A 144,179-nucleotide genomic window follows, 5' to 3' on the forward strand; every position below is an offset into this window, starting at 1 on the left:
TAATTCTGCACAGTGCCATAAGGTGTGTGTTGAGTGGGTGTTACCCGCTTTACTACATTGGGGTGGAGGGTGTTGTTTTATTTGTTATTGTACTGAATCCCAGCACACCGTGTAAATGTGGTAATGGGTAATGTAAAGCATAACATTAGATTACTACCACCTGGTGCTACTGATGCTGCGTCTGCTCCTGCTGCAGTACCGCTACCTGCCGCTGGATGCCACCGATGCATCCTGAGCACATTCAGCGCTCTCCATGGTGCTGAAACAATTACCAGAGCAAATCCTCAAATGCGCAATCTAAAGCTTAATGTGCAAAAAGTGTGCTTAAAGAAATTTAACCCAGCCTACATTGTAATTATAACCCGCTGTAATCACGGGCATTAAATAATGTGTCAAAACAGCTGCCGTCGCTCATTTCACCCATGGGTAGAGAAATACTGATGACCCTTTCAAATCCACCTGTGGGACTGAGTCACAACAGGGGGCTTTGATTAGCTGCGTGGGGGAAAGGTGTGCAACAGTTAACTGTACATACTTTGCACAAACTGAAGGAAAAAGACAGTGAAGCACGGAGCGATGTTTCAGTGCTCCTCATGGGAGAGTTGTGGGATGGCGTCATGCAGAAGTGAGTGCGACGCGGAGGGTCTCGACCATCCAGACCTGTCCATCGCTCCAGTGTCGAGGGACCAGCATCAAGTCAGTCACCGGTAGCTACAATGATACAGGAAATAAAATGAATTACCTCACAAATAAAAGAAGTACGTGTGTTTGTTAAAGAGCTTTTCAATTTATATGCTCGACGGAAAATTGGCTAATGAGATTGTCAGAAAAAAAACTTCATCTGGGAGACAGCCCAAATTCTCCAGCGTGTATTGTACAGCCAAATGAATAAGGAGCGAAAATTTCAGAGAAGGAAAAAATCACCTCACGTTTTTCCAAATCTAAAGGGAAATAAATAAATAAATGAATAAATTCTTATTTTCTTCTATATTTACTTACATTTATACTTCTAGTTAATAGTTTCTTTGTGTTTGTAGACCCTTTCAGAATATAATTAGGCAACATTAGTGTCTGTTTGTGAAGGACTGTGATTGTAAGTAATTTGCAATTTGGATGTTTGACATTCGCGCTTGGATTTTTCTTCTTTTAGTGTTTGTCCCCACTGTTAGAATCGGTTGCTCGTTGGCGGGGCTATTATTTTGAAAAGATTAGCCGGACGTTCAGCACTTCACCTGAGCCAGCTCGCCTCGTGAGAGCTGAACGGTAAGACCGGCTGGCTGGTTGGCCACACTCGCGCTGGGTGCGCTGCGAAGTTAAATCGACTACGAAGCTGTCTCTCCTCTTTTAAAACCAAGAGAGCGAGCGAATATACCGACCGACAAACAAACATCTTCCCTCACATGTTTTATCAAACGCCATTTTTTGTGCGTTTTTTCTTTTTTTTTTCTTTTTTGGTGAAGGACTCCAGAGCTTCGGCGCAACCCGCGGCGACTTCTCCTTCACCGTGCTCGCCTGGAGACGGAATATAACGCTTTAATGACATTTTCACTCCCGGATAAAGAAGCTCACTGAATGAAACTTTAGACTTTTTCTTCTGGATAGGTGAAGAAGCTCCGCTGTTTATTTTTCTATCTGTAGAAAAGGCGTGTTGTGCTGTGGACCGCTGTATGGGACGCACTTAAAAATGGTCGGTCACCTCAAGTTCCAGGTCGGGAGGTTAACAACGATGTCAGGACTCGCTGGTTTTGGAAAATGATTGCTGGCAGCACCGACGCTAAAATAATGGTCAGAAGATGTCTAGTAACGTTCAAACCGTTCAGGTGAGAACAAAGAGCTGACACAGTTTTCTTATAGCCTCCAGCATCGTGTGCATTCCCCCCTCGCTGCGTTTATGTTTAGCATGCAGTTTTATTTTTTGCTTGTTTTGTTTTTTGCTTTGTTTTTCTGACTGACTCAACTTCTGGCTGCACAGAGTTGCAAAGCCCTGAAAAATACAGTAATTCGGCAATGTGCACATGGAGGGCAGGGAAGGAGTGCATACATGTGTTGTCACTCATCAAAACACCCACACACCAGATGTTCCTCCTATCAATTCCACATAAATACATATGGATAAAGACTGTAAATGTTGATAGAGGGTCTGCACTATTTGCAAACCGTGCTCTAACTTGCTGTAGTTTCATATTGCGTGGATCGCTGATCTACACCTGTGTGGCTCTGTTGCATTGGACAGGATTCCTTACATATGAATAAAAGAGTTTATACTCAACTGAGTAGATCTGTCAGCCCTTCCTATTAAATTTTCTCTGATAGTGGCAGATTTTAAATCCTTAAGGTAATCCTTCCCCCTCCCTACAATTTGCCTTATACCCAGTTTCCATTGCTGAAAGTGTTACATGTATGTAGTAGGGTAAGGGAGCAAAGCTGTGCAATCTTTGAAAAAAAAAAAAAAGGGGGTGGGGGTAGTAGGATGGGGGTGGGGTGATGGTTACATTCATGTTGCATGGAATTACTTCACCTGCCATCTACTCGGTAGATCAAGCATTAACTCAGAAACACATTCGGCTAAGCAGCTTTGTGATAAAGCCACACTAACCTCGACAGCACAGACAATGAGCGCTTGTTGCAGATTTGTGTAGTATCACATTTGAAATTATGCCAGATTCCATTATGTTTTTCCCTTAAAAAGCAGGTTGGTGAGATGAAGGTTCCCAGGGTCAATGCACAGATCCCCGAAAAAGCACAATAGTTGCAGTACATTAACCTTAAGTGATACCCCAAGGCTCAAGCCAAAAAAAAAAGTGCCAAAATGATACATGTGGAAACATAACCTCCAGTGAATTTTTATATGGTTCCGTTTCTGTGTATTAACTCCACAAATTAAGAGTCATTATGAGAATTTAGGCTCATTTAGGTGCCAGGAAAAGTTTCCTGGAAAACACCACAAGTAACACCTATTCCCTACCATGCCTGGTAGAAATTCTCTCCCTTCAAAATCATCTACCTAGAGGCAAAATCTGATAAGTATATTTGTGAGGAAGCCAGTTAACTGATAGCACATCTCTCCCTCTGATCCAATTATAAGGAGCAGAACATTCACTTTAAGCCTGTTAATTAAAGCCTCGTCAGGCAGGACCGGGGCATAATCCTCTCATATCACCCACCTAACGCCACTTCGCAAAAACGGCTAAACGATAAGAGAGGAAACGTTTGCCCTAGGACAGCATTAGACCAGCCTCTGCACTCCCGCGTGAGCTGAAAATCTCTTTTTCTCTTTCCATTAGCCTGTTTCTTACAAACATCGCTGCCTTTGCCTCATCCTCTGCACACTCACACACACAAAATATTCCTGCATCTGGGATAAATTATAAAGAAAAGATAAAGTGGATTAAAAAAAACAAACAACCTTTGTGTTTAGCTATAAAAAAAAATTGTCTCTGAGTAACCCCTTTATCTTTTCCAAACTGTCACTGATAATCACTTTAAAGTGTTGTTGAATAACCTGCTTTTGGTGCCAGAAAATAACGCTGAGAAGGAGGATTGGGAAGGCTCATGTCAAAATGTACTTGTGCACAAATTACTGTGTGTGTGTCCTGCGCTGTAAATAATTGAATTCAACTGTATAGCAGCTTGTATTTGGTGCAACCCATTAAACTCAAGCTACGATCAATATGACTTTTTCAGTTTTAGTGTGTTCTTGTGTTCAAGAAGGATGGAAAAAAAAGTTTCTCAAAGAAGAGAAGCTTTGCTGGATTATACCTGATTGCATTTTCTGTGACTCAGGACAGGACACACTGGCTCTATCTTGAAGTCAGAGTCGCTCCAGTGGCTTGCCAAACCGCCAAGCTGTACACTTAACAAATTATTCGACATCATCTCTATCCCTTTTGATTAGATCAGCTCAGCAAATGTTCTTTTAAGTGGTCGTTCCTCCTCAGTGTTGATAGTAATTTGTTTCCTCAATATTAAGAGGTTTAATTCAGAAACTGGTGTGACAGGAGCTGCTTACCATTTCTGGAAGTGCTGTCAGATTTTATAGTGGGCCAGGCATTCATGTAAACAACTCATGCCTGGCTCTGGAGGAAAAGCAAATATAAATTATTCATATATTTGTTTTCTTCTACCACTTTAAGTTCTGTCCAAAAATTTTATTTGTGTGAATTGCCATAGTGATATTACAAAATCATGCATTTTAAGATGGGTATAATTTGTATGGTTAAAGAATTTACCCCCCAAAATATACATGATTTAGAAATATGGCTTAAGTTGCTGAATTAACTGCTGTTTATTTTACTTTTGTTTATTGTCACTTAACCCAGTTTTTAGGGGGGGGTCCCCATTTGTGGAGGTTATCAGTGGAGCAACATTTTAAAAGTAGGGCTCGACTTGTTAGGCACAGAGGCTGACTGTTATTTTGTCCAGTGAATCAAAATCACTGACGGCCTTTCCTCGCTTCTTCCCCCAAAGACTCAGCATAATAAGATAACCTCTGATCCATATACACTGAAGAGAGTAACTTAACTAGGACAAGAATTATACAGACACCAAAGACCTGATTTTTAAACTCTTTTAAGCCAGCGATTGCATTCTCTCATGGTCGTCTAACCAGGCAGAACCGACACAGATCCTCACTTTCTTTTCCCCTCTGTTTTATGGTGACATTTTAAACATCTGATATTTGCCACAAAACAACGTTTTATGACAGAGGGCTGGCTGATGCCACTTTTTGTTTCAAAGACTTTAGTTAGCATTACACTTTCTTACCCGTTTTTAGCAACGTAATGCTTTTGGCTCCATTCTTCCTTCGTGATGCCTTTTTGCCCTCTCTCCCTGTGCACACCTTTCACATTGCATTAATAATCACTTGCTTTTTTTTTGCTTTTTTTTTTGCCCGCACTTAGCAACACATTATTTTGGCAGTTGTTCTTGATGTGTGCCAAGCAGTAATGTCACAACACTAGTTTGTTTCAAGTGCCCTTTGGCTTCGAGAGTCTTCTCTTCTATGTGCGATCACTGCTCCGTTTGTGCTCTGCCTTCTGGAACTTCTTCCTTTTTTTTTTGACTCTGTTCATGTCTCTTCTCCACATTTTCTCCCATCCTCTCATCTTTCTATTTTCCTCCTTTTTTTTGCTGTCAATCATTTTATTCAACTAAAACGTGTCTTCTGTAATTGTTGGCATTTTCATCTGTGTACAATCCTACTTTTTCTTTTCATGCTTTACACCTTTCATCATTTTTCCATTGTGTGGCTTAAAAATCTCCCTCTCTTATTTCTCTTTCTATTATTATATTATAATTATTATATTATATTCCAACTACTTTCCCACAATATCAATTTACCTGCCCATCTTGATAAATATGCTTTTCCTGTCTTAACTCCCCTTTTATCCTTTCCCCTCTCCTCCCACTGTGTTGCAGGATATTCGTGGTGGGAATAGGCTTCTTCAGCCTGTGTTTTCTAATGACCTCTCTGGGGGGGCAGTTCTCAGCAAAGAGACTGGGGGACTCCCCCTTTACCATCCGCACAGAAGGTAATGACATGTTTTGTGTGTGACAATGAGAGCCCGCTTGCAAGTATATGTGTGTAAAAGCTCTTCCTCTGAATTAAAATGTTTCATGTTTTAAAATTGGTATACTGCATAGAAATCATGAGGAGAAATTCAAATACCACTGCACAACCAGTGAAATTGTGAAACATTACACCAGTGTGACCTTTAGTGGGAAAGCTGCTGCTTTTTTACTTTAAAGACTCAGAATTCATCGAAAGCTGCAGTGGTTGGATTAAGATCTTTATTTCAAAAAACAGAAGAAGAACCTTGGTGTCTCCACACCTTTGCACACAACAGTACACTTGAAATGAATCTTAATCCCATTAAAACACATATAATATGTACAGTGGCAGAAACAATAGAATAGAATTCGCATCATTTTAATGTCTCCATGGGACATTTTGCTTTACAGGTTATATGCCAATACAGTATGTACATGGATCCATGTTTGCACACATGCATATGGTAAAACCCAACACTGGATCTAAATGCACACAAACTGTAAGGGAGAGGATTGAAAAACAAGAGCAGGACAAATGACTCTCTGAATCTGTTAAATCTGGAACTATATGTGTAAAGACTGCTGAGTGTCTGATAGACTGGTTTGTGCAGTTGACAGGACCATCATTTCTACTTTACTGTTTGTTTATATTAAGAATATCAAACCAGCAAAATATAGAAAATTAACTTGAAAAATAATAAAACATCTTCATCAATGCATGCCTGTATTAAAACTTCTTCATATAAACTGGATATTTTTACCCCTCTGAGGGCCGACCACACCACCCTGTCATCTGTTCCAAGTTCCTGGACACCAGAGCAGCAGCTATTACCCCACACAACACCTCACCTCTACTCTCATCCCATCCTCAGCATGTCTTTCTGCCTACTTCATAAATGCCGCAGTGTTGCCTTTCATCTTTCTCTCCACTGGATGTTTTTCATGTTACTGAGCTGGTTTGTAGAGCTAAGGACTCCACCTGTCTCCTGGACACTATGCCAAAAACCTTGGCCAAGATATCAACAAGTCTTTAGAAATTAGACTGGTACCCTCAGCTCTCAAATAGCTGCTGTTTGCTCCATTGTTAAAAAACCTTACTTGAACCCTGATAACCAAAGTCAAACCTTCCGTTCATGAGTAAAATCCTGGAAAGAGAAGCTGCTTCCCAACGCCACAAACTCTTTGAACCCTTGGATTCTGACACACAGCACTAAGACTGCTCTCGTCAAGATTACAAATCACATCCTCTTTGCTGCAGACCCACATCAGCATCCCCATTCTCCTGGACTTTTCAGCAGCTTTTGGCAGTCTCTTATTCTATCCTCCTTGACTCTGTCCAACTATGTTCACCTCACAGATGTAGCGCTCTCCTGATTTCAGGATATCTTGCTGACAGGAGAGATCATGTCACCTGGATGTTCCTTGTCTAGTACAGTCAGGCAATGTCTCCCAAGAATCTGTGCTGTGACCTCTTCTTTTCATCATTTACCGCCACCATCCACTATTTTGAGCTGAGGTTCCACTACTATGCTGATGATACACAGTTAAATCTCAGCATTAAACACTCCAGTCAGCACCTTCCTCTGATCCTTATCAGGTTCTGGGAAACATCAAAATCTGAATGTCAACCAACTTTGTCAAGTTGAACAACAATAAAATCGAACTGTCGGTTGTTGTTTCTAAGCCATCGTCCTGAAAGTGGCTGATCATGGCCTTAATGTGAATATATTCTTCATTTCACCATCTCCAGATGTTTGCAACCTGGATGTTGTTCTGGACTCCACTCTCTAATTCTCATCACATATCAAATCTGTCTCTAAATCCACCTTCGACCATCTGAAAAACATCTCCAGACTTTGGCCTTGACTCCCAGACACAGCAGCTGAAACCCTCATTTATGCCATGTCCATGCTCCACAAAATCTATTGGACCTTCTGTTCCCCTAAACCCCATCTCAGACTCTGTGTTCACATGTTAAAGTCCTTCTCTCCATTCCCTCACACCAGGCTGTGGTCCTTTGGGACAGAGCCTCCAGCACTGTTGCTCCCACTCTCTGCAACATGTTCCTCCCTGAGTTCTGCAACACACTCAAAAAGCATTTGAAATGTCACCTACTCACTAAAGCCTTTGGCTGTTGACTCTTTAAAAAAAATGGTCTAAAGCAGCGGTCCCCAACCTTTTTTGCGCCACGGACCGGTTTATGCCCGACAATATTTTCACAGACCGGCCTTTAAGGTGTCGCGGATAAATACAACAAAATAAAACTAGTACCGGTACCGAAAAAAAGAAGATTTATTCATAACACACGTGAAAAGACCCAGGAAAACCGAGTTAACGATAAAAACGATAACAAAATAACGCTGAAAACCGATAAAAACCCTGAAAACCATACATTTCACACCTGAGCCTCAACTCTCGCGGCCCGGTACCAAACGACTCACGGACCGGTACCGGTCCGAGGCCCGGGGGTTGGGGACCGCTGGTCTAAAGTAACCTTGGATTTCTTGAAATGCGCTATATAAATCTAAGCTATTATCATTATTACTGTTACGAGTTAAATCCTTAAATTTGACTCCACACATCACTTTGGCTGCTTCACTTACACTGCGTAGACACCAAGCTGTTGTCCAGCAAAGCCAAAACTCAACAATGAAATGTCTTAAATAAGCCTGCCAGCAATATCACATGAACAGGAGCGTAGGTTGACCACCACTGGTAAGGCAGAAAAAGAGAGAGTGCCATTGCAATCTCCTGCTGTCCAAGGTGTGAAGATAGAAAGTCAGAGTTCATTTTCTGGAGGCCAGCTACTTCCCACTACTGCTAGAGTTAAAATAAGAAACGCTGTGTCCTGAGGACATTTCCACATGTGTGTAGCATGTGTGTATGCTGTGCAGTAGTCAAAGCTTGCCGTGTGTCAGTTTGCGTGGGTGTGAGAGCAAGTTAAAGACGAAGCAAGAGTGTTCCTGTAAGTGTGAATCACTCAGGTGTTGGTGTGTGTGAGTGTGCAGTCTGTCAGAGAGAAAGATGAAGCAGTGAAAATGGAAACAGAAAATAGTGAGTTTAAATGAATGCAGAGAAACTGAAGCGTATTAAAGCTCAGGAGCACAGTGTGTGAGAGAGATAATGGGACAGAGGGAAAGGGGTCATTTGGGATTACTTTGCTTGTGATAAATTGAGATTACTTTGTTTGTGTGATAAATTGGGATTAATGCGTTTGTGTCAGTGTTTCTTAGCAAAATGTACTTGATTACTCAACCGCTCATGCACTGCAGCCTGCAAAGACATTTGGACCAAGCTCATTAAAAACTTGGTGTCCAGCTGCACTTACCCATAGCAGTTAACATTGTCTGTGTTTGATGGCATGGTTAAATGTATTTGTTTGTACCCACTGTGTACTTTAAATGTCTTTTTGTTTATCTATGCACAAAAAATGTCCCTATCTCTGTTATCCACTTTGCCCGGCAACATTTGTTTGTGTGTATGCCTTACTGTTTCACCTCCACTTCTGCCTTTTTGTGTGTCTCTGTGGTCTGCTGCCTCACACTGTTTTTGCTGATTTTCCGCTTTCTGTGTATTTGTGTGTGTTTGTGATGAGCCGGCAGGAAATTGGCTGTTAAATGGGGCGACAGTAGCAGTGTGGGACAAAATTGAAACCAGAGAGACTGAGAGCCCAATCCATCTGCTCTCTGTGAAATCAACCCCCTTAAAACAACTGGCCCTTTCATTAAGCCTCTACTCACCACCTGCAGAGCAGTAGACACATGCACACACACACACACACACACACACACACACACACACACACACACACACACACACACACACACACTCTTCTGCCAGTTCGTACATGTGACAACCTGCAATGTGACCAAATGAAAAATTATCTTCTTTTGCGGTTGAGGAACACCAAAGCAATTGCTTACAAAGCTTCGACATCTTTAAGAGTTCTGAGCAAATGTCTGTCCTCCTCCAGAACATCTTATGTACGTAAATGCGCGTTCCAACTTCTTATCTGGTGCGCGTCTTTTATTTTGACAGCGAATGCGCACCTGCGGACCACTTATGTGCAGCCCTGCTTATAAGGCTTGGTGTAGACTTCTGCAGGGAATCTTTGTAAAGGCTACAAAGATACCTGTAGAGCCTGATAGCGTTGCCTGGGTTCATGGTTGTGCTGGTGCATTTGGTGTTAATTATTGTGTATTTGTCCCTCAAACTTTGCCACTTCTTTGTGCTTTTCCTCACATCCATTCCGGTTTTGGCAATCTTCCTCCAGGAATTTGCTCCTTATATTGATGCTATGATTATTATTCCTTATTCCACACTGAGACAATGATTGTCATTCTCTCAATGACAAATTCCAAAACTGTGACAACAAAGTAGCTGCAATGTGCAGGAGGAATCGGCAGTACTAAGCACTCCCATCACAATAGCTGCGTCGACCTGTACTTACATTTCTAGGGAGACTCATGTCAGATTATGGAGTAGGGTTTCAAAGAAATTTGTGGTAACGACGCAGCTATGGCACAGATCTCCCAACTGAAGCACAAATCCCCAGTAAACTGTCAACAGATGATTGAGTTGTCATCTAAAAGGACATCTCTCCATAGAAAATTTATTTAGCTGTAGAAAATGAATGCTAGTCCTGTGAGATCACAGAACAGGATATTCGTAGGCCAAATGCTTCTATGCTTCTTGTTTTTTCCTCCATATTACAGTTTTTTACAGACGCTAGGACACATTTCTCAATACTTGGGTCGCGTTTGCAAAACTCCTCACACAGTGAGCATAACAGAAGTCTATGTGGGCTAAACTGAGGATCAGTTATCATTGTTTTGGCACAAAATGCATTCAATGACTACATCTCTCAAATTTCATGAATTATCTTCTCACTCAGACACAACAACTGCCAAAAATCTTTGTACGGACAGGACATTTTGCATGTGCTTACATACTGTTTTCAAAACTGTTAAACTTATGGCCAAAACAATAACACAATGCAAAACTTGAAAAGACAGCAAAATTCAACAACAATATTTTATTGAAACATATTTTAAATCTAAAAATGCAGTTTAACCAGCCACAGCTTATTCTCATTGTAGATGAACATCTACACAGGTGTTACTCCTTCAATTTTTCAACTCCTTCAATTCTGGCATGCCAGAAGATTCTTTCCTAGGTGTATTGCCCTAGATGACATAAGATGTGATGTGGATGAGAACATGTGGCCAAATGGAGAAGACCGAGTAGATTAGCATTACTATTGTATGTGTATCAGTGGATGGTGTGTATACAAATTCTTGTATTTTGGGATTACTTAGTGCAAAAAAAAAAAAAATACATAAACAAATATTAACGAATTCTGCATGATGTCTGATTCATTCCAGTAACATATATTGAAATTATAAACAGAGATGTGTCCTTGTTTTACACAAGAAAACACTGTGTAATGCTACATGTTGTTAGTGTTTTTTAGGTCATTGTTTTGTGGGTGACAAAGTGTGTTTGTCGGCTGTCAACCTTTGCTAGTGTTCTGGAAGAATGAGGTTATTTGAGACCTGAATGAAGTGTTTTGGTAGTTGTAGTGCATTTTGAATGTGAAATGAACTGCTTTGCCAAGCTGACGGTCAGTTAGGAGGATTGTGTGAAGAGTTTTGCAAAAGTGACCTAAGTATTGAGAAATGTGTCCTAGCGTCTGTAAAAAAACTGTAATGTTAAAGTGGCCACTGCACACAGTTAAGGAGGAGAATCATTTTTGGAATAGAAAAGTAAAAATTTTACGATTAGCATAATATTGCTTTTAAAAGCTTTGAATTGAGCATTCCAAAACCGAAGGTTCATTTTGTGAAGCAAATGCTATCATTCGCTTAAGTGCTGTTTTGTAGAGCTATAATCAGCAGCAGTAGCCCATAGAAACATAATTAGCTTTGTTTTTTATTTAGATGCTTTTCTATTTTTACTTTAGTACTTGATAATAATAAAGCAATTTTACAGCTTGACAATAATACAGCTGAGATACAAGTTATAGGTTTAAAATTTCAGAGAGAAAAAAGAGAAACTGGCCACAAAATGAAGTGTGTTTTAGTTGTCTTTATAATTTTTCCTCAATCGATGGGCTCAATTCTCTCAGCAGAAAAGTCACTCTCACCACTCTTTATGAACAAAACAGTTAGGGCGTTTTTCATAACACAGACTCACCTGTGCAAAAGGCACTCAAACAATCAAAAACCTTTTTTCACATTTGTCAAAACATGAATAGTCAGTCAGTCACTTCAACTCTGCGATAAATGAAAAGAAACCTTTCACCACCCTTAAAAGACTGAACCATCAAAATGTTTCGTTTTTTAAAAATCCAAAAGAGTTCTTTAAAAAATGTGGGTTTCAGAAGCAAAATGAAATGTAAAGGAATTTTTAAAAAATCTTTAAAGCGGTTCATTTGTGAACGTCTTAATGACCTCTTCTGTCCTGTGCCAGGAATAGTTATTGGAGAAGAAAAGGTTTTGGTGATGACCCTTATCCCTGTACTAAGTTTAAATAAAGTTGTACCTTATTATGTTTTTAAATGCACAAATGCAAAATACTTAATCTAATCTCTTAAATAATTATAACAACAATGGCAATAATAATAGTAATAATAATAAAAAAATTTTTTAATTATTTTATAAATGTTTTTTTTTTTTTTTATAAATTAATCTTCAACATAAGTTTCTTTATTCACAAGTCACAAAGACAGTGGTGGCAGATTATTTAAAATGATATTTTGTTGACATGGCAACAGGACACAGATGGTTGCTGGATGGTTGCTGAGTTGCCTACTAACTATCACATGTAGCGTTACTTCCATTATGTTAGCTTTAAGTGTTTATATAACATTAGCAATTGCAAACATTTCAGCCTTTGGAACGCAGCTGATTTGAAAACGGTGCTGCACGTCCTGTTTTGCTGTGGTGGTGTCTTTATAATTTTTTCCAGTATATGGTATACTGGTACACAGAAGGAACAGGGTCAACAGAGGCTGGTTACAGGTGTTGTTACCAGGAAAAACAGTATGTTAAAAGCAAAAGATTTAGAGAATAGCTAGTCTGTCTCAATACTGTTGATCAATGCCAGGTGTCTCAAATAAAATTGTAACAGGTATTTCAGGATAACAGAGCAAAGTCCTTCCAGAAGTCTTACTGCAGATACAATAGCCATCCTCTTCTACATGTAGGTTGTTGTTTTTCCTGGCATGTTTAGCTTCTGCTTGTAGGTGACTGTGGCTTCTGTCAGTACTGGAAAAATTGCAATCTTGGTTGATAGGGTATCTATGGTAATAAATGAAAATGAGTACCGCTTTGTTTCAGAATTTTTGTTGGTATTGTAAGTATCAGTTGTGCAGACATTCCTATGTCAAACACACACATACACATGTCTGAAAATAATTACTTTACTTCATCAAGGGCAAGAGGTTTGTTTCTTTCAAAGGTCATGATGGGAACCGCATCATACGCAGGTGACAGTGTGTGCTAAAAAAGACTAGAATGTGGAAAAAACTAATATCCTTCAGAGCTCACAGCAATTGTTAAGTCGTTTCTTTTGCCTCAGTATTCATATATTCCACTTTAACTGTCATTGTTTATAAGCCTCTTTTCTTTCAGTGTTTGGGATGTCTGAGTCAGGTGCTGTCATCTCATTTTACAGTTTTTTCTGATTGCTTAAGCACATTTTTTGTAACTATTGGCTAATTTTGCAAAACTCTTCACACAAATAAGAAAACCTGTCACCCAATCATCAAAACATTGTAGTTCTCTTGCAAAAGCAAACACAGCTAGATTAACTCTTCACACCTTCGTAAAAATGGTGTTTCCGTATCAAACAGTACACACAAGCCATCATCTACTAAGCACACAATGCGCCAACTACACACTGATGGTATGAATACAAAACACATCTGGCTTTTGCTTTCTCTGTGCACAAGGTAGGCTATGTCAGTTTGAGCTCATACTTCTGTCATAGATCCATAAGCATAGAGGGATCCAAACTTCAAGTACTGGTGTTTATTCAAACACATCAAAACAAACACAAGTGTTCATTTCCAAGTATAGGATTATTTGCAACCGCCATAATGACTATATGGGTTACTTGGTCTGCAGTGAACATGCTTCCTCTGCCCCAGCATCTGGTCATCTAGCAATTCTGTAAAGTAACAATTTCAGTATTTTTACATCAATGGTATTGGTGTGTTTCTCATTGGCATATGGCAGTGCTACAAATCTTTGTGCGAAGTGACTGTACTCACCGATTCTCATTTCAAGATGTCCTTATGGTACTTGCTACAGTGTAGCGGCTCGAGTTAGGCTGGACCCGTTGGCCAGCTACCCTCAGTGTCATTCCACGGTTGATTACATGGTCCACTATTGTAGCTCTGATGTCATCAGCAATTCTATTTCTTACTCTTCCTACCCTTCCTCTCCCCCCTCCTCATCTTCCTCTCCCCCTTCCTCGTCTTCCTCTTGCTCCTCCTTGTCCTTGTCGTCCTCTTCATCCTACTTCTTCACCTCCACGTCCTCTTCCTCGGCTTCCTCTACTTCTCACTCTTTCTGCTCCCTCCATTGTACTCCGCACACACAGCTTACCTGTATTATAGTGCTTAGCCTGATTGCAAAGTGAACTAATTATCTAAAGAAGTTTTCACATGTGAAAGTGTGCCAGACAGTTGGCAAATTAGTGTTAATGATAGCCATACATGTGTATACTTTTGCTAGGAGTGTGTTGGAAATTTGGTAATTGAGTGTTGTGCAGTGAATTGTGCCTACAGCTTTGCAAAGTGTGTGTTACAAAATTGCAAACTGAGTGCAAAGCAGTTTTTGTGCTTTTAGTTTTGCAAACTCAGTGAGTGGTTTTGCTATAAGTCTGAATAGTTTTAGAGATTGTGCTACAGGAATCACAGTTAGGGTTTAAGCAATCAGAAAAAACTGTAATAGTCAACCATGATGTGATGACTGCATTCCATCAGAAGTATACACGGGGCTTTTCTTTATATAAATCAAATTTATAGGATTTCATATCACACTGTGGCATAGTCATTTTTATAGAGATTTCAGTTTGCTGTTTATACACAATAACAGACAAATTTGTGTAAGGCTTTGTCACCTTAGTGGGAGCTACGCTGATAGTTATTGTTTGGGTATTAGCTGCATTTCGTTGCCACCTCTAGCTTCTGTGGATTATCGGCTTCCACTGGATGTTCAGACTACAGGGTTTTCGCTCAAATCCCCATTTCTCCTCAATGACTCATCAAGAGCTGCGAGCCGGATATGGAGAGGTAGGGGGCTCAATAGTGAAAATGCGGAGGATGAGGGAGGTGTCAGAAGAATAGATACTGCACGTGCTTGACTCTCTGATATGGCAAAAGAATTAGATCTTTCAAGGTTACATTGCTCACCAAAGAGAACGAGAAGGAAAAACAGGGTGAAAAGGGTACGTAAACACATGCTTGGTTGCAATCACTAGACACGGGGAACATTTAGCTTTATCATAGTCCCTCCCTGTGGAGTTTGTTCATACATTACATTACAAAAATGACCCATGACAGTCTCTTTACCCTGAGTATGTTTTTGGATACAATGTTTCCACACTGTTTAGATGAGACCCTAATGGAACAGATAATATAACGGTAGATTTTCTGCCTTGGTTTTACATTTTGTGGCTTTACCATCTGCCTGTTTGAAACTGTTATCATTCAAATACCAGAAATTATAGGCTGTATGGAATAGAACAGTTATTGACGAGAGCAGAAGGCTCTGTTTGGAAATGATGCTGTGCTTAGACCCAAGCAGCGGCCGAGACTAATGGTTGCTTGAATCGCATTAAATTGAGTTTTGTGATGTTCGTCTCAAAGTTTCCATGCCATCAGCTATAAGGACTCATGCTAGTGTGACACATGCTCAGAAAATATTTTTATTTGTGCCCTACAAGAATTGCAGTGTCAAATTTACACTAAAAGCAACTGCAACGTGCATGCATATACACTTTGATGATTATGAAGTGTATTATTTAATGTATACATATATTTCAGTAAATCAGCATGCAGTATAGTAGGTACCAGTCAAGCATATCACCCCCCCTCGTGTAATTTTTTTTCCCACACTGGATGTTCATTTCCATCATACGCTCCCTGCAGTTATGTTTCCTTCTCATCGCTTCATGTCGAACAAATCTGGCATGACAATCTTTCGCATGTCGCTGGTGCTAGGTGCAGCGGAGGAGTCACTTGGGGAGTACACTTTGTCAGTGCACACATAGCCTGTGGTGTTTGAACGGACTGTGGAAGTGTGTGGGTTTAGGGTTTGTGAATCTGTCTCGGTAACACCATCCATGTAGGTACAAAGTTCTAAAAAAATAAAATGATCTGGAAGTGATTAAATGTTTAAGGTAATAATAATAATAATAATAATAATAATAATAATAATAATAATAATAATAATAATGATGATGATGATAATATAATATATTTAATAATATGTTGATTGTAATAGCACTTTAAAATAATGTTATACTTTTAAGCATTAGTAAGTGCTTAATTTGTCATTTATATATCATTCGTCCTCCTTAGTTTGTCATTTGTCATACAGATACATTTATTCATCTGTTACTGTTACACCATGTACTGCTATCACTGCTACTACATCACTGCTAGTAATAATAATCATAATCACAGTCATAATGATATATTTGTATTTATAAATGGTATACTAAGAAGGAGTAATGTTATATAAATGATGAATTAGGCACTGTTACTAATTATTAATAATGCTTAATAGTGTGACATTATTGTAAAGCGCTACCCTAAAGTCCAAAAATAGACAACTTTCCCTTTACCATTGCCTTTGTCCATTAAATTCAAACTCATCATTTATTTATATCAAATACATACAAATACATAAATTATACCTTAAAAACTAATTAATGACAGCCATTGGAGATTTTGGTGTACTTCAGCATTGAACTGATTTTTTTAACCATCATCTATAAAAGCTAAGAAAAGTTGTTTATTCCTTAAGTCTGTGCCACAGAGGCTGGAAGTGCAAAATTGTTTTTCCCAATATTTATGGGAAACATGCCAAGATATTAATGTAAAGTAATAGTCAAATACATCTTTTCAGTTTGACCTTTAAGTACAATATGTTGGTAATTGGGCAGCGCTATTTAGAATCTAAATACCATCTGCATTCATAACTGTCCTTACCAACTTTGTTTCCCCTTTCTACAAACTTCAGGTCATTCACAGTGGTAGTTCTTTTTTAGCCCATTCCTAACACCAATACATATTAATGGAAAACCTTATCCAATTTCCAAGTAAAGAGGGCCATTGTTCTGATCTAAGTGCTATTACCCTGCTATAAATGAGAAATTTCTCCAAAGCACATTATATTATGGTTATGTCCCAGGGAAGGTTACTCTGCAGCAATATGCTGCTTCAATTACCCAGGATGCATCAAGCTTTGTCTACAGGCCGCTAGCTCATCATTTCCTCTGCCATAAGCTGGTTATTTTCCCCAGGTCCTGATAGTGTCATACTCAAGTGTGCTCATGCTTTCTTTCCGCAGATACGCAGCGATGGTGCAAAGCAACAGGCCCTGTCGCCTGACAGTTTGGGAAAGCTACTGATTGTATTATGTCTGTGTTGACAAAAAGGCAGCTGTGTTTGTCTGGCGTCTTTACTGGTCTTGGCTGATAAAGCTATGAAAGCATACCAAGCATGACTTGAGATTACTCTTACCTCAAGCCACCTATTTTTTCCATTTCACTTTTCTCACCTCATCTCATATTTTGCCGTCAGACGTGACTATATTAAGCATCCAGTCTGAGACTGAATAATAGCCAGATGTCACTTTTTTTGTTTCTTCAGCTCACTTCTGTATGTTCCTTTGCCTGCTTTTTCAATAATGGTAGTAAATTAAAATTGACATCTTTCTTTGCAGAGCTTCTCAAAATCTGCTAGAAAAAAATGTGAATGCATAGCCAGTCAGAACACAAGCCCTGCAACATTTACATCATGTACAGTACCCCCAGCCTCCTCTGTTGTCGTTGTACATGTTGAAATCAATTTCCCTGATATGCTGGAAACAGTAATATATGGGCAACGGCAGATGCCAGTAATAGAATGAACAAATCAATGCATTCAGTGGCAAATAAAGTTAAGGCTTTAATGTTGGGAAAGACTGAGATTTTTCATTCTTGCTGTTTGTAGACAAATTAAAACATGCAGTAGTACTGCCAAGATCATCAAGTGATAACATTCAAGTTGTCACTTGAAACACTGTGTTAAATGGGAAATGAGAAGTTTTAAGAATAATTTTTACCATAACATCAGACAGCATAAAATGCAACATGTCTCAAATATAAACCCAAATAAGAACTTTAATAAACTCCCTAAATATTGTCCTTTCTACAAAGTTATGCCCATACATCCAGTTGTTCCTCCAGAGTTTGCTCTAAAATGGGTTTACATGCCATACTACAATTGTATTTACAAAAATACAGAAAAACAAAAATGTCCTGGTGAAATTAGATGGAAAGCAAAACTAACGGTTAACTCTGCTTGGCTCTGCTTGTTTGTTTTACTGTGTGCCATATGCCTGTTTGATTTGCATCATTTGCTGCATTCACAGTGCAGCTTTGTTTCATCTTTGGCTCTCTGTCCTTTTCTTTCTAGAACTCCTGTTGTGTTTTTAGTTATTTGTGCTGGCACATAGTTTGCCGCATGTATTGTCAGTGTAAGAATACAGCATTCATTTTTTAAATTTGACAAACTCAGCATACACAGTATGTATACTGTGGTTTGTTTATGTTCATGTAGTTTCATTGCTTGTTTCTTAAACCACTTTCACTGACCCATGAAGCATTCAACATTCATCAGCCTCTTTATTAGTTACACCCTTCTAGTACTGGGTTCAGCCACCATTTGTTTTCAGAACGACCTTAATTCTTTGTTGCATACGGTAGATTCATAAAGGTGCTTAAAGACTTGCTGCACATTTATCATTGCTACTCATTCATGTTGTGAGGTTCCCATTCCACCTGATGCTTTACCTAATTATTGGATTAAATGGCATCCGGTGTGCTCTTCTGCAGCTATAACAAGTCTCCTTTCATGTTTGACATGTTGTACATTGAAAGATGCTCTTCTGCTGGATGTTAAGAGTGCTTTCCCTTTCAGTTATGGTTGTTTTCCTATCAGCTCTGAACATTCTCCTCTGACTTCCAGAATCAACAAAGCATTTTGCCCAGAGAACTGCCACTCACTGGATATTTTCTCTTTTTTGATTATTCTCTGCAAACCCTAAAAATGGTTGTGCTGAAAAATCCTAGTAGATCAACTCAAATACTCCGAGCAGCACAAACAACAATGCCACACTCAACATCACTTTTATTACTTTTCTTTCCCACAATGTTCGGTTTTGACTTGGTTTGGGTGGGTCATCTTGATCATGTCTACATGCCTAATTGCACTGATATGTTGCCACATAACTCACTGTTCACTTGGTCAACTGTTTATTATTACATGAATAAACAGTTGACCAAGTCTAACTTACATATTGTAGTTTTATCGTTGTTGTTAAAAAGCACAATAGACAAACCATCACTAAATGTAAATGAATAAATTATGTTTCCAGTGCATGTGCGTACTAATTCACTCCATATTACTTTGTATGAGATGTATTTAATAAATTTGTTGTGTATTTATTTTTGCTCCTGTATGTACTTTATTCATTTAATCCTATAATATAAAGCCAGGAGAGAAAAGTGAATAGGCACTCTGAATTTCATAACAGACCAAACAGGTCAAATTCACCTTATGTGTGTGTTTGTGCGCCTGTATGGCTGTGCCAGTGTGTGCAGGCACTGTCTGCTGCAGTGAGACAGATTAACTGTGTCTGAGCTGAGCTGTAAAGCTGTGCTAAAATAAATGGAGAATCATTGGTGAAAGACCAAACGAGGAGGCAAGAAGATGCTTTTATATATAAATATATGCCTGAAAGCTAAAATAAGATGCATTTATACTAAAGAGAAAAACGCATAAATCCTGACTGACTCATCATACAGTCATTTAAAATTGCAGACAAGCTTTCTGCATTTCTCTTTTCTTCTGTGTATAATCATGTGACAGCAATAATGACCCCAGCAGGGTTGATATTAGATGCTGCATACACATCTGTCAGGACTGTGTCACATAATGTCACCAAGCTGCTGACGTTTGCTGCCAGTCTTGTCATGCACACAGACTCAGAAAAAGATCCCTGATTTATGTTTCATCAACATCAGTGTTCTTCAGGTTAACTTTTTTGTGCAGAGGTGTACCTGTTTCTTTTCAGGCCAGCAGAAAGACGTTTGTTTAGATGTTTAATTCTTCTCTTTTAAGGTTTGCACTCAAGTTGTGCCTTATTACTGTATTTTTTTTAAAGATAAGTAACTGAACTTACCCAGTTTTCTGGCTGCATGAAAAGTTATTTGCAAGGAAAACCCTTAGAACAAAATGTTATGTATTATCAGGCATAACGTGGAATATTTGAATTTTAGTACTTTTTTTAGAGGCTAACATGTGCCCCTGATTATGATGCAGGTTTTTTTAAATACAGTATGAATAAAGTTAAACATTTCAGTTATTGTTTGCCATTCACTTAATGGTAACACACAACACTTCAGTGTTTTACCTAAACATGCATGCTTTCTGCTGACAGCTTCTGTTTAGAAGCTTATTGAGCTGATCTGATGGCGCATGTGTTATTCTGCCAAGCCTTGGGCTCTTTCTCTCTCCGGAAAAGTTTAAATGGCATTACCTGTCAGCTCGAATGATAGGCCCCATCTGTTTCTCAGTAAATAAAAGATGTGTCAGAGCACAACAGTAAAAGCAATTTCTAAAAGGTTTTCCCAAATCTCTCATTCATGTAACATTCACTAGATTTGTCTGCTGAGAAATGCATCACATTTGAATGAGAACAGCTTGAACAAGTGCATCCATTTTTTTCTGTCAGAAATGCTCACCTTACAGTCGATGCGGCTGCGTACAGCTGCTTTCCTGGGATTTACAAGTGAAAGCACATGTTTAAGCTTCATTTCAAGCGCAAGTAGAATCGCAGTCGCAGAGGCAAAGAATGAATCAAAGGCTACATATAGAGTTTTCACTTATGATGAAACTCACCTATTGTTTGTGTACCGTGGAGCGCATTTCAGCAATTCCAGCATTGACAGAGAGATATAGCATTTTGTCCGTTGTAACTTTTCTTTGATATGTTATCCGGACATAAAAACACCATGTATGAATCACTAGTTAAACCTGATAAAAGCTGCTTAACGAGTTGTTTTTTTCTTTTCCACAAGATAAGGGTAATAAAAGCTTTCTTTGTCACAGGTGCTACTTCACAACAGCCTTCTTTATTTACCTATTCCAGATTGCTGATTCTTATTCCAATAGATGAGACAAAATACCATACTAATTTATGTCATGATGCCAATAAATTTAAAATACAGTGTATTAATTATGAAAATAGTAAAAAAGCATGTTTGCCATCTACAGCACAGTTTAAACCTGTCTGCAGGAACAAACCTTGACTATGTATTTCATTGTTGGGTTGATTTTTGGGACAGGACATACAACATCTTTGACATTGTGGTGTTTCCCACACATTTCTATTTAGTATTCTTTGAGTGCCATATCTGTGCCGTATAATCTTCTGTTAATGTAGCTGCCCTGCCAAAAAGTTATGGAAAGAACTGGCACACCTACTCCTTGGAGAGTGTACATAGATATAAACAGACTATCCAGACAGTTATTAGCTCACAAGGCATACAAATTAGAAGTTTTAAGTGGAACGTCCTGTGCAGAATTGCCCACTGCAAATGCATGGATGATTACACGGGGAGAAAATTTGGCTCTTGATCTCTTCTTTTGCAGCATGGAAGATGCTGTCCTCTTTAAACAGAACGATGTTATTTTTACCCCTGTTGTACAGTGTGTATAGATTATGTCTAATTGTGCAATGAATTGGATATGTATGGGAGCATGCATGTGGGTATCTTTGTCCAAACTGAAATCTTTTTATTTGCCTTGGAAGATCAGGTTGAATTAATCCATTCTGAATGATCACTCTCATTTATTTAAGTGTTTGTGCCCATAACGAGGCTATGAGTTTACTAAGATTGAAATGTGTGCGAGCATCTGGTGGGTTGGAAATCTGGGAATACGCACATTTTTTATGATTTTCAATTTCAACATATATAAAGGACATAGCATATCTATAAGCACCAACTCAGTGCTCTCTTTCTCTGGCTCACACACAGCAAACTATACCCACAAGCTCAGCTGAGCTCAGACAATTTAACAAATCAATGCAGAAAATTGCCTCCAGCCCCACAGCACAGCTTTGTGCAAATAAAATCCATGTTACATTCAGATCTAGAATAAATGTTCACAGCAATTACATGTTTTTTGCATTTACATTTAAATGCACCCAGATGTAGAGCAGTTAGTTAATCTTTCTCTTTAATCCCTTGGGCTTGTTTTGCCACTGTAAAGTATTGATCCATTTAAGTGTAACCAACCCCTTGTTCATGTTCTCTGTAGTTTTTTCCCACTTTAATTTATACATGACTCCCTCTAACTACCTTGTTCATACAGAAGAAAGGTTCCTGTTACATTGTAATTACTGTTGTGTAGTATTCGCACAAAGTACATTTTTCTGCTGTCTTGTTAGATGATTTTAATATTAAAGTGAGATGTCCAGCTATCATGGGATTCCTCATGCCCATGTATTTTGTGTTTCTTCTGCTTAATAAAGAAATAAATGCTCGCAAAAAGTGCCACGGCCTGTACTGGAGCTAAATGTCCACTGTCTACAACTGAGCAGATCAATACATAGTATCCTTTGGACCAATCAGTGTCACTGCTGTCAGTGACAAGACATTATCAGAGATAAAGCAGTACTGTGTGTAAACACATTGTCATTTGTTGGACACAGCCTGGGTGCGAAAAGAATAAGTAGTCTCTTTTTGACACTAATACATTGACAGTAGTTTTTCTTTAAGCACTTTCTTAAGTGCTAAAGGTTTATAGTTTTTCTAGTTTCACAAAGCAGTGTCTTTAAAATAAAATAAGCAAAGTTGTTATATTGTCGTTATATATATATATATATATATTGTTTTATGTAAATCATGCTAAAATTGACTTAAATTTGCCTGCATTCTTTTAAAAAACAAAACAAAACAAAACAGAGAGAACAGTTCAATTCAGTTTGATTTATACAGTCCCAACAGTCACCTAAGGATTCTTGTTATTTTAAGGTAACTTTGTCTGTCTCTGTCTGGTTCCAGCTTTTTCAAAATTGGGGTAGTACATTTCAAAAGGCTTAATTTGACTAATTTAAAAGCCACCAGTGTCAAAAATAAAGAAAACATGAAATGGTCTTGCTCTAACTTTGTCTTTTTGTGCTTTTTGTCACAGTTCAAGTTAAAATTGATTTTATTGGCATTACAAGACATCAGTGTTGTTCCATCAGAGAAAGCAACAGAAGCAGTATGTGTCCATCGAAGTCTAAAACCTGATCAGGATCTCTTTTTGTTGCAAACAGTTCTCTGTCATAAAGCTTCTTCCTGTTTGCATCTAGCATTTAAAATACTGCCATGTTGTGGCTATAGTTAGTTATTGTCTCTGGATGCAGTATTAACTCTGCTTGACTCCAATTCCATTAAAGTCTATAAGCCAGTGTTCTCACATTTCTGTGTCCCGTTACCATAAACTGGAGATTGTTCAGCTCTCCAGCAGCTCGTGTTTGCACATTACGGATGAAGCTCTGGTCTTTAATGAGAAATTAATCGGATTCCAGCATGCTAGACAAGTTGTCACTTGCCCTTTAGAAACATGTATGTATAAATAATCATATTAAATATACCATACACAAATAATTTGTTTGTGACCTTCATATTTAAACACAAAAAACACAACAAGCATTGTCTAGTCACTGTCATCAATATTTCAGGAGAACGTCATTCCAGCACAGTAGTAGTAATAAATCATAAGTTAGCCATGCTAGTGTGATTTTAATGTGTTTTTTACAGGCATGGTGTTGTGATCCATATTTTGTGCCTTTACGTGGATGTGAATATAGTGTGCATGTCTTTCTACAATGGGGCAACTCGTCTCACTCAGTCCTCTAAGTGGCCAGTAATGTTTGTCAGAACAACACAAACTGACAAACATTTTGAGTCTCCCTAAAGTGCAAGTCGTCTTTGTATCACTATCTGAAGAGTACAATACAGTGTTTTAAGTAAATGAAAGGTAATGCAATTAAGGGGAGACGACAGAGCCACAGCTGCAAACAGAAGCTCACTGAAGCTGACAGGACTGTCAGATTAAGCTGTAAGAGAGACCAATCAGAGCCTGAGCTTTAGTATACACATGTGTTGATTTGTGAGTATTTGGGTGCATGAGAGACAGAGACAGAGCATGCAGATGCAACAGCATACTACCGATTACACAACACTGTCAACACCGAACAGAGATAAGGCTTGTCTTAGTCGACTTGAACACACACCTATTAGCGCCTCTGTCAGTTGGCCTAGTTTCTTCCATTCATTGGGCACTGTGGTTTTTTTTAATATGGTTTTTAGTCTCTTCTGTTTCCTAACTACACTCACTAAGTTTGTGGTTCATTCTACCATTTAGAGATATCATTTCAATTTTGATTTTAATTCAGTTTATCAAATTGTACATCTGATTCAATAAACTATTCTTTTGTGATTTTGTGTACACCTTAGAAGGACTCAACACATTGTTTGGACTATATAGCTAAGCTGCCATATAATTTTTACAAGAAAATACTATAGCACATACAGGAACAAATGGCATTTCAGGAAACTTAATACATTGTATATATATAATACAATGTTTGTCAGAATGAGGTGGAAAAAGATTTGAGTTCTGTCAGTGATGCATAAAATTGTAATAAAAGTCTTTAATTATTTAATGCAGCTTTTGAGAGTAACAAGCTGCTGTTAGACATGTTTCCTGAAAATTTAAACAGTGCCCTTTGTTTTCTGATTTGAACGTCTTGAGGAAAAAAAGTGTAGTGTTTTAATATTCCGTCCGTGATCAAGTTTACACTTGCAAAAAGCAAATCCAGCAAAAAATGTGCTTTTCAATGCAGAAAAGCTATGTGTTACTTACAAGATATAAGCCAGCAAAAAAGATTTATTTATTTTAAGGTTTATTATCTACTGTGTGATCTTTATCAGGATGGTGACTGGAGAGTTGGGGCTGGTTTTTAAGGCCAACTGAATTTTTTTTTTGTCTTGTTAAGCGTTGTTTTCCCAAGGTCTTTGCCATCTGAATGTATATTGCATGTATCATTCCATCAGAGAAGCAGACTTTTGATTAAATAACAAGCCTTCTCCTCTTTAGTCCTTAGGATGCATCTTCCATGTTTCCAAAATGAATTTCAGATTTCTATTTGTCTAACCAAAGTACCTTTTTAAATGAGCTTTGGCCCAGATAAGGGCAAAAATGCTTCACTTGTACTCCTTCTTTGCACGATAGGGACTTAACCTGCATTTGTGGACACAGTGAACTGTGTTCATAGATAATGACTTCTGGAAGTGTTCCTGAATCTGGCCTGTTTTTAATGCAATGCAACCTGAGGACCCAAAGATCACTGGCATCTAATATTGTTTTGTATTTTCTTTCTTTTTGACATTGGCCCTTGTGTACAGACGTTTCTTCAGATTCACAGAATTTTAATTCAAAGTCTTATAGTCTTATACGCAGCAATGATACTGACCCGTTGCCAGTTAATCTAATTAGTTGCAAGGCGTTCCTCCAGCTTTTTCTTTTTAGTGCTAATTACTTTTCCAACATCGCAATTTTTTTAATATGTCTTGCTGACATCAAATTCAAAATGAGCTAATATTTTTGATGAAATAATGAAGTTTGAACAAAAATGTGAGTTTATGAAATTTGAAAATCATTGTATTCTTTTTTTTTTATCTAGATTTTACACAGCATCCCATCTTTGTTGTATTTCAGTACTGTAGCACAGTCATTGGCTTAGCCTTCAGCTAAAAACTTTTTGCAGTGTACATCTAATCTGCCTCCAGCCCAGCTGTTTAGTTCTACTGTAAACATTTGTATATCCCCAGTTTGCAAGTCATCCTCCCAGTATCACAAGGCCAGATGTCCATTCTGGCTCCAAGCGTGGTCTTGTCGTTCCTCTCTCACACACAGTTTCACCAGTCCCTTGCTTCATTACCTGTGAGTCAGAGTAAATAACAGGATGAGTGAATGTGCCAGGGCTCCGGAGTGTGCCATTATGCAAAAAAGAGAGCAGCTTCTGCCAAAGCTCCCAGCTCAGAGCAAAGCCTTGACAGATGCTAATTTATCTGCTGAAGGCTGAATTAGAGGCAAACATTATAGGTCCACAGAGAGACCTGAGGTAGATGCTATTAGATGAGATTCAAGGGGAAGAAGCAGTGTGAGATGCCAGAAGGGAAAGTATGAAAAAGTAATAGTGAGGCGAAAATGAGGAGCAATTGAAAGTGAAGGGGCTGGAGAAAAATTCCGGAAAAAGGATACAAAGATTACTGAGGGGTCACAGGATAAGTTGATCTTAAGAAATTCAGTACTCATTGTTCAGACTAAGTAAATGCATGGAGAGTAGAAGGTAGGGAAACAACTAGGATGAAGCTGAAATGAATCACTGTCCTCTTAGTCAGGAGAAAGCCTAGTCACCTGCTTGCAACATAGTGTACCTTTAGATACAAAAAATAGAATAAAAGTTTCCATCAATGTCAGTTTTACAGATAATTTCTATATCTTTTATATTGATGCTGTCTTTGCTTTGACTGTATGACAACATTAAATCTGCCATTGTCCTCTGGCATATATGATGTTATTTCTCAAATACCAAAGGATGGCCATTAAAATCCCCTTCTCTTAAACCAATTTTCTGCTGTCTTTTTCATTCTCTTTCATCTGTCCCTTATCCTTCCCCCAGGCCTGCAGTGCAACCATGTTTCATTGTGATGTAGATTGATGGGAGGCCTTGAAGTGATGTACTGAAAGATAATGGCAAGACAAAGAACGTACAGTTACTGCCTAGGGCAGGAGATCATCATATGCATGTGCAAAATAATATTGCACTAGGTATAGCCCAAACATTAGCACCTTTTATGTATTCTGAGAAAACTTGTGAAATATTCATTTTATGGTTACAAAAAGTTGATATTTGTTTTCTCTTTTGATGAGCTAGGTTAGCTACCATGCAAGGCAAATGAACTTAAATTTCATGTATAGATTTTTTTGTCTGCTTTAAACCAGCCAGTTGTCCACATGTACATATGCTGTGAATATTCTTCTCGTTCATACTGTACGGGTTATTAAGAGGCATATAATCCCTTAATAAGTCATAGTGTCATAATGTGGCTACGGCAAAAGTAATGGCGCACAAAATTAAGTCTGAGTTAATTAAATTAAGTAAGAGCTTCCATAGTCTTTTAAGTGTGCAAACCCCCATGGTGTCACTACTTCATGCATAGGGAACACAGTAATGGAATTCTTTATGTATGTATATATTTAATTACATATTTTGAGATGCTTATAATTATTTGCCAACTATTTATTTTGCTGGTGACACTTCCAAATTGTCACCAGCTCTTATATTTTATCAGTTGATATGCTTTAATATTGGTACTGTACATTATACAGTACTTAACATATGAACATACGAGATTATAGTCATGCATACTTTATATAACTATCCTGATGTCAGAGGCATGCCGATTTTCTCACATTATTTGAATGCGCAGGTAGGCAAACAGGCTCATCAGCATCAGATATGTATTTCATTTTATTTTCTCTTTTCTGCTGCTCTTTTCCAAGAAATCTGTCATTAGGATCTACTGTCACATGCATGGTTGACTATATTTGCACACTCAGGCACGAATATGGCAGCTTAGTCACTCACAAAAGCAAAAACGTCATGTCACAGATATTTCGTAGTTCCTGCACACCACCATCTGAAGCTACATACACACTGTTTAAGCTCAAGCACTCCATATCTTCCAGTCACGCTAACATAAATTCTTGTGGCTGTGGTGAGAAGCAACCCCTGCAGCCGTATGCCTGTCTGCTCTGAACAGCAAAGCTGTGCTGAAAATAGTGAAAGTAAACAGGAGAGACCGTGACTTCAGTGAGTGGTGGAAATGGTAATGAGGGTCACGGCTTGTGTCTGTCAAGCTTCTCGGGATAGCACATGAATACGTGCCTGCTTGTACTTTCAAATACAACAAACTGTGGTTTGTTTGTTTTTTTGAGAGTTACACTTTTTTTTTTCTGAAGGATTAGAACAAGAATGCACGAATACAGACACCAATATGTTCCACATTTCAGAAGCATTCATGTCACTGCTTTTAAAACTTTTGGAGCACAAATTGAAGGTTTATAGCTTGAATCACCAAAGGCTGATAAAAGAGGTATATGACTTCCTGAAAAAAAATGTACTAATAGTCTTTTTTATGGCCTGTGTCTGTCGGTTTTACTGTGAGCAGTATATTCTGGTATATTTTGGAAACAAAAATAAAAAAAAACTACAGTGTGACTGATGAATATTTTATTATTCAAAAGGACAACAACACTAAACACAGCCAGGGGACCACCTCACCCAATCAGCTGTGAAACCCAATAAAAGTTAAGCACAGAGTTACATCTAGAGAATCTTTTGTTTTTGTCATCATATTTTTGTAGCAAGATTGTTCCTGTAGTTGTTGTTTCCACACAGATGTGGACTTCATCAGGAAATGAAAAAGATAAAGTTTCAATGCCATTTTCCCTCGTTAAGGGTTACATACAAAAAAAAAGCCTATGTGAATCCTTACAGTATACTTGTCTATGAAAGTCATCTCAGCAAGATGTATCCACAAAAAACCCCAACACACAGCACAAAATAACAACAAGCAGGCACAGAGTCTGATGGTCTCAGCCTGGTATTCTAATTCCACCACTGCAGCTATAGCAAGGAAAAAGTTTAAATCTTTGTATATAAAATATGAATATATCTCATCTGGTCAAGTTGACTGCCAGATCTCAATCATCTGAGCTGCATTCCAGTCGCTAAAGACCAAAGTAAAGGCAGAGAAACCTGACAACAAGCAACAGCTGCAAGTGGCTGCAGTGAGGAGTCAAGTGAGCATCACAGAAGTAAAGAAGATACAGTACTAAGGGTTGCTCACTGGCTTCACACAAAAAATGAGACATTATGACTCATAAAACTTTTAAAGCACTACAGCTTCACAGAGTGGTATCTGAACATGTTTCAATACTAAACCTACTCCAATTAAAGCTGAGACTCAGCACTTTAATGTAGCATCAAGTTTAAAATGTAACATTGAAGGAAATGAAGCATACAGCTTTAAGAAGAAACAATAACAGTAGCTCTCCAAATACTCCGTAACTGTGCCAATATATGATGTTTTCAACCAAAAAGGAGATCATCACTCAACAATGTCACCCTTCAGTGAAACAGACTGACAGTGCATTTCTTATGTGTAATTCCCAAAAGAATAATACTATCTGATAAAAAAAATTTTTTATAACCCATTTGAAATTGTGTTCTGTGGAAATAAATCTTATCAGCCTTTTTCATTCCAGTTTTGTAAAGAAACAAATACACCCACATGCACTGAAATACTGCACTTGTCAACAGATTAGCCTTTCATACTGCATCCAAGTTGGTCTCTGTTCAAATACATATATAGTTTTTGTCTGTCTCAAGCGCTTTGTTTGGATGTGTGCTTCTTGTGTGTGTATGTCTGAAAGGATCCTCGTTTTTCATCCAATGTCATCATCCTAATATAAACTATGATAAATCAAGATGAGAAAAAGGAAACAAGGAACATTTAGAGCTTAGAGAGAATGAAAATATAGACAAAGGATTCAAAAACATGTTCCAAAGGGGAAAAGAACAAAAAATACTAACGTGACAGATAATGTCCAACAAATCAAATAAACCATCAGCTTAGAGGAATTACAAGTGAGAAAGAAATAAGAGAGGAAAGAGGATGAGGGGACAAGAGAAGTTGAACTGCTAAGACAATAATAGCCATTGCAGCTATACAGTCTTTCTTCATCAACTCACTGATTGCTAAAATAGAGAACTACTCAAAAGTGAAGTGACAGAAAGTGTCATTGATAATAGACACTGTAATAGCCTTTCCTTCTTTGTAGCTTCTAATATCCTCTCATTTGTCCCATCTAGTTTCATAAAATCCAATTTGCCTTGACATCACTGGATAAATGGTGAGGAAAATGTCAAAACTAAATGAACAATAAATATTTCAAAAGTTCAGCGGAAGAAGAGACGGAATTAAGCTGTAGCAGAATTAGCCTCCAACTGGTTTGCTTCTATTAAATTCTATTCTTTCAGGGTTGTTTTTTACTGAAGGCCACAAAATAGCTTATTGATCATGCCATCATTTCTGGTCTTACATCTTATTAAATTGTCTTTTAGATCATTGGTATTCACTGTGTTTACTCTAGTGCAATATTTCACTTCATTCATGCTTCATTTGGTGCATTTTCATTTGGCTAAGACCTGCTCTCACCCTTTACTTCATTTGCATTGTGCTGGAAAAACAAAAGAAAGAAAAACAAAAAAGGGAAACACAAATTCCGCACATTCCACTCTTTTCACAAAGACCTCATGTTCTTTAGCTAATGAAGAGTAGATCTGCTGCACCATAATAATTAAATTGCATGTGATTTTTAGTAATTGAATGCGGGTGTGGAAATGAGGAGAGGAGATGTACTGGAGATTGGAGTGGTAGCGGGATATTAACCGACTGTCTGTCTGGTTTCTGAGGAACGAGAGAGGAGTTTTACTGGAGTTTGTAAAACTGGACATTCGGAATGAAGACTTAATTAAGGAATACGATTAACAGGGAAACAGAAAAGCTGATGGGGAAGATGATGAAGAAGAACAATGTTTAGGGAGAAGTAAGATCAAGTTGGAGGAGTCGGGTGATGGAAGACTATGTGCAGATGATTATGCATCATACGTGCATTAATATGTATGTGCATTGCATGCATTAGATCTGTATTTGATTAGTACAGTACAAGTCTTTTACTCTTTTCAGCTCTATCACACAGTGGTGATGATGTCCTCTCAAGACTGATGCTGGACCAGAAAGTCAAGGCTGAGTTTCGGGTCTACTCCCTTATTCAAGGTCCCTCAACATCTCACAGAGCTATCGCCCTGTTCAACATGCCGTGCTTAATTTGCATACAATGATATGTTACCAGTCACTCAAGACTCCAGTTTGCACCATAGAGCTTAACTGGAAATAGCTAGCACAATACAACCACCAGTAGTTGTCTTTTAACGAAGACCTCTCATCCAAAATTCAATATTAAACTCAATACATTCACAATATTACAGTGAGTATATCACTGAATTGGCTTTGCTTTTACACTGTGTAGACTGCAAAAACAGTGTATTTTAGTGCAACTTCAGTATTTATTTAGGCTGACAGTAGTAATAACCGAGGTACCCTGGTATTCTTTTTCCTTCTTCGTGTTGTCAAGGCTTGGGCCCTGGTAAGCTTGTGGATTAAAATAGGGATGCTGACAGTGAATAATGGCAAACAACAGGCAGGACACGGTGACATCACCGATGTTGTTACTCGGATGTAACTGCATTTTCTGAATCACAGCTGGAAACCCTGCTTTCAAATTATACTCAGTGGGATGGAATATCTAACACAAAACACTTATGAGCCCACAACGTTATTAAGCACTGAGGAACCATCCCTTTAAATGCTCTGTGTGTCATTATTAATTCAAGTCTTAATGTTCTGAAATGATATGCGTTTTGTTTCAAGGTGGATTTTCATGTGAAGTTTAAAGCCTTGTGTGTGCACTGGTGTGGGCGTGCATGTGGTGTGTGGGTGTGTGTGCGTGCCTGTGACAAAATTACACTGGTGTCCAGTTAATTTAGCTGTGTCAACTCCTATCCAGAAGCCCCTTCTGTGAGCATTCATCAAACCATAAATGGTTTTCTTCTCATGAATATGCAAACACACCCCCAAGCCAATCAAAACATCATCCTGTTTTGGCACACGTCATAGCTTATGCACACAAATGTATGTTCATGTGTCTCCAGGACGTTTGTGAACTCACATGGCCAAATGTGTTAATTTGTGTGTTACGCCCCACCAGCACATCACTAAAATATAGCAGATTGCAGTCAGTTTAATTTTTTGGTACTGAAAATCATACCTCTGGGATTAATAATTGCAATATTGTAGAGTCATAATTGCCATTTTGCTTGGGTGAAATGTAATTTTATGTTAGCAACATGAAAAAATTTGATGAAGGAAAATCACTAATATTTTTTTTTATCTGACCCTTTCTATGACTTTAATTACCTTCAAAAAGTTAGAAAAAAACATATACTATGGCTTTATTTTGATCTCACTTATATTCAATTCGGTATTCTCCTTGGAGTCTCATATTACAGCTCGTCTAGACATTTGATTTCTACTCACCAAAGACAAATGTAAATGTTTACGTACTTCAGTGTTAACCACAGCCACAAACCCAGCCTCAAGGGGGTCACAAGCTAGTCCCAGTACTGGTCCCAATCTCGGGATAATTGGGAGGGCTGTATCCAGACGTGTTTCCAGTATAAAATCTTTGCAAAATCAAACATGAAGATCCATCCACTGTAGCCCCTGTGGAAACATGGAGCGACCTAGATACCTTTATCCGATAGCCACATTACTCATCTTTTATTGTTAAAGTCTTATCATTAAAGTAGCAACTAACAGCTATGGACAATAGTAAAACAATAACATTTTTGTGGGAGTTAGTCAGGAAACACTGTCCTCACAGCTTTTGCCCTTATAATAGATATAATAAATAACGAGCCATGTCACCAGAGGCATCACAGCACACGGTACACAATACAGGACCCTCACAGAAAACCCATAATATTGTCTTTTTTGGTTTGTTGGTATTACCTAAGACTGATCTAATCGAATCTTAAAATATTTGTGTTATATACATTATATGTTAATATTTAATTTTTGCACTGTGTCAGTCAACTTAAACATAGTGTTATCACTGATATTGCTCTAATTAATTACTTTTTAACTGTTATTTACCTATTTAGTTTATTTTTTTGCCCAGTGATATGTAAAATAGTATTTAAGCTAGCCCTAGTTGCTGCTGTGTGGGTTCTGCTGTACAGAAGGAGAAACACCAGCTTTTACAGAGAGCAACATTATGTAAACTTTCATTCATATCAACCTCAGTATAGGTATCTGTATAAAATCAGTAAACTACACATATATAAAACTTTCCCTGACACTTCTGAGTTACCTTCTTTAACAGAACATGGAAGCTAAAAATGGGCAACTATAAGCTGCTGCAAGAAAGAATTTGTTGAAATGTATTTTTCTTGTTTATTTTTTGCTTGTTTAAAAAAGTTGTATAATTTAAGTCCTGGGGCTCCACAGTCCAATTAAAATAACAACCTTGCTGAGTAATGCAGTAAGTAAAAACTGTCTGTTGCTTATCTTTTTCTTTTTTAAAATTCCCTTTCTGTAGAGGACACTGTGTCCTGTGGCCTTTTTTTTTGACACCATTATATTTTAAAACTGACCAAACCCTAAGATCATGACTTACATATAACACGTCATTGTTTGTATATACTGTATTACAGCAGTGAGATTTGTGTACGGTTCATTTGACGTACCTGTTAAACGTGTTGTTTCCCTGTAATAAAGCTACAGGGATAGTGTTGTCATTTAAACGATTAGCCCCCTGACTTGAATTGACATGAACATTAGACAATGGGAACATGTGAAAGATGCAGTCATTAACTTATTGGATCTTTTATACCTTTAGGTTGAAATCACTCCCATTTGCTCACTGCTGAACATCCCAGGAGCTTGTAGCTGTCAAAAAAAATGTATCGTAATATACCCTACTCTTTGCTAATATACATACTCCCCTGTAGTATTTTATTAATTAATAGCATCAAATCCAGATTTTGGCAAGCCAAACTAATAAAAGAGTTGGTGGTTTGGATCTAAATGCACTTTATGAAGCTCTGCCAGTAATGCCATTTTGTGGATTTTTTTCAAATTAACAAACACTCATTTGTTTAACCCGTGCCAAGAATTTTCAGTTTACCAGGATAACTATTCCTTCAATTTACACGACTCTTGACATAGCTGTCATCCATTATCAGCCAGTCACAAAGATGTCACCAGAAGGACCAAGCCGCGAACTGTTAAACAGCAATCTATCATAGGCAGAGGACATGACACTGTCAGTTTCAGATGAATACGTCTGTCACTGTGGCAATAACTCATTGAACTTACGATTCCTGCTGTTGGTGGCGGAAAACAAGGCAGACAATGACCTTGTGCTGGAGATGTTAGGCTCTGACACCTATTGGCTGTAATTGCTTGTCAAGCAGCAGACATGGGGTTTGACAGAATGGTCAGGCAGTGTAATCCAGGTGTTAGCAGTGTTAATATAGGCACCATTAAACCCTGATGGAAAGCTAGAGGAATAAACTGTGACCTTTGTGTTCCTGCTATCCCAAGCTACATGCTCTAAGGTTCTTACCATCAACCCGTATGGTTACCAAAACTCTGTTGATGATGGTGGACGGGATTTCTTTGAGGGAATATCTTATGAACTCTATTTGGTACAATTCTAACTGATGTGATCAAAATATGGACTGGATCAGTTTACGTTACCAAACCTTTGAAAAACAAGTTTTAATTTTCAACTGAAGGTATTGTATATGTCACAATCACCGCTTACCTATGTTTGCCTCATATAACCATCGACCTTACATCACGTTTCCTGTCGACCCCTCCAAAAATGATAAATTGCTACTTTTCGCCGCATCATTGTTGCGTTAATTTGTCATTTATGTTCGTAAGTTTGTTAGCTTTAATCTGTTTTTTATTTCATGTTTTATTTTAGCATCACGTTGGTATCTTTTACCTCTTCACCATTGTTTTTTATCTAAACTTGCAAGAAAGCAGATACCCATAATTTAAATAAATAAATAAACTGAAAGGTCGCTGAAGATTTAAGACATAATGTTTTGGTTAAGTATGCAATTTATGTAATATGTAGTTATTAAATGAAACTTTGAAACTTTTGCTTGGAAAACATTATATAAACCCTTTCAAGCTCTGTTGGTTGCTTGAAAGGGTTGAACGTGAGACAACTGCTTTGTCCCTATCTGATTTAAATGAGGTAATATATCAGTATGAGGTAAAGTATGTGATTTATTTTTATTTCATGATTCAGCTAAACAAAAGATAAAATATTGCCAAGATTTTACATAAATCTTGCTGGAATAATTTCCATTTCCTGGGACACTAGTTTTCACTCTGAATAATTTATCTATTACTTTTTTCTTTAAAAATGATGATCAGTACATACACCGAATAGAGAAGAGTAATTAAATGAGAAAGCTTTCCATCTGTGTCTCATGCTTTCAGTCACCTTCCTCATTCTGGTCCATTATGACTGAATTCATAGGCACTCTTGACCCTGCCAGAGTCAGTGTAATTATCCTAATGAGGTGTGGTAAACCTTTTTATACCGTCTCTCTTCTCACTGTCTCTGCTACTGTGTATGTGCTCTTTTGTGTTATGAGTCACTTTTCAACTCTGATGGCCAGTGTGTTCATCTTTCCACACACACACACAACTGTGTGCACAGCCACTCCTTTCGATTTCTCCTCTTGGATTTCACATGGACAGACAGAAGAACATGCAAGAAAAAGAAAGTGACTGAGCGCTCCAGCATAATTAGTTGCTGGCTTTTTATATTCCATATAGCCTTGGTGGACATCTCACCCTCATATCTTTATATCAAAGGGTATCAAAGGATATAAAGATAAGTCTACATTAAGACATCAGACTCCAGAGTGTCTGGTTTTCTGACCCGAGCAAAATCCAGTTTATGAGGAGAGATCAGAATACATCACTGGGTAATGTGCACTGCTGCAGACAGACAGGAAGAGATCAAGCTGGAGATATGCAGGTTAAAGACACATAATCAAAATGTTGGCTTTTAGAGTTTAAGATGAAGAATAACACACGGGCTGAATTGAAGAGGAGCTGCTCTCATGAGTCTGAAATGGTAGGGTGAGGATGAGCTTTCGGTGCAACATTTTCAATAACTGTGCAAGTTAAACTTATAAAATCGCACTGCCTCTCAATAAATTCATAGTATGTGCATGTGTGTGCCAAATTCTGGAACCATTATGCGCGTGCAGTTTTTGAGTAATTTAGCAGTCTTTCACTGGAACAATTTTTGGCAACGTGATAGCATCCCACCTGTGACAAAATTTTATCGGCCTGTATTTGAGATCAAAAGGAAGAGAGATTCCAAAGATGGGTCTAATCCAACTCATGAGCATTGGTTAGTTAAATTAGAGGTACTATTGAGTCCTGCTGGGTTGGAATTAATTTAATAAATGAGTTGGTTTAAAACTGAAACACACACCAAAAATAGGGACACACAACAAAGTTCAAAGAGTTTTGACTTCATTTATCTTTGGATAGGAACTTAAATTGTACGTATTGGAGTATTGGCCATGACCAACACCAAAGATCATAGATGGGCTGACGTTCTGTATTACAGTCTTCCTTGTAATCAAAATTCATTACTATACAAGTAGTTTTCTTGACAGCCTTGCAAAGAAAAAGAAAAAAGTGATATTGAGGCTCCTACACACAATACAGAAGTTAAGAGGAAATCCTCACAAATCTGTTTGAGGACTTTTGCATTGTTTGCCACTTTGCTTTTGATCTTCATTGTAGTCAAGTGCATAGTGACAGTTGTGCAAAACAAGAACACAGCCAAAATCAGCAACAGTGTGGTGAGCCAGAAGAGCTGGAGGCTGTATGATTAATATGCGTGCTGTTATGCAAGCTTCATGTACTCACTGTCCAGCTTTCATTCATCTCTTGTCTCACGTCTGTCTTTCCACTCAGTGCTGGGAGGCGTGGAGTCACGTGGTGTGCTGAGAAAGATTAGCGACATGTTGGAGGTGATTCTAAAGAGGATGGACAGTTTGTCCAAACTCGACAACACCTCCACCACTGACGCAAGGCGCCTGGATGAGCTCAGCTCTGCCATAAACAGGTACAGTATGTTTTTTCAGTTCTTTTAGTTCTTCTTACAGTTCTTGTGTGTTAACGGTTTACTCTATTCAGATCACCTCTCCTACGTAATGTCCTTCATAAATGTTTATAGTGATTATATATTAATAAATACAGGTTTATGTTATGTTTTTTGTCTTCGAAACTGCATCTGCCAGCAGAGATGGGCAGTAACGCGTTACTTGTAACGCGTTACTGTAATCTGATTACTTTTTTCAAGTAACGAGTAAAGTAAGGGATTACTATTGCAAAATCGGTAATTAGATTACCGTTACTTTCCCGTAGGAACGCTGCGTTACTGCGTTACTAAAACCGTGATTTTTTTTGCGAAAATGTCTCATGAGAGTGACGTAAGTAAGTGCGACGTTGGTGACAGCAGCTGTGTGCAGATCAACAATGGATAATATATCGAGTGCGGGAGAGAGTATGAGCGTGCAGCGTTTAAAGTGTGGAAGTACTGACCTTACTTTGAGTTTGATTCCATAAAAAGTGACAAAAACATTAGCGTCCATCGTGCGTGGGAAGAAAACTTCTTTTTACAGCGAAAAAAAACCCCTAAACTTCCGAGCAAGCACCGAGTAGCTACGACGTGATGGGAAACTCACAGAGACACTCGCGCGGATTCTTCAACTGACCGCAGCACACCTGCACCAGGGTAACCCTCCGCCTACCCTGCTCCTGCTTTACAGGTGAAAATAGAGCAAAAGGACCGCTGAGTCTTTGACTTTATTTATTTTCTGCTGTGTTTTACTTGCATCTGTTTGAAAGAGTGAGTGAAAACACAAAAAATATTTTATTTTATGTGCTGGAATGTGTAGAAAATAGGTTTAAATGTTAAACTAATTTATTCAAGTCAGAGAATGTTGCATATAATTAAATGTTTTGCTTGATGCATAAAGTTAAAAGATTAAAACTGATAAAACAAGTTTTAAAAAGAGACTTTTCCATTTGATTACATTTTGTATGATGGATTATGTAGAAAAAGTAGAATTGGGCTGAAAGATCTATCACTTTATCACCTCTTCAGGTTGTAAATCGTGTTTTTAAAAAGTAACTAAGTAACTAAGTAACTAAGTAATTAATTACTTTTGAAAATAAGTAATCAGTAAAGTAACTGGATTACTTTTTTGGGGGAGTAATCAGTAATTAGTTACTGATTACTTTTTTCAAGTAACTTGACCAACACTGTCTGCCAGTATCAATCATTAATCAACATACAAAGGTTTCTTCCTATAAAAACACTGTTACCACTGTTATCAGTCTGAGTTTTATACTTCGTATACATATGAAGTTCGGGGAATAGATTAAAAAATATATAGTACAGTACTGTGCAAAAGTCTTGAGACGCCCATCATTTCTTTATGTTTTGCTTCCAAGGAGCCAGACTTTGTTGTAACCACTTTTAACACTTTAAAAGGCCTTCTGAGGGCCCTTCAAAGTGTTTTTCACTCATCCTCAGTTTAATTCGTATATCTGACCATTTTTAGACAAAGGGTCTTTTTTGTATTTTAGCCACTCACCACCGATCTACAACATTAAACGTCATTAAAGCATAAAAAGCAACTAATACGAAGGATGAGCCAGCGTTGAAAAGAACCAATTTTAATAAACTCCCGGAGAGCAGCCATTTGGCTTTTCTACCTTTAAAACCCGGAGAGCAGCCAAATGGCTGGTAGGCTTTTAGCTAAGCTTTAGCTTCAGCCAAGTGGAAGCTAAATTGGCTAGTCATTCATATGTATATTAGGTTGTTACCTGGGAATTCTGGAGGGAGGGGAGTGGGGGTTTGAGTGGATTGAGGAATTTCCCTGCGAATCTTGTTGACTGTGCCGAGGATGGTGGTTTTCCGTCTAAGAAGTTTTTGCGCAAGTGAAAGCGATGTGAAAAAATTGTCCGTGGTAACATTTCTGCCCTTGTCTAGGAATGGTTCCATCAGCCTCATTACTACATTTTCAGAAAGTCTCTCCCCAGTGGGACAATTGGGGTCCTTGCCAAGATATGGGAAGACATTGCAAATGTACTTGGATTTTAGGTCGCAAGCCACCCAAAACTTGATCCCAAACTTGTCAGGTTTACTTGCAATATACTGCAGGAAACAGCACCAAGTCTTTGATGGGAAAAGCTGTGAACTTCCTTTTGTGTTTCATCTTGATGCATTCTCAATCATCCAGGGAAATAAATCTCCAAAAGTCACCAACTTGGAGTGTTTCAGTTTGCCATCTTAGGGAGAAATCAACACACATGAGTGTATGTCCTTTGTTGCTGAGATTTATTGATAAAAACAGTACAAAAAACCAACCATTTGTACACATATTTACAAATGGCCTGCTGAGTGGTGCATGGAGCATGTTCATTGATTCATGGACCTCCCTGAACTAATGGCATTTATTGCAATTGTCATCTTGCGGGGGGTTAACAGGGTTCCATCTCTAAATGACTGCTGGTCAGCAAACCTGGGAAACCCACAGATAATTGGAACTATGGCACGAAACCGCTTCCAAGACATCATGCAACACCTACGCTTTGATGACAAGTCCACCCGCAGTGATCGAGCAAAGACTGATAAGTTCGCTGCAATTTCCAGTGTGTGGGGATCATTTGTCACCAACTGCATCACGTGCTACAACCCTGGTCTACATATCACCGTTGATGAACAGCTTTTCCCATCAAAGACTCTGTGCTGTTTCCTGCAGTATATTGCAAGTAAACCTGACAAGTTTGGGATCAAGTTTTGGGTGGCTTGCGACCTAAAATCCAAGTACATTTGCAATGTCTTCCCATATCTTGGCAAGGACCCCAATTGTCCCACTGGGGAGAGACTTTCTGAAAATGTAGTAATGAGGCTGATGGAACCATTCCTAGACAAGGGCAGAAATGTTACCACGGACAATTTTTTCACATCGCTTTCACTTGCGCAAAAACTTCTTAGACGGAAAACCACCATCCTCGGCACAGTCAACAAGATTCGCAGGGAAATTCCTCAATCCACTCAAACCCCCACTCCCCTCCCTCCAGAATTCCCAGGTAACAACCTAATATACATATGAATGACTAGCCAATTTAGCTTCCACTTGGCTGAAGCTAAAGCTTAGCTAAAAGCCTACCAGCCATTTGGCTGCTCTCCGGGTTTTAAAGGTAGAAAGGTAGAAGCCTGGGGGTGCTACTGTTAAATTGTAGTTTGCTGAAAACTACTAACAATTAACTGAAAATGAATAGTTCTTTGGGCTTATGTTGGCATGGCGTGCAGTGTGTCCTTGGAAAATGTCCCAAACTGTACAAATAGAGGATAAAATAGGAAGTGTCAAAATTGATGGAATTATGAGTGCAGAAAAGTACAAAATCAGATTGTGATCCGCCATGCAATAGCATCTAGGAAGCATCTGACTGGCAACGTTTTTTTCAGCATGACAGTCCTCCCAAACACACTGCCAATGCAGAAAAGGCATACCTGTATAGAAAAACACACAATGGAACACTGTCAGTCATGGATCAGCCTCTCCATAGTCTGAGCCTCAACATTATTGAAGCTTGTGGGTTCATGTTTACAGAATGGAACAAAAGGAAGCCAGCATCCAAAGAGGAGCTTTGGATGTGCTTCAAGAAACCTGGAGAACTATTCCTGAGGATTACTTAAAGAAATTACAAGAAAGTTTGCCTGAGAGACTTCAGACTGGTCATACCATACACTTAATTTCAAGATCGTTAGATTTACACAAACTCTGCTTTTGCCTTATATACTGTATTTCCATTTATATTTTCACTTTAACTATTTCCCATTTTCCTCTTCATTTCTTTATATTTTAGCAATATATAAAGAAACAACAAGTGGCCCCAGACGTTTTCGTGGTACTGTAGATCCTTTTTTGTGATTTAAATTTGGCCAATTTCCGCTCCAGTTTCATCTTCCCTTGTATGTCCAGATGGCTTTGCAGTTGCTAAGATGAGTTCCTTATTATCATGTACAGCATCTCCCTGTCACCACTATAGTTGTGACTTCTGTCTTCTCTCCTTTTTACTCCTTGCAATATTGTGTTTAGCTCTTAAGTGCTTGCTCTCCCTTTCCCCCCTCCTACAGCCACTTGTGGAAATTGCTGACTGGTAACTCAAAATCCCTGCTGGAAACAGACAAGTCTTGCATGACCTTGCTACTCTAGCTTTTATCAGACTGCTCCCCTCTTTGCCCCGTTAGCATTGAAACATCTGATTTGTCTCTTTCTATAACATTCACTTCATTTACAACTTTCATTCTCAAACAGCCAGACTAAACTCAGCAGGAGTGATGTGATATACACTGACAGAAATCCCTTCACTTCCTCAAACCTTGTTAAATGATCCCAGATAAGCACTCAGGTTCAGGTCTGTGCAGAGGCACTCGAGCGGAAGAATGGAACGATTAATACAGTCTGACGTTGGTGTTAACTGCAATCAATGTCTAGTAATGGGCTGTTTAATGTGGAGGAAGCCGTTCTACTCCTAGGCCATTACTGAGAAGTACCCTGCTGAGAGTGTAACTCTGTATATTGTCAGGTACTCAAAGTAGGATGGTATTCATGTATTACTCTACTGAAGGGCATTGTTTTGAGGGGGTGAATAGATACTTATACTATGGGCAAGATGTAATTGCTTTTAAACATGAGCCGAAATCAATGCTGTGTCACAATCCTCTTTTAAACACTTAGTCCAGTTTGCCCTTGAGCACTAGAATTGCTGTCAGCTTACAACATCACAGCTAAATAATGAATAGATGTACTGCAGGGTCTCTCTAAATTAGTTAAAAATGTAGTAACAAGTGATTATGCTTCACAAATACATAATTAGGATAACTGAATCATAAGAACAGGCTATTTGGTCCCTGTACAGTGGTAGTGAGAGCTTGTTTGACAGTGCCAGCAATAAGTTCATGCTGGGGATTTCATTCCAACAAGGCTGCCCGATTCTGTTTAACCTTTATATTGAGAATTTCAAGGTTATAGTTCAATAGTTTTGGTTCACATCTTTGTTTTTTGGAGATAATGTGGTCATACTTTATCAAGCGATGGCCTCAAACTACAGTAATACTAACACAGTCTGTTACTGAGTTAAATGGCATCTCCACGTAGCGTTGGGCAGTATGGTTTGTAGGTTTTAGTGGTTTCACTGTATGTCCCAATATTATTTTTGTATAAAGTAAAGCTTTTTTTAATGAATTTATAAGGTATTAGTCACAGCTGATGTAGACAAGTGGTATCGACACAATGCTTCAAACTACTTTGTGAAAATTGGAATAAAAGATGGCGTTAGCTAGCATGACAGCAAATAGTTCAAAGTCCCTTTTGCAGCCAGCATTACCCAACAAGCATTGATGATGTAACTTTTTTAACTGTGTAATTATTGGTATAAGAAACAGATTATGTTTCACAAATAATTGTATTTTATGATGCTGAAGTTAGTTCTTTTGGCTGCTCCGTTTAGGGTCCACACAGTGAATCATGTGCCTCAATCTCAGTGTATCTGTAGTATCATCCTCTGTTACACTAACTCTCTGCATGCCCTTCTTAACCACATCCATGAATTTTCTCTGTGGTCTTTCCTATGGCCTAGCACCTCAACATCTTTTGTCCAGTATGTTTACTGTCTCTCCTTTGCACATGTCCAAACCATCTCAGCCATGCTTTTATAACTTTGTTTCCAAACTGCTCAACCTGAGCTGTTCCTCTGATGTTCTCATTTCTAAGCCTGTGCATTCTGGTCACTCACAATGAAAATCTATACATCTTTAACTCTTTTTGTCAGCGTCATAGTTTTCCAAACCAGACACCTTTCCCCTATGGTGCTGTCCTTCTGTCACAGATCACCCTGGAGATATAATCTCCACCCACTCATCCTTGTCTGGACTCTCTTCTTCATTTTCTTCCTCTTATGTGTCCTGCACCACCCTCACATGCAGTACCACAGACCTTGTCTTGGCAACCTATTGTATAGATCCACAGAGACACAGCAGCAACTCTTTCTTCCCTTCTTTATATGTCTCATCAACACTCTCAAAGCAAACATGTATGTGCAGTCTCATTCTTGGCATGAAGCCACACTGCTGCCCATTAGTTGTCACCACTCTTCCTAACCTAGCTTAAACAACTCTTCCCCAAAGCTTCATGGTATGGCTCATTAGCTTTACCCTTTTGACCACCTCTGCACATCACCCTTGTTCTTGAAAACTGGTGCCATTGCACGTCTCCATTCCTCAGGTATCCTCTCACTCTCTTTAATTTTATTCAGCAGTCTGGTTAAAAAGTCCACTACCTTAAACATCTCCATACCTCCACAGGTATGTATCTGGGCCCTTTCCCCTCATCTTCTTCATAGCTGATTTCACTTCCTCCTTACTAATTCTCTGCACTTCCTAATTCATTAACTGTCCTTCATCTGTCCTCCTTTCTCTCTCTCTCATGTTCTGCATTCATGAGCTCCTCAAAGTAATCCTTCAAGCTTCTCAACACACTCTTTTCACTTATTAGTGCACTTCCATCCACATCCTTCATCACCCTAATCTGCTGTACATCCTTTCCATCTTGATCTCTCTGTCTAGCCAGTAAATATACGTCTTTTTTTCCTTTGTTAGAGTCCAACCTCACATACAACACCAGGTTTTCCCTTTCTCTGCTGCAGGCCTAGCCTCCCAGTATCCCTGTCTATTGTCTTCATCTCCCTGACTATCACAAGTTTTCTTTGCTAACCTTTTCCTTTGAATAGTTTCTTTTACTCACTTGTACCTAATTTCACCACAAAGTCACCTTGTCCTCATTCCTCTGTCCAGAGAGTACACCAAACCCCTCTGTTGGCACTTTCTCTCAGTACTATAGTTGTACTTTCAGTTATCTGGTCTCAACTCCTCCCTGAACTCTGTGCAACATTTTTTCCTTCCTCAGCTTCCACCATTTAATCCATGTCTCTGCCTTGACTCGCTTCCTCTTCTTGATTTTCAAAGTCCTCCTACAGACTACCATCCAAAGCTTCTTAGCAGCATTCTCCCCTGATACCACCTTGTAGTATCTCTTTCAGATTTCACCATTTGCAAAAGATTTTGGAGATTTAGTTGTGGATTATTAATTATTAATTTGGTTCTTATGTGACAAGCATACACTGGTAATAATGGTCCCTTCTTGATTTTTTTCTTGCATTCCTAATAGCAATTAATATAATACATGCATAGAGTATGCATATGACATTACAACTACTGGATTTGTACATCCAGTATATCTTCATATCTTGTTCAAAAGTGGAGTGGGAGATTGACAGACAGATTGATAAAGCATCTGCGGTAATCATCGATCCTACCCTCAGCTGTGGCTATAATCTGTGGGCAGTAAGTGAAGCAATAAGAACACAGTGGGTACAAACACTCTTCCTCTGAAGGGTTTCTGGGCCCACCCACGGTGAGAGGGTGAGGAGCTCTGTCATTAAGGAGGGGTCAAACCAGACCTGCTGCTCCTCTTTGTCAACAGGAAATAACTGAGGTGGTTTGGCCATCGGATTAGGATGCCTCCTCTCGCCTTATGGTTGAGGTCTTTTGGGCATGTTAAAACAGATGTATATTTAATTAAAAGTGTTTGTCTTGCGGGCATAAAATATGGAGTGTATGAGCATTATAAAAGCATTTAGTTATGATATCTGAATGGTAGAGAATAAATCTTAGCAAGGTCTCTCCAGCCACAATGATAGATAGTGTCTGGTCAGTACTATTATTGTTTTGTGAGGTGTTTTAATTTATTGTATTTTTTAAAATAAGTATTCAGAATACACCAAAACAGTAACTGTTTTCTTTTTTTTTAACCACTGAGTAAAAGAAAGTATAAAAACTCCAACAGGGCAACATTTGGAGTGTGATTGCTGCAATCAAGCTAACAAAATTAACCTGGAACACATACTCAGTTTGATGCGAGTAGGTGTTTGCTGTGTTTTCTTCTAATTTAACTCAATTTAGAGCTCACCGCTACTGCTAAAAAAGGTCACTAAAAATATTTTTAAAATGCACATTTGTTTTCATCTAATATGATATTAAATCAAATCAAAATGGCATTTAATTGTCAATAGTCTCATTTAACAGGAGTTATTTGAATGGAGTATTTGCATAGTGGTAGACCTATTTTCAGCAACCATCACTCCGGTTTTCTGTTGGAACGTTGTGTTACTTATGAAAGTTTATCATTTGATATCCTTTGAAATGCTAATTGATCATTAGGGGAAAAAACAAAATTATGTTTTAACAGCTGAAAAACTTTGTGGTAATTAAAGCGCTGAAATTGGTGAGTTGATGAAGCATCAGCCTCTGTATTTTTAATTGTAGTATTTTTAAAATGGCCAAAAACACTTTCTTTTCTTGTTCTGGATATTTATTCATTTAGGAAATAAAATTGAAAACATATAATGGTGTGCTGCTTCCTACTAAGAGAACGACACAAACTGCCTGTGGCTGCCTGATAGTCAGAAAGGTTGATTAAAAGGTGTGCAACAAGACAACTACATGAAAATGTTCTGTTAAGGAAACAGGCCACCTAACAGGTCCTCAACATGAAGTGACACAAAACTTAAACTTAGATACATAGAAAGTGTTATGGACAGAAGAAAGTCTGTGTTTGCTCTATGTCTGTTGTTTAACACATGAGGGATGTGGAACACATGAAAAGATGCTGGCACTCCACAAACCTGCCAAGGAGGAAATGCAAGGACTTGGGTGTATTTGGGTAAAGTAGGAGATATAATCATGTGAAAACTATTTTCATGTGACTGTGAAGTCTTATATCTTACTGACTGTTCTTTTAGCCACTCATTAAAAAAAAAAATCCATTACAGTGTCTCCTGGTTTCCAAAGCCCAGTGAGCAGTTTTGTACATACAATATATTTCAACTGTGTTTGATATCAATAATAGAAATTTACTTTCAATGCAACAATTTTCACAAAGTAGTTTGAGGTATTGGGTCACTGTGTGACTCATACCTAAAGCCTTGCAGCATATTTACACCAGTATATTTTAGGTATGCCAAAGTCAGGCAAGGATAGCAGCCAATTTCTATTGGTCATGCTGTAGAGCAAACCCACAAAATAGACAAGGAAAAAAAATCAAGGTTAGAGATTGACTCAAGTTTTTCTACAAGCAGTGCAACTTTCTTCAATTCTCTCATTACAAAGTTTAACTCAGCACTGGTGCTCTGTGAGTAATATAAAATCTAATCCAGAACACATTGTTATCACAAAAAACATTGATTTTTTTTATCATTATTCTTTTTTGGAAATTTGTTTCAGATTTAGGAGACCCTTGGAGTGGAGGAGTTTTGATAGCTGGAATGAAAGTTTTGATTCAGCATGCAGAATAAGAAACAAAGGAAAGTGGTGGGCAGATAGAAATGGGCACACATACACAACCATGTATTCGTAATCGTAACTTCTGTGATGGGGAGTAATATGTATGTGTGTGTGTGCACATATTAGTTAATGTGAGGTCATTCCTGCTAAAAAGCAGTTTGATCCTGAGAAAAGTGCACAGATCTGTGCACCTGCAGAAATTATGGCTGTACACATGCACACCAGAGTGACTATCACAACACTGATGACTTAACGTTCCTCTTTAGTTCAGTAATTTTCATTCACTCAATCGTTTCCCCTCTCATATACTTCCTGTGTTTCTTTTCCGCCCTGTTCTTAATAACTCTGTCTCACTTTTCTTTCTACGTTCCTGTTTTCCTCCCTGCACGTTCTCTTCCGGCTGCTCTACACAGAATGAGTGAGTGTGTGTCAGCAAGGAAAGTGGGAATGAGTGACGTGGTAAAGTGTGATTTTTTTCCAGCAGGGAGAGGAACAAATGGGAGGAAAGCACTTTATAAAAACATATCCCAAATCCAGGCCAGACAGGCACACACACACACCCATGCACACACTCACACACATATACACTGGGCGGCAGTCCCATCACAATGTGAGCTTCATTGGTGCTGACACACTCCAATGTAGCAGTGAATGGGACTTGATGTCTGAGGCCCCAGCCTATGATTCGCCCACAGGGCAGCCACTCATTAAAGTACAAAAAGAAGCAAAGGGAGGGAAAGGGACAGAGGAAATGGGAGGCGAAGATGAGGGAGGGGGAAAGGATGCAGATTTGATTCACTCGGTTTTACTGTGCAGTGGATAAGTTCAAGTTCAAGTTGGCTTTATTGTCACTTCAACCATATACAGTTTAAAAATACACAGTGAGGCGAAACAACGTTCCTCCAGGAACCAAGGTGCTACAAGACAAGTTAGTGCAACAAAAATAATAATATATAATATATCTAGTAATAATATTGTGCAAAAGAGCATTTACAGTCCAGTCTCAATGTTTTGAGGTATTTGAGTTAAGCTGAGTGATAATGTTAGTGTATGTGTGTGTGTGCGTGTGCGTGTTTATCAGTCAGTCCCTTTTTGCTGAGGAGACGGATGGCTTGTGGAAAAAAGCTGTTGCACAGTCTGGATGTGCGTGCCCGAATGCTTCGGTACCTTTTTCCAGATGGCAGGAGTGTAAAGAGTGTGTGAGAGGGGTGTGTCCGATCAGCCACAATGCTGGTGGCTTTGCGAATGCAGCGTGTGGTGTAGATGTCCTCAATAGAGGGTAGAGAGACCCCGATGATCTTCTCTGCTGTTCCCACTATCCGCTGTAGGGTCGGTAGATTGCCGCTAGATTGGTAAGTTTGCCCTTAGGCATAAACACTAGGAAGATCACTACTCTGGCATTGCTTCACCAATTTCTCCTCCCTTAAGCAACATCTAGGCTCCATCAGTAGCTACACTTCTTCACTGCTGGGGCCTTCTTTCTACAACAGCTATTGGAAGTAATCAACAACGAAACACCTATTTAATTAATTTCCTGGATTCACTTGCTTTAAAGTTTGTTTGTTTTTTTGTAGTCAGTGAACAGAGACAGGTAGCTTCAAAAGTAGCTTCAAAATATTTGATTTGTCTCTTTAGTTACTTTAGCCTTTAGCCTACCTACATGAACATTACATGAGAGGGCATAATGTTTTACTTGACCCAGGTTTCTGGGTCATTTTTGGGATCATTTCTGGCTCATTTTGACATTCTTTGGTCCTAATTTGTATTTACTGAGGTGTTAAAAGGTATTGATGTTAAAATGGTGCAAAAGCCCTGATGACTGAGAAAGTTTCAGAAACATTAGATCCTTCCCCTTGGGTGAGAGAATCCAATGTGCTGTTAAGGTGCTCTTAAATTGTAAAAGCCCAATACTCTTATATAAATTCTATTCAGTTCAATTCAATTGTATTTATACAGCACCAAATCACAACAGCAGTGGCCTCAAGGAGCTTTATATTGTAAGGCAGACCGTACAATAATACATACAGAGAAACCCAACAATCATAGGACCCCCTATGAGCAAGCACTTTGGCGACAGTGGGAATGAAAAACTCCCTTTTAACAGGAAGAAACCTCTGGCAGAACCAGGCTCAGGGAGGGGCGGCCATCTGCTGCGACTGGTTGGGGAGAGAGAAGGAAGACAGGATAAAAAACATGCCGTGGAAGAGAGACAGAGATTAATTACGAGTATGATTTTATGCAGAGAGGTCTATTAACACATGGTGACTGAAGAAGAAATACTCAATGCATCATGGGAATTCCCTGGCCGTCTACACCTATTGCAGCATAACTAAGGGAGGATTCAGGGTCACCTGATCCAGTCCTGACTATATGCTTTATTAAAAAGGAAAGTTTTAAGCCTAATCTTAAAAGTAGAGATAGTGTCTGTCTCCTGAATCAAAACTGGAAGCTGGTTCCACAGAAGAGGGGCCTGAAAACTGAAGGCTCTCCCTCCCATTCTACTTTTAAATACTTTAGGAACAACAAGTAGGCCTGCAGTGCGAGAGCAAAGTGCTCTAATAGGGTGATATGGTACTACAAGGCCATTAAGATAAGATTGGGCCTGATTATTTAAGACGTGTGTGAGGAGCAGGATTTGTTTTCTATAAGATGCTTATAGATGATCTCAATTAAGAGTATCAGTCTGCCAATATTACTCAATGTTATTGAGCTATCAGGGATACGACAGTGTCTGTAATGTCCAGGTCCTCTGACTTGTTCTCAGTCGTCCAGGTTGTGGTAATCTAAGGAGCTTGTAAAAAAAAAAGTGATTGCACTTCTTTACAGAAGGGTAGGATATCATATAGAATAACAAATACAACAACATTTTCATCATTGGTCATCCCTTGTAGCAGGTATATAAGAGAAAGCATGAAATCCCAATGCACTCCAGACCCACACCCTCAGACAAAAACTGGTTCATCCCGAAGACAAAACTCCCAAACACATTTTAAACAACGTAGTGTATGTTGTACAGTGCAGCGAGGAATGCTCAGACCTCTACATTGGAGAAACCAAACAGCCACTCCATAAACGCATGGCACAACATCTGCATCTAAAAGATAAAGGCCAATCTTTCGAGGATGCCAGTGTTCACATTTTGGACAGATGGTTTGAAAGAGGAGTGAAAGAGGCCACCTATTCCCTCTGTGAATGACCATCTTTGAACAGGGGGGTGGCTTACAACACCAACTGTCTTCCACCTACAATGCAGTTTTGAGATCCTCAGGATTCCCATATGCTTGTTTGCCATTCACCTAGGGACCATTTTTGATCCGAGGACACCACAAGGGGTTACTGCCCACTCACAACTTGTGTCAGGTGATCTCAGTAGGTCACATGGTAGGGCAAGTCAAGGTCTCACAATGGGTTTTCACACCTTGGCTCTTTTGATGAGGCACATGATCAATAGTGGGTCAATGACCCTTTTAAAGGAACAACTCCCATTTGGGTTTAAATACCTGATTTCGTTTTAGTACTGATGAAGCTTTTCAGATGAGAGGTGAAACGCTTTCAAGAAACCTAAAGAAGTCCAGTCGCTTTTCTTTCCAGGCTCCTCAAAATCTGCCATATTTATTCATGTCTGATGACTGCAAAAATCATAGCATACAATTCATATTCTTTTTCTTCAAACTCATCAATCGTTTGGTGGCACAAGCACTTTATTTGTGCCTTTATACATGTGTATAGGCATATATGCCAGTCTGTATTTGTGAAAATTGGTCTATTAACACCATGAAACTGGGTGGCATAAGACAACATGAGCATAAACAAAAAAAAACACCAGCCAAACCCACAAGCTAACACCTTGTCATGTGGATCTTTTGTTCAGATAGCTTTCATTGATGGGATGCTGCCAGAGCTGTCCTCTTCCCTTAAGAGGATGAAGTCATTAAGCAGAATGGGAGGGAGAGAGAAATAAGTACATGAAAACAGATTTTTATTTGTATCCTTAGAAAGCCTCCCTCTAGTTAACATTGATTTTCTCTTGCTGCCAGTTCATTTTCAGAGTGTTCTACTTCTACTTGGCTCCATCTGTGAATTTCTTCTCGTTTCTTCTCCCCCTATACTTTCTTCCCGTTTTGTTTTCCCTTTGCGCTTCCTCATTTCTGTCTTGTTCCGCTCATTTGTAAAAGAGCCAACTGTCTACATTCATCAAACGGGAGGAAACTTTATTGCAAGTAGCGTGCAACAGTCAACCATCAAATATGTATATCCTTGTACTTCTTTGATCATAATCATCGTTTAATGTTTCAGTCAAGCTGTTTTGGCTGCTTCCTCGTGAAGGCACAGGGGATGTCTTTATTTTATCCTCTTTTTCCTTAACATAAAGGTCCCTCTGGCACTCGTGGTCTGTTTGCTGTGGATGGTTGATCTCCTTTCCTTTCATGCCAGTGTTATTCCATTTTATCCTCAACTCTCCCAGTCTATGTATGTCTTCCTCATTGCTTTTGCCCTATCTGGATCACATTGTGCAAGCTGCTTCTATTGCTCTTTCATCCACATCTCTGCCTTAGTTTCTCCCGCTCTGGCTGTCTCCTTTCTCCTTCCCTGTGTGTTCATCTCTCGAGATTAGTTTACACTGTAGCATAAATTAGAGCTGAGATTAGAAGGTCATGTTCCATGAGGCAAAGTTGCACAGTTAAGCCCCCCAAAGAGAGCCTTACATAAGATGGGTTACCTATCTTACCAAGCACTGTGTTATCTTCTTCGGCTGGGAACTTTTGTGGAATCCTCTCTAAAATAATATTAATGTTTCAGTCGAATTTTATAACCTAAAATGATCCTGGTTCTCATTGTAAGACAATGTAAGATAATAAGTTGAACTGATGCAATTTACTAATGTGTATTTTCCTCACTTCAATGAAACACAGGACTGAAATCATAATCTGTTGTAAGCTCTTATTATAACTGCTACAGAGCACATTCATGCTAAGTGTGTTTGGAAAGGTTTGTTAATACAGTGGATATTGTTTTCTCTGTAGTTAGTTAGATGTGCGGAGTATAATTTGTGGCAATAAAAAATACATGCAATAATTGATCTTAATTAAGCTCTAGTTTAAAATCCTTTTATACAAAACTGACATGAAATGCGGCGCTTAAAAAAATATATATATAAAATGCATAAGCATAGCTAAGTAATGTGAGAACTGGAGATGACTTTTTCTCTGAAACAACAGATAATAATGGCTCTGCTACTGTTACTAATAATTAACTGAAAGTGAACTGCTGTACGCCCACCTTTACTTGACATATTGTGCCTTATCAAATAAAAGTAAAATTTATATACAACAAGTAAAAGTCACTTACGTAACTTTCCAGTATCTTTATAATTTCACCAGATAACAGGACATTAACCCTTTTCTTTTTTTTTCCATTTGCCTACATAATCCGGTCGTTAAGTGATTTACGTGACGAATCCTACTTCCGGGCCTAAAGTAGTCTGCGTTTAATATGGCTTTTGTGTTGTTAACATTTTTAATGTTTTGCACTTTCTTCTATTTAATCTCAAAAAGCTCCTAAAACAGTCAGTGATCACCGTTGACCTCCCTCGGCTTTTATTACCGCTAATCATTTATTTAAGCTCAGTTTTTAAAACCTTAGGATGTAGCTACAGCCCAGCCCATGCAGCAGTATATGAATGGCTAACCTCGTATTGTGGATGGATTATCTCAGTTGATATCCTGGCTGAAGTTTGGTCCTTTTACAGCATCCTGCCATGCGATTACATTTGTTCCTGACCACCGAGAACACTCACGTAAACTTTTATCGAGTGGAAAAAAAGTTAGCTTGTTTATATTATGCTAACATAGCTGTGTCGCTAGCGGTCATGTAGCACATCATTATATACAAGCTAGCCAAACTTCAGTAACCCTACAAACGTTACTGCTGTTTAGTTTTCTGTCTTCATTTATGCTGGAAGTGATAGCAGAGCTGTACGTTTTAATTTGTTTCCAAAACCCGGCAGTCAGGACATGCTATATTGTATTTAGATAGAAGCTAGCGAGCTAAATTCCTGCTAACTTCTAACGCCGTTAAATGTCATAAATTCCGTTTTCATGGATGCCTGGATGTTAAATTCAATTGTTACACCTGGTAGAGCAGAACGCTGATCATTTTATTAAAGATGAAAGACTTTAGACAGTTTTTCAACTCTCAGTAATGCCATAGTGATCGTTTGATATATGGACCTGCAGCGGAGTTTCGGTCCAGACACGGCTAGTGACGTCAGACTTAACGACCGGATTATCCTAGCAACTGCCCATCCTCAAGATACTGACTTGTGGTTAAAATGTCCATGGGTGAAGTTCATTAGGTTTGTTGTTATTAACATTTTTGCAGTGGTTCCCCCATGTTTTATTTTGGCGAACTCTGTGTCATCACTTACACTAATGACATGATCCCTTATACGCAAGTATTCTTACACCGCTGTGTATGTTTTGCACATGCTTGAAATGAACCTCATTACCGAACCACTAATATGTAAAGCTGATCAACCGGTCACTGATCTGGGCAAAGAATGCTAAAAATAGGTCCTTGCCGGTTGATCGATAGATCTCCAGATACAGACGGATGAATAGATGGATGGAGTTGGGATGGTGGCTCATACTTAGCTCGGTACTGGAAGCAAAACTCACTTTTACTGTCTAATAATGGATGTTTCTTTAAAATGTTTTTAAAGAACAGAATTTTTTGACAAACAGAAATTATGTAAAATGAAAAATATTTTTCCAAACATGTACATACTCTTCAAGAGTTTTATTGAAAAAGAAAAAAGTAATTCCATAGCTGCTCTTAATGTGAATTATTCAGACAAACGTACAAGTTAGTGTGCTGTATGCCAAAATTTTACCTCACCTAACCAAACCACTACACATCACTTTACTTTACAACATTTCTACATTCTGGTGACAGCTGTTGTCCCTGAAATATACATACCCCTAAAAATAATGGATTCTCTGTTGCAGTGAACATATTAAAGAGGGTGCAAACATAGGCAGTGAAGCTTACAAGTGACACTTACAAAGATGTTAATGGAGCATGGAGACTCCCTGTCACTTTGATGGCTGTCCTGTTCTTTGTTTACACTTTGTAAAGCAACAAAAAAATTTCTTCATATTCCCTCCGCCCCATCATTTATTATTTATTTAGTTGCTGTTGTTAGCATTAATTTAGTTCAGCAGACATGTGATGATGCTATATAGACACATATACACACATACATGATCAATAATTTGTATTATCTTCCCTGATGATGAGTTATTGTGCTTTATTCAAGCCTCTGGCTTTAATGAGGGTTAATACATCTGCTGATTAGACAATACAGTCAGACAGGAAGGCACACGCATACACAGACACATGCTGCATGCTGCAAGTGAATCATTTAAATGGACATAATGGGCACAGCAGTGTGGGTGTGCAGGCTTGGCTTTGCACTGTATGACGTGCAACCATGCAGTCTAATGTTTTGGGAAGGAAAACTGAAACATATACACATAATACGCACACATTTCCCACACATCTTATTATGTGAATGGGAAGTGTCACACCCCAGAGAGGAAGTGGTATTAACAGTGAAGGTCTTTTCCCATTTCACGCTCCAACCATGTGTCTACTAATTTGCATCCCCTACTAACACTTCTACATCTATTGAGATGTAAAAAAAAAAAAAAAAAGGGGGGGGGGGGGGGGGAGTTGCAACGGAAAGTAAGAGAGAAAAGGGAGTTGGCACAAATCGGACGGAAAGAGGTAGAAACCACAAGTGGAGAAGTGGAATAACAAGAGAGGAGGGTCATTAGCCCATGAATGAATGAGTGAATGAATGAATGAATGGAGAAAGAGTATGTAGTAGGGAATGCACTAAATGTCAATGCACAAGATGGGGGTGAATGGCAATGGTTGCTTGAAGATTTTGCTGCCAGGTGTGTAAGTAACACAAGTGCTGTACTTTGCCATCTGTCCATCGTGATCACCTGCGTTTCTTCACTCTAAGTCCAGGTGTTTTGTGTCTACAGGTTTCAACCAGCCAGCCTGGTGGAGAGGATCCAAGCTATCGCCCAGAATGTCTCTAACATGGCCATCAGGGTGGAGCAGATATTGCAAAACAGTATGGTGCAAGGCAGAGGTACAGTATCATTATCATCATGGTTTCACCTTCTTGTTTGTTTACAATATGTGTGAGTAAAATCCAGCTTATCATTGGTTTCCTTGTTCTGTAGATTGACTACAATTGCAGACAACATCATAAATTAATATACAGCACAGGGATATTACAAGAACAATAAATAAGTATACAAGACGCACCTCACTCTCATCCAGCCTGCTCCACTCTTATGATTTACATTAAGAAACTGATTGATTAACGTAGTTACCCCAAAGGGAAACGGGCTTGCATTATGCACAATAAACACACAATTGCGTACAATGTCATTATACACAATAAAAATGTACACATAAAAGAGGAGGGGACTGGCAGACACTTGGTACCAGTGATGGTATACGTGGTCTCACACAATGTGAAGAGTGCATCGCAAACATTGCACCACTGCATAAGATCAGCCACTGAAATGTAATCAGTAATTTACAACTTGAAGCACAGCTGAACACATGAACAGCTGTCAGCTTGTGATGACAAATATGCAGACCCACACATGCAAAGGAATGAGGAGAAACAGAAACACACACACATCTGTTATTCGGGTGTTTTTTTGTTTGTTTTTTATCACTGACACAAATCAGTTTTCATACCGTGTCAGTTAGCAGAGCTTCTGTCTGACACCTTCTGACACAAAAATATTAAAACATAGTAGAAAGTATTTGGACAATGGGTCGTTATACTAGATTAAAATAGACAGTCAAAAACACCACCATGAAAAAAATGAGATGTTTGATTTGAGTCAACATCCAGAATCTTCTGTAGTCAGTCATATCAGATTTTTTTGTTTTGTTTTGTTTTTTTCCAGTAAATTAAAAATCGAGAGAAATAAACTCAGGCTATGGAATCATCACGGAAGCTCTGAAGTTGAGGCGAGGTCATCTCTGTAAATGTCAGCTCTTATCCAACTGTGTGGTTTTCTGTTGTCTTGTTCACAACAGACTTTTTTTTAATCAAAACCGCAGTAATACCAAATATCCGCCCACTTTCCTCTGTTACTTTTTTCTTGAGGCTAATTGCTCAACTCTTTACATGAGAATAAATGAGCATTACTTCTCCTTTTGTTTTCGCCTCTGCATCTGCAGGGACAATGGCACACGCCAAAATGAAAACAGTGCTGCTTTCTCTAATCACAGATGAATTGAAACACTGCTGGCAGACTTTATTATCATACGGCTCAGTGGCGGTTTATTTATCTCGTGGTCAGGCATGTGTGAGAAGAAACAACAGGAGAAATAGAGTTAGAAGACGTGATTAGAATTTCCTTCCCTTCAAACACTGGCAAGGCTTTTATGTTCCATCTAGAAGGGACAGAAGTCAAGTTTTTATCTTGTTAGTTGACCACATTTTCAGTTGTTGCCTTAGTGGTTGCTATTGTAATCACATTTGCAGCCAATCCGTGTATGTTTTCAGTTGATGGAGACAAGCCCCAGGGAAGACTTATGTAGAGAAATGTCTCTTTTTCATTAGGCAAATGGAAACAGACAGAATCTAAGAGAAGACAGATGTGATGGTCCGGAGAGAGAACTAGGGAGAGAAGGAGGGGATTTAAAAGAGAGGGGGAAAGAGCGAGAAAATCTAACTGCAATGGTTCTCGGACACAGTCTTCCCTTCTTCTCACATCGGCAGCAGAGAGGCAGTTAACTAAGTCATTGGAGCAATTAATGCAGTGTGTGCAGCCTAAGTGAGCAGACGTAGTTGCTAGCGTAACTGAAGGATGGTTGGCGGCAGCGGGAGACAGACTGCTTTGTCAGGCCCAGTGAATATTGTGCACTGCAGTAGATATGTTGCAAGGCTGCAAAGGGAAAACCACGGAGATTTATGAGCACTTCACAGCATGTATGACATAAACAGTAAATGATTGTGTTATGGAAGGAAGTGAATATTGCTATGAAATTTCCATAGGCAAGCGGAGTGAAGCTGTTACTGTGAGTAATGCTGTAACCTCTTGGTTCTCAGAGGGCAGCCTTTGGGTCAGACGAGTTCATGTCTAGTCATTTTGAGTAAATAAATCGATTAGCAGAAACGAGGCTGGAATTTTAAAGAGACTTTGACAAGCTCCATATGCTGATAAATGAGCTGATAGATAGTATTACATTGGCTGATTGCTGTTGGAAATGTTATATTCACTGGAGAATAAATATTCTCATTAGAGCCAACTGATTTAAGTGAACTAAGCCTTCAAGCCTGTAGACTAATGAAGCATCAGTGATTGTGGCTAATTTTACTCACAGCAGGCGTAAGTCAATTGATCATTTAACTGGATATTTACAAATGTAAATATCTTCTGTAAAATGTGAAGCTTATAAATCACAGATTGATGTTTTAATCTGGAAGCAAAAGTTCACTCACTGTGTCTTTTCAGTATTGAGAGATGGGTCGTCAAGTCAGTGTGAAGTGCCGAGAGACCCTCGCTTCCCAGAGTGTCCTGGAAAAGTAGATGTGAGTATTTAGCTGTTCTCTTCATTTCACTGTGTGAAACTGACTAGTTGATTTGGGCTTAATGAGGGTATAACTACCCAATTAAATAATAAACTTTAAGATACTATATCTAAAAGAAAAAATAACACGATTTCTATCAACACTAATTTGGTTTTGGCGGCATGGCTCTGTAATGTGACCTCTCCACCCTTCCTCACGCATACATGAAGCACACTTCCCAGCTGTTAGATTTCCATTTCTTCTTCTGGCTTTATGAAAAGCCAGAAGAAGAAAGAAGCACAGAACATAACAGGCGTCAGTGTCAGTAAATATGACACTAAATAAAGAGTTACGATGGGTTTCAAAGCAGCTTGCACCTGTGATCAGCCTGCTTAAAACCAGCTTTATCAACACATCCTTTAGGAGTTTTACCATCAGCTGATCTTCTACACAGCAGACCAAGCTCCTCTGCTGGTCACACCTAAATCTGGAACTTCCTAATTTTATAAATGTGCAGTTATTAATAGAAAATGATTTAAAAACATTTTGTTACCATTATTTTGTCCTGTTGCAGAAAGACAGTTGTGAGTTATTAATTGTTGTTTCATATCTATATATCTATATATATCTATATATATCTATATATATATATATCTATATATATATATCTATATATATATATCTATATATATATATATATATATATATATATATATATATATATATATATATATATATATATATATATATATATAATATAGCTATATATATATATATTGGAGTCAGATGATTAAATCTTTGGTAAGTAATTTTTCTGTTTTTGTGTGTATACATATTTCTTCCTGTGTGTCCTCTAGTGGATGCGTGCACGGTGGACATCAGATCCTTGCTATGCCTTCTATGGTGTTGATGGTTCAGACTGCTCTTTCCTCATCTACCTGAGTGAGGTGGAGTGGTTCTGCCCCCCACTGGCCTGGAGGAACCACAGCAGCCCCCCTACCCAGCATACACAGCCAGCAAAGTCCCCCAAGAGACAAGTAAGGGAGCAGTAGTGCTATTAGAAACACAGGATGCCAACTGACACCTGATGAATGTACAATAAACCCACAAGTGATGATGCTTGGCTCACCAGCTCAGCAATGTGAAGATGATGTGTTAATAAAAATCACAAAGGGAATCTGTGCCACAGTTGCTTAAAAATGTGTAATTTCGTAAAATTCTGTGAAATAAGGGCCAAAAAATCCAGAAGAAAGAAGTAAAAATTAGAAATTGCCTGTACTGCCACTCTGTTCATATATATTGTATTGACTGTATTTTTTCCAGTACTTCAGTGGTTGAGAACATTTATAGTGAAACATCAAAGAAACTGATTTTTTTTTTTGTCTCATGACATGAATAAAACATGTTACAAATATGTAGATACTTACTTCTTGTAAGGCTTTTATTGTAACACTTTCCCACGCTGTTGGCACCTAAACAAACATCTGGTCAGCAGATGGAATACTTAAATGTTAATTACTTGCCTCGGTACAAAATGTTCTTGGATGAAACTTTAATTTGTCCCTCAGTCAGTTAGACTTAATAACAAGCATCTCCTGCAGGACAGACAGAGCAGCACTGACTCAAAGATAGCAGCAGGCTCTGCTGATTTCTTGTGTACTGGAAGCATGTAAAGTGCGAGGTGATGTTGCTGGTAAGTTATTTATTAAGATGTGCTTGTTTGGAGAAGTAGCTTTTGATTCCGTGCAAGCCTAAGATAGCAAATGACTTGTGATCCAGATTTCTGTTTGCTAAGGTTTTTACTTTAAGGGTTGGAAATATCTGCTTTCATTCACCTTTCTTGTGTCCTTGATTCAAGACCTTTTTTATTTTTAAACTTAAAAAAATCAAATTTTAAGTTTTGTAGGGGAAAGAAAGTTGAGTCAAGATGGTGGAAAACAGAGTGCCACAGAAGAAAAATGGCTTTAGACAAGCAATATTGTGTTAGTTAACTGCTGGAACTGACAAATAGGGCATGTTTGTACCATAATTATAGTGTTTTCAAAAAATTGTTTTTCTCTCTCTGCCATTTCGTCTGAAAGTGCAGCCTTTGTATTATGATTTCAGGCTGCCGTTAGTAACAACAGAAATGTAAAAAACTAGCCTGAGGTCGGTGAGCTGTTAATAAATGTCCAGAGTAGCAGTCAAAAGAATTTAACAGTCCTTTTCTTCAGAAGAAACCTTACAGTTGAGTAAGGTGTCTGACCCTGCTCACGCCCTATTTAAAGCAGACCTCATCCACGGCTGCTAATACTGATTGATTTTTAATGTTAAAAAATTAATACATTTTCTGACAGCAAACCTGACGGTGCCTTCAGTTGCAGTGGTAATACAGGACTATGGATTTTGAAATTCAAAATAGGGAACAAGGACAGAACTGTGCACTGAATCTGAATATAGTGGCACCTTTCTCAGTCACATTCTCTCACTCAGACCGCATCACGAGTCTTTGAAATAGTTAAAAATGTGATGCCTGCACAATGTTTGCAGTTTCACTTTTCCTTTCTTTTAATAACTGTCTTAAGAACGACATCTTTAGAAACTAACCGGAATGCTAATACAAATGAAGACCAATCGACTCCCTGACAAAAATAACTGAACTATTTTTGTGTTTTATAAAAACATTGCTGAACCAAAGCTTTTAGAGTAGAAAACTCAAAGCATTAGTTAGAAAGACTGCATTTGCTCATAGCTGCTCCTTGTATATTTCATTGACAGAAGTACTTTAATATTACGTGTGGTACTTAGTACTAGTAACAGTAGTACTGGTATGTAATAGTACGTTATGAGTGTTAAAGCTGACTGAATTTTAGTCCCTCTGTGCTGCAGATGGGAGGAAAAACATGGCAAAATTATTTATTGTTTGGCTACCAGCCTGCATTTGCAGGTATTGCTGAATTACCGTGACATACCTTCATAGCTATGGTGTTTACTGGCAGTATAACCAAAGCTTTGAACACCCATGCTGCTGTAGAATACAAAACAGGCACCACAGAGCTCAAAATGTGAGCCCTGTGCTGCCCAAATCTTACACTTTACCTGATTTTGTTACCAGCTTACCTTTTATATTCTCACATTCCCAGGCTGCCTTCCGTACAGACCTCTCTGTGTTGCTGGACCAGGTTGGGACAGGTAAGGAGTCCCTCAGCTTTATGAAGCGGCGAATCCGGCGACTTGCACAACAGTGGGCAACAGCTGCCAATCGTCTGGATGCCAAATTGGAGCAACAGTGGAGAGACCAGAAGAAGGTAAGTCTTTTTGCTTTGATTATAACAGCATTTTCTTTTAACCGCAGTATCATTTAGGTTGCATTTGAAGCTGTACAGTAGCCATTCATGACAGAGGCTGTGTGTGAGTGAAAGGCAGCCATTTATCCTTGCATACGATAAATGAGGGCAAAGAAGCCAAAGCAAGTAAGGTGATGAAATGATGATGATGAATGATTGGGATTATAGTGATATGTATGCAGTAGTGCTAGAGGACAAAGAGTAAGATGAGAAAGAAAAAGAAGGAGAGAGGGAGAATGGATTAGCAAAGGACTGTTAAAAATAGGGAAGGTAGTGAGACACGCCTGAGATGAGCGAGACATTAGGCCTGGAAGACTACGCTGCTTGTGGATTAAGGGTACTTCATTAAACTGAAGGTGTAATCTAAAAGCTTACTTTTGCAGCTTAATTTTTTTGGTGCACGTTACTCTTAAAACCACAACTTTTGGTTATTTATACTCTCCTTGATTTCTCCCTTCTCTGAGCACACTCACACTCTTTTACTTAAGGTAGTAATGATGAATGAATGCATTAATGTGAGAAGGCAGACTGAGCAAGCATTCTGCGTCCTCTTTCCAAAATATTTCTCTCTGCCCACATCTCTCTCTAAAATAAGTTAACATGGGTGGAAATAGTCCTCTGTCACTGTGATTGATGCTCTTCTTTCTTGTTCTGCACTGAGGGGATTTGTTATCCTCTATCGTGCCTTCGTGGCTGCTTCAACTGTGTATGCCTTACAAAATGCTGCCGCTGCTATCTCAACAGCAGATGTCCTGGCGTTTGTAAGAGTTAGCCTTGCCTGTCTAAAGCTGTTTATCACAATAATTAGAAACGGAAGTTTAAAAAAAAAACATGTGCATCTGTGTATTCCCTGTCAGTCTGTGTGGGTCTGTGTTTATGCTTGACTACTAATTGGATATCATGACAATAAAAAACAAAATGCCAAAGGCAGCATCTCTTACATTTTATTTAGCATTTAAAGCTCAGTCTTAACCAGAGACGCACACTTTTTTTTTTTTGACTGTTAACGCTCAAGATTGGTTTCCATTGAAATTTCAAATTAATGTCACTCAGTAGTCTGTTGAGGGAATCACTGCCTGATTTTAAATGACTCTGACCCTGAAAAAGAAGCACTAACATTTGTCTTTGACATGATCCCTGTTCCCATTAGCAGGACCGTGCCTGATTATACCATCTAGAGATGCACTGATTGCAATTTTCTTGTCCGATTCTGATTTTTCCTTAAGCGTGACCTGCAGATACAGATTTTTACAAATTCAGATTTTCTTTCTAAGCATGTACAAACAAAAATCAAGTTTTATTCAGGGAAAATGTTTATTTTCATAATAAAATAAATGATTAATCTTTAAAAATTTCCCCAAACTGCAGTAAGTTGACATAGTTTCCTTTACCAAACAAAATTAGGTGAAACTCATTCCCATTACCTTGGCTCTTGCCAGGGCTGCCTGCTTGTGGATGAGTCAGAGCTGTGAATTGCTTTAGCTTTAGCCACAGCCACTTTTCCTTCGCTAGCTTCTGTGAAATGATTATGTTCAGCTGGGTGAAAGTGATTTATTGCTAGTTTTTGTGGTGCCCCCCCCCCCACTTTTCTTTGCTGAACTATGGATCTTTACTCATGATGAGTGTGTTTGACTTTTAATTGCACACCTGTTTATGTGTTGAGCACCGTCTGGTCAGTTCATCTCTAGTCTTTGCATTTCCAATGAGGCTTTGTTGATTCAGTTCTGTTTCTTTGTTGGGCTCGGGCTTTGATTGTAACCAGAGTAGATGTTTCCCTAGAAGAAGAATAAATTAGTAGAACACAGAAGCAGGTATCGTAGGCGACAAGATCAAGAAGAAGAGGAAATGAAAGACAAAGCAATGCAGCAGGAAGTGTGTGGGCATGTGTGCATTTGTGTGTGTACATATCACAGCAGCTCTGGACATTTGAGTAATGTAATTATGAAGGGTTTACCTGAAAGTCACAGGAGAATAGATTTTCTACAGTCTAGTGTATTTGCAAGTGAGTGATATTTTGTATCAGAGTGAACAATGACGTAAAAGCCTGCCTTAAGTATTCTAGGAAATCTCTTTGTGAGTGCCAATTTCCTTAGTGAGTCTGAGGTTCAGAAAGAATACAGTCGACCTCTTGGTTCACTTCCCTTTCAAAGCAATGATACATTTAAAAGAATTTTTTTCACCTCGTTATGAAACTGAATATAAGGTCAGGGCCGTTTTTTTTTTGCCATTAGAATCAATCTGAACAAAAGCTGTTTTCATTTTGTTAGACATCAAAGGAAATATATTTAGCTAAGTTCAGGAATCATTGAAGGGTTTTTGAAAGATGAGGGTACAGATTCAAAGACGCTGACCTTATCCCGTTAACCTACAAAGCAACAGATTCGCTGGCTGTCTGCTAGTAGTTTTAGTATCTCCCCGTGTCACTTTATGTGCATCTGTGCTTCCTTGAGCATGCACATTTAGTGTGTTTGTCAGCAAATGTCAAGCTGCTAATTCCCCTTCTCTCTATCTCTGCCCTCTTGAGATTTAATAGATCTCTGACTGATGAAGTGCAGACAGTGTGGAAGGATAAGTGAGGAGTGAGGAACTGGGGTAGGGGTAAAAGAAAAAGCTGTTAGAGGAAAGAGGAAGAGGAGGAAGCAAGTTGAAAGAATATGAAAACAAGCAGGAAAGACATGAGTATAAGTAAAGAGGGGAAAGTTGTTTGTAGGGCCATGAAAGGAGGATGAGGAAGAAGGTGAAATTAAGGGTAGAGTAGTGATCTTTGTCGGTGCCAGCTTGTGTTGCCTCCCATGGCTGGACAGCTGCAACCTTCTTCGGGGGCACGATGAATGAGAGAACCAGGTCACACACACACACACACACACACACACACTCAGACATGTCCATACAAAGTCCTGTTCTAACAGATGCTAAGCCAAGAATTTGCATACTTCTGTCGTTACCCTGTTAGTGATGTCTCGAGCAGAGGATACCACTGGAGTGGTAACACATACTTAACAGTCACTTCTGCGCTCCCGCTCTCAAGTGTATGCACCAAGGTCTTTCCAAGGATTTCACTTTGACTCAGTCTCATATTGCATAAACATTTCAAAGACTAGACTTTCCTTACTACAACTCATCTAACGGCATTTAGAACAGAAAGATACTGTGAAAATACTGCGATTCAAATTGGTGGTGCATGAACATACAAGCAAACAGATGGGACAGATGTAAAGGTGAGCAAGGTATTGTACCTCTGTTTGTGTCTCCGTGGGTTTCATGAGGCTTTATTCAGTCCCTATGGGATGTTAACAGGAAAAATTAGCTTCAGAGCTTTTTGAGAGTCCCCAAGCTCACTGCGAGTGAGCATTTATGCTGAACACACACAAGGGATTTTAACTGGAGTTCATTGATGTATGTCAGCGTGAAACAAATACACAAAAAAATCAGCACTTTCAGACACGCACACACATAACCACACACACACCATCTGGGAGTACCATAAGTCCACTGTATAAAGTATTCAACTCTCTTGTGTGTTATCCAGATTCCCGAGGGAGGCAATTGGCTGTGACACACATAGTTTATGAGGCTTCACAGTTATTCCTTCTGTTGTTTACTTTCCATTGTGTAACTTTCTACCTGTTCATATTCATTTTGAAGCGAGCAAGTATGTAAAATTGTTATGGTGGCAGGAGTGTGTGTTGGTTTGCCTCTCCTCTCTCAAGATTTTGATTCTCTTTTGGTAACACAAACTTTACCTCTCTACATTTTTATAAATTCAGCTGTCATAAGTTCCCATACCCAGTCTCCCTGGTTCCTGCGTCTATGTTTCATGTCTATGTGGTTATGTTAAGTTCATGTCATGTTTTATCTCCATGTCTATGTCTCTGTGTTTCCTGTTTTATTTTGTAAGAGTCTGGTGTTCTTTGTTCATTGTAGTTAGTGTTACTCTCCCCTGTATTGTCATTATGTTTCATTCGAGTCAGCTGTGTTCTCATATGTCTCCACTTCCCCTGATCACCTCATGTGTGTATTTAAGTCCTCTGTTTTCTGAATGTCGTTGTCAGGTCGTCTGTTATCTCCACCATTGTCACTGTTATAGTCATAGCACTTCATAGTATTTGTTTCTTAGTGTTTTTTTAGTTTGCTTAGGGTTCCATGTTTAACTCCTGCTATCATCCAAATAAAGGATCGCTTTCTGTTTAAACCTGCAACTCCTCGTCCACATCTGCTTTTAGGTCCTGTTTCAAAAAACACACCGGCGCACCCCGCCGTGACAATTAATTTTATGTATTGTATTTTTAAGCTGCATTGTCATATTATCTTACTCAGGACTCATAACTTAAAGGGAAAGGAAAGGGAAATCTGTTTTTGTTTCCTGTGTCTGAAAGCACATATCCAGTACTGGTTGGGCTCTAGTTTAGATCACGAGGGAGTTGCCAGCTTTTATAGTGAACTCTTCCTCTCCTGCTATTAACTTTGCATTTGTGTATGGATGCCAGTTTATAGAATCCAGTCTACAGTTATTCAGAGCTGCTGCCACTGTGTGATTTTCCTCATATTTATTTATCAGTTTTACTGTTGTGCCAGTAGTTGAAATTCAGCTCCTTCTGTCTCCATTTCTGCGTCGATGCCAGCGTTTCGCTGATACACCCTATAACCAACACCAACACCGAGCCAGGGAATAGTACTGGTGCCATGTATTCTCACTCTTGCCATCTGCCACCCAAACTGTAATTAAATTTCACTTATCTTTTTATGAAGCAGAAGTTAATAGAGCAGGTTTATTCAATCAAGGAATTTTTCACGCCAGCTGGAGTCTCACTGGAGCTTGACTCTGCTGTATACACATCATTGTCCAGAGTTGTATACACGCTTTATTTTCAAGTAAGTACATCAGTGAAATTACTTTATCAAATGTGCTGAGTGTGTGAAGTCAAAAACACCACTATATAATAATAAAGCTAAACAAATGTAGTGTACAAACATATTGTTGAGTATTAAGAATATGTGTGGATATTAGGATATTAGGTCCTGAAAGTGAGACAGCGTGTTAATGAGGCTCTACATTAGTATCGACTATATGAGCAGCTCCCCTAATATTTAAAAATCTATACATGCACCTTGCAGCATGAGTCACGTGTTTACCACAGGATTTTGGTGGACACCAAAATATTAAAAATATTAGTCTGGGACTCCAAAAAAGAGAGCTTATTTCGCATCATAACTGCTGAATGTGTAGATAGGCAATAATTTAAGCAGAACTTTGCCATGTGAACCTAAAATATGATGACATATCAATGTTACGTTCACAACCCGTTTCCATGGCCAGCTGAAAATATTGTTAAACATTTATTGTGGGTTGAAATCAATAATTAATTTCGTTTAGTACAGTTTTTCTGTTTTTCTCATTTTGTTATTCAGATGCAGTCTGTCCCCTGGTCATAAAATGACTCATATTTTGTAGCAGTTTTGTGTGTATGTATGTATATTGTGTGCAGGTGCACATGTTGGCTCTTCTAACTTCAGTATTAGCACACATAATTAGGAGGGGGAGAGTGAAATGAGTGCCATTGTGGCATATATCTGAAAAGCTCTTGGATGCTTTTAGACATTATCTGCTACAGCTAACAGATTTAAAAGTACAGACACAGGAAACACTAATGCGTCTCACCATTTGTATGCACTTGCACACAAATGGTGAGACAGTAAACAAGGCCTTGGAAAACTTCCTGGCAAACTCCTCGCATTTGGTTTTAAGCTCATTATGTATGTTGCATGGTCAAAGTTGCGGGCTCCATTTGCCAGCAAAAGCAGCTGGAGGTGTTCATGCTGTGTTAGTTAATCAGGATTACTGAGCAAAGCAACGTTTGGACATGACTGTGTCTAATCCACTGTGAAAAGTAACGTGTTGCTCATTTCTCGCTGGGCTGCACTAATTATGTAGCAGCTAGGTGAACATGCATGACAGGACTGTAGCCTTTATGTGAAGAATTGTATAACAGTACAAGTCAAAGTGTAAAAGTTATTTTATTATGAAATTTACATGTTTTGCATAGTATATATTTTTAAAGTTCACATTAGATTTCTAAGAATTTTTATCACAGTGTTTTTCTGTGTGTATATGAAAAATGTTGTTCCATTGGAGCATGAGGAGTAATTCATTGGGGATTTCCATAATTTCCTTTTCAAACACTTTGAAATTCCAATGATATTAATCCTCAAAGTCATTAAAACATTGTGCAGAGTAGAAACTTAACTTTCCAAGAGCTTAGCAATATCTATTATGCAAATATTTCAAAGTGTTATAATGGACATCAGGTTGGAGTGAATGTACTTTATCGTAAACATCTGTACATTATGTGCACATACAGGGCTATTTTAATATCTGTCATAAAAAGAAGAAAACACAAATATATTTTGGAAATTAGTGAAAAACGTGTTTATACTGATGAATTATGTTGTTTATATTGTTATGTATTAGGCAAATACCAAACTGAGTTCACGTTTTATACCCAAATTTGAGCCGGTGAAGTGAACTTCACCAAGAAGTCAGAAATTAGCATAACAAGCTTTGCTTTCAACCTGTGAAACTATTTTTTTCTCTTTTCAGGAATGAAAATAAATAACTGTAATTTGGCATTTTACTATTTTTTTCAGCTTTTTTGTAAAACAGTAAACTTTTAATAATATATTCAAATTTTAGATGACATTTTAGCATAAAAAATAGCTTTTTCATTAAAGACCGTGCACATATTGGTGGATTAACCATTACAGAAACATGTAAAAAATGGTAATTGCTATTATTATTAATTTAGGGTACCTGTGACATAACTAGACCATCATAAATAAAACATGTTGACTGTAAAATTATGTCAATAAATATGATCTAGAATAGTGAAAATGTTTCAGGCAACAAGAAGACCTACAACAGATGTGATGGCCCCCTTAGATCTATTGTATTTTCACAATAAAATGGAGTTAATCTGGGTTTAAATGAGGAGAAAAGAAACACAAAGAATTAAAACATGATACACTGAATTTTTATACGTTTAACTTCTCATCAGGCCTGTTCATGATTTATTGTGCTCTTCATAGTTCTGAAACTTTGACAAAAACTGTTATTGTTCATTGTAAAACGTGCTGGTTGTTCTTATATTCAGCTTTCTCTCTCTGTTAGTTTGTATTATTGGGTGACTTTGGTTTTTGAGTACATTGGTTTGGAGCTACAGATAATAACTAAAGCTGTTGGGCTTATTTTTGTATTTTATAACGTTATTGGCATTGAGTTATTAATGTAGTCTAAGCACGATTTGAGACTCTCTATTCATATCTGTTGTTGGTTTTAACTAGTTATTAACAATTGAAAAACTATTCTGGTGATGTATTATTACTATTATCATTATTATTTTAGGTACATTTACAGATTTTTTTTGTGATTATAATTTAATTTAAATACAGCAGAACATTATAAGAAACCACAAAAAACATGATTTTCGTAAAAACCTTTGTTTAAAGATTATTTATTATTAAACAATGTCCTTTCAAGTTTTCTTATGTTCCCCATCTACAGACCTTTATTTGAACTCTTCTATAACAATGTGTTCTCTTTCAGATCCTCGTTCATGTAGGCTTCCTAACTGAGGAGTCTGGAGATGTTTTCAGCCCAAAGGTGTTGAAGGGAGGGCCTCTAGGCGAAATGGTCCAATGGGCTGATATCCTCACTGCACTTCATGTTCTGGGACACAACCTCAAGATCTCCATGTCTGTCAAGGAACTTCAGGGGTGAGTTCTTTATGTGCGAGATCTTGATATCTTAATTATATAGAGCTATAGAGCTAATTGTTATGGGATGCTGTGTCAGACAGAGAGTGGACCCAAGTGCAGGACTCTGCAGACAAACATAAACTCAAAACACAGCTTTATTAGCTCGCACCGGCAAACTTAACAAAACATAAGGCGGCGTTAACTGGAGAGGACTGACTGAAACACTGACAGACTGGAGCGCGCACAGCATGAAGGAATATGATGACGAAATGACGTAGAACAGAAGGAAATTAGGGACTTAAATATACACATAAGGCAATTAGAGAGATGGAACACAGCTGGGGAAAACAAGACACAGGTGAGCGAAGTTTGAGTAACGACAGGGGAAGCAAAACTGAATATAAAGCACACATGACAAGAGACTGTCAAACTAAAACAGGAAACTAACGCAGACTGAGACAAACGGACTTGACAAAGACAAAGGAAGAATAAAAAGAGACATGACAGACCACAGAGACAGGCCACAGAGGGACCAGGCAGCACAGAGACATGACTGGGGAAACAGACCAGGACGACACAGAGAACAATGACCAAAACCACTCAAGAAACTGTAAGACTTCAAACATAAATCCTTAAAAAAAAACAAAGGTAAACAAGAATACTCTAAACTAAAAAACAAGAAACTGCAACTCCAAACACTGAACATGAAACTAATGTTTCTTGTGTACAGATTGGGGAAAAAAAGGCATATATCCATCTATTTCATCCGTTTGCTAGCTGTTAATAGGATGAAAAGTAGAGTAAACTCCGGACAGGGCTAGCACAGAGAGACAGAAAACCATTTACACTCACATTCACACTAACAGCCAGTTTTTGTAATTTTGCATTTAAAGTCTGCTCATTTCCACTTAACGCCAGCATTAGCATCGAGGTTTCTAAGGTCCTGTCGCTGAATTGATCTGTTGCCGTATTGATCTCACGTAGGCTCAATCTGCAGCTTAATGTCAGTGCAACTACATTGGTGATTTTTCTTTTCCGTCCCGTGTCAGGATGATTACGCGTTTCTGCTTACTGATAAAGCTGAACTAGAGCCAGCACACACAGACATATGCATGGATGTAAATTTGTCGTGATTGAAAAGATCCTTCAAGCGTTGTCTAGTCTAAGTAATTAGGTTCATAGTCAAGACTGAACAAATCATAGGGGTTGTCATCTTCAATGTAAAGGAATAGCTAATGTTTGAAAGAAGAATTATGAACAGGCATATTGTGAGAAGACAGCTGACTCATAGGTGACGTCTTTGTTCGGCCTCGATTGAGCTGCTAGTCTTTGTCTTTCTGTCGTCGTCGATCAGCGCAGTGGCACAGGTACAGAGTATAGATCAATATAATGGTGCCTACAGAGGCCCGGCTGTCCTCTGCATTTCATACTGTGCTCTGCTCCGGACATCTCTCACAAATCATAGGAGAAGCATTGTATTGATGCCCAGCCTTTGGCAGACATTCTGTAGACATATAACGCAGCTTCAGGGGCCAAGAGAGTGTGGGACAATTTAGAAGAATTTCATATATAAAAAAGTGACTTTTGAGATTGATGGCACAATCGTTTTTGCTGCATGCACGTCACTGGAGTTTCTTGAGACCCACATTTTCAGATTTATCTGTCTGACATTGGGGGTCGTGATGTTTTAGGTGACTGCACAGGATATATTACCACACCAGTATGACCAATTTGTGTATTCACTTTAGCCAGTTTCTCAGTCTCACTTGTAGCTGATGGATTGCTCGTTCTCTCTCGCTGCATCTCTCACGTTACCCTCAAACCTGTCAATGTTAAAGTAAAGCTTTTAATGCTTTTCACAGTGATCGTTATACTAACATGTAATAAAGGATAATGTAACACTGGGTCCATTCAGTGAACCCAGTAATGACAAGTTCAATTCTCAGAAGAGGATGCATTGTGAGGCACAGCTTTGTACTGCTATGACGTGCAATTATACTGTATGTTTAGCTTCAATATATCCTGCCACACGGCGAAGCTGCACACAAGTACATAGTGATTTGTTATTTAAAAAGCATAAGTATTGATTTTCTGTTTTTAGGCGCTGTGAAATACACAGGGGGCTTTTTTTTTGTCAACGAATGAATTAATTAAAGAATTCCCTCAACACTGCTGCATTTCTGTGTTAGGGCTGCATTCTCAGATAGTGGCTTTGTGTACATTCACACCATGCCCTGCGAATGCAATTATCACAGTGTGTTAGTAAACAGGCTGGAAAACAGGGAGCTTTTTGGTTTGATTACCTCGCAATGTAATTATCAGTGGTTCACACAGAAAAAGCCTCAGATGCAAATCAGCAGACGCATTCATGAACAATGCATTGCTGTTGTTTTATTTCGTATTAATACTGTATTTTTATTAGTATTTTAACACGGATGTTGTGTTTTGGGGGGGTTGCAGATATTGTTGAGTCCAGATGGACAAAATGACCAAGTCAAATGAAAAAGCTGGCAAACAGACAATAGTTGCCCTAAAGATAAGGCTTGGTTAGATCTGAGACCAAACACAGATTTGGAAACATCTCGCTTTCCTTTGGGCAACATTGAGCAGTGTTAAAATAAAGCTGAGCAAAAAAGTGTCCAGGGTCTGTCCTTTTCCACCGTTTCTCATTCCTGCATTGTGGTGGGTGTGTGAGTGCATAGTGGGTACAGTATTGCTCTCATGACAACATCTGAAAGTTGTGATTGGCTTAGGAGGAAGCAGGGTAGCTGTAATTGGCCGCTGTGGGAATGATTAGGTGTTGTGTTTTCTTAGTGTATCACTCCCCTTTTTGTAGTTTTCAGTCTGCACTGCAGTCACGTGGCTGGATATTATTTACTAGAGATGAGTGAAAAGAGCATGTCGAGACTTACTAAGGCATTGGAGCTATTGACTAAAATGACTTCTTTTAATAAAACTCACAATAGATTAAACTTTAAGGTATTGTTTATTTTAAAAAAATGTCTGTGACAAATCAAAATCATATTTCATCCTGAAGGCTGTCAGCATGCAGATCAGACCTCGGAAACAATGGCTGGAAAGGACAAAAAGAGAGTTCAGCAAAGTGCCGAGGTGGCATCTTTAGAGTTTATATTTGGTATTCAAATATGCAGATAGTTTTTGAAGGCTCACTAATGAATGCCATTCTTTTGTTTGGAATCTCACAACATCCGTCATTTATGCACAAAGCAGAAATTTCACACATTTACCACATGTTACCTGACCACACACTGCAGCACACACATCTCAGTTAATTCAGTACAGGTCTTTGCGTTTCACCATTTCTGCTGAGTATGCACCCCTCACATTGTGGAATACTGAGGAGCTTGATGGAAATAAAGCTGAATTTGATGCCAGTTAGATTGCCAGGGTACCTGAGATGTATTAGTGTTAGAGGGAGAGCAGACACGGCTCTCCTGCTCATTACCAACTTGAGGGTCTGGAACACAGAGAGCTGCTCCCAGTCGTTGAAAAGCTAGATGGTCAGCACCTTTTGTGCCTTATCCTGCCACTACTGTTATGTGACATAAAGAAGCTTTAATAATACTGGAAGATGAAAGAAAGTGGCACAGGCTAAAAGCGCAATGGCCTCTTACAGTTCAATGCCCACAGGACACACGATACACAGCGAAGAAGTAAGTACAGTGAAGTAGCCTGGAAAATTGTTCATTTTCTGGTGCATCATCCTGGTGGCTTATGTTCACAGAGCATGTGTTGGGCGTAACATGAAAACTAAAAACGTGGCATTGTGGGGACGGTTCACAGAGATGACATGTGGAAATCAAAAAATGTGCCTGCTAAAAACTGTAAACATATTAAATCTACTATATTTTATTAAAGTCGGTTTGAAAATGTGCCACAAGAAATTTCTTCCCCTTTGCATTTTATTGCTGAAGAGTACAAAATCTAACTGATCTAACTACAGTTATATTTGATCTAACTTACCTGGGTAATGGGAAAAGGCAGTTTTAATTTTTATTGAGGATTTTTTAAGCTATTGTTTTAAATCAGAGATCTATAATACATGGTATTGTAATAATATTTGATCATTATAACCTGCTTTTTTTACTTTGCTTTATTTTTTCCACTTTGAGTTTGTCTTACATGTAATAATTGCTTATTTTAAAAAGACAGTACTCCCCGTCCCACCTCCCTCAAACTCTGTCATGGTTATTTAAGAATCATAGCACGTAATAAAACTGCATCATCTGGTTTGATAGCAGTCGAAGATCTTTATTGCAAGTCAAAATCCTTATCTCCCCTTGCTTCCTAGTTTCTCTGCCTCAGTACTGTCAACTCTTAGGCATCAATAAAAATGAAAAAGACACACAAAAAAGGAGGAAATTGTTAAAAATATCTTCAGTCACGTCGCAAAGATTCGCTTTCTTCTTCTCATGCACGCCCTCTCCATGGATTCCTCAAAATTAAAGTGTCACGCTACACAGCAGCATCCCTACTGCAGGTAATTTCTCAATTAATGTGAAGTTTCAGATTCAGGCATGGAGCTGAAAAGAGACAGTAGCACTGATTTATCATCGTCTACACAGAACTGTGTGTTCTGTATATTTTACTGCTAATTTAGTTCCATGTAGAGCTACCACATTCTCATTTTTACCTGCACCTGCAGTCCTACAACTAGCTGCAATTATTTAGCAGCATTTTCAACAATTAGTGTTATTAGGGCTATTGCCTCGAGGCATTTCTACTATCGTTGCTTATTTTAATCATTATTAACACCGAGATCTGAGTAACTGCATCTCGTTCTGTAAGGTTTTCTTCACGGTGAATGACAACAGAATACTTGATCCTTGATCCTTGTAATGCTGCTGTTATAAGAAAATCACATTTTCCAGTCAGTTTGTCTTTTGAAGCTTCACAAAAGCTGATGTTTCAAGCCAGGAGACATGACAACTGTCAGTTTTACACCTCTCTAACAGTTAACCGGTTCTTTTAAGGCCCATCTGTTCACAAATCTTTTGCACTTTAGTTTTTATCCTTACTATAAAATCATTTTCAATTTTTATCTCTCTCTTCCCCATTGCCAGCCATATTTCTTTCTCTATTTAAGTAAGTTTTACTTACACTGTGGTATTTTTTAGAGATGGCACGATACCACTTTTTAATGTCCGATACAATACCGATATCATAAATTTGGATATCTGCCGATACCGATATGAATCCGATATAGTGTGTTTTTTTAATTAATAAAACTGTTTTTTTTTTTATATCTTGCTGCATTTTGTATAAGTTCACACTCAAGTTTAAATAAACAACAACTCTGAAGCTATTCTGTTATACTTGTATGCAAAAAAATACACTGCACCCAAAATATTTCATAGTTCAGCAACACTGATCAATCTAATAAACTTAAACCGACTCCATCCTTCCTATTCTGGTATTTTAAAGAGTACTTAGCAGAAATATTAAGCAACCTAACTAATAGGGTTGCAAACTTCCAGCAAAAAAAAATAGGGAACCACCAAAAAATGCACAGAAATAAATTATTTTTCAAGAATAATTAAATAGATTCAAGATCTTTCTTCAACAGAACTGCAGACTGCACAGATGGTACCTTCCCAAAGGAAAAAGTAGTATAGCTTACTAGGGTATATTAGACTTAACAGTTACTATATACAGTAATGGACTTCTATACATTTTACATCAGATTAAAACTTTGGGTGTAAGATTCAGATAATTATTTATTAAAAGCTAGACATTTTAAATGAGAATAAGAAAGAAAAGTATGTCTTTGTGCCCCCTTTTCCCTGTTAATGCCCTATCGGCCCCCCTGGCTAAACTTTGCTAGATCCGCCCCTGCACAGTTACCAGCTGTCAGCTACGTAGAAAAGGATCCTGGTCTAGAAAGTAATATTAAATAAATTCTAACAACAGCTTATCAAGCTTAAACTGCTGTTGTTCAGCCGCTGGTTTCCTCTTTCTGGTGTAAAGTGGGCCAAAAACAAAGAAGAGAGACGGACTCGCTACAGAAAAGCCAATCAGCTGATCATTAATCAGTTTCAGGATTGAAGTAGCAGCAGGAGAGGGAGAGAGAGAGGCAGTCGCTCCATATATCGGTTGTTAAGCTTAACATGGGAATGCTTTACAAACATTCAGAGATGAACTTAAACACTTGCTTTACTTCTCTCAGGGATAACTTCCTCGGAGATGAAATGCCACTGGATTGCTAGTGAGGCTACAAATACACACAGCCGCTCTATCACGTGAGCACACTGCTCCGAGTGCTACGGTTATGACCGAGTTACGCCGTGTGGCAAGTTTTGTGAGGTGCTTTTTTGATATTTAATGGATCGGATTACATTTTTTATTTCTCTCCGATATCCGATCCAGTAATTTAGGTCAGTATCGGACCGATACCGATACGTAATATCGGATCGGTCCATCTCTAGTATTTTTATATTTTCACTATGCCTTCCCCTTTGACAGTCAAACTACAAAAGTCAACAAATCACATTGTTATTGCTTTGCCCTCATTTTCTGTGAGCTCTGTTCAAACAGTTTGACCAGGCCTTTGTTTTATCTCATACAATGATATCGTGCCATATGATGATATGTGAAGACTGTGGTGCCACACCCCTTGCGCTGTTGGAACACCTTGGGGTTTTTTTTGGTTTTTTTGGTCTATTTAATTTTTTTTAATTCTTCAGTCTGAACGTTTTCTGGGGTATAAATACGTCTGTCTTGTGTGAGAGAGGCCACATTTTACATGAAGAGAGATTCACTACACTACCACAGTGGCAGCATGCTGCAAAAGAACTAATGCTAGTTTGCATCATAAGCTCATTGCTATAAATCTGCTCTAGTCCAGAGATAGCTTACATAACCCGAAAGATTAATGCAAAAAGACCTGATGTTACGTAATGCCTTGTAAAATTGAATTGGTCTTCAGATTCTTTCTGCTGCACACTTGTTTTTCTCAGCATATTCTGTCTGCCTTCTGTGTTTCACTCATTTTTTGTAGAGGCTTTATCTTGTTATAAATATTTTTTCCACTTCATTTTTTCACTTTCACTTTGTCCAGTTGCTCTCATATTGTGTGGCTGAAAGTGTCAGAGTTTTTTTGATTTTTTTGTAGTAAGAGGTATGGGTTTTTGAAAGTCAATAGTAATGTGTTTTACCCCTTCGCTGAGCATTTATTTTCTCAAAGTTTCAGTACTGTGCACTCCCCATTTATTTATATTTTGCTTTTAAGGAATAAGACTTTCTTTTAATTTTTTAAGTGATCATGATCAAGAGCTATCCAGGAATCCCAAATGTCCATCCACGTTTTTCTTTTTATTAGCTTTTCCTTTTTTCCTTTTCTTTTTTTTTTTGTTTTATTATTTTTTGTTAAAATAATTTAAACTTATCTATGAATCATTCAATTCAAACATAATTAAGGCACCTAACTCAAGTGATCAATTGGTGTTAGTTTGTTACTATTACACAACTGGGAGCAGATCATTTGTTCCCATTTGTGTAGTTAAATGTATGAAAGATTCCTAAGATAACACAGTTTGACAGGAATAAAACAGATTTTTTTGCACCAACGAGGTTACTTCCAAAGAACTAGCTTAGCTGAAAAGGTGTTATATCTTGGCGTGGTGTGCAGAGTGTTCATAAAAAAAGTTAAGGAAACTAGAGAAATGGAGAACAAAATAAAAAAGTAGCAAAAACAATCTGCAGCTGGTGAGCGGTATCAGAAAGTCAACCAAAATCAAGCAAAGACCTAACACATCACCCGGGAGGTGCTGACAGATGAGCTGAGCTGATCTCTCAGGCGCATCTGACCTTTCAGATGGCTGGGGTGGCTGTAACTCAGGTAGCAAAAAAGGTCACCTGCTATTTGGAAGGTTAGTTGTTTGATCCCTGTCTGCTCCAGTCTGCACACCAAATATTCCTGTTCAAGATATGAACATCCACCCATCAGATTTTAAATGTGTGCGAAAGTTACATAATGCACTTATGTAGAAAGAACATAGCAAAAAAAGTGCTCAGAGTAAAAAGCATTGTATAAGAACCAGTCTGTTTACCATTTATATCAAACGTGATATCAGTAGAAAAGGGACTGTAAAGAAACCAGTGTTAAGGAAGGGAAACTGTAAACAAATGCTGCCCTATGGAGGGACATATCCATTTTAGACATTTTTGGTTCAAATTCTGGTTGATTTCAGTACCATCTGAAAAGCATCTGATTGGCAACGGTGTAATTTTTCTGTGTGACAAACTAACTAAACACACTATCAGTGAAATACCAGGAAAACCCATCATGGACTAACCCCCCCCCCCCAAGTACCCAGACCTCCATTAATATTGAAGCATGAGGCATAAATGTGTGGGTCTAAATGTGTAATAAGTTTTGTTTGTTCTGAGCTTTTTCTGTTTATCACCACCCAGTGTCTCTCCAAGTCTTCCACCTCCTCGTCACCCCCAGTCAAACAACTCCTTCACCTTGCGCCATCATTAAAGTGAAGCCTGTAGAGAGAGTAGAGAGAGTGGAGTCAGTGACCTCAGTTCAACTCCTTTTATTCCATAGGTTGGCTATGAGCTGTTTTCCTGTTCCAAGCAGATAAGAGCACATGCATGCACATATATTTCAAACTCCACCCTTGCTTTTCTTGCATGTCACACAATTGGGTTATCACGTTCAGTTATTGCTTTCCTTAGATCGCTGATTCTCATTTTTTCAGAAGTTTAGTGCTTTTTTTCTGTCTTTTTTTTTTTCTGACTTTGTTGTGCAAGCCAGCAACTATATAGGTAGCAAACTTTTAAAGCAGCTGACTCAAAACATTATTATACAATTGGGTTTAAATGAGGGTAAGACACATTTCCTATTAAAAATATCCAAACTTTTAGGTATGAAGGGATGGTGTGTGTGATCTTTTGAATCCAAAGAACCTGCTGATCTGTGTGAAACGCCTAAAAAGACTTCTGAGTTAGCTCCTTCTTTAAGGGAAACTAGTACATTAACATTAATCATTTGTGGGATGTTAGTGTATATTTGTGCTTGGGGTATGTGAGACAGCTTGTCTCTTTGTTATAAACTGGAGCATACAAATGAGTCGTATGCTCACGCTGCACCATTTTAAACGCTTTAAGTGTCTGAGTTTGCAGAAAGACACCAACACTTCCCTCACTCCTTCCTGCATCCAATTGTTTTGTGTCTCCTAACCTTTTTTCACTTTCTGTGTCTATTAGTCTAGCCCCTACTTTCAGTGTGTCTCTGTTTCTTTCTCTTACCCCCTGCAGCTGTTCTCTTCAAGGCTCAAATCAATGAGCTTGTTAGCAGATTCCCAGATTTGTAGAGCATTTCATCACCCCTTACTCTTCTAACCCCTTAGAGACTTAAACGCACACTGCAGTGGAACGCACACTTTGGTAAAGGGTTCCCAAAACCTTTGTTTCAAATCTGGAGAGCTGAGAGAAAGAATGGTTATTGCCCGTGGGTGACTTCTTTCATTAGCCGTGTTGCAAATACAAACAGGACAAACTGCTGGCTCTGCTTCTTTTGCTGCTTTAGCAAAATCCTATTTACCTCTGAGATCATGTGTGTGCTGGTATAGTTATACTTGTAAATGTTTCATTTTTTTATTTCTAGACCTGTTTCTTCTTGGTGTGCTCCCTTTCGGGGACCTGCAACAGGTCACCTGCCTCTATCTCACAGAGTCCCTGGCATCCTCCTCTGTCACACCAACCCTCTGCATTTCCTCTTTCACTGTGTCCATGAACCTTTTCTCAGGTCTTCCTCTTTTTCTCCTGCCTGGTAGCTGCATAGTCAACATCCTTTGTTCAGGTCTATCCACTGTCCCATCACTGCTCATGTCCAAACCATCTCATCTTACTTCTCTAACTCTAACATGAGCTGTCCCTGTGATGCACTCATTACTACTCTTGTCTAGCCTGTTCGCTCCCCATGAAAACATTAGCACAGTACCACAGTTCCTCTTTTGGTACCCGATCATAGGCTTTCTCTAGATCCACAAAGACACAGTGAAGCTCCTTCTGACCTTTTCTATACAAACATCTCATCTGTAGTGATCTTTCTGGGCATGAAGCCATACTGCTGCTCGCTAATCATCACCTCTCTTCTTAACCCAGGGCTGAAAGCTCTAAATAGTTTTAAAACATGAATAAAGCTGTAACATTACAGGGAGTGCAGAATTATTAGGCAAGTTGTATTTCTGAGGAATAATTTTATTATTGAACAACAACCATGTTCTCAATGAACCCAAAAAACTCATTAATATCAAAGCTGAATGTTTTTGGAAGTAGTTTTTAGTTTGTTTTTAGTTTTAGCTATTTTAGGGGGATATCTGTGTGTGCAGGTGACTATTACTGTGCATAATTATTAGGCAACTAAACAAAAAACAAATATATACCCATTTCAATTATTTATTTTTACCAGTGAAACCAATATAACATCTCCACATTCACAAATATACATTTCTGACATTCAAAAACAAAACAAAAACAAATCAGCGACCAATATTGTCACGGGTAATGGGGGAAATACAGACTCAGTCGTGGAGCTCTGGATGCGAAGCAAACAGTGCGTTTATTTACAGTGCTCAAAACAGTCACAAAGCGAAGTACAAAAATCCAACGGTGATCATCTCCAAATTCCCAGTGGTGTGCAGGTGAGTCTCCCAAGTGATTATCTGAGTGTGTTTCTCCTCCGAGGGCTTAATCCAGCGGACTCCTTCTCTCCAACCTTCTGCTCCATATCACTTCCTCCTATAAACAAGTGACGACAGCTACAGGTGAGAAGGGTAGCCGGCTAAGGCTATGTTAAAAGTAAGAAAACACTCTTTACTACCGAGCCTCCAGTACAATCCAGCGTCGACTGCCATCCAGACACATAGTTAAGTACCTCAGTCCACAACAAGGATGATCAGTGACAGCTGGATGGCAAATTAGGTGCAGGTGTGTCAGCCACTGGGTGGAGGAGGAGAGAGAGAGAAGCACACACATACACACACAGACAGGTCGCTCCGGGAAGGACCGTCCGACCATGACAAATATAGCCACCTTTCTTTGCAAGGACACTCAAAAGCCTGCCATCCATGGATTCTGTCAGTGTTTTGATCTGTTCACCATCAACATTGCGTGCAGCAGCAACCACAGCCTCCCAGACACTGTTCAGAGAGGTGTACTGTTTTCCCTCCTTGTAAATCTTACATTTGATGATGGACCACAGGTTCTCAATGGGGTTCAGATCAGGTGAACAAGGTGGCCATGTCATTAGTTTTTCTTCTTTTATACCTTTTCTTGCCAGCCACGCTGTGGAGTACTTGGACGCGTGTGATGGAGCATTGTCCTGCATGAAAATCATGTTTTTCTTGAAGGATGCAGACTTCTTCCTGTACCACTGCTTGAAGAAGGTGTCTTCCAGAAACTGGCAGTAGGACTGGGAGTTGAGCTTGACTCCATCCTCAACCCACAAGGCCCCACAAGCTCATCTTTGATGATACCAGCCCAAACCAGTACTCCACCTCCACCTTGCTGGCGTCTGAGTCGGACTGGAGCTCTCTGCCCTTTACCAATCCAGCCACGGGCCCATCCATCTGGCCCATCAAGACTCACTCTCATTTCATCAGTCCATAAAACCTTAGAAAAACCAGTCTTGAGATATTTCTTGGCCCAGTCTTGACGTTTCAGCTTGTGTGTCTTGTTCAGTGGTGGTCGTCTTTCAGACTTTCTTACCTTGGCCATGTCTCTGAGTATTGCACACCTTGTGCTTTTGGGCACTCCATGTTGCAGCTCTGAAATATGGCCAAACTGGTGGCAAGTGGCATCTTGGCAGCTGCACGCTTGACTTTTCTCAGTTCATGGGCAGTTATTTTGCGCCTTGGTTTTTTCACACGCTTCTTGCGACCCTGTTGACTATTTTGAATGAAACGCTTGATTGTTCGATGATCACGCTTCAGAAGCTTTGCAATTTTGAGACTGCTGCATCCCTCTGCAAGATATCTCACTATTTTTGACTTTTCTGAGCCTGTCAAGTCCTTCTTTTGACCCTTTTTGCCAAAGGAAAGGACGTTGCCTAATAATTATGCACACCTGATATAGGGTGTTGATGTCATTAGACCACACCCCTTCTCATTACAGAGATGCACATCACCTAATATGCTTAATTGGTAGTAGGCTTTCGAGCCTATACAGCTTGGAGTAAGACAACATGCATGAAGAGGATGATGTGGACAAAATACTCATTTGCCTAATAATTCTGCACTCCTTGTATATTAACAGTAATAACTTTAAATTGACATTTTGATGTTTAAATCCCTGTCGAAAATAATAAATACAGAGCAACAAGAAAAAGGTAGAGTGATACCATTTGCAGTGTGAGGTATAATGGCAGTTTCCATCTTGGAGTGTAAAAGATCTCAGTTGTCTGACACGTACAAAGGCTAAAGGAGGTCAGTCTCTGTTGGCTGCAGGGCCAAAACAGTTAGCTCTGTCTTAATAAAGGGAGGAAAATGAAAAGCATGGCAGACAGGTACAGCAAGGAGGTGTAGGTGAGAACAGGTGTGTGTGTGTGTGTGTGTGTGTGTGTGTGTGTGTGTGTGTGTGTGTGTGTGTGTGTGCGTGCATGTGCAAGTAAACCTGTTTACACAGCTACTTTATGAGAACGTCTTCCTTTTAGGGACAAAGAGCAGGTCTCCCTGAAGCAAGTGATTAAATTTGAAGGTGAATGCATGTTTTATGGTTAGGTTTAGCTTAAGGCTAGGTTTACGCCAGTTTGGTGTGTTTCGAGAAAGTCTCCAGGAAATGAACGACAGTCAGTTTAATGCCCCAGACGCAGGCTTTGAGGACTGTTCCATCTATTCTTTTTTTAATTGTCATTTTAAGTCATTTTCACATATAAACTTCCAGCAGTTCAGAGAATAAGGGTAGGACATTACCCGAAGTTAACCATTCTCATATTCAACACAAACAGGCAACAGGCCGTTAAACAAGTTTTCACATAACTGCCAATGCTAAAGCAGAGTACATGACACAATTTGCACAATTTGCTGGGCTACTTTCTTTATTTTGCTTTGTTGATAATTTTTTTTCACTATATATACTATATGTACTCTACTGTTACATGCCTATGTTACGGTCCCTAAACGTGACCTCATAAGTTATTCTGTCAAATGATTTAATGTAATGTCATATTTATACTGTAAACATCAGAAATTGACTATATTAGTATAGTGAATATTTGCTAAATTAGATGTTAATATCATCATATTAAAAAGGATACACTGCTTTTTTTAAACCATAGAGGTTGGCTAAAATTGGTCATTGGTTGCTAGACAAAATGATGACATCATGCATAATTAAAGTTTTGTGTTATTTGTGCATGAATGCTACAAATGGGTCATTTTAGCCTGTTGGTAGGCGGTTGCTAGGTGACATGACTACATCATAGTATCGGCTATAGGGGGGCCTGATACATACCGTTGCACCAACTTTTGTTGCCCGACTCCTGTAGGAAGAGTTCGCTGACCAACAGAGAAAGCCGACAGAGGCTTCATTTGTTATGGTAAGATTAGTTAGTTTTAGATTTGTGGTTATTATGTTGTTTTCTGGGCAGTGCTGCTCTTGAGTTGAAGGTAGACTGGATGCTATTAAGTATCAATTTGTATTACTAGTGGTTACAGGTCAGCACTAGCTAGTTAACACTGGTACATGTCTGTGCAAAACAATACATACTGATTATTAAACAACTGAGTTAGAGCAAAAAAGGTGGAGTACCATAGTGAAAGATCTAGCACAATGTCATGGAGGCTGTAGGGTGGTGGCTGAAATAAACTAAATCCAGTCTTGGCTTAAAAGAAATAATGAACCCTGCCTTGAAAGATTATGAACCACATAATGGGTTTTAATTGGCTTTTAGTGCAATGGTGCATGACCACTACTGATAAATGAGTATGAAGCACCTGCAGTGCCAGCCCATAGTCATCAATTTTTATGTTGAGAAGGTATACAGTCATCCATTTGAAGAAAATATCAATAGTTGCATAATCAGTTATGGGTATCATAAAAAAGGAAAAAATCACTTCGTTCTCATTCTTACAGCTTACATTTTTCAGTAATTAATTACATAATAGGGATTTTTATTTTTTTTTGTATTCAAGGTCAGTGTCAACTCTTTACTGTTCATCGGGCCATTCAGATGTTTGATATTATCTTCAAACCTTCCAGTTAGTTAAATGGCATTAAAACCAGAGACACAGACTTATGTCTGTGCCAAGCACTGCTAAAATGGGGTCAGACACATCTTATTATTCACATTTTATTTTAACAAGCTTCCCAGTGCTTCTGAGTTATATTAAAGCCCTGATTTTTCTGCTTTTGTCGAAAAGAGAGCAGAAGGTGTGAGCAAAGTTGAGCATAATTACATTTGGTGCCTATATACCCTACTTCATGAGGTGTCCTTGGAGTTGTTAAGAGCTGACATGAGACCCTAAAACATTTTGCTCAACGATGCTGTCAGTATCTCCTCTTCCTAATGGCTTTAAAAGGAATGGGCTGTCAAAGCTTGGCTCAAACTGATGTCAGTACACCTGATATTTCTGTGCCCTCTACAAAAGAGAATTGGGCCATTTTAAGGCAGCCAGCCTTGAAATTAGGCTGTGCGAGGAATGGTGTTGATTTCACTAAATCTAAATAGATGGCAGTCTATTCTCTCACCTTTACTTTAGTCATTGATTTCCCACTTTGTCTCACTTTAGCTTCCTTCTCTTACTCTAGTTTTTGCAGCACGTTCTGTGTAATAACTGAACACAAGGGCAGAAAGTCCATTATAAAACAGGCTGGCAGTTCCTTTTGTGTTTGCTGACAGCATCAGCAAACAAACGCTGCTTCAACAGCTTCTTTTCAGCACCAAACTGACACTATGTTTTTGCCCAAGTTGTCTGATGGAGAAATGCGAGTCCATAATATCTCTGTGCTACAGAAGCTGCGTTCAAGCTCTTTTTTTCTCAGGATGTTTTTATTCTATTGTTAAAATCCTGAAAACGGTAGATTGGAATCAACTTGTAACCTAGGCAGCTCTCCTTTTCACCGCTATTGTACTGTCATTTTGTCCTGAAAAATCATTTTCTTTTTTGGGAAATTTCAATAATGGCTTTTTCTTTTACTCTGATTCATAAGCATTTTCTCTCACCCAGCATTTCACCCCATACAATGTAAGGAGATTAGATTAAATAGAGAGAAAATTTCCATTTACCTTACTGTGGACAGTTTCAGGCAGAGACAGCTAATTTTTCTTAATTATCTATTCAGCTCTATTGTATTGTTCACTGATTCTCAAAGTGATGCAAGAATGTTTTGTTTTTTTTTTAATGCTGACTCGGGTGCTTGTGTAGGTCAGTAGGTTTAGCAGACAACCCATATGCTGCAGTTTATAGATGAACTTTGTAGAGTGTAGTGCAGAGAATTGAGAGAATGATGTTTGCCCTGTTCCGCATACTATTATCATCATCTTTTTTATGTCATAGAGGTTCTTTTTAATTAATGGGATGCCATAAAATCCTATGAGCAGGTCTCACCTGCATGTAATTGAGCCAGTAGTTGCTATTGCTAAGAACTGGGCCAATACAGGTAATGCTCAACTACTGTCTGCGTGCATTGTGTTATATTTTTGAAGCATGTCATACTGGAAGAAAAGAATCTGAGAAAAATACTGTAAAGAGCCTTCGAACCGGTGTCTCATACATTAACATAATGCTAATGCTGGGATGTTACATTCATGGTTTACGTGCTTATTAGCATGCAGAACAGAGCCACGTTGATTGAAATGTAATCAAGTGTGCAGGCAATTGATCATAAACGATGTTACTAGATTCTTTAAACTTTGACTTGATCAAATGTTTTAAACATTCAGTATTTGTTGCATATATGATGCCAGTCTTTTATACAGACCGTAACTGTGCAACAGGAAAGTCAGCAGAGGAAAGTGTCTTTTCTTTCTTTTGGTCTAACTAATAAACAACAGCCCTAGAATTGTTGCAAGACTGAGAAATGGATATCACAATGAAGCAGACTCTCTGTCGTCATTTTTAAGCTTTTTAACTACAGAGGAGTATTTCTGCTTGCAAAATACCAAATTTACTTGAAAGTAAACAAAAATTTGCAGGCATTTTTAGAGTACTCCTTCATGTTTTTCAGTATAACTGAGTGCTACTGCTTCCTGTTAATTAACACTTTAACACGCTCGACACCAGGTACTGAATAAGAAAAATGTCATTGAAAGCTGAAACCTTTTGTCTGTAGCTCCAGTGTGGGTTACAAAGTCTAATTTCAGGCGTGAGCTGGAACTCAATTCAGGCAGTTGAATGCAGCTTAAGAAGGTCGACGATCTACAACACACTTCAGTAAAAATTAGTTCGCAGCTAGTGCTCTGTCCTGTCGCTGGGATAATACTAATCAGTTCACTTATATGCTGTGTGGGTATGGTAGGACGGGCAATGGCACTTGAATCCACACATCTACTTGACTCTGGATGATTTGCAAGTGGGAGTGTTTGCCCCTACATATTCATCCATATGTGTGTGTTCACTTCACACTTGAGCGAGTAGCATCTGCCTGCTGCATCACTTGACTGGCACTCTGCTTGTGTTTTATTCCTTCCAGAGTGCCGGTGGCAGGTTGCAAAGTGGATTTATCTGATCTGCACCATGTGTGAGAGTATAATGATATGTACACCTGCCAAAATATCTATTTACACGCCCAGCACCCATATGCGTTTTCATACAGTCGTGTGTGTGTGCGCGCGTGTGTTATTTGGTCTCATATCGGTGGGTGCGTGTGCATTTTCAACTCCCTCGACTTCCCCCGTCACAACCAATGCCGACTCTTATTCTTCTTGATTTAGCGGGATTAGATCAAAACTTGCTGACGAAGGGAAAAAAGCAGGCAGCCTGACGTCTTAGGAGACAAAGCATGAGCAGACTTTATTAGCAATGACAATACTGTTTTTCCCCCAAACAAAAGCTATGTGATGGTAAAGACTTGTTTTGGGGGTTACAGTTAGAAGAAACAGCATTTGCTTTTGTTTTTTGGTTGCGGGTTGGGGGTGGGCAGTTTTGGGAATAAACCTACAGAGGTTTTCATCTTCTCTGTGCTCTGTACACAGTGTAAAAAGCCTATCATGTGACTCAGGTATGCAAACGCTCTCTGTCATTTCTTTTTAGTGTGCAACTGTCAGAAAAAGCATCCCATTCATAGTGCCCTGCTCTGAGTGCTACAAGCATAGACCGCCTGAAAAGGGGGACAGCTTCATATCTTCAAAGTTGAACTGGCTGCAATCGATTGCAGGTAGCTGGTATAGTTATCTGATTGCAAAAGAAAGTTTGGTTATACGAACATCTGTAGAGCGTCTCCTTTTTATGCCTTGTTTATAAGCTGTTTATGACTCCTTGGGAGATTTTATGGTCTAAATTGCTACATTCAAGTCATCACATCACTTTTCCAGAAACCCAAAATAGTGTCAGTCAGTACCTGAGTTGTCACAATGGGAGTTCACTAACCAACTGGTGACATCATGGTGGCTACATCCATCTTTTGTGTACAGTCTGTTGAGCATTTTTCTTTGCTTTTGCATTTAATCACACCATTATTATCCATCTTGTACAGACAAGTGTATTGGGTCTGTTTGTGGTGGGATATATTAGGGGGACCAACACAATATTAGGCAGGTGGTCATAATGTTGTGCCTGATCGCTGTATTGGAATAAAATGAATGATGTAAATAAAAGTACTGATAAGTTACTTTTATTATAATGTATTATTATCAAACTTATTTGTTATTTAAATATTAAATCATTTGTGTGTATATGTCTGTCTTATATTCTTGTAAGATGCCTCTCACTTTCCAACTTTTATACTCACTCTCTCAGGCCCTGATGTCCCCTGGATAAATCCTTTTCAGTTTTCTTCACCGTCCGGCTCATCCAGCCTCTTCCTCACTCCCACTTGTTTTTTTCTTGTCTTTCCTTCCCTGACTGCCCGACCCTTGTGACTAACATGTCACTTTCTTCTTTCACCTTGCTGCCCCATCTTTCTCTCTTGCACACTTCCCAAGCGTCTCTAATTCTCTCTCTTCCCGCTGTAGCTCTTTATCTGAGAATTTTATTATCTATGACAGGAGTGTTGAATTTTTCCTCTTCCTTCTTTCATCTCTGATTTATCCCTCCATCCCTCCATCCCTACATTATTCTGTCTCTCTCGCTCACTCTCTCTCTGCATTGGTGTTTATGACGCCCTAAGGCTCCCTTATCTAGTGCACCCTGCCTTGGCTGATAACTGGGTCCTGTCAGCTGCTTCTAGCATGGCTGTATACACATGGTGTTTGGGTGCAGATGAGTGCTTGTGTGTAAAGATTGTGCTGCACGGTATGCACGTGTGTGTGTGTGTGTGTGTGTGTGTGTGTGTGTGTGTGTGTGTGTGTGTGTGTGTGTGTGTGTGTGTGTGTGTGTGTGTGAAAAACTTGTCCACATGCAGACAGATTGGCTCCCCCTGGGTGTAATCAGAGGCAAATGTGGAAACAGATGATTACATGGATGTTTGACTGTTTGATTATGCTATACGTGTGTGTGTGTAGGTGCACAGCTATCATTTGATTGAGCTGAGAATTGAGAACATGCTGATTTACCACAGTATTTACATTATCTGGCATTTTCTTTCTTTTTTTTCAATATTTCATCTACATTTCATACTGTGGTAAACACACAGTATACAGTTATAAGGTATATACATACAAACCTACACCCTCATAGCACTGAGGTAACATGTGAAGCTGGCTTGTCTTCCTAAAATGGGAGCATTACACCGCTCGCAGCTGCCTCCAGGGTCCACGCATAAGAGGATCAAGCTGGTGTTGCACAATTTTGTCATCATGTCACGGTGATAAACTTAACCAAATTCCACTCCAAGACTTTTAAGGATGAAACTTTTTGATGTTTCGTTATGCAACACCATGGCAACATTTTTGTGACACTTAGGAAATTTTTCCCACCTCTTTATTTTTTCATGGCCCACCTCTGAAATTGTTTATAGTCAGTCACAGTTATAAATGTGTGAGCAGTTCACCGTATGAGTTTTCATTTGAGTTGTGTGCACAGATCACAGCTTAATCATGATAAACGGCTTTGACACAAGGGTCTCTTACAGCTGCCAGAGCAGATTTCACGTAAGAAACTAAAGAAAATGTATAACATATAACTTTGAGCCTTATGGTAATAGCCTGCATTTAGCAGTACACTGTGGACTAGCCATTGTACATTTGGACAAAATGCCAAACAATACAACCATCAGTCGGTTTTTCTTTCCTTTTTTTCTTTTTCTTGATGGTAAACACACGCACATGCACAGTGTGTAGTGTTTTTCGCAGTTTGAGCTGCTAACATTCCCATCTCGCTGCTGACCCTCTCCAACCCTTTGTCAGCCAGGACAGTGTAGATGACATCAGCTGTCAGCACTGACTGGGATGCCCTTGAACTTCTGTGTCATTCATACAGATACACAGAAACACACAGATACACAGACACAAAAATTAAATGTCACTGAAATCATAGACAAATGCATTTCTACAAACTGTGTACATGCATCCAATCAGGCACACATCCGTTTGCAAACTGAGATGAATCTTTGCCTCATGAAATGAGTTTTATCAAACACCTTTGTGTGGTTTTAATAAGACAAATTAAATTAAATATTGCAAACATATTTTTATGCTTGGCTGAGGTGGAAAAGTTGGTGTATGAATTAAAGGAAAATGCAGCAATGTTCAGTCGAATCAGATATATCAATTAAACGTGTATCTTCTTTAAACTTGCACTGAAGCTTTCAATCTGTGCAAGAAATTAAAGATCATGGGAGGAAAAAACAAATGGGTCTGCAAAAATATAACACCAAGATTTTTTTAATTTGAACTATAAGACAAATCTACGGAGTCCCTCTGATGACATCCTCCAAAAAATAAATAAATTGTGGCGACAAAATGCTACTTCCTGCCCTCGAAATAGTATAACGTGCCCACGAAATACTTATTTGTGGGCACGAAATGCTCATTTGTGGGCACGAATTGGGTATAACGTGGCAACGAATTACGCATTTGTGGCAACGAAATAGATGACGTGCGCACATCATATTGATACATTGGACAGCTGTGTAGAGACATAAGCATAAGAGTAGGCTAAACCTATACAACATGCGGAACTCTGTGCGATTAATGCAGTGCGTTTATTTACAGTGAAGTAAACAATACACAATAATAGGTCTAGGTCCCTCAGACCCAGATCCCTGACAATTTTAGGCTGGGAATGAGCTACAGATGCATTTTGAAAAGCCTGGCACTGAAAGGAACCATTATTATGGAGAGACATTTAAACAGGATATTGGGAGCCCAGTTGCTTTACAGACGTAAGTACGACCTGGACGCCGGGATAGATTTTATTGTCAACCAACTGCAAGGGCCTGGGAAGGATCACGGTTATCGGTCAAGTGTTTCGTGCCCACAAATTAGCATTTCGTGCGTACCTTATACCTATTTCATGCCCTCGAAGTAGTATTTTGTGGCCACAAATAAGTATTTAGTGCACACGTTATACCCATTTCGTGCCCACGAAGTAGTATTTTGTGGCCACAATTTATTTATTTTTTGGACCATGTCATCAGAGGGGCTCTGTACAAATCAACGTAGATTATCGAATGAAAAATATTTCAGTTTTTTCTACCTTGTGTTCATTGCAGCTCCATGAAGAATTAAACATTTGACTGCCTGACTTTTTAATTATTGTCATCTTGTCGCATCATCTTACAGCCTTCTTTTGCAACACTACACTGGGATCGAAACCTGACTATAGCTCAGCGTTCAGTACCGACACGCACTTACACATGCTGTTCACAGAACTGAACAGAAAGACAGACAATAAGCTTTGTGGCAGTTTCTGCAGTTACCACAAACCATTGAGTAGGATTGGCAGACTGCATCTCCTTACAAAGACACACAAACACATACAGTACAGAATGCAGTAATAGACCTATGGGCAAAGATTTCAGCTCTTCACAAGCAATACACTGTGTGTTATTGCTCATTGTGTGCTTTTTGTGCTCTAATAACACCCTACCAAAATGCTCCTTAGGAAATCAATACAGGCGTTTGGTACTGAATGAAGTAACTACAGTATATAACCCCATACACAGGAAAACATAACTAGTAATACACACACACAAGCATAAAAATTGCTAAAACATGTGTACAGAAATATAAGGTTGTGTACTTACAATTTAATTTACAGTAAACATTCATGAGCGTATTCAGGAGGAGATTGTTTTCAGTTATAATGTTCTGCCATTACTTTGAACATCACAGTTTTAGAAAAAAGAAAGTATAGACCAGTGCATAATAAGTGTCAACAGTAACTTGCCAGAGTCACTCAGCTTTGATGAAAACGTTTTATTTGGAGGTATAAAAAAAGCTTCATCACAGGTAGATCTTCACAGGAGACGATAGACCCTCTGAGCTCCCCTGACGTAAGAATCCCTTCAGTGCAGATGTATTTCCATTTTTTCAATTGCTTTGACGATGCCAGACAATTTTTCATTAGGATGCCTTTATTTTATTTTATTAATATAAAAAAACTGTACAGAGTCACAAACAGATATTACTATGGAAACGTTCTTAGTTAAATATCCTCTCGCAGTCATTTCAGTGCATGTGTGTGTGCGCATGTGTGTGTGTGTGTGTATATATCTTCATTCAAAGAGCTTGTTGACTTGATGCCAGCCAGGAGACAAGAGGACCCTGGGTAATTGGACTCCAGTGAAGCCCTGTATGGCACTGGAATAGTGTCTGGGATCGCTGCCATCCTCTATGTGTGCGGCTGTGTGTGTGGAGGCTCCCATGTGTGTGCATGCAATTTTACAGCTTTAACACTATAGTCCAGTGTAAGAGAGAAGTTAAGTACGAATAGTTGGACTAGTTGTTTAATTACATTTGCAGTAACTTGCTGGTCTTTCTTTTAAAAAAAATGTGTCTTTAATAACTGAATTCCCTTTGGGCATCCTGATGTGTGTGAAGGTCCAGACAATGCATATGCTTGACCTCTGAGTAGTGTACGTGTAAAGGAGCAGGAGTTGTGATCCCTGTGTGAGCACTTTACATCATGAATACATCTCCTCAATCTCAGCCTGAGGAAGAATCACCACAGTTATAAGAATCTGAATGATGCATTGTGGTTTAGTATTAAATTTGAAAAAATTCAACACTAAACTACAATGCACAGCATTTAGTTTAGAACAACTACACATACAACAACGCGCTGTGGTATTTTAGTTTACTGAACTAATGGCCCAACGTGTATTGCTATTTCACCCCTGAATATTTTTGTCACAAGCCTCACGTTCTCTGTATTAAACACTGTTGCTCCATAAAAAAGCAGTACATTCACATGTACTTGAGTGATATTGAGTTGCACCATACAGTTTATGGCGTTGATTATGGTTACATTCAGGTGGTGTTCTGGCGCAGAATACCTGAAAATTATGATTTCCTAGATCAAAATACTGCAGAATGGTGCCACTTCAGCTTTTATCTCTGTGCCCGATTAACAGATGAACAGGCTTATTGGCTCTTTATTCACATATTGGAAATGTGAATAAAAAGCCCATTGACGTTTTAGGATATCCTTTGGAAAGAGGTTTGCTCTTTATTGATAAATATTTTGGGATTGATAAGTGCCAGGCACCCCAGTTGTATTGCTCATGTGCATGAGTAATACAATTGCTGAACATATGATGGAACCCAGAACACGGTGGCTTTGTAAGGAAGTCGCCATATATTGTTACGTTGTGGTTATTATGGTGTTATTACCATCACTTTTCAGTGGTGAGGTCTATTCTTCTAAAAGAAACTGAATTTCAGTTACAAGAATTTAAATATTTCTCTTTTTTTTATATGAACTTCTTTTCGACATTATTTGACTTTTAAATATCTCCCTACCCCACCTCTATCCTTCTGTAAGTCCCCCAAGCCCCACTTAGACTGCTGCCCCTGTGAATCAGACCCCAGTAAGCAGTGGATGAATCAATGGATGGATGAATAATGTGATTCTCATTTGCAAAATGAAAGACTAAACACTTCCAACCCTTTCCAATACTGTATGAAACAGCCACATGCTGCATTCTCTGCTTTACTGTCTTTTAATTCAGTCACTGCATCAAGCTTCTTTATCTGTATGTTTTCACCCTCCTCTGATTTTAGTTAGCAGCTGCCAGCAAAGCTCCTGAAAGCCATGCTTTGCAACAGTATAAAATTACCCTTTGGATAAGTACTGTAGCCAGAGAGACTCCGATGTAAAACTAGCACAGCAAGATGAAATTCACTGGGGGTACAAATTGTATTACAGCCTCCATTAGCCTTCGGCCTCATCTGTCACAGAAGTAAGACCTAAGTTAGAGCAAGCAGACCATTCACAGGTCAAATATCCAATAGTAGGTCTGTTGGCACAGTAGCAGAGAGGTTCTAAGTTGAGTTGAAACAGAGTCAAACAAGGATGGAAAACAAGGATGGAAAACAAGTCACACTACAGTGAACAGCAAAAAAAACATCTTTTCTCTTTTGGTTTGTGCTGTGTGTGCTCTTGCGTGTGCCTGTGCTTGTGCCTTGAAGGTCGTCTTGTAATTGAAATAGACTTTTTGGAACTAGTAGGAGTGTATGTATCAACAGACAGACATGCTGACGTTTGGATTTCACCACAGCAATCATTGTTCATGCACACATAAGTGCTTATTGTATAGCATAACCTGGCATTCTCAACACAATCTCAACACATCATCACCATTGACCATCTGTTGTTATTGCTGATGGTGCTTCTGTGGACAGTTCAGCCAGGTCATTACAGATTCAGCTTTTCATCCTATTTGTTTTGAATTATGCTTTGCCAAAAAAACAAAAAACATCCCAGTGCCCACTTGCATAATTTTGATTGAACCCAGCATCACCTGTAATGTACTATCTGATCAATAAACACACCTTTAAATTCAGCTTTCATCGAAGATTTGTTTTTGCGTTACTCCGGGGAATTAGATTGTGAACTCTGATAAGAGAATGTCTTTCCCGGACAAGCATAGACATGGTTCTGCAGTCATCATTGTAGTCACCCAGCTTTTGTCCATTTTAAAACTATCTTCGCCTTACACTTTTTATTGTATAACAAAAGCAAAGTGAAATGGTTTTGTGTGAGTTAATAATGAATGCATGAATCCAAGCTTAAGTTCAACCCCTGCGCTCTTGGGGAAGTTTTTTAGTGTAAATCTCATGTCTTGGCTGTCTGTCATTTTTTCTGCTTGTATAAAGTGAGTATTTTGTGTTTGTGTTGCAGGTTCCTCGGCGTGCCCCCAGGCAGAGGCAGTTGCCCACTCACTGGTCCATTGCCCTTTGACCTCATCTACACAGACTACCATGGCCTGCAGCAGATGAAGCAACACATGGGGCTCTCACTCAAGAAACACAAGTTAGTCGATCTGCATTGTTGTGTGTGTGTGTGCGTTGTGCCTTTGAGATTGAGTATCTTCGCTTTTCGTTGTTTTATATATGTGTTGCTTTATCTGTGTGTAGTGGAGTGTGTGCGTGCCTGTCTGTGAGTTTAATGGCTGTGTTTATAGATTAATCATTGCTGGTAATAAGGTATACATGTCTTACTGTAAGTCATTTGGCCTGTTAAAATCACACAGTTGCAGATACACAGGGATGCACACTAACACCCACATACACACTTAAAACACGCTTGCTGTCCCTGTAATCACGCATCCCCTTCCAGGTAGAACAGGCTCAAAGTGCACAAAATGTCAAACACATTAGAGTTTGTATGTTGCTGTGCAGTCGAATGCACAACATGCATACTCACAAGCCGGCACCAGCATCACCTGTCATGCTCCATTACCCTGCACATCAGCAATAATGAAAAGCACATGTAGTACAGTAGTAGAGGTGCATGTAAAATTGAAAGCTTGTCATTGGCATACGTGTACTAATTACCCCACAGAAACATAAAAATCTGTTCATCCGAGCACCGATTTCCAGTCAAAGCCTGTTTCAGCAGCTTATTATTACTGTTTGAATGCACTCAGAGACTCGCTGAGTGGTTAAGAGGTGATTAAACATGAAAAGAAGAAGAGAGAGGAAGAGGGGTTATTTTTGAGCTGTTAAAGAATTGTGCTAATGGCTTTTGGCATTGTTACAAACATTCAACAACTTGGAAAACTAGGCCATGACAGTTATGAGACCGTGGCAACAAAACATAAAGAAATACCCAAAACAGGAATTTAAAGTACCACAGTGCATTTGAAAAAAAAAACAAAAGAAGAAGAAGAAAAGAAACTTAGCTACACATTCCTGCAGAGCACAGCAATATGAAGCCACATTATCTTCAGAGGACTTTCATGTTGTTGCCTCAGAAACAAGCAAGACTGAAAGTCTAACTTTTGCCTTGTCCTCTCCAGCTCCTTAAAAACAGCTTGCAGTCACTACCCTCTGTCCCACTATCATTTTTTCTGGTCCACTAAACTGGCATTTGTCTGACCCCTGCATGTGATAACGGCAGTTGACATTTTGCTTTCCTTGTTTTGGCTTCCAGCATAAAGAAGCAGCAAAGAAAGATAAAAGATGGAGAGGACATGTGTGAGTAGGAGGCCAACTGAAAGTGAAACAGTAGGAGACGAGAGTAAGGACGAGATAAAACAGCGATGGTGCGCAGATGGAGCACGGAACGGAGAGAGAAAGATACCACAAAACGGAGGAGTAGAAGTTACCTGCAGTCAACCTGGCACCACATATAAAGGGCCGCTCCATGTAATTTTAAAATCCAATTATGGGTGAGAGAAATGGATTAGTGGTGGGCCGGGGAGCCATTTTCCCTGCACACAACCTTTTTTCGTCTCTCCCGCTCTCTCACCATTTGTCTCCCTTCTCGTGAGTTGTCTCGTACACACAAAACCCCGCATTTCCACCCGACAGACAGTCAGCACCTAATTGCTTGCTGAGGTCAGCAGTTCTTCACTTCGTCATTACTGTGTGGAGTCTTGATTTCTGCCTCCACTAACAGGATGTGGCTTTTAGTGTTTGTAGGAGACAGTCTTTTGTGTGCCCAGGAGGCTGCGGTGAAAGAATTATCCGAATGTTCCAGCAATACAGGCACAGAAGCAGGAACGTCTATCTTCACTTTCACGAAAGGATACACTTTAGTGATTTAAAATGTATGAAGAGGAGTGAACAGAGGATATTAAGTCCCACGTGGATCCATATTAACACACAGCTCCCAAGAATGCAATCACATTTGCATTCAGGTAAATGATATCTAGCATATGCCATTAATTAATACTGCTGTAAAGCCAGAGAGCTGAGCTTAGTGGATCAGTGCTTCATGCTTAATATTAACCCAGCAGTCCCCAGAGGTGCAGGATAGGTCAATAACACCTACCTCCCACCCCCTTTCCTAACTCCGTCCTGATCTCTCCGCCCCGCTCTCGCTCTCTCCCACTCTCTATCTCGTTCTATCTCTCTCACCTTGTCTGGTCTAGTTGAGTCTCTTGCACTGAAAGGAATCATTAATCAAGTGCTCTGTGCTTTGGGACCCTTCAACTCCCTTTAATTACTTTTGTTATATGTTCCCACCAACATCCACAGTCATTAATTATGCCCGAACAAGACGGTGCTGTCCAGTCTGGCGTGCTGTTTGGAGTCACGCGTACTCCTGTGTGCGAACTCGCGCACATTCGAGGGTATATCAGTGCACATGTGCCGTTAAAGATGGTGAAAGTTGATAAAGGTAATATCCAAACCATCTCATCTGATAATAGGACCAGCATCATTGATTTCCTCTGCATGATGAATTCACTGCTTTGACGGAGCAAGATCGGAGCAGATATCAAGGGCGAGGCCTGCAACAAAACACAAATAACAAAGTATTGTTGCTAAAACTGAAGGAAACCACCAGTATGTGTGCGTGTGCGTGTTATACAGTGCAGTTAGCATGTCGATGAGGAGGTATTGCTAAAATCCCTGCACTTTTTAGAGAGCCCTTTTGTAAATGCTAATACAGGCAGAAAGAGCAATTAGGTAGCACATAATCAGTAGGATTACTATCTTTGCTGAGGTGCAAGAAAATTTCTATCACTATTCATTTATACAAATCTCCTTAAAAGGCAGTGATGGGCAACTGTCAGTGCTGTAGTTTCAGTTATAATAGGGGTGGGCAGTATTTGTGCCGAATGCATACATACATAATACTGTAGATGAAGTCAACAGTTGTGATTTTTTGTCTGAAAAGTGTAGTAGATTAACCAAGTAAATGACTGTTCAAAGATTTCATCAAATTTCAGAATTGTTGTAATCAGAACAAGAAAAAAACATAGCAATTATATCTAAAATCAATAAGTTGTGTTTTAGACACGTCATTCTGTTTTATTAAGATTTTATCTCGACAGCTCAACAAACAAAGGAAACGACTGGGATGGAGAAAGTGGGCAGAGGCTTCTGGGTTGATTGCGGTAAATGGGTGGAATTAGTGAATAACTCTGCAGTTCACTGGTTTTAGAGAGATGCATTTAAGCAATATTTTGTAGTTTGTATTTCTCACTGTTGATTGTTGGTGTACTGAGGTTGGTCAGTGAGTGACCAACTGTGTGCTGGTCGCCAGCTGGGTAACAAATCTCTCCTTCTCTGTTTGAAAAATCTGTGGACGAGTGTAACTGAGCCCAATCTTAACCTAAGAAGTGCAACCGAACACAAGAAGGAGAATGATTATCGCAGGGTTACACAGGACACAGAAACGGTTTCTTAGGTACTTTGCAATGAGTAGTTCATCTTGGGTAACAGCTGACTTCTAACAACTAGTTGCATTCACAGAGCTGTGGAGAGCCCCCGTTGCAGTCTGATGCTTTTTCACTATTACACCTTGCATGAGCAGGAGGCATGTGGTGAGCAGCATGTGAGGTCTAAGCTTTAGCAGGGAAAATGGCACTGTGATTACACAAACAAAGCACAGATGTAGTCATCGTTTTATTTTAAAAAATTAAAAAAAAAAAGACAGAGCATCTTGAGGTAGCTCATTACATCTGCGACACAGCAACATATTTTCGGAGCAACTCGGAGAATATGTTGTTTTCCTAATTACTATTGTTTCGCATTAGTCTGGTGATTTAATTCAGATTATTATGGGTTTGAGTATATCCATATTTCAAACATAAAAATGAGTCACTCAGTAGAACGTGTTGCTCTTGAATTAATGCTTGCACTATTCATTATTAAATGTTGGTGGTGTTGTCCACTGATGCCCAGTTTCTTATAATCCCACATCACATTTACATCACAAGACTGCAGGTGACAGTGAACCATGCTGCCATATTCGCCTCACCCCAGATGACTGGCGAGTCTCGCTGAGCAACCGTTTAACCCAGATTAGCCCGGTGCTCTGATCTCCCAATAGATATTCAGCTCAGCTACTCCTACGCTTATCCCCTCTTCTTCCACTTTTTCCCCTCCCTTTGGGACCTCTTATCTGGTGGCAGAAACATTTTCACCATTTCAGAGTGGTCGATATGTGATGCCACAGGTTGGAGTGAGGGATGCAAGAAGACTGGGTAGAGACGAGTGAAAGTAACATTCGTTATTAATAATTCATTATCAGCTTTCGGATATACTTACAAATAGAAGCACAACAGTTTCTGCAAAATTTCATCCTCAGAACTTTGAATGAACAACGTGCTTGTCGTTTCTTGTTTATTTATTTGTTTTCTCGCTGATACGTTACTCTCCAGGTTACTTTGTCACTTTATTGGTTGGCCTCTTGGATGCTGCAGGAGCTGGCAGAAATATCTGAGAATTGTCAAACACGATTGGGGTGTCACCTTGTCTGTAAAAAGAATAAAATGCCCAGAGGGGAATATTTTTCATGCTGTCAATACTGAAGCTTCAAAAATTGTGTAAATGCAAAAAAAAAGGAAAGAAAAAAGCGAAAGAGACATCTAGGTATTCTACCAAAACACAGTTGCAGGAAGTCAGATTCTAAGCTTTAAAGCCTGCATTTCTAACTTATTTGTTTAACACATTTATGTAAGTGCATTGCACAAAAAATTTGTTAACAATAGCTGAATTTCTTGCAAAATGAGGCAATAATCTAAACGAATGTAGAAAACGTGAGATTTTATCCAGTTGGTGTTCAAAAGCTATCAGGCTATGGTGAAGGCTTTCCAGACAGCAAATAAGTGGTTTTTTAACACACTATTTACACCAATGTTCAACACATACCCATCATGGGAGAGCCAGAGAAACCAATTTCTGCACTGTAAACAGCTTAAGTGGAAAAAAAAAACCTAACCTCTAACATAAAACGTGAATGGTTTGCTTCACTGCTGCGTCGGAGAGCATCTGCCTGTCAAGGGGCTGCTAAGATGTGAAAGGCAATGGCCAAATGAAAGGAGCTGGCAGGCTGGGTTTTACTGCAAACACAAACTTGTTGCAGTTTCTGAAAAGCAAATAAGATCATAAAGCTGAACAAAAGCTGAAATAAAATCGTAATGCACAAATGCTGGCATCTGAAAATCATTACATGTGTACGGCTACAAGAAGAGTCACGTGTCTGGAAATAGTTTAGCTTTTTTTTTTTTTTTTTTTAACTGATGTAATATTTGCCTTCTAATTGCTCTCCAGATGCAGAATGTTTTTATTACCCCATATCTGTCTCTTTTACACACTCAGACACGCGGTTATCTGCCAGGAAAGACTCAGAGCTGAGGAAGTGGACTCTGCTCCTTTAGCTCTCTCTAATCCCCCCTGAGTCCACATACTGGCCAGATTTAACACAGTCACAAACAAGGGCACAGTGAGCTCTGCGTCTGCGGTGAATGATTCTGTTATGAACCTCAGTTATGCTTCACTGCTTTGCCACGAAGCATCCACCTGGAAACTCTATCAGCAGCTCATCGCACCTCCGACCTCTAAAAATTGTTTTTTTGTCATTTTTATGTCAAACTTGCCACACTGCTGGTTGCTTATGTTATTTTGGTTATTTATCTGCTTCTCCAGTGGCAGCTTCTTGTTTTTCTCCTTTCACTTTTGAGAAACCTGATGGCTTTGTACTCTAATGTGGCATTCCACCTGAATGACCTGCTGCACAAATGCATTTAAATATATAATTGTACATGTATTGAACATGAAGTATGGTTTATAGAACCCTTTAGAATTGGGTTAATACATTTTGTATTTTTTTAGTTAGACGCTGCAATTAGTGCCTCCAGTGGTGTAACTGTTACCACATTTACTTGGCAAGTGAAAGTGAAGTGAAGTGACTTGCTGGTTTGATTCCAGCTGGAGATGCAAATCCCCTTTTGGGTTGCATCACAAAGGGCATCTGGTGTAAAAACTACTAAATCAAACATGCTCTGCTGACCCCTTGTGGCAAGCGTGCAGCCGAAAGTAGCTTTAGCTAGGCAATCCAGGTGATTTCGTGTGTAAACTTTTGATTGCTCATCTATGGCTGTCAGCTAGTGCCAGTAAGACTTTTGTCAAAGATGGAAAACCAGAATGACTTGTGACGTATTCACCAACAAACTTCAGTTTGGATACTACAAATGATCCAGAGCGCACTCTTATTAGACGTCACCAAGATCAGACAAGAAATCCTCCTGCTATCCTGCTTCACATTAGAAAACGTTATGTTACAAATTAAATAATGGTTAAAGCAAATTCAGAAATTTACTGACTTGAAATGACAAAGAGGCACATTTTAACAGCCGCCAACAACTCATGGACCATTTGAAGTAAAATATACTGACATTTTAATTATTTTTTGTGGGTTTTTTTTTAATAATGTAGTACAGGATTACACATGAACTGAGTCTGTCATTTTCTTTGCAGGTGTCATATTCGAGTGATTGACACCTTTGGCACGGAGCCTGCTTATAATCACGAGGAGTATGCAACTCTGCATGGCTACCGGACCAACTGGGGCTACTGGAACCTCAATGCAAGGCAGTACATGACTATGTTCCGTATGTACTATATTATTATTATTATTATTATTGTTATTATTATTGTTAACTTTTATATCATATGTAGAATACACCATCAGCTTGAGAATTGGTGTTTTTGTACCTCCAGCTTGCATGCATACATGCACAGACACACATTCAAAGGCCTGTCATTAGTTGACATTCATTCTAAATATAATAAAATGACTCCATTTCAGTGTTTTCACTTTTCTGACAGGTCTGACTGCTCGTTCATTTTACTTTGGAGCAGTGTGTTTAACACGGCTATTTTCAGCAACAGCAGCTTCTAGCATCCCTTCAAGTTGTTTCGGAGCGTTATCTCCAGTTTTTCCGGTTCTCTTATATGCTACACAATATGTCTGATCTGCTTTTTCAAAGCTCTCCTTGCCGCCTGTCTCGTCACTTTCTGACTGAAACACTGAGAATCAGCTCTGTTCTGCTTCCACAGTTCAACTCTCTGCAGTGTCGTACCTGTTTAGCTACAGCTGGCACTCGGCTGTAAGATCATTGTCATTATATCATCAATATGTGGGCCACTGTGGACGGCCACGTTTCACACTGTCCAAAGCTATAATGACAGATTCAACCTCTAGCAACGCTTGTGAGAGAGCAGCATTACTGGCCAATTATTAAAGTTCTTCAGTGCATAAAAATGTGCTGTGCTAAAAAAAATGATTTTATAAGAGCTCGTAGCTTTGGAACCGTGGATTGAACGTGGGTGGTTGTGATCATCAGAAATACCTGAACTCACAGCGAGTACTTAAAAGATATTACATATATTCCCATACTAAACAGCTCAGACAATTACCATTAACAGCAGCTGGCTTTATGACAATCGCTATTAATAATGCTTAGAGAGTCCATACACATGCTGACTAAACCCTTCAAAAGTACTTTTTCCTGTCTCGTTCACTTACTTACTCACTAACTTTCTTCCTATCTCTCTTTTTCTCTTTGTCTTTTGTTTTCTCTCCATCTACTAATATCCTACCTTTCTGTGCTGCTCACACATACTCACACACACAAATACATTCAGCTCACACACCAGACAACTCATTCATGGGCTTTGTTTCGGAGGAGCTGAATGAGACGGAGAAGAGGAGCATCCAACAGAACAAAGTCAACAACATGGCTGTAGTGTATGGGAAAGAAGCCAGCATGTGGAAGGTACAGACAACAATTTACCCACACAGATGGCAGTCAGTCAGTGTAACTCTGTTTTAGTGAATTCTGTGTGTAGTGGTAACCGCTAATGACTCCATGGAAGAAGACGAGTAATTATTTGGAGGCCTAGTTTTTATAATAATAAAATAACATGTAATACTGTTAGAATTATCAGTAGATATAATGTATCCAAGCATATTCTCGTAGGTACATACATACATGTTTACACCTGTACAATACACTTAATAAGCTCATAAACATCTCATATTGTATACACTAAGAGTAAAATGAGGATCATTCATTTTTTATAGATTAACTCCATACATTGTGCACTAAAGAGAAAAAAACCAAATGAAATCAGGTGTAAGTAACCTTTAGCTTTACAGCACTACTTCTCTTATACAGTAGGTGTTGTTTCTACAAATTTTTCATGGTACTTTTATAGCAGATGGGTTGTTCTCAGCATCTTGGAGAACTGTTTTTGTGGAGTAAGGCTTCCTCCATTGATTGTATGTCTCTTCGCAGTCTCAGACTGCGTGCTTTAGTTAGTTAGTTTTTTACATCATTGCTCAAAGGATGCATAACATCTGTTGGAGACTTCTGTTAGCCACTCAAGCTTGTTCTTCATGGTTGTAGTTGTGTATTTTGGGGTCATACTCACATTGCAGAAACAAAATGTGAGGCTGCCAGAGATACTGCAGTGCACAATAGTTGCATTGTATATGCAGAAAGATTGTCACTACAGCCCAGTTGTCTTTCAGCCTGCATGTATGCAGACACAATCTTTAAACCAAGTACTCTAAACCATCGACTGAAATGTTAACAGAAGAAAGGCACCAAGCTGCTTGCATCATTAGTTTGCTTCATAGGGCTCTTTATACACAACTGTATAGCTTCAATTTACAGGCAATTTTCCTCTCCAAAACTGTCTGCTTGTTCAAATGCTCAATGTAGCTGAGAAAAAGTTATCTGCATTTTTAAAAGGATTTTTAAAACATTGTTTGCTGCCATTTCTTTCTACTGTCTGCCCACACAAGTCCCCAGATTAGTTTATGGTTGTTGGCTGTGAGAGAGATGGGCTTAAAGGCAGTTATGAATGCACAGTCTGCAACAGTTTGATGAGGAAGGAAGTAAATGTAACACATAGCTGTTTCTACCAATTATTGCAGCCTTGTTTGGCTACAATTCTGCCTCAATTTACTTTACTCTCTTCGTCTTTGTGTCACTCTTTTTTTCCCTTGTGGGGGACCTTGTCACCGGATGGGTGTTCATTAGCTTCAGGTAAGAACGTGTTACTTTTACCAATTTATATTCATCTCACATCCTACACTTGTGCAGGAGAGTAAAAAAAAAAAAGGGAGAGTAATGTTGCATCGTTTCCATGTCTAGGAATAGACAAACTTTGTTAAGATGCATACAACATGAGAGACAGGTGCAACTCCTGACCGGTCATGCTGCTGCATATCATTTCTCTGCTGGTTAGCTTGGTGCATCCATTATTCACTGTGGTACTGGAGAGGAAGGGGATGCTAATCTTGGCTCTCGAAAAATTGGTTTAAAACATATTGTACTTGTACGGCGCAGCTCCCCACCCCGTGGAGAACAACAGAATGCTGAACAAGGCAAAACAGTCTTGCTGCAACTTTAAACCTCAATACAATTAAAGCTAATGAGTTTGAAAATTCACCCCCTGTATAGTTGTCATGGAGTTTGGAAACTACAGTTAAGGTTATGTAAGATAACATTAAATAGTTCTAAAAATTTGGTTTAGTTTTACATGAAGAGATTGAAGATACTATGGAAATACTTAAGTTAAGGAACCAAAAGAGATGAATAATAAAATACTGACTTTACAATTCCATCAGCATACAGCTAACTGTTTAAATACATGGTGCTGTATATGAAAAAAAAAATGCGTATGAAAGTACTATAAACAAAAAACATATGTCTTTCTGTCATGCTGTGCACACAGAAATCAACATTATATATACACACAAACTTCTTTTTTTAAAATCTTTATAAACCCAAATTAGCTAAGGGACAAAAAAACCAGCACAACAGATATTTATTAGCATTCCTAATACATTCCCTGCTGAGACGGTTAGCTTGTACATATATAGTCACAAAGCGAGAGTGCAGGTTATGGAATCTGCACTCTTTCACAGCTGTGTTTCTCTTGCTAATTCATTGTCGTTGTCTGCTGCACTTAGCGCTTGAGCTAATCTCCTAATTGGCTGGGAAAATCCTCACAGAGGAAGCTATCGATTACTACAGCCTCCAATTATGGCTCTGTGTGCGCGGGAGGGGGACCACAGCAGAGGGATAACGTAAGCTGCTTAACGCCAGGCGGTCAATACTCTAGTCGGGGTTATGCACCGTTCACATGATTAAATTTTGGTTGTTAACTGATGCTAGCTGTTTTTTCTCCCAGTCGTCCTGCTGAACCTTGACTGCCCTTCTGGCTGTCTCACCCTCAGCATGTAATGTATTTATTATTAGATTAAAAAAGGAGAGAAGTATGTACAAGTAAGTGTAAGTAAGTGAATAAGGACAATCAATGCTTTATCCTGCTTAAAACCAAGCCTCAGCGCAGCAAAATAAATACCTGCCTGCCAGATGTTTCTCCACAGAGTTTACTGACATTTTATTTTATTTTTATTAAGAATTGTTCATTTCTTTTCTTTTTTTTTTCTTTTTTTTCTTTGTTTTATTTTGCACATCAAAATTCAACCATCTTTCTCACATCAAGGTCGATATTAATTAAAGGTGAAGAAAACTTCACAGCAGGTAATAGGATGAGTGGAGTGCAGAACTCAAAAATTATTCCTGGTTAAACAGAAGGCAATTTTCCTCTACATGTTAATATTCGGTGTGTATATTGGTGCATTTTTCATAGGTGAAAGTAAGAATTCAACCAAATGAAACTAACGGCCCTGTGTTTGTTTCACTGAGTAAAAAAGGACTAGACTGCACCTTTTAACCCCTGTAGAAAAAGTAGGAAATCAAAGAGCCCATAAGAGCTACTGGGACACGCCCACCTGGCAACAAAAACAGTACTGTGGTCTTTGTCCTTCATCCATCCTTTGAACGTTTTTCAGTTTAATTTAGCCAAAATGCTGCATAGTTGTTGTGCTATCGGATGGCTCATTTAAACTGTAGAAATTATTTACCTGACATTGGAAAAATATTCGCACAGCTTTACACTTATGATACAATATTAGTGTGACAGACAGAAGTTTTCTAGCCCTACACTGTAAAAGTCACCAAAACGCACTATATAGCACTTACTTTTGCTTTAACAATGAACTATTTCTTGTTCTTCAGCTTTCACACAGTGGCATTATTCACCCATCCAGATCGAAAATACATGTAGCTGTTTGTACTCTTAAAGCGTTCATCCTGGCATCAGTGTAAGGTAAGGGATTCGGTACAAGATATACGTAGATGTCACCGAGCTGCCTGAGCAAAATATGGATCACAAATTTTACCTCCTATCTTCTTTTTCCTCCATTGATGGATGATCCAAGTAGTCTTGGCTCAAGACAGGTGGAAAAAAAAGCAACACTTTCCAACACTGTCCTGCAGTACTGCAGACTGTCTACTATTGTCCATAATGTTTTGCCCACCAGGGTAGTGAGTCGGTCAGGTGACTGAAAAGCACGGATAGTGATTAGAAGAACCAATAATGTGAGCATAATCTATTTCCATATGCTTTATAAAATGACATATGAATAAGCTTCCACAGATTCACACAGATAAGTTAGAAGACGTGAAAATATTCAGCACACTGTAGTGGAGCAAGTTCTTTAAAGAGGACCTATGATGCTCATTTCTACCTTCATATTTGTACTCTTGGATTCTTGGCCTTGGTGCAGCCACTTTATCCACTGTGTGAAACAAGCCTTTTTGGGATGGGGGGGACATTTTTGCTTTCATTGGATAGTTAAGCACTGTAGATTTGACAGAAATGTTGAGAGCTGGGAAAGGCTCTAACCAAAGGCCTGTAGGTTTGACTGAAACCCGGGCTGCTGCATTTCACTTATGTGGCATATGGTCACCTGCTCAACCAGTGAGCTAAACTGGTACCTGAAAGCCTTTTTAGCTCCCTTTGCAGTCCCTCCTTCAATCCAGCTTTCTTCTGGGGCTTCTGTGTTTACAGCCAGAGCTGTGCGCCTTAGTTATTTGGAACAGATGCACTGACCGACATCATACAGAGCCAAGATTAGAGAAAAAACTGCCTGAAATGGAGCATTTAAAGAAGTCTGAAGCCTGAGCTTTTTGTCTTTGAAAGATTACTAGTACGGATTTTGACCTCATTATATCAAACTTCAGCTAAAATTAATATGACTGTCCCACACTCTAACTATATATTTATTATTATAAGAAAAAAGATAGGTCACCATTTTTAAAAAAAATTATTTATGGTGTTCTTCCTATTACACACTCTTTCTTCTATACGACCCATCTATGTGTCATTGCAGTTCATCGGTCTCACCAAACCATCTTCTTCCAGCAGGGTAAAGAGAGTTTCCTCCAGATTCTCCATAAATACATGGAAGTCCACGGCACAGTCTACTATGAGACCCAGAGACCTCCAGAGGTCCCAGCCTTTGTGAAGAACCACGGCCTGCTGCCCCAGCACGAGCTGCAGCAATTATTGCGGAAGGCCAAGGCATGAACTTTGTGGTTATTGTCACCACTGTTTAATGGACAGAGTGTTTACAAACTTTTCTTCTGCTTTTCTAACTTCTAAACTAAATTCTTCTGCTTTTAAATTACACAATCACTAAATTACATCCCTGATTTATCTTTTTTTTTTCTCCTAGCTCTTCATTGGTTTTGGTTTCCCATACGAGGGCCCGGCCCCTCTTGAAGCTATAGCCAATGGTTGCATTTTCCTCCAGCCCAAGTTCAACCCACCCCACAGCTCACTAAATCACGAGTTTTTCCGAGGCAAGCCCACATCTAGAGAGGTAGGTTCATAATTTGTATATCTTCCCACAATCAGTCATGCTGCCAACAGATTCATTAAAGCAGTGGCTCAAACATTCGATCCAGACTGCATTTTTGCCACACTAATGGACACAGTATAACTATTTTTATGTGTCTTTGTACAAAATAATAATTGACAGTATTCATTTGATAAAGACAAACTGATTTTTCTGCAGCTAAGTGTTGTCTTTGTGGAGAGATGTTATTTATTTTCAAAATATTTATTTATAGAGCTGTCACTGTGTACACTGCATTTGTTTTCTATAGGTATTCTCCCAGCACCCGTACGCGGAGCAGTACATTGGCCGACCTCACGTCATGACAGTGGACTACAACAACTCTGTGGAGTTTGACTCTGCTATCAAGGAAATCATGAGGACCAAGGTGCTCACATATAACAGTGCTTTAAAAAAGAATTCATAAAGACAAAAGACATAACCATTTATCCTGTTATGTCCACTAATTAGTTACACTGAGTTAAATTATGCATTGCTGTGTATAAATGAGGTTAACCGTGACTGGGTGCTCTTTCACTCGTATCAGCTCTCTTCATGCTGAAAGAGGGACATCTCTGGTGTTTCTTTCTGTTTTAACAAACATGTTTTCATAGACATGCCAAGAATAGCTACATGTACTTATCCACCTATTGCTTTTGTGCCTTTGTGGCCAGGAAAATTGCAGTTGGTTTGTGCCTTGTTTGGCTCTTGTAATATAACGTTTCATTTTTGTATAGCGTTCAATGATAACTCTTAGAGTTACAGATAGCACGGTTTGTTCTATTCTGTTTTCCCTTGAAGCTGTGATAAAATACAAGTACTGGACCTGCTCTTGTTGCTGTGAGCCTAATAACAGTTTTTTAAACTTTGATGAAACAGCACAATAATTTTGCTGTGGTCAAGTCCTCCAGAGGGAGTTTGCCGTCTGTAGGTAGCAGAGTTATACTGCAGAGTGCTGAACTTTTCAATTCAGTGAATGTGATATAGATTAAGGACGCTAGCTTCCGAGAGAGGGAGCAGGGTTAATTAAAGAGTCAGCCAGGTACACTGAATCTTTTTAGAAAGCATTGAAATTGGGTGCAATGTTGAAAAAAATGAATTATATGAGCAGAAAAATTGAAAGATGGAGAGTACACTGACCAAGCATCTGCACAGTCACAAAATCTTTATAAAACAGAAATCCAATATGCCAAGCAGGCATATTTTCTACTCTAAAATACAGGGGTAGACCTTTTATATCTGAAACTAAATAATGTTTATTGAAGTTCAAAACTGCAGATGCATTTTACACTCGGAGAGGTGAAGCTGTGATTCACTAGTTTTCACGCAGATTCTGTCACGGGTTGCTCTGAGGATCCACTCGCAGGACTCCGGAGTGTGTTGTAACAGAGACAGTTTGTTCACAAATATCTTCACCAAGTGTATTTACAGGCAGTGCGAGGACAGTGCTATATACAAGATGTGCGAGGACGGGTTCCAGGGCTCCAGGGAAAACAAGGGGATCACACACACGCTCACGCCAACCTCTCTCCGCTAGTGACCAGCCACCTCATACACGCTCCACACGGGGAAACACGGGGACGGGTCCGGGGAATCTAGAACAGAGAGACAAGTGTTACTTTCTGAGGCGGAAGTGTGGGAAACTAGGGCTCGACGTGTACTGACAGGAGTCTTCACAACAATCCAGCGTTGAACAGCTGATCTCCTCCTTCTGATATACCAGCTGGTCTGATGAGGCCCAGGTGTGCATGATCCGGGAGGGCGTGGGCCGAGGGCGTGAACCCGCCATGAGTTCCGCCCCGGCAAAACAGGGGAGGGGGAGAGAGATTGCTGATCAGTGCCTTGCCGACCCCGCAGGTCGTGACAGATTCGAATTTCTAGAGAATTGACCATCCTAACCATTTTGGCATCCCAAAAACTGACCTCTTGAATTTATAAATGGTCATTTTGTTCTGCGTACGCTAAGGTATATTTAAATGTATTGTCAAATCTGATGGAAATCTGATGGATCTGGATACATTTATGGCTGAGGTATAACGCTCTTGGCATTTAACATAGGTGTGAACACACATCATCCCACAAGACATGCAACATATTTTACATATGGAATACGAGTCACAGTAACACAAGGCATTGGTCTATAGGGAAGCAGGAAACATGGAGACAGCTGTCTGCATGATCCTTTAAACATGCTGTAGCAGTCTGCCCTTTGCAGATTAGAGATGGTATGTAGGGAGATTAGGCAAAAGCTGATATATGTAGTGTTAGCTCTGTGTGTGTGTTTGTCAGTGTGTGAGTGTGAGAGAGGCTGTTCTCATCTTTTCGTCTGCGTAGTCAGACAAGCTACAGTTCAGCAACACTGGCTTAGTGTGCCTTCTCCATCTGCACTGACAGACCACGGAGAAAGCGCTGATGGACCACTTCACCCTTCACTGGAGGCACAATGCCCCGAGCAAACTCACACATACCCATACAACATATACACGCACCACCCCCAGCACCCAAACAAACACATAAACACAACTCATAGACTGAAATTGCAAAGATGCGACGTATCAGTACACACAGCCTCACCTGCACATTACAGCCATTAAATTCAAGGCACACGCAGGCATACACAAACCGTGTGTGAGGCAGAGGCTCATGTTCAGTCATGCAAGACAAAGCAATCTCTGGCCGACAAGTCCTCATGTTCAAATAAAACCCTTTTCCATCTCTTTCTTTCTTTCTTTCTTTTCTTATTCCCTGTTCCATGTCTTATGGGAATTGCCGTTTTAAATGTGGTTTTTTAACATTCACATGAAGTAGTCTTAATAGGGTGGGCAAAAGTCAAGGTCACTCTGACCATATAACAAAATTTTGGCCATACTTGTTATGATAAAATGATGATATGATGCCTGATCATTATTCAATGCCAAACTCAGAAACAGAAGTAGGTTGATTGTGACAGGTCTGCGTAGGTTCTTAGGCATCTAGTTCATGGTAGTCTTAATGGCTTGAAATAAAGGCACCTGGATTAATTTGGGGTCATGAAGGTGTTGGATGATACTACCCTAGTATCATCCAACTACTACTCATACTATTATTGGGATGTGGTGGGGTTGTTTCCAAGGGGACAGCCCCACTACAGGTTAAATATCTGGCACTCCCCATTAGTTTTCAGAGCTGAAAAAATCCTCTTGGACAAGAGGTGAAATGCCTTCATAAACCAAAAAGAAGACCAGTTCCCTTCATTTCAAGTGATTACGTCCATCGTCGCAATATTTCACATTTGTCCAAATCTGAATAAAGGATCCAACTTCTCCAACTTTACTGATGGGTGGAGGTATACAACCACAAAGGGGTGATTGTCAAAACTGCTAAAAAAAACAATAACACAGCTTTCTGGACTCTAGTTGGTTAGAAGGTTTTGTTAAACACATATTTTAAAAGAATTTGGAGATAGGATGATTTATGAGACCAACAACAACACCCAAGAAAATCATATAGATCTTCTCAGTTAGCGAACCATGCAAATGGGATTTTCATTCTATTTGATTTCTGAGTGAAGTCTACATCAGCCAAGGATAAGAGAAAGGACTTAAAGAAGAGAAGGTCACAAGTCTAAACTACACAAATGTGATAAAAATAAAAAATAGAGCAAAACAGTGCTAAATGCCTTCATACACCTGAAACCTTTGCTTCCACCCGCTGCCAGTGTTGCCAGCACCTTTTCAAAAAGCTCCACTCAAAGCCGCACCTGTGAATGCGAACGTGGCCTGGGTCACTATGCCTGGTTAAGCAAAGGCGAATGAGAACGCTGTTAGAAAAAGGACACGTCCATTGATTGTTTTTGCAGGACGCTTGTGTGCCTGTCCTTGTTCAAATGTTTGCTTTCTGCTCCTGCTTATAAAGTAGATTAGCATAAGGCTTTGATCAGATTGCAGTGTGTAGCTTTTTAAATTGCACCATCCCTGCATGTTTGCTTCTCAGTGGTTTTCACTTGAAATGGGCCAAGTCTGATTTCACAGATGGTTGAACATTAGACTGCTTTGATTTCACATAGGAAATGCAATTTAGTGAGTCATGTATCATTTACAAAGGCAGGTCTTTGCATTAGGTCATAAAGACAATCCACTTCAATCTCTGCAAAGCTTGGTGTTTGCAGTTAGAAATACAAAAATGTGTTTTCATTTGGTTGGAGTGTGTAACAGGATCATTTTAGTTCATATAAAACTTGAACTTGTGTCTTTGTACAGTGTGGCTGTTGAATATCAGCTGTCTAGCACTTTATGAAATCTGCTAAATTCATTTTTTATTAATCCCAGCACTGCAGTTGCAACTATTTCGTATTCATCGGCTTTTGTGTCAGACAGTCTGTTAACAAGTATTGAACATGTTGGTATTAGCAAGAGACACAAAAGATATATGGTGTTTCCAGCTCATCTCTAATTAGAGCAATCAAAAGTGTGCTTTAGTTATAGAACCAGCACATCAAAGGAGGAGATGATCTATTGGTATGCAAATAAAGCCTAATGATTTTCCAAGCAGTGACATACTGTGATTAGGCCTCGCAGAAACCTGACAATAGAAACATTCGTCAGCTCAAATTACCAAGGAGAAGAGACAATTCATTGCAATTACTGAGAACAATGATGCGGAAGGAAAACGAAAAGTACACTTTACTGCGAGTAAAATGTGGCAATAATAACGTGGTGATGATTGTGTGTTTTCACGTGTGATTCTCAGGTCGAGCCTTATCTGCCTTATGAATACACCTGCGAGGGCATGCTCGAGAGAGTGCATGCATACATACAGCATCAGGTGAGTGTCGCTACAAATGTCTACAGTTCACTGTCTGCACATATGCGCTTCGCCTATACTCTCCTTTTCTTTTGTCTTCAGTCAGCTCTTGCTCTCATTTATATACCTTCTTTTTTGAAGCTTTCAGAACCCTTACACTGCTTAATATTTCACGCCTGTGTGCATTCAGCACCTAGGACGTCGTGTATCTAGGACTGTGTGTGTGTGCGTGTGAGATTATGTACCCCATGTATGTGGGCATGCGATTAATCGACATGCTAACTCTCATTAGGAGCCACATATCTGCCCTCCGGCTTTAAAGCAGAAGGTCTCCTGACACTAATGAGGAGGGATGAGTAAGGAAAAAGAACACAAGTGTGGGAATAATGATGATGAAGGACTAGGGTAAAAGCACTTTTTTATAGCCCCCCACAAGATGTTAGACAAACCACAGAAGCTCTCTCAGTGACTTTTATTCACTCCTGACTTGCAGCTTGTTTTGGACCCAGAAAGCTGTTGAAAGACTAACAGGAGAACATTAAATTACATTTCTGTTCAAATTGGATTTTCTAAAGGAACCGCTTCCTGCAGCTGGTTTGCAGTAGCATAGCATAGCCTTCGCCTTGTGATTCGAGTCTCCCTGTGTGTTTCTGAATGTTACCATGGCCAGATGTGATCCTGAAGAGATCTACTTTAACAGGAACTACCACAAGTTTTTATTTTTGCTCGGCAGGTGTTTCTGTCTTCCTGTCGGGACAGATTTTGTCAGGGTGATAGCTTGAACGCTGAGCTGCAGTCACACAAATTTAAATGTGTGTAGCTGAGCTGCAAATGAAGGCAGAGTTCAAAGATGGATGGGGTCTGAGTACTTCATGAATACTCATTTGTCAGAACATCACCTTGTTACAGGCTTCAGTAACACTTTCAGCTGGCGTTATCCCACCCTTGACACTCTCTAATGTTTCACTTAGTATAATGTAGAAAACAAAGCCTTTGGCAATAGTAATACTCTGATCTGGAGCAGCGTCATGATTTTGTTGCATTTTCCACATGTTACAGGTTTTATCATATTTTTATATTTAGGATTTTTTTCAAAACACCTTTTTTAAATGTAAAATTGCCATTTGCATTTAACTATAACTCTATATGCTTGGATCACTGTGCTTATTGTTGTTAAACTTACGTTAATCAGAAACAACCATTTGATTTGGAGCAACTTCCCAAGCCACAACTGCACATGTGCTTTAAAATTAGAAATAACATTTGAGTGAATATCTTTTAACATCTTTCTCTCCATCGGTATAAAATATTAATGTGTCTTCTGAGAAGCAGAACTCTGCATTAGCATGTGCTCTGTGCATGTTCTCCTCAAGTCTGTTTGCTTTCATTTTACCAGCATAACTGGTGAGTGTGTGTTGCACTTGACAAATGCACATGCTTGGATGCCTTAAGGCACAGAATTGAGTGACCTACACTCAGTACTTAAGGCATCTTGTGTAGGACTGAAGCTGTTGCTGCTGTTCTCCTGAGAAGCAGCTGGTTCTATGCTCTTGTTGTCGACACATTTTCGATTACAGCCGTTAGGTAAAAGCAGCTTGTATGAAAGTTTCTTACATCATTGGATATAGCCTGTAACTGTGATAGTGGAGCAGCGCCTTATAACTTACCTGGTGCCACTTTACTTTACTGTAAAGGCAATAACTCACTCAGGTTTATTTAGTCTGGTAATATTTTACAGTTCTACAATTATTTGATTTTTAAAATTATTGTATTTATTTCACCTCCAGGATTTCTGTGCCCCAGAGCCTCCCTTCATTCCAGCCAACCTCTCCAGAAAGGGGTCTGCTGGTGGCAGCAGGATGATGGGACCTCTGTTTGTGCCCCTGCCCAACACTACAGCTCTTGGCTGGGCATCCAATGTGACAGCTCCCTCTGCCTGGCCTCCTCTCAGCTCCCTCAGGCTGCTTGTATCTCAAGAGGGCCAGTCTTGTGTGGACGCCTGCCAGTCAGCTGGTTTCATCTGTGAACCCGCTCACTTTCGCTTCATCAACAACAAGGAGGCTCTGCGCAGGTAGGTCAGCCGAGAGTACAAACTGCCTGCTAGCGAGGCTTTAATTAAGTGTTTAGTCCCAACTATCAAGCTTTGCTCATCAAACACTCCACTCCTACAACTTACCAAGCAACACCTCATCACACGTTGTCAGCGTTACCTGAGGAGTACCATCTGTGGTAGAAACACTGTCATGTCTAAATTAAATTAAAAGGAGAATTTGAAACAACCAAGCAATCTTTGTGTACATCACACAAATTTAAACAAAGACGAGTGATCTAAAAGACTCCATGCAATAATATCTGTAGCTGTGGTTTTGAAGGATGGTGGTTCTGATTGCAGGCTGTGAAACCACTGAACCAGCCGAAATGAAAAAAGGTTCTATTGTACAAGTTTTAACATAACAAATTGGATTTTTGGAAATGATTAAGAGTTCAAAACGTTCTATTTAAACTGAAGATTGACACTAAGTACAGTTTAGGCCGTCTCTGACCTTAGTATGACTCTGATATTTATTTAGTTTACTGTACCAGCCCATGGCTGCTGATCCAGAAACTTCACTTTCAGACATCTCCTTTTCTCAAGCTCCAAGACAGAAATCCTGTCAGCAGTTGAGCCTCTCCTTCGAGCATTTCCCACCTGACTGCTTTCAGCCTTAACTCATTTTCTCTGCTCTTACTTCATCCTTCGAGTATTTTTCTGTTTCTGTTGTTTTTCTATCTGTCTTGGTTTACAGTGCCTCTCCTCTTTGTTTCTCTTTCTCTTTTCATGCTGATGTCTCATACCTGCTCCATAGTTTTTTCCATCTTCCCCGAAGCTTTTTCACTTGAGTTCCTCCCGTTCGTTCGTCTGTGATTAAAGTGGTGAACTCGTTTCCATTCCTTGTTTCTGCTCCCCGTTTATTTTCAGGTTAATGCCAGTTCCACTTTCCTGTTACATGTCTGAGATGAAACCGTGAATTTTATTATTCGTCTTTTCTTCTTGATAAATCTCAGTGATCTCTTTTTTTAGATTTCTGCTGCTCTTTTCACTCCTCAGGTTGGACGTACAGTGTGAAGTTGTAGACTCTGAGATTAACCACATCTTGCCAGCCTTCTCGGTGGTGCGGCAGGAGTGTGGCCTTCAGAGGGAACCGCTACTCTTCAGCTGTGCAGGACACTCCCCTAAATACAGACGTCTTTGCCCCTGCAGGGACTTCCGCCATGGGCAGGTGGCGCTGTGCAGAGACTGTCTATAATGACAGAGCACGTGAAGGACAGACAGAAAAGACATGGACAAAGAGAAAGAGAAGAAAGTGTAGAGCTGGGACATATCACCTGGTGTTGCAGAGAGCCAGCCTCTCTCGAAAAGTAAATGTAGGCTCGTGACGAAGAAGCATGCATGGATTTAAAGAGTTTACACTGGAACTGAGCCTGGGTTGTATCAGAGGATATTTGATGACTGTAGTTGTTATAACAGATGTTATACTGCAACAGACTGGAGACACTTTGGCTACACTGAACACATAACATGTGGACCGTTCAAGAAGCAGATGTGCCATGAAATGCATCTTTTACTGGCTACACCTGCAGCTCACCTGCAGCAGAGTGACTCACAGGCAAAGCAAGCAAAACACTGAGCTTTCATTCTTGGGATTGTGTTGCCTTCATTTTTTTAGCACAGTGCTGTGAAACTTACAGCTTTTCACAGTTTCTGTGATATGAGTAATTAACATCCACAGACTACACGCGCCCCTTTTAAGGTAGAAGTAAACAAACGCCAGCTGGTCCTGGCAAAATAAGTTATAACCAGTAGTTTCATTTAAATAAAAAAAACTGTGTATGACTCTCTTCTGTGCTAAAGGACCGCACGCATCAACCTTAATAATTATAAATAGAGCACTTGCCTATTTTTGCAAATGCAGAGCAGATCTCTGCAGAGCACACGCAGCACTTAAATGTTGTTCTAACACCTCGGGAGGCAATTAATTAGAAAGGTTTAAGTGGCACAGGAGGTGCTCTGCGAATGGTTCACATATGTTACATGTTCAAAGTACCCACAACCTTTTTAAAATAGTATTCAAGTGGTTCCAAGTGTCCAGAGACTGGGTTAACGCTCACAAAGCTGAAAGACTTTCACAAAAACGTACAGGATAATAGTTTCTGCAAGATGCTGACTGATGATATTATACACAACATTTCATTTTTTTGGAATTGTATTCCACCAAAATAAGGGGTTTCAGTTGAAAAATATACCCTTTAAAAGCATGTGACTGCAGAGTATTGGGACTACACTGTCATTCCATGACAAAGTCTTCAAATATCTTGGCTTGGAGAAGGCAACCTCAGGTCAATATCCAATCTCCTCTCTGCACATGGACAAAGGATGATGGACAACCAGGTTATCTCCCCAGCTTTTTCTCCCCTCCTCCTGTGATGGACAGAATAATTTATCAGACTGAAACCCAAGTCTGAGGTAACATCACTCAATGCAATCATCTCTGGTCAGAAAACGAAAGAGGAGAAGAGAGGACAAAGATAAAGGGCACAAGATTATTTTTCAATAAATAAGCTTTTAGAGCCTTCAGCTGGATTTTTAAAAAGTCCTCCGGGCTTTTGTGATGGAAAAATCAGAAAATAAAAAAAAAAGAATGGATCAAAATGCTAATGTGGGTTTTGTATTGTGTCTGGTCTTTACTTAGGTTCTTCCTACCTTTATTATGCTCCAGGGTTGCTCCTCATCCCATCTGTTAAAATCATCCCAGCGTTCACATTCATCCAGATTTCCATCTATTCATCCACCTCCAGGGAGAGACGTGATCTTTTTCGCATAAAGCTGACAGCCAAAACAGTTCAGAGGAGTCTATAAGAAGTGAGGTAGCACACTCCATTCTTTAATGGAAGTCGCATTAAAGAATCAAACTTCAGTGTGGACATCTGACTGGAGGATCTGATTTTGTCAATCTGATTTTTTACTGTGTACTGTGAATTGCGAAGATTTGAGCTCTGACAAATAACAGCACACAGTTGATACAAGGTATGGTATCTACGTAGGCCACAAAGACAGACTCATCAACAAATGTCAGTAATTAAACTTTCTCCTGCTTCTGTGAGTTAGGGCTTAATGCTACAGATGACGCTAGAATTTTTCAGTATGGTAGGTGGTTATCTTAGAAAAGTGTGCATCCTTGAATGCACCCTCTGCATAACCACTCACAGTAGCTCCTGTTTAGTAATTTGCAACATTTTGGCGGGGGGGGGTGCTGTTGTTTTGTTATTTTGGATGTTATTCTCTTGTAGATGTTGGACAGCCAACCTATTATCCTGTCATATACCTAGACACCTCTAACACTCACCTCAATTGTTGCTTCATTGATTGGACCTCAGTGCTGTCATGACTTCAATTAACATTTAATAAGATAAAAATAAGGTAAAAAGGTAAAAACGTATTGCTTTGTGTATCATCCTTAAATTTAGTGTCTGGCTATAAACCTGTACGTGATCCACCTGGCCATTGTGGACAGGGATTTCTGACCAGTACAGATTACATGAGCTCACTGCTCAGCTGGTACCATCCAGTCAGCAAGCATCATGTAATGTGCACTATTTAAAGTAACTTTAGTAGGGGTGGGTTTTAATAATCGATTCATCGATTAAAATCGATTCTGGCTTGGATAACGTGAAATCGATTCATTAAAATCCTGAATCGATTTTTTTTTATATAAATGTATTTTGCCCAAAATTCCAGAATCTCAGGTGAAACGTCACACAATTTTGACAACCACCAAACATTTAAAACAGTAAATGAGCGCAGGTACACGGCTTCTGCACAAAGACAAACACAAAGCGCGGACCTGCGGATCAGAATCAGTGAGATGTCGCCTTTCTTATCTGACGGCAGGGACACGGTCGGGGCTGAAAGCCGACAGCTCACTGATTCTGATGTTTCGGCGGGTCCGTAACTTTGTGTTCACGCCCTTTTTGCGCTGATTCTGAAGCTGTTAGTTTTAATCTCTCTCCAAACAATATTGACCGAACCAGCAGCAAAAGAAGATCCAAACTACGCTTCACATAAACATCGTCATGGACTCCCTCTGACTTTTGCTGTTTTGCTTCCACCACGATAAAATCACACTTCATGCACAGCTCTCTCTCTCTCTCTCTTTCTGAGTGTACTTCAAGAACAGTTTCCTGTCTATCCCCGAAATCTGTTTTCTGCATTATTCGCTTGCTTGTTACGCACAAGACTACCTTTGTTTACAGCGCTGTTGGCCGATGTTTTTTTTCCTTTTACTTACTTCCGAAAAGAAAACCTAATTTCTGACGTTCAATAGGCTACTGAACAAATTTAAACTTTTTAAAAATTATACAAAATGCAAAGCCGTGTCTCTAATAAAACTGCTGTAACTTCAGAGGTAATGTTCATAAGTTGATTAATGATTTTCTTTCGTTTTTGATCTACTGCAGAATGTTTTTATAAAATCCAGGCCAGGAAAATCACCTTCATGTTTTTCTGTGTTTTATCTTCAGCTACTTTGACACAAAGGCCTCTGCTGTGACGCTCACACCTTTGATAAAGTCTCGAAAGTGTCAGCTTCCTTTTTATAGATACAAAAATATGTAAATGTACTGATCTGAATTATAATATTTCTGACTGTCTGAGGCAAAATTTCCCAGATTCAAATCGAATTGAAGAGAGAGAGAGAGAGAGAGAGAGAGAGAGAGAGAGAGAGAGAGAGAGAGAGAGAGAGAGAGAGAGAGAGAGAGAGAGCTGTCCATTTTTGTTGTAAACCTTACTCTGGGTTGTCAAGCACTATACATATACAATATACTGATAAAAACAACAACAACTCACGTAATAACTGTTAATTAATGAAATATTCATGGCTAACATATAAATATGTGTGTGTGCGTATGTATATATGTTACTGTTGGTATCATTGACTATATAGCTGCACTCGTTGAGGTTTGAGCCGAATGCCTTAAATGTGTAGCAGCAGTAAAGATGTTTGTATTCTGATGTCATTGAGATAAAATTCAAAAGTTACAATAGATTACAAGAATGCACAATTTCCACTGAGTCTGGCAGGTAAACTGTTTTTAGAGCAGGAATGACTCGACTTTCAATGGTGAAAATTAATGTAACATTACTAAATTACTAAACCCTAAACAGTTTCAAGTTTTATTGTCATGTACAGATAAAGAGTGTAGCCACATTTACCCATAATGAAATTCTTTTGCTCCTCAGCTTTACATGAGCATATATAAAGTGTGCAGTTATATTAAGAAGAAAATAACAAGAAAATAGCAGTAATAATAATAATACTACTAAAAGAGAGGATAAAAGAGAAGTATTAATATTTAGAGAATTTAAGACAAGTTGGTATTTACAGTTTGTGCAAAACTTGTCCAATGAGCATTAAGTGGCATAGCTAATGAAATTAAATATCAATCAATAGTAATTTGAATTTGAATTTTTCAGTTTGGTACGTCTTTAACTTGGTAATAATAGGAACTAATTCGTGCTAGACCTGAGTAGTAGATACACACTTTAACTATTGGATTATGACAGTGTGTCATATGTATGGGTTGTGTGTGTGATTAGAGGTACAGCAGTGCTGTTGGTCTGAATCCCAATGACTAATGCAAAATTCAATGAATAATAAATCAAAAGTGTGAATGTTAAAGTAGATTCATCAAATCCTCATTGACCTGTACTGGCATGGGAAAAAATGTCACCCCATTCACCAGCTCACCGTGATTTCAATTTAACACCAGAGCCAATTACAATTACAATGAATACATTTCATCTCAGCAATTCATCCATCTTCTTGAGTGAAGTATTTACAATCATCATAAAAAAGCACTTAGGCCCTGTGCAGAAAATCACTTCTTTCTCTCTGTGGACACAGAGCCGGGGTTGGCTGCAGCCAATGGAAAGGTTCCAGTAACATCTATGAGCATAATGTCTGAAGATGTCACCTCATAAATTCATTCATTCGCATGAAGTAAAAGCTGAGCACTAGAGCTAAGCACATTTGCGTAGCTAAAAGGTTTTGAAGAAAACACAACGCTGCCTGGACTATGTGTTTGATTTCTTTTTGTTGCTCTATACTCACCTTCATTGATCCACTTCAAGGGAGGTCAGTATTTTTGGACATATTCTTAGATGGAAAAAAATATTGCCACTCCCACTACAAACCATTCAATATGAAGCTGTATACTGAAAGTAAATTTCATAGCAGATACACTGGAAAACCAAAAAAGGGCTAAGCTGGCTCCATTAATCCTGAACAAATCTGCTTACAGTATCAGTGCAAATTCATACATTACAGCTTGTTTGTTTAATTTTTACAGAAAAAAACATTTTTAAAAAGCCTGGTTTCACATGGATATTATGATGAACGTCAGGTGATGTCACTTCCTGGACAACACCTGAGGCATGACTCCAGGAAAACACAGAGCCTACAGAGAGATTCTGGCCATGGCATCCAAAAAAAATGATAAGTGATAGTCAGAAAATTACAATTCCCTCCACACCTACAGCAGCTGCATCAACCTTACAATACTTTCACCTTCACAGAGGCTTTAAAGCCTGTAATGATGTAAATTATGTAAAAAAAAAAAGAACATTGGTTATGAATATGATTCATATTTACCTAATTGAGGTAAATTTAGCTCCATTAGTGTGAGACGTGGTTACTGTCTTAATTTGATATCTTCTAGTAGTCTCAGTGTCACGGACCAGGTCCTGATATACAGGCATACACAGGCATGTGAAACCACACCACTGAAGACTCTGCATAGTTTTATTACAGCCATCAGATATTAATCTGAGCCAATAAACTCAGAGCTTTCATCTATCTCTCTAATAGTGTTTCTCTGCTCTCAGGGTGACATTCAAACTTAACACATGGCTGCCTGGTAACTATATGGGGACTTTGTTCAACAGCTGCAACTCCTGTTCTTTGGAGGACCCCCATCAAAAAACCTTGACTTGGGTCTGAAGGACAAGTGTGTCTAGTGTGTGTGCTTTTGTGTGTGTGTGTGTGTGTGTGTGTGTGCATGCATGTGTGTGTGAGAGAGAGAGAGAGAGAAAGAGAACGTGTTTGGCATTTATCACCAACTTTGAGTGGAAAAAAAATTCACTTCCAGAATCTTTATCAATTTTACATCAGCAGTGGTTAGTCAACATGTTGTTTTGCAAATTTCAGAGATTTTATACTTGTGCTGATTTCCCAATTTGCACAAAGTAGCCTTCATGCAAATAGGCAACCTTGAACAGCCGGTGGAGTAAAATGTCTGAACAGAAAGTTTGGTAGATCAATTCGATGTATAGCAAAAATGTGACATTGAAGCTTGAATTTTACAGACACTGGCTCTCAACAGACTTTTATGCTTTTATTGGAGATTTTATCCAATAAATAGCTAAAATGAGATGATTTGTTTAAAGGAAAAACCTCAAGAGGAAGAAAAGTATTTTTTATATAATTTCAAGTATGTCTGGAGAGAACTTTCAAGTATGAATATTACAGTATTTTTTTGATCTTGAATAATGTCAAAAGTTTAAAAAAAAACAGAAAATGTATTGACAAATATTTCATTAATCAAAAACGGTTATCTGAATTTGCTTCTTCATTGTAAATATTTGCAGCACTTTTCAGTTAGTAATGTTATAAATAATACATTTGATTTAAAAGTGCCTTTCAAGACACCCAAGGACTGAAGATTCTCAGCCATCCAGGTCATTGTAGTCTAAGGAGCTTGGAAAGAAAAGCGTCTGAACTTTAAGTTTCCTTGAAGATGTTTCACCTCTCATCCGAGAAGCTTCTTCAGTTCCAAGAGCAATTGGTGGAGGTTTCCAGATTTTAAGCCATATGGGAGTATCCCCAAGAGAGTCATGGATCCCCTATTGATCCTACACCTAATCACACGAGCCAAGGTGTGAAAAGGGGACTGGGTCACAATCAGCCAAGATTTCAAGTGAAAGAAGCCATCTATATCCACTGCGAATGGCCATCTTTGAACAGAGTGGCTTAAGGACACCAGATGTCTGCCATCCATAATCCAGTTTTGAGATCCCTTCCCAGACGCCTAAACGCTCACTCAGATCCTGGGCAATTTGACCTCAGTAAATCACATGATAGGGTGGGTCTAGGTTTCACAATGGGTTCATCTGAAACCTTGGCTGATTGTGACCCACACCCCTTTTCACCCCTTGGCTCGTATGATTAGGCAGAGGATCAAATGGGGGATACTCCTATGGGGCTTAAAATCTGGGATCCTCCTCCAGTTGCTCTTAGAACTGAAGAAGCTTCTTGGATGAGAAGTGAAACGTCTTCAAGAAACCTAAAGAACTCCAGATGCTTTTCTTTAGAAGGACCTTAGACTCCCAAGGATACTTAACAATAAAGTAAAACACATTGTAGAACACGACAAAATGAAGAACAATAACAAAAACAAGATAAACAAACATTAAGTTCAGTGTGAATATGCACACTTGAACAGGTTTTGAGTTGAGATTTAAACTGGCGGAGAGAATGTTTCTTATATCCTGGGGTAGAGAGTCCCACAGCCTGGGAGCAGAGCAGCAGAAAGCTCTGCTTTCCATGGTGCTGAGGCAGAAAGAAAGCACAGCAAGTTGAATAGAAGAAGAAGATCGAAGTGAGCGCGCAGAAGAGGTAGTGCTTAACAGGTCAGAAAGGTAAGGAGGAGCAAGGGCCTTGAAGCTGAACAGAAGAAGCTTGAATACTATTTGGAATTTCACAGGGAGCCAGTGAAGTTCCTGAAGGACAAGGGTGATGTGCTGGTAGGAGGGGGTTCTGGTAATAATGCAGGCAGCAGAGTTTTGAACGGGTTGAAGCTTATGGAGGGATTTTGGGGGGAGACCATGTAAGAAAGAATTATAATAGTCAATGCGGGAGGTAACGAGACTATGAACAAGAATGAACGAATGATGGAAACAGAAGGACGTAATCGGTTAATGTTGCGTAGATGGAAATAGGCCGAACGGGTGAGATGATTGACGTGAGATTTATAGGATAGTGAGCTGTCAAGGATGACACCGAGGCTCTTAACCTGAGGTTAAGGGAAAGCCGTGGAGTTGTCAGTAGTCAATATATCTGTTTTTCACACTGTTAGTCAGACAAAATAAGATAACTGAAAACTGAAGAACCAACAAAAAATGTGTATGGAAATTTGCATTACTTTTTACTGGCCAGATCTGATACATGTATTTTGGGATCAGTAAGTAATTCCAGCTGTCAGGTAAATGTAGTGAATATTAATTACAATAAACTCCCTCAAAACTACAACCAAATCAGAAAGGACGTAACATATTCAAGCTAAGCTGAAGTACCTAAGAATGACACTAAAGTTCAACACTGGAAGAAATATAGTGTGTGTGTGTGTGTGTGTGTGTGTGTGTGTGTGTGTTTTCTGTTCACATCAGATCAGCGTCTCATTCTTATTTATGTTAGTGTCTTGTTTTCAGTGTTTCCAGGCTGTGTGGGCGACTGTATCTACAAAGCAGCATTAATGAGCTTGTTATCAGTCCTATTTGGTCTGTCAGCTGTTAAGAAATTTGAATTAGAACCACATCCAGGCATATTATTTATTCAGTTTAAACAATAATTAATCAGTACAGGAACAGATTGATGTACACAGCCGAATAATTACGAAGCTAACAAAGATAATAAATATATAAATTTATGGGAAACATGTTTGTCAGAACCTGCCATTATTCAGCTTCAGTTTGACATGAGTTTGACAGTCACAGCAGCCTGCGCACACAAATACATGCGCTCTTTACATCTCTGTAGGAATTTATGATGGCTTGTAAAAATTCACTATATACCACACACACTTTCTGTATTGTCTAAACTCATAAAGACAAGTCAGCTTTCAACCTAAATCCAAACTTTGATTTCTTACCCTTTTCTTCCCTTGCTCTCTTGTCCTCTCTATTGTGCGGTTTTTGTGTGTCATTTCTCTTGGAGTTCTCTGAGGTCCAATTTGCCCACCAAACCTGTGTGTATGTGTGTGTGTGGGAGTCTGACACTCTGCAGACTGATTTTAATTGCCCCTTCCTCAGACTTTCACCTCGGCACACGTCTTTGTCCATTTAAAGCCACTGATTATAAAAACCACATTAGCTGTTACATTTCTGTGCGGTTTACTTCATATATGTGAATGAGGCTAGCTGTGTCAATGTGTGAAAGTAAGAGGAAGTGTGAGCTCAATGTAAAGACAAACACTCATCTCTTTGTAGTACTTTTCCAGTGTTTTTCTCGCGCAGCACTTTAATGAAGCCGACTGCCTTTTGAAGTAGAGGAGAAGGATGTATCCGGAGCTTTTAGTCATGTGGTCCGATCCCCACTGGGCTTTTCATATCAAGGTGGAGCGCGTCAATTTCCCGTTCGCCTCTCATGCACTGTTATCCAACTCTTTCCTTCTGTAAAGAAACTTCCCCTGCTGTGCCAACACAGATAATTCACACTCGAGACCGCTTGGTTTCTGCTTAAATATGCATGGATTCGTTGAAGGTTTACAGTTCATGAACATTTAAACTGACTATAGTGTATTGTTAGTGATTGGATCTGTAGCAGCAGAAACCTCCACACAGACATCAGAGGCCATTGTTGGGATATTTAAAGTCAGAATCTTAGCTTGTGTACAAATGTAGGCAACAGCTTGACGTAGCAACACATGCCAACTTTCCTACTGAAATAACCCTCAGTTATCTTATAATGGGCTTTGATGCAATGCCTCATTTGAGTCACTCTTTGAAAAAATGCTTTTTTAGCTCGAATCTTTAAGGCAATATTATTATAATTGGCTGCCCCTTGCCTGAACTGCATCCTCTTCTTGGCTGTGTGCAGAGTTGGACCCAAACATGTACAGATCGATTATAAAAGGTGGAACAAGGGTCTGTATGCATGCATGTTAAATGATATAAATGTGGGAAACTGAAAACCTTTGCTTTCAGCAGCTTAGCTTTTTTGCCCCTTGTCTTCTAGACTGGCAATCTAACAACACCTTTACGTGTCTCCAATTTGAAAACGTTGTTGGTTGCCCTAATAAAATTTTGACTGTAAGTGATGAAGTGTTCACCTCCTGCTATATGTACTGAGGTTCCTTTGAATAGTGACGCTGTGGGAAAAGTGAATATACAAATTGAATACAAATCTGGCAGTGAAAGGACGCAGTGATTGGGGATTTACACCTCAAGTGTGCTTGAACACCAGGGCTGACAGACGCTGAGAACAAAAGAAAGCTGTTGTGTGTATGTATGTATTAGTCATTGTTAATTTGTGACATGGTGTGATGGGGCTGTCATCACTCGTGTTTTGTATATAAATATGTCCGAACCCAGCCGAGTGGGCGAGTGAAAAATAAGAGCCATTAATGGCAGTTAAGCTGTTAGAAATTGTGAGAAACATGAAAAAAAAGGGGAGGGAACAAAGAAGGAGAAGGAGGTTAGAAGAAGGAAAGAAGGAGAAAGGGAGGAAGAGATTGTAGCCACAAGAGGCCGAAACTATCCTCGTCAATAATGCAAAGGTAATTGGCTGACTCCTCCTGAGCATCGACGTGAGCCTGAATAAATAATCAGTGTGTAAATAAAAGAGCCGCTCAAATATTTAAAGAGAAGCAAATCAATGGCAAATGCCTCAAGTGAACAGGTGAGAAAGGGAGAAAAAAGAATCCCCCTCTCTTTCTTCCTCCAGCCCATCTCTCCAGCCCCTCCCAATCATCTATAAATGAGAAAGCGGGCCATGTGTGGCTCAAAGCAGCGTATAACAAGCTGTGCACAGAACACCTAAGCAGGGGTGTGCGTGCACATATGCATGTGCTTATATTTTCAAATTCATTTCTTACATCTTTGTACCTGCCCAACCTCACAGCAGTCCTCTACTCTTATCTCCTCTCTAACCATTTTCTTCTTTTTCTCACCCATCTCTCGCCTACACTCTTCTTTCAGTCATTTCCTTTTCCCTTCCCTCTCTATGTGCATGTGTTCCTTCTCCCATCCTCTTCCTTAGCTGGTGCAGGTGAGGCCAGCTAAAACTGATTAGGATCCCCTCGGGGAGCTGCAGTAATGAGGAAGAGAATGAATAAGAGGCAGAGTGAGCGAGAAATGGTAAAAAATAGGAAAGAACCTGATTTAAAAAGGCAGCAGAGGTGGTAACAGGAGAGTTAGGCAAATGCAGAGATAAAATGGTAAATAAACTGCTAACTGCAGAGTAACAGTCAGCTGATGCTCATGAGAGGATGCTGTAAAAACAAAAACAAAATTAAAATAGTTTTTAAGGAATGGGGGGGTAGTATCTACATTTTTGTTTTTATGTAGTATTAGAAAATTTCACAGTTTGAACCCCTCAGCAGTCGCATCTAAAACAGCACCGTAGCTGAAAATGCCGTACGTACGCGGACAAATTATTTCATACAGTGCTGGTGAAAGGAAAAGAAGAATGAAACGTACCACAGAATTAATGACAGCAATAAAAGAAGTTGACCGGGCAAATTCTATGACTCCATCTGAGGAGCTGCATAGAAAAAGGATTTTGCTCCAGACTGAATATGACATTCTGACAAGTCAGCGCGAGGAGGATTTATACCTTAGGTCGAGACAAGATCTCTATGAGCATGGTGAGCGCGCCGGCAAACTCCTGAGCTACCAGCTGAAACAATCAGCAGCTGCTGGTATGATAGTAGAGATAGGAGACAATGTGGGTAATAAAATTACAGATCAGAAGGGGATTAACAATCAATTTAAATATTTTTATGAGGACTTGTATACCTCAGAAATAAATGATAGGGACCGAGTGAAGAATTTTTTTGAAAACCTTGAAATACCACCACTAGAGGCAGCAGATAGAGATAGGTTAGAGGAACCCTTATCTGTCATGGAGATAGACAAAGCAATTCGGGGTATGAAGACAGGAAAAGCGCCGGGCCCTGATGGGTACCCAAGTGAGTTTTATAGGACATTTGCTCCCGCACTGATTCCCTTACTTTGCAGAGTATTTAAGGAAGTTCTTGATAAAAAAGCTCTGCCCCAAACAATGTCACAGGCCTTGATCTCTGTGCTCCTTAAGAAGAATAAGGACCCACTTAAATGTGAGTCATATCGCCCAGTAAGTTTACTTGGATGTGATTATAAAATACTGACCAAGGTACTGGCAGCTAGAATTGAGCTTGTCATAAGTAAGATAATACATCCTGATCAGACAGGGTTTGTTGCAGGTAGACAACTCTCCAGCAATCTCCGCCGTCTGTTCAATGTAGTATATACTGCTGAAGATAACATTATGCCAGAGATTGTGATATCCTTAGATGCCCACAAAGCCTTTGATCGAATAGAGTATTACTATCTATTTACGGCCCTCGAAAGATTCGGCTTTGGTCCAACATTTTGCTCATGGATTAAAATAATTTATTCGAGCCCCCAGGCTATGGTGAGAACGAATAATATCGTATCTGAACCCTTCTCTCTATTCCGGGGAACAAGACAGGGGTGCCCTTTGTCACCCCTGCTCTTTGATGTGGCAATTGAACCCCTTGCGATGATGCTGAGACAGGCTGCTGAATTGGTAGGGATACAAAGGGGGACACAAAACCATAGGCTGTCCTTGTATGCTGACGATCTCCTCCTTTTTCTGTCAAACCCTGCCACTAGTATCCCGGTGGCCCTTGGTATTATCAAAGATTTTGGGAGGGTGTCGGGCTATAAAATTAATTTAGACAAAAGTGTTCTTTTCCCCATTAATAAACAGGCGAGGAAACTTTCTTTCCGGGCCTATCCCTTTGCAATACATAAGGATAGATTCGCATATTTAGGTGTTAATGTAACTAGTAAGTATAAAGATTTACTGGACTATAACTTTAAAGTTGCACTGGACAAAGCGAAATTAGATATGGAAAGGTGGGCGTCGCTCCCCTTATCATTAGCAGGGAAAGTAAATTCTGTTAAAATGATTATACTGCCGCGGCTCCTCTATTTATTTCAGACGATACCGATTTTCATTCCTAAATCATTTTTTAAGGAATTGAACAAATGTACGTCTGCCTTTATTTGGAAAAAAACTATCCCCAGGATAAGACGGGAGTTTCTTGAGAGACAGAAAGAAGAGGGAGGTCTGGCTCTGCCGAACTATATGCACTACTATTTTGCTGCTAATATACATAAGTTGTTATTTTGGGTCAAAGAGTTGGATGAGGATGAAACCCCAATATGGGTTCATATGGAAAGGTATGTCTCTAGTCCAGTGTCCCTGCGCTCCCTGGTCTGCGCTCCTCTACCCTTGAGCAAACATCTTTACACAAACAACCCGGTGGTATCTCATTCTCTGAAAATTTGGACTCAATTCAGATCACATTTTAAAAACAGAACCGCCCTCCTGTCTGCTCCCATCTATGGAAATCACTTGTTTCCCCCAGCCCTCGGGGGAACAGCCTTTAGGGAATGGCATAGAGCTGGGGTGGAATGTGTCAAACATCTTTTTAAAAATGGTACTTTTATATCTGCTGCTCAACTGGAAAAGGACTATGGAATCTCCTCCAAGACTAATTACTTTAGATATTTCCAGGTTCGGGACTTTGTGAAAAAGTCATTCAGCCCCTCCCTCGAGCTTCCACAAAGCGGATGGATAGACGAGTTGATGGACACAGATCCGACTGCTAAGGGGACAATCTCCACGCTATATACACATATTCAGAATGTGGCTTCCCCCTCCCTGGACAATGTAAGACGGAAATGGGAGGAAGAATTGGGGCTGGACATTTCAGAGGTTGACTGGGGGGGGGGCTGTAGATCTAGTACACTCTGCTTCTATATGTGTGAGACACGGATTGATACAGTTCAAGGTGTTGCACAGACTGCATTTGTCAAGGGAGAAACTGGCAAGAATGTACCAGGGGGCCGATCCGACCTGCCCCAGATGTAAACAGGTACCAGCCAACTTATGCCACATGTTCTGGTCTTGTTCCAGGCTGAAAGACTTTTGGGCTAACATCTTTAGAACATTCTCATTCATTTCTAATAAGGATATGGAACCAATGCCTCTGACAGCCATCTTTGGTGTGGCACCGAGGGAAACTCAACTAACAGCCTCTCAGAGGAAGGCAATAGCATTCGCCTCATTGCTGGCTAGGAGATTGATTCTACTTAACTGGATAAAGGCAACACCGCCATCCCATAAACGCTGGGTGGAGGAGGTGATGGCACACCTCAAATTAGAACATCTCAGATTTACTATACAGGGCAACACCAAGAAATTCTTTAAGGTCTGGCAGCCTTTCATTTCCTATTTTGAAGATGAGTTTCCTTCCACTCCATAACTGCCTGTAAATCCCTGTCTATTTTAAGAACGCTATCATCTAACCACTTAAAAAAAGAAGGAAAGAAACGCTCGACCCCTGGCTTCTTAGCAGTTACAAACCAATCTCACAGTTACACTTTATTGGTAAGATTTTGTACAAGGTTATGGCGAAGCAGCTTACAGCTGCTTTTGCACTGTTGACCATCACATTGTGCTCAATGGGCTGAGATACTGGATGTATTGATTTATATTGGTATTGTAGCTTTGAGGTTATTCTCTTCATATTTGTCAAAGCGACCACAGAAGAGTCTGCCAACAGGAATAGCTGACTTTTTAAATGTGACCACCAAGACTGACATGCATCAGAACAAATACATTTGAAAATAAAATTCAAGGTCAATTCAGTCAGCTAAAAGCAGGGATTTAAGGAGAGTCGTTTCCAAATAGTCTCTTTCTTCTTATCTTCTTTCAAGCTGTTTTAGATACTTTTAAAAAAAACAACAAAAACAACTGCAAGAAGATAGGATAAAAGACAGCAGAGGAGCTGCAAGCTGGTAGATAGGAGGCCTTAGTGTCCATTCTGCCCAGTGAGGGTGCACAGCAGGAGGGCTGAGGAGATGAATAGGCTCCTTTGAAAAGGACAGAAAAGAGAGCATCTTTTAACTTCCCTCCAACACTTTTTCTCTGATGTCTGAATCAGCCTTACATGCCTGTCACAAACTGACCAGATCACATAATAACAAAGCAAACAAGCCAGACAACTAGGAAGCAAAAACAGGGAGACACAAAGACACAAAGTGGCAATTACCTACAGTGAAACACAATAAACTGAAGTGTTCACTAGCAGATACTGAAAATCTCCAGTACATGGAAAGCAGAAAATGATGCCTTTTCTAGTACTGATCAAACTTCATTCTGAATAAAGTTTGAAGGAATCTGAACTGAAAAAGAAATTTTATTTTCACAGCCAAGTTCAATGTCCTCGGGAAGGGAAAGGACATTTCAGTAGATCTTAAGGTTTGTCTCCTAGCTTTTTTTTTTAAAACATCAACATGATCATATCTAAAATGTCTGAAAAGAAAGCTCTTCAGAACTAATGGCTTCTTGTGTCACTCATTATATTTGAAGCCCCAAGAATGATCCACAACTTTCATGACATCTCCTGTCTGAAAGATCCAGAAATAGAACCAGACTCTTACTTTGACATCCACATACTTGTCTCACTTGAAGCAAACGATAAGATCAGGGACAATACTTACTCTCTTATTTCACTCTGTATTACCAACTTTAAAGAGGCTGTGTATGATTTGAATGGAAAAAAATGGAAAAAAATATGAAGCTTCCATCTGCACCGTACTCTCAGGTCTAATCCACATATGCAGAAATAAGCGACTACAGTAGATAAACACTGGTCGCTGCTGCTCATTGGAACAATGTGTTGATGTAGCAACTATGTTGTACTATGTACATTGGACATGACTGGGACCTGATGAATGTAAAAACAAAGAATTACGTGATTTTTTTTTTTTTTTTTAACCTGATTTTTGTTTCTGAGAAAAATGAGATCCTAATATGAGGACATTTGCTTTCAATAGAACAGTGGCAGTATAATGTCCTCTTAAGTGGATATCAGGCCCTTGTAGAGCAAAATTTAGTATTTTGGTCTATACAACCCAAAACATGATGTCCACATATGTGAACACCAGATCCTAGGAAGTTAAAAATATAAAAAATATAAAATATCTACTTTTTATGACGTCGACATTCCTTTCCTTGAAGGCCTGATGATCTTTGATAATCTAATCACAATGTGCCCTGCCCTGGCACACATATGTCAAGTATCAGGGATTGTATGGAATATAGATTATAGATATGTTGCTAATAATGAACCTGAGATTATATTTATTCTTAAATTAGGTGTTTCATTTTAATGCAACATAAATTGCATCCACTGCAGGACTCTGCAGGTGTACACCATCAAAAAGTGCTGTAGTTGCAGTAACTGAGTAGATCCTTTAAATTTTTCAAAGATGTTCTCTTCAGTCTATTTTTTCCCCTTGACATGCAATTTCTAATATTTCTTTATATAAGAAAGCAGGAGCCTCTGATTCCAGTGGCAGAGTGCTCCAAATGGGAAGGCCAACACTTGGAAAGCACTTTTCCATTAAGGTGGAAATCTGCGATATATGTACAATCCATTTACCATTTTTACATTGGATTAACTTTATATCATGACAAGATAATACTGACTCCTAAGTAGGGATGGGTACCGGTGTCCGGTGCCATGATGGCACCGGTTCTGACATAAACGGTAGTAACCAGACCGAAAAGCAGCGCACATTTCGGTGCTTTATTTCGGTGCTTTTTTTTCCTGAGCTGTGATACACTTTAGATTCTAGCCAATCATTTTACGTTTCCGAGGATAGTAGGCGGGGCCAGGTACGTACGTACGTTCTGTTAAAGCAGAGCTACAGATTAAAAATGCCCAAGGCGAAGCGGTTAAAAGTCTGGCTGTACTTCATAGCAAAATATGCAAACTCAGCAGCCTGCAACAAGTGCTTTAAGCTGATACTGTGATACTGTCAAAGGAGGTAACACCTCAAATCCGATGAAACACCTGGCGACGCATGGCGTTTTTTTTAAAAGCCCAGAAATGCGCCGTATTTGATAGCTTGCTGCGAGACCTCACACCGAGCACATCTACTGCGGGTGGGTTGCCTGTTATGCAACATCCCCCAAAAACACGAAGAGGAGAGTCCTGGCCCCTAGCCCTGCCAGTGTAGCAGAAATGATGACAGATGATGATGGCAGCAGCAGCCGTTCTTTTCTGCGTGAGTAGCTAATTTACGTTGAGTAGGCTAACCACGTCATTACATTAATGCATGTAAGGTGAGCTAGCAAACATCATCATAGCTACATGCGGCTGTCTTCTTGTTTGATGGCAGATGCTCCCTTCACCCTGGCTAAAAAGGCTAAAATGACCAAAGAAAAAGTGGAAAACAGTTAAACATGAGAGGTTTAGGACAAAGTTTGTTTTTTCCATTGTTTAAGCACTGCTTCCAGCCAAGAGTGATACCATATATGCCCCATAGCTGCAGAAAAGGCTAACATTGTTATATTTTTACAAAAAACAGCTGAACATGAGAGGTTTTTGGACCAATTTTGTGTTCTCCATTCTTTGAGCACCGTTTGAGCATCGGCACCGTTTCAAAAGTACCGATTTGGCACCGGTATCGGATAAAACCTAAACGATACCCATCCCTACTCCTAAGTGGCATATCATGTGTCTCAAGTATATCTTTAGAATCTCCAAGTTTTTGTTTTGGGTTTTTTTTGGGGGGGGGGGGGAGTTCCTCCAACCTTATAATTCTCATTCAGGGGAAATGTGTGAGCTCTGCCATTCGAGTGTTCTCCTAAAGCTTCGCAGTCTCTTTTTTCACAGCAGTCATTTCAACTTGTCATAGTAGGAGAAGCACAGGTGTTACTAATAGCATTAACAATGGTGCTGCTTTATTCAAGCAACTCAGTAAAGCATGACAGTGTGACAGTGAGCTGGGATCACAATATACCAGGATCCTGAAAGTGAAGCACCGAAATGAAATTCAATTTATTATTTACACCTCTGCTTTGACTGCAGTTGAAATGTCTTCAGCGAGAAAGACCCGTGGGCACCTTTAATCTGGACAAAAATTGGTCAGCTTGTGCAGATTTTGAAGTTCGCTTTAAATCAAATTAATGCCAAATTCAGAAGATGGTGTGAGGGTTTAGTGAGTGTTTAGTTTTAGTTATAATTATCATGTATTTTTCAGAGCTACATAATCCACCATGTCACAAAGCTCAAGTCATGTCAAACTGATTTCGTGTACTCACGTGGCCTCAACAGTCATTAACTCTGAATCTAATGGAGCACCGGAGGATGTTGTGGAACTGTTGATTTGCATCATGGGTGTGTAGCGGACACATCTGCATCCTGTGTTTTTCCCCCATCATCTCAATATGGACCTGAGAGATGTTTCCTGCACCTTGTTGAATCTATGCCATGAAGAATTAATGCAGTTGTGGCAGCAAAAAGGGTCCAACCTGCTACCAGCGATGCATTCCTAACGACGTTTGGGTCAGTGTAAGTTACTGCAATCGGGTGAGCCAGCTTTGTGAAGATGGAAAACCTAGCTTGAGCACAAACACAGACCGTAATGCTATTTCATGGTTCAGTCACCTGTTCTGTTTAGTTAACATTTGGGCTCATGAGCAGCTTAGGTTCACCCACAGCGGAGTTTTCGCTTAATCTGCCAGATAACGCTCGGCATCACTCTGTGTGTGCAGATCGTCCTTCACTCAGACCTCCCCGACTCTCGTGTACCTTACAGCAGGAATAATCCACGACAGGATAGCATATGCATTAGATCGCACATGCAGGATTACACCGTACATTCATTTTAATGTGCAGCATAATCTGGATTACAAAATTACAGACTAGCTGTCTGACTACACGAGTCAATATAAAGGTGGTTTGTGGCAAAGTAAAAAATCAAGAAGTATATTGTGATAATATCAGTAACATCGTGATTTGTTAAAACAAATATTGTTTTATCTCATGTAAAACAATATTTCCTATGTACAGTTATGCAGGTGCCATATATAGATCATAAATACTGGTATTTTCAGGAGTGCTTTGTACTTCCTGTGAAGCACAAATGATTCTTGAATCGATGCAGAAAAAAAAAAAGATGTCTTTTAAGTCGCTATTTTGAGTTTTTGTGAAAGCTTCACTTTGTGAAAGAGCTGAAATTCACCAACTGCAGTAGACATGTCAGGGAAGTGGGCTTCACAAAAAAAGATGTATAGCATCAAGTCAATCACAGAAATGCAGTGAACCTCACAGATTTGTGGTGTGTAAAAAAGTAAGAGGATTTACGACAGGAATTTTTAGAGCTATGAAATTGATGTTTCGGAAAATAAAGCCTCAAGTGAATCTGCTGCTCGTTCCAACAAAGATCACACTTTGAAGAATCCCCTCTTCTTAATGAAATTTTATATGCAAGTACGTTCATGGCCTATATTAAGTGTTGACCTCTGGTTTATGAAACACTGCAGCGAAATGTGTTTTCATAAGTGTGATGCTCAAAAATAGACATGAGCTTTAATTATAGCAAGGATTGTTATGAATCAGAGTGTGTGTGTGTGTGTGTGTGTGTGTGTGTGTGTGAGAGAGAGAGAGACAGCCTTGGGACTCTTCTACAGCAGAAAGAAGCTTTGATCAGCCCAAGGCTACATGGAAAGAGAAATCGTGGATTATCTTGGGGTGGGCAGAGGCACTGGAAATACACATGCACAAAACTCTTCCGACGGCCTTGTTGGTATCAGAAAAATGATAACTCTGTGCTTCTCTGCCTTCTCTTTTAATGTATAGATGCACTATATACACACACTACTTCAAACAAAATCACAGTGATATAAACCTCAGCAGATCTGTGATGGACTTTTATTGTATTGAGAGGATGGGACACAAAACAGAGCTGCGATCTCTGTGCATGACAGTAAAGATGGATGCCAGGAGATTGCTAGGAGGCAGCAAACTCCCACAGGGAACACAAACCAGCATGAGCTACAGCCAAAAATATTTACTTTCCACACAGCAGTTATAGTCTCTAGGGCGATTTCTGTAAATATAAGCAGGAGTATAATATTTTTATCCAGGAGAGTCTGAGTGAATGCATGCATGGAATAATTAGGAAAACGTTACTTTATCACTCTCGGTTGTGTCCCCAGAGCTAACGCCATTCCCAGCGGATAAAAACATCGCACACCGTTTCAGAGAAACATCTTGTTAGGTTTTTCTGCTCACGTGTTTTTTTTTTCCTGTCTTAAGTAAATGGCAAAAAGCTTTCCCCTGTGGAACAACCTACCAGGATTTCATCATGTATGAAATAATAAACAAAAAGAAAACTACGTATTAAGTGTTTATACTTGTTTCAGGAGCCACTGTAATCATATCTGAACAAACAGATAAACTGTCGATTACGTGTAGACAGTATTTTAGGTGCCAGGAGGAGTGTTTGAAGTCATTTGATGGTTTAGTTGCAGCAGCTTTCAGAGATCAGGGACTTCTGGGAAACAACACAGTTACCCAATAATTCTTATCAAAGCTTATCCTTATCATAAAGCTTATCAAAGTACATCATCTTCCTGACAAGTATCAATATTTTCTAGAAGAAACAGCAGAACTGAAGTTCTCACTTACCTGGTATTTTTAGTGCCAGTTCTACATACCACCTTCCTTTGTTTCTGCCACACTGCTTCCATTGACCTAATTAGTGGCATTTATACAGTCGTGCTTCCCTGTCTTCCCTCCTAGACTCTCTCAATATCTTTCTGAACATTTTCTTCTTCTTTGTGAGACCTGCTAGTTTTTTTTTTGGACTACTGTTTTTGGCCTGTAACTTCTGTTTTTTGGCATTTTTTGACCAGTTTTGTACTTTTGTACTCCTGCCCCAAGTCATTGCTTCTTGGACTGCATACCTGAGTGTCGCCCAGGCTTTGGATATTAAAACAGAGTTATGGGGTCTTATCCTGACACCTATAAATGGCCATGTCTGGGTACAGAAACAGTCCAAATGGGTCTCAACAGTCCTAGACCAGTATAAACACAGATGCACTGGCAGCAGAGTGTTGGAGCCTAAAACAGAGCTGTTATGTTAAAAGCAGCTCAGAGAGGTGGTCACGTGGGCAGCTAACTTTTCTTAAAGTTGATATCTGAAAGCGGGATCTTTATTTTGTTTCATAGAAACTGTAAATTTTATTTGGAACTATTAGCCAAGATTGCTTCAAGGGCTCAGGAAACAGTTCAGCTTTCAGAATAATTAGTTCTTTTCTGATCTGAATTTCATCAGAAATTTTGTGTGTAACATTTCTGGAGGGGACTAGCTTAGCACTAAACCTTGAAAATCAAAATGAACAGCTAACCAGCTGGTAGCAAGCTAGGCTCTCTCCAAACTGTAAAAGACTACTCATTAAAAAAAAACAAGATGTTGATAGTTTGTCTCTGGTATCTCTGATATATGTTGACGTTGCTCTTTAGCATTGAGATACTGGCTGTGCTAAAACTGGAAGGAGAGCAAAAGCTGTTGTTTCAAAAACAGTCTATTAGATTTCTGTGTGAGTATTCATTAATTAGGACTAAACATTTTTACTTTTTTTCAACATGACCTGGTTTCATTAGTGCTCCGGGCACTGAGTCACTGTAATTAATACAAACATTAATGAAACTCATTATAGGTGTCATTGTCATCAGTGTTTAATTACCTAGTTTTTTGTATTAACTTTGTATTAGGCTATTTACTTTGTAGTCTGTCAGTGGAAACCAGGACAGCTGGTTACTCTGAATTTAAATGATCTTCATTATAGAAAAAAAAATTAAAAATTACCTGCAATAAATGTCAAAACTGAATATGAGAATACATAATGACCACAAGCACATCACACAGATGGAGAATAATGTTTCAACACATCAATCTAAACCTTTTATAAGTTGGACTTAATTATTTGTAGCTTCTGTAGGGCTGTGTAGCTGTAAATTATTTCAATGCGTTTTAGTGTGTGTGTGTGTGTGTGTGTGTGTGTGTGTGTGTGTGTGTGTGTGTGTGTATATAAACAGAGTAAACATAAAATGCCATGAACACTTTTCAGTTACTGTTAAAAACATTGTCGTCTCTCAAAAGTCGTTGTTCATACATCTAAGAAATGGGAAACCATGAACCATCCATTTTCTCAACCACTGCAGGATGATGGTGGTTGCACACTGGACGAGTTGCCAGTCAATCTATGAGCTTAATACAAACAGACAACCATGTGTATTCGGTTCACAGCAAATTTGCATGCATCGCTTTGAAATGTAAACAGGAACCGGTCACCATGCAGTCCCAGTTTCCTCTGAGAATGCCATTTTGATTTTTTAGCCAGTTTAGCCAGCAGGACAAAGATTTTGTGTTTGTGAACTGTCCAAGTGAGGCGTTGATTTGTTTAATGCTTGCTCTAGGCTTTGGGTGACCGTCTGAACACCAAAGTGCAACAAATGATAACACAAACGTCTATAGGTCTCCAAATAAACCGTTTTTAAAATATATATATATTTAGGTGGCAAAAGCAGGTTGATTGTTTACATATGATTAGCAAAATGGCACCCAGTGTCTGAAGAGAAAAAAACAGAAAACCTGCCTTGCGGAGATGCCCACTGTGGCGACCCCTGGTGACAAGGAAGCAGCTTCACGATCAAAACTGGAACCTGAAAGCTTTAACTTCAGATCACAGACTTGCATGCAGTGACTTTCTGACTCAGTCCTCGGCGTAGGCACCGGCGCTGACAGCATCTCTAGTGAATTAGATGAAAGTTTTAATAAGATTCAAAGAAACTTCTTTCACCTGAAGCAACTGTCACGGGGAGTGTGAGAAACAGTCAAGGGATGTCTACTCAGATCCAAGATATTTTTCCTGAAGGTATTATCCAGAATCTCAGAGTGTGGAGACATAAGAGGGCATGTCCTAAGAACAGCCTTGCCTGCAGGTTCAGTTTCATCCATTCCTTTGATCCAACCTTTGTCAGTATATATCCAATTTTTGCACTATAGACTTTTTCCTCATCTCAAAAGGAGTCAGAAAGGGTTTGTGGGTGTGAAAGCCTTTTACTTTAAGGTAACAAGGGCAGTATCTGCGAGGGCCGGATAGCTTCCTTCTGCAAAGCTTTCTGATATCTCGCTTGTATCTCTGTGTCCCTGTGCTGCTACAGATAATCCTGCACTCCTTTAAATTCTCTTCTCAAGGTTTCGGTTGACAACCTCTGAGCTCAGCAGGCTTTGGTCACTGTGTTGATTTGAGTGTGTGTGTGTGTGTGTGTGTGTGTGTGTGTGTGTGTGTGTGTGTGTGTATCAAACAGTGACACAGAGAAGGCAGAATTTCCATTTCCAGACAAATGCTTCTTGTTAGCCCTGTGCTCTGAGGGCATCTTCTCTACCAGGAGAAGCAGCCTCCATCTTAATAAGTGACGCTGACACAGTCTGCGTTACGCTTTTGTGTTTGAGAAAAGGCCTTGCACTGACAGGTTCCTCAGATACTTTTATGAAGTAGCCTTCAATAGTGTGTCTAATTCCTGTGCGAGTGCACAAAAAGTGATTGATGTCACAAAGGATACGACCTCCGCTGACACCTCCCGTATCAAACTGAAGGACACATACAGTCTTGTTGTCGACTCCAAAGTGTTTGTTCGGAGCAAAATTTACTGGTGGCACTGCTCTGCAAAGTATACGGAAATGTGCAATTAAATACGTATTGGTTCACAGTAGTGAAAACTGACACAAAGACATGTTTGCCTAAGTTAAATGTTTTCACTTCACAAATATAGAAATGCAGGAGTAAAGTGCAAGAGACTAGAGGTAAAATTATGTAAAGAACCGGCGTCTTTACGGCAAAATCTTTTTCTGGCTTTACCTACCCCAACATTAATCATTCCCCTAAACAGTCACTCAATGGCTGTCAGCTTGAAGATCCTACCTTTGAGAAACTGATACTTTGTTGATTACTACAAAATAAAATTTAATTTGCTTCAGTTTTTCTGCAAGACTGATGGGAGGGTTGGACCACTGCATAAGGTTTACTCCACCACAGCCCTGAGTATCTCAGTGGGACTCATTGGTGGCCGATCGATGGCTGAAAATTATGTCTCGCGCTCTTTGAACCACTCTTTCGCAGTTTGAGCTCAGCGAATTTTGAAATTGTCATCTTGGAAAATGGCAGCACCATTAGGGAAGAAAAAAATCCATATATGGGAAATTCTGGTCATTTAGTATATTCAGTTAGCAGTTGTTTTTTTTTTTTTTTAACATAATGTTGCTGAACTTAGACCTGACCAACAGAAGCAATCCTACAGGCATGATGGATAAATCCCTTCAACTTTTTCTGTTCTGGATTCTTATTCAGTGTTTGAGTCTCAGTTTTTGTTTCGTGTTCATGCTTCTAGGATTTAAACTTTAGTGTTTGTTGATTTTGGAATGCATTTTTATTTCTTTGTTTTGAGTTATTTATTCTTATAGTATTTCCTGAGTCTCATTCCTCTTGTCACTGAGCCTTTGGTGTCCATTTTTTTATGTTTATCCTGGAGGAAAGTTTTGATTTTACATCATCATCGACATTCGTCTTCTGTTTTTACTAGAAGGCAGTAGTCTTTGGTTCTTTTGGTTTGCTTTAAAGCACAGGTGTCGAACTCCAGGCCTCGAGGGCCGGTGTCCTGCAGGTTTTAGATATGTCAAAGCTGATTTAAATGGCTAAATGACCTCTTCAACGTGTCTTGAAGTTCTCCAGAGGCCTGGTAATGAACTAATCATTTGATCCAGGTGCGTTGACCCAGGGTGGCCCTCGAGGCCTGGAGTTCGACACTCCTGCTTTAAAGGTTTCTTTCCTGTCCTGTCTTCGCTTTGCTTCCTGTCTGACTTGCCCTGATTGTTTTCACCTGAGTTGGATTGTGTGCACCTGTATCTTGTTCCCTTCCTTCCTAATCCCTAATCAGCACTCACAGTTTGTAAATGTAGCCTCGTCTTTGCTTTTGTTTCTGATTTGGCTTCCCCGTTTTCTCATGTTTCTTTGTAGGACACCTCATGTGTTTGGATTATGTACCATTTCAAAATGAGCTATTAAAGAGCCAGTTTGATTTTTATTTTTTCTACCCTCTGTCCTCCATTTTGCATCCACTATTAACTCTTTACACAGCTTGTCAATAGTTGTCTTTTTGGGGTTTTGACCTGGTGTTGTGGGGAAGTAATACATTCCTCCTTTACTGTCAAAGCCAACTAACCTCAGAGAATTCATTTTGACTTTGTCTCACTCCCAACATTTTGCTTTTCTAAGACAAAGGTGGTAAAAACACAGCTGTGTGGAGCTGATGTCTCACAAGAGATCGTGGACTGCTGATTCCCTTTATGTGCATCTAGCTCATCTTGTGAGGCTGCTGGCTTTAATACCAGTGTGTGTTTTCTCTCTGCTCTCTCTCACTGAGCACAGAGTTTTTGACATGCTCTGCATTGTCTATTCGTTTTCTCATTTCCCCAACTGTCATTCCCTCTGGAAATATACAGAGTGCTTTCAGTAGAGTTTTTGTCTGTAGTCGTACTCTGAATATGTATTTTATTCAGGCAATTCTTTGTTGATTTAATAACAGCACTTCCTTTTTAATTTATACCTTTTTTTTGTAGTAGGGCTATTTCTCCTGCATATTTATTTATTAAATCACAAAGATTTTTTAAAAGTATTCATGTGCACATTTATTTAAACAGGAACGGAATATTAAATTCAACATGTTTTACCACAGCACTGGACCTCCCTTTATAACAATATTTACACTGAATGTATACTTACTGTGGGCCTAATTTTGATTAAACACACAGCCAGGGACATTACTTCCTGGATCCACCCTCCTATTTGAAATAGATGTTGGTCAGTAAACTTCAAAAGTATTTAAAAGCTCAAATTATGTTGTGTAATTTGTCTGTTCTGTAGCTCTCTGGAATAAATAAGAGTAGCTGAATGCAAGTTGTCCACAATGTTGAGCAAAAACCTTCGGATACACTGGAGCTTTAACACTATAAATTAATTCTGTCACAACCTCGCGAGCACAGCGTGTGGTGGAGCTCTGCTGCTGCCGAGGCTAAACCGCGTATCCACACTACAAGAAGACTTTTTACCTTAAAGCTTCGCTGCAAGTTTTCACATTTCTACTGCCTTCTTGTCCAGGTCTCTCTTAAAAGAAAGAGATTTTTAATCTCAGTCGGACCTTTACCTGGATATATAAATGATATTTATATGTCGTATTTGACAAGGCTGAGCTGGTTAATCATCGTCCTCATATATTCAGATAAAAACAAGGCTGTAAGTTTCAGTGTGGAATAGGCCAAGCAGAGAAAATGTGCTTTCAGCTGCCGGACTGTAAATAATATTGATTGCAGATGTAGAGATGATTTTCAGTGAGAGAGAGAGACGAGAATCAGACTGCCATCTATTCTGAATGTTGGCTGCAAAATATCCACCCCCTTTCTCTTGTCTGCTGCTCCAGAGAGGGGGATATTGTTGGCCATCAGCTACAGCAATGGTTTTATTGCTGTAACAGCTGTGAAAACAGAGCAGTCAGCTGAGATAGAGGCAACCACCTGGCACTTCAAGGAGTGTCCCTGTGGCACATTCACACAGTGCAACTAACAGCTCTTTTACAAGGCCTCTGAGTGCAGTTGCATTCTGTTCCCTTCGCAAGATGACTTTCACCCACACAGAGGAACCGAAATGCTTTGGTGCATACTTTGGTATTTGATGCTAAGTTGCTGAGGATTTCAGGGTCATCATCATATAAAGGGACCGTTCTCAACCATTTTTTTTTTGGCATCGCTAAAAATGCTTTTATTATCCAAACTGTTAATTTAAAATTTAAATAAGGACAATGCCTAAAGCTTGCTCGCTTTTTGGAGGTATTAAAAAAGAAATAGCTGTAATATTTCAAATCTGGTATCTTATTTACAGATTATAAAATAAACACACGGATTGTGACACAGCTTGATACTGACTTGTGATTCGACTGTAGGCATGTAGACATGTTCAGGATGACCTACTACGGTTAAACTGAGCATCAAAATAGGGGGGAAAGGCAGTTTAATTGAACACACTGTGCACGGCTGTCGTTCTTTTACAGCAAGAACTGCACTTTAGAAGGCCAGGTGATATTGTTTCCATGTACAATAGTAGTTCAATGACACTGTCTTACCAAACTGGAATATTGCTCATATTATTGGAGTTATCCAAGCAAATTCACGTCTTTTTAATACAATAAAATGAATTCATTCAAATATCCAAATAAAACTGACAGCTTGGATATACTTCTATAGCAAATTCTGAAGATAAATGATTCATGAAGGGCTTAAATAATGCACTATAGCCTACATAATTGTTATACTATATGTCGCTCTTCTCTGTCTCGGCACAATTTGTAGTCACTCTGAAGCAAGCCAGAAAAATAAAACAGCAAGTGCAAGGACTGCCTTTCTCACTGCTCCATTAGGAAAAGATTTGTCCTCCTAAGAGCCCTCAACTGTTGGTAATGGTTCTTGTGTGTATGTGTTATCTCCAAGGCTGCCAGTGCTCGTCTGATTCCCTACAAATGTCAGATTGTCCTTCAATCAGACGGAAGCTCTTCAGTGCTGCTCCATATTTTTCTTTTGATCTTTTTTTTGCCACACTGAAGACTGTGGTGGCCGAGGGTGAAATAACTGCCACAGTGGGCCAAATAGTGAAGAAAGATTGTGAAATAGCTGCAGGAAAACCTGCAGGTGACCCCTGTGTGGCAAATGAGAATTCTTGTCATTTTTTGTGATTTTTTTGTGTTATGTGTCAATATTTTGTTTAATATTTTAAATGGTGTATTTATTTATTTATTTATTTGAAAAAGACATGACAAAAGATGCTTGTCTATATATTTCCAAGTGAAGCTCCACCTTTTCATTTTTGTCTCTAAAATCCTGGTTATCCATGGTGTAAATCTGTGGAAGTGGAGCTGTGTTGCACTGTGGAGAGAGCTGCTGTTTCTAATTAAACACGTTGGCATACATCTAATCAGTTTAATATTATCAACAGAAAACAGGAGGTTTTCCTTTCAGTGTGATTAGTATCAGCTGCACTGGATGGTTGTTCATAGTATAATAGTCATACACAGTGATCAGAATCGGTTGTTTCTGTTTTTTAATGTGTTTTTAAATCACAAAATGATAACATAAGGGGAAATTTTCTGAATATGACTGTTCTAAAATATTTTTTCCATCCTAAATAGTCACAGTAGAGACTGAGTTTTAATATTACACACAGTCCAGGTTGTCTTTGAGATAAGCAGTCAAACAGTTGAGACAGCCTAGGCTTGCTGTAGTTGATGTCAAATTTCCTTATCACTGACTGCGATTACTGGGCCAGTAAACATTGCAACAACACTGTCCGAACATTCATTTTGCCTGTCTCTAACACAGATTTTATTCCTGGTGTCAAAAATGTATCACTGTCACACCGATAAGCTTGCAGTGATAAAAAAAAAAAAACACTCAAAATAAAGTAAGCTGATGATAAATCTAGTTACGTCACACAGGTCGAAACATTGGTTTTGAGACTGCGCACGATCTAAATTATTGTAACCATGTTTAATGTTCTTGTCATCTCTTGGAAGTGTCATTTTGAGTTTATTTTGTATTGATTTCTTAAGCCAGGGGTAGGCAACTCCAGGCCTCGAGGGCCGGTGTCCTGCAAGGTTTTAGATTTGTCCTTGATCCAACGCAGCTGATTCAAATGGCTAAATTTCCTCCTCAACATGTCATGAAGTTCTCCAGAGGCCTGGGAATGAACTAATCATTTGATTCAGGTGTGCTGACCCAGGGTGATATCTAAAACCTGCAGGACACTGGCACTCGAGGCCTGGAGTTGCCCACCCCTGTCTTAAGCTGTAGTGCAGTAATGGTAACTTCTAGTGTTTTGGTTATGTTTTCTTTAGTTATAGTGTCATCCATGCTCTCTTCTTTAGGTGTCGTTTTCTGTTTAAGTGTCTTGTCCTCTATGATTTTTAGTTAGATCTGTGCCTTGTTCCCCTTATGTGTTTCCATGTCTCCCGGGTCTGTTGTGTTTAATGTTTGCGTTTTCCATGTCATATTGTCAAGCTCGTGTTGTCAAACACTCTAAGACAGTTGTCTTCTTCAAATTGAATTTTGGTGTGTCGAGATGGTGATAAAACATTAATTGTCACAGACTGCCGGGGCAGACTGTGTGGAGTGAGTTGAAGTCCCAAGAGCAGACAGAGGCGAGGAGACTGGACTTAACAAAAAGCTAACATTTATTTAGGGCCGAAAACTCACAGAAAAAACGACAACAACAAAGTAACTGAGGGAGTACAGGGGGAAGATGACAGAAACGACAACATGAACTTGACAACATAAGACACACAGACATAAACACGTGAAGGGCAAGGGAGACTTAACACAAGGGTAATATAATAACAAATGAGCTAGAATAACTTAATGAACCTAAACAAACAATAAACATCAAAATAGACTAAAACTCAAACACTGGGTCGCATGACATTAATAAGAGAGAATCATTTTGCTGTCACCTTGTGACTGAATAAAACATGAAGCGGCGAGGATCAATATCACAGCACAACGCTGTCATTTAATTACAGTAATATTTATGCATGGTTATAAACATTCGGGGGGGGGTTTGTAACTATGGCTACGTTCACACTGCAGGTCTTAATGCTCAATTCCGATTTTTTGATCAAATACCATGATCGGATATGGGTCGCATAGGGTCAAAAAAATCGGATTTGATGCGCTTTCGCCTGCAGTGTGAACGTAGCCTTAGTTAACCGTCACATTGTGGTCTTTTTCTTTGACACAAATAAATAAGAGTTACCTGTAAACCTAAAGTCCATGGTAGGGATGGGAATCGTTTAGGTTTTATCCGATACCGGTGCCAAACCGGTACTTTTGAAACGGTGCCGGTGCTTAAACTGTGCTCAAACCGGTGCTTAAAGAATGGAGAACACAAAATTGGTCCAAAAACCTCTCATGGTCAGCTGTTCTTTTGTAAAAAGATAACAATGTTAGCCTTTTCTGCAGCTATGGGGCATATATGGTATCACTCTTGGCTGGAAGCAGTGCTTAAACAATGGAAAAAACACAAACTTTGTCCTAAACCTCTCATGTTTAACTGTTTTCCTCTTTTTCTTTGGTCATTTTAGCCTTTTTGGCCAGGGTGAAGGGAGTATCTGCCATCAAACAAGAAGACAGCCACATGTAGCTATGATGATGTTTGCTAGTTCAGCTTACATGCATTAATGTAATAACGTGGTTAGCCTACTCAACGTAAATTACACACGAACAACATTAAGCTACTCACGCAGAGAAGAACGGCTGCTGCTGCCATCATCATCCGTCATCATTTCTGCTACACAGGGCTAGGGGCCAGGACTCTCCTCTTCGTGTTTTTGGGGGATGTTGCTCCGGGTCCGATAACAGGCAACCCACCTGCAGTAGATGTGCTCGGTGTGAGGTCTCGCAGCAAGCTATCAAATACGGCACATTTCTCGGCTTTAAAAAAAAATTTGAGATTCGAGGTGTTACCTCCTTTGACAGTATCACCTTAAAGCACTTGTTGCAGGCTGCTGAGTTTGCATATTTTTCTGTGAAGTACAGCCAGACTTTTGACCGCTTCGCCTTGGGCATTTTTAATCTGTAGCTCTGCTCTAAAAGAACGTACGTACCTGGGCCCGCCTACTATCCTCGGAAACGTAAAATGATTGGCTAGAAGTGTATCACAGCTCAGGAAAAAAAAGCACCGAAATAAAGCACCGAAATGTGCGCTGCTTTTCGGTCTGGTTACTACCGTTTATGTCAGAACCGGTGCCACCGGTACCCATCCCTAGTCCATGGTGATGTAGATGAATGCTGACTGGGGTTTTAAGTCATTAAGGAGGAAAATAATGTGGAAATCCACATAAAACGCTTGAGAACACTCGTTGGTACGGAAGAGGATTAGGGTCACTGGGGGGGGAGCGTATTTTGTTTGTTTGTTAGTTGTTTTTTCCTTTTCAAAAATTCTGAGATCAAAATCAGCTTGCATATAATTCCAAACTTGACCAATCTGTTTGTGATAGAGTAATTCATTTCAATTTTATTTATATAGCAACAGCGGTCGCTTCACTACACTTTATATCGTAGGGTAGAAAACCTATAATAATACAGAGAAAACCGCTACAATCAACAATTTCAAAAAGCACTTGGCGACAGTGGGAAGGAAAAACTCTTTTAACAGGAGGAAATCTCTGTCAGAAGCAGGTTCAGGGAGGGGCAGTCATCTGCTGCCAACACTTGGAGAGAGCAGAGGAAGACAGGACACAAGACACACTGTGAAAGAGAGCTACATTGCAAATCTGTTGATGTGTAGAAACATTAG

At 39.3% G+C, this 144,179-nt stretch overlaps 1 protein-coding gene across 1 annotated transcript; it reads left to right on the top strand.

The window, feature by feature from the left end:
- The first annotated feature begins 1,273 nt into the window (after positions 1-1,273).
- Positions 1,274-114,681, top strand: LOC146708029 (alpha-1,6-mannosylglycoprotein 6-beta-N-acetylglucosaminyltransferase B-like). Its single transcript, XM_085459720.1, has 18 exons — positions 1,274-1,820; positions 5,419-5,531; positions 36,607-36,757; positions 54,166-54,275; positions 56,671-56,747; positions 57,584-57,763; positions 59,849-60,013; positions 67,653-67,822; positions 92,218-92,349; positions 98,751-98,884; positions 99,921-100,051; positions 101,324-101,329; positions 104,562-104,720; positions 104,875-105,021; positions 105,308-105,424; positions 109,765-109,839; positions 111,606-111,889; positions 112,907-114,681. Exons 1-18 carry the CDS (start codon positions 1,753-1,755, stop codon positions 113,103-113,105), a joined length of 2,418 nt encoding a protein of 805 aa, XP_085315846.1. The 5' UTR covers positions 1,274-1,752; the 3' UTR covers positions 113,106-114,681.
- Positions 114,682-144,179: the final 29,498 nt, after the last annotated feature.

This window comes from Copadichromis virginalis, linkage group LG6 (genome assembly GCF_057382275.1).
Source record: "Copadichromis virginalis isolate Kocher_CV1m ecotype Utaka linkage group LG6, C_Virginalis_male_GT1.1, whole genome shotgun sequence".
Taxonomy (NCBI): Eukaryota; Metazoa; Chordata; class Actinopteri; order Cichliformes; family Cichlidae; genus Copadichromis; species Copadichromis virginalis.

Bases quoted from the DNA above. Each gene is read 5' to 3' on its own strand.
- LOC146708029 (XM_085459720.1), top strand. From the start codon at position 1,753: ATGATTGCTGGCAGCACCGACGCTAAAATAATGGTCAGAAGATGTCTA. The intron at 54,276-56,670 runs GTACAGTATCAT...GTGTCTTTTCAG, and splicing joins CAGTATGGTGCAAGGCAGAG to TATTGAGAGATGGGTCGTCA. The intron at 111,890-112,906 runs GTAGGTCAGCCG...TTCACTCCTCAG, and splicing joins AACAAGGAGGCTCTGCGCAG to GTTGGACGTACAGTGTGAAG.